Genomic DNA, 119,113 nt, shown 5'->3' on the forward strand with positions numbered 1-119,113 from the left:
GAGTCACCCAAGCGAGGGAGTTTAAGTAGTCTCGGGGTTCACGAGTGAGGGTAAAATGGAGCGGGTGACGGACAGGCGGTTCGGTGCAGCGGGCGCTGTACTGGACCATCATGGTGAAGAGGAAGCTGAGCTGGAAGGCAAAGCTCTCAATTTACTAATCCATCTATGTTCCTATGTGGACCTCACATATGGTCATGAGCTTTAGGTAATGACCAAAAGATGGAGATCGCGGATACAAGCGGCTGAAATGAGTTTCCTTCATAGGGTGGCTGAGCTCAGCCTTAGAGATAGGGTGAGGAGCTCAGACATCCGGAGGAAGCTCGGAGTAGAGCCGCTGCTCCTTTGCATTGAAAAGGTCCAGCTGAGATGGTTCGGGCATCTGATCAGGATGCTTCCTGGACGCCTCCCTTTGGAGGGTATCCAGGCACGTCCAACTGGTAAGAGGCCCTGGGTAGACACAGAACACGCTGAAGAGAATATATATCTTGTCTGGCCAGCGAACGCCTTAGGGTCCCCCAGGAAGAGCTGGAAAACGTTGCTGGGTAGAGGGACATCTGCTGGCCCCGTGACCTGGCCCCTGATAAGCGAAAGTAAACGGCTGGATGGATGAACGTAAATTGCGAAACTCTCGCTAGATTAAGGTTAAGCATTGACCTCGAATGGTTAAGGTTAGGATAAGTCGTAGGTCAGCGAGAGTTTTTGCAATTAGTGGTTTACCTTCTAGACACGACCATTAACCACAGACTGTAGGAAAATGTTGGTGTCGCATCTGTGATGTCAGCATGTGATTCTGAAGATCCATTTAAAGGTTTACGCTTGCTGACAACTTTACCTGAAACGGGCAAGCAGGAACCACCACGGCTGAGTGTGCTCATCCCAAAACATGCTACAACTCGAGCCTTAAAATCCCCCATAATAATCCCCTGAAAAATGAAAATGAGTAATCTACAGTCCTAAGGAAGTGTTACATGATATAGGCGAGTCTGAAAGCCTACCTTTCCATTCCCTTCTTGCAGTCACGATGAAACAGTAATACATTAAGTGAGTGGAATAACACTTGATTTGATAAATCTCTGCCACCATTTTCTTTTTATTAAATTCACAAGAAATGTTCACTATATGTGTAAATGCACTGTGACAGCTGCCTGTGAAGAACTAGACAACTCTGCAATAAATGCTAACCAAACAGCCTGCTAATGAAATGACACTTTGTCATGAATAGTAGAGTGCTCTACATTTGATTTGATTAATAAGCTCAGTTCAAACACAGAAAACAGCACAGTCTCATAAACCACTGTTTGTGGCCACTGTGCTTGTTATCTGACCACAATCCCCCTGATCAGTTCACATTTATAACGTAAAGTCACGCATTTCAAATGGCATTGGTCATGGAATTGATAAAACAGTCACGGACCAAATTTCTTTTCCTAACCTTAATCAATTTTAGTTTCCTACACTGAACCATAGCAGTGGCAGATCAGAAAACACTCACAGTGTTGGCATGAGAAACAACAACAACTTGTGAAAAACCCACACAGCCACTCTGGATCGAAGAAAATGTTGTTTTTTTTGTGCCATTTTGTACAGAACATTTTGAAGCCACGGTACACAAACCCACAGGAACACAATGTTCAGGAGAGGAATGGTCTGCACATAGAAAAAAAGACACTTTTTTTTACTTTATTTGTATTTTTAACCACCGTCATTATTTCCCTTTCTGGAGCTCCTTTCAATCTCAAGATTGGTCACAAGATTTGACATCACATTTCAGAACATCTTGGTTGTTTTGTGACATCCAGGTGGCTACAACATTTTTCTATTGTGCTTCAAAAATAGGGTGGTTTGATGCACTTTTGTCAGCTGCAATACAACCATCTATATAACCAGATATGAAGCATTCAGTTGAGTCCATCTTGTTGTAATGTCTATCTCCTGTTCAGTTATGGTTTTGACATAAAGAAAGACATTTTCTTGCTCAAATTCAGCGCACAGCTCCATCATATTACCGTAACCACGTCACTGATTAAGATTATCCTTGTGATGATGTAACAGATAACCTATACGTCATCTTCTTTTCACCTCATTTGCACATTAGATCACATGGCACATTTAATTGATGACCAAGCATCGCTCAGTGGAATTTTATATTGAATTTTATTTGGTTGAGCTGCCGCTGTTGTTCTGTCCTGTCTCCTAAACACACAGAGAGTCGTGTACACATACACACAAACTGATGGCAATCAAGGACAACATGTTTCTACGCCTGAAACCAGAGTTACATCAAACTCCAGAGCGTTCACACTCAAATGAACTGAGAGCAGTGGTGACTAATGAATCCAGCTGTTTCATTTAAATGAAACCATTTAGTTATATTGAGGTCATCCTCATCTTATCACAGTTTCAGGCTAACCTGCCACATTCAATTCACTATGATAATGATCCAGTATGTTAACTAATGGGTTATTATTTGGTTTTATCTAATCATTCTGTGCGTTCCCATTGTGTTAATGCTGTTATCAGAACAGTTACCTAACCTGTATCCTAACCCTAATCCATTTTCTCACCCAGAACATTAATGTTGACTTTAATACCATTACAAATCATATTACATACACCAGGAACACCATAACCTCATCCTGCTCTACTTACAGCTAATAGCACATTTTAAGGGTTGACCCACCCAAATCACAGAAAAACATACTTTTCACTTATATCTTTTTTATGCCCGGTTTATGTTTTATGTCCAGATTTTCAGCTATCAATGCCAACCCTTTAAAGCAGCAGTAGGCAAGATTGGAGCAAATATGATTTAAAAAAGTTATTGCTAAGTTATTTATAAAACTGTCGCTATATCCTGACAGTAGTGCATGAGTAATCTGAAAAAAATCATGTGCCTCTGTGTCCTCCTAATGGCATCTGCAAGATTTCACAGACTGGAGGAAAACAACCAGTCAGAGCTGATCTGGAATCTGCCATCCAGCTGCCGTCTATGGGAGCCAGCTGTCAATCACTCACGAACTCCGACCAAATGGTCAAACTACGCAGCACTGATTTTTAAGCCTGAAAACAGAGCCATGAGGAGGTGCAGAAGTCTAATTTTCTCTCAGAACACTTGAATTACAATATGCTGAAAGGTTATTATGGAATTTTTGCCCAATGATGCCAAAAGCATTCTGCCTACTGAAGCTTCAAATAAACACGATGACTCGCTTGAGAGCAAGAGCTTTTGGAGCAAATTCACAATAAACCAAAAAGCTGAGGAAATGAGGCTTTGAGAGCCTCATCATTGCAAACAGCCTGATGTAAAACAAACTTTCTATGTGAGATAAAACAGTTAATACACTGAAGTGTGCAATGCAAGGGTTAACATGAAAGTTTCCACATTCATTGCATTCTGTATGCATCACTCCCAGGGCGTCAGATACCGCTCCCGCACAAGGCAGCACCGCCGCGGCCGCACAAGGAACAATTTAGCGCTGGTATGAAACGTAACAGGCTTTCATTTAACTACAATGTAAACCCATTCGCGGCAAAAGTAAACACTCCGAGAAAGTGCGCCGGGAGTGTGGTGACGTAGTTTAGAGAGCGAAAAGACACACCGGGTGGACATGAGGGGAGGTGGATGGGTCCAACAAACACAAGGCTTTCATCCAGGAGACTGCTGTTTGTGTCCCGTGCGTCACGTTACAGCCAGCTGTTTGTTCGTGTCCCATGTTCACAACGTTCAGTTTAATTTTCAATTTACAAACGTAGTCATTTTAAGCCCAACCATGTAGTTGTTTCCTAAACCTAACTATAGTGGTTTTGTTGCCTAAACCCAAAGTGACGCCAAGGGATGGGACAATCGGGCGGTATGTGACAAGTTGGTATGAGGACGTGTTGCATGCACACATGGTAAGACTTTGCTGTGGAAGATATGACCAATGGGAAGATGTTTTGCATTCATTAGGAATATTAAACATAAAAATCATATATTTCCTTTGTTTCATTCATTTCATTGATGTTTAGTGTTTCCTGTTTTATTTTGTTACTCACCTCTCCTCTCGTTTCAGATCACTTCACTTCCTGCCTTTGTGTGTTTTCCCGCCAGTTTTGATTGTCTGCCCCGCCTTGATTAGTTTCACCTGTTCCTCGTTCGCCCTGCTCTCACCAGACCTCGTGGTCACCTGTTCCCCAATCAGTCAGTCACTACATATACCAGCACACTTCCTTTGCTTCTTGTCACTTCATCATTGCTGCTATGTGGTGTTCTGGCTGTTTCTGTCCGTCTCCTGCTACCTGCTCTCCAAATCGTAACGTGCACCTTCTGCTGGCTCTCGTTTCTCTGTGCCGAGTTATTCAGCCGACTCGGAGAGCCTCGAGGAGATGGATGGAAATAACAGAAAAAGTCACTTGACCTTTTGTCTTTGTGCACAATTCTGTCTTTGCTCACATAAGCTTTTAGGAACTTTGTTACCAAACAAGGTGATGTTCTGTTGGATCTCTATCCCCCATGTTCACCACCATAACAGAACATACGGTATTTAGGGGAAGAGCACAGGACACTATTTAGTACTGCCAAATAGGGATTTGTCATAGTTTAATGGTTTCCATTGATTTGTTCTACTTTACATTGTAGAACCTGAGAAGATGTACACAAATAGAGGAGGCGAAGGGTGTACTGATATGCAGAAAGCATAGTATCACCTTCATTTAATCTCAAAATAATTAGTTACGTACTTTGTTTCTCGCTGGAAAAAGCAAAAAATGGTCCTCACCTTGCCTGTAAAGACTGAATGAAAGATATGGAGTAATATGGAAAACAGAACACAATGTGCAATGGGAATGAATTAGTTAGCAGGTGCCCCATCAATGATTCAGTAATCAGCTGGAACAAAACATATCAAACTCTGCTGCAACAGTCTGACGTACGAGCCATAATGCTTCTTAAAAAAAATCTTTATTTTTTTTTTTCATCATATATCCCTTAATAAATGATAAAAGAGTACAGTCCATCCTCTCAGGGAAATGTAAATTTAAACAGGTGAAAGCCAGAGGGAACATGTCATGGTGCCTGGCTCTGTTTATATTAAGAGCACAGTGTGCTTCTTCCTTTTAGTGTCAGGTTCACACCAGTTCTTTCATATGTAAAGTAAATATTTAATATGTTCTACCGACACCGGACAGGAAGTGTGAAATGTTGGACTGAGAGATGGACCATCTGTTCCGTGATATTAATCATAAGTGAATAGAGATTCAGTTCTTAGTTATGTCTTTATTCTTGTTTTGTTACAAAAAGATTAGAAAGTTTTGAGGACACCCAGAAATACTCTTACAGACTAATCTTTTAAGCCTAAAGATTACACATGTGCATGAATTTAGGAAAAGGATTTTTTTTTAAGTACTGAATCAGAGACTCGGGAGATGTTTTATGACAAAAGAGAATAAAGAATATATATACAGCCGATGTAAACTTTAAAAGACACTTTTTTACTCCAGAGTAAAAACAGTCTGTCTCACTTTATTGATGCAAAATGCTTTACGGGGTCTTCTTAGGTCACTTAGTATTGCTTCCTGCCTGTTTCTAGTGTTTGCTGATAATGAAGACAATGTGGAGCCATGAAATCGGCCACTAATCTTCTTCTCCTTGTCACGGTAGCTTCCCATACAGTGTTGAAGAGATACACTTCTGTTCTTTGTTGCCACTGTTGAAAATAGTATTATTCTGTGCATGGAATGAATGCACAACACTGCCTGATTGCAAACGTGCTCAAATGCACAACATTGTCATTCAGTTCGGTTAAGGCAACGCTTACACATGGACATGTGTAGTGCACCTACAGTGATACTATAATTCAGTAAGGTGGGTGAAAAACCCAGTCCTTGCTTTGTGCACAAATACATCCAAAAGGTTATCTGAAGCTAACATGAGGTTCCACTTGACTGAGTTAGACAAATGAAGTGGTTTCCTTCCAAAGTTACTGTGTTTTCACATCTAACTTACCTCATTAGTTTCTAAGCATAAGACGAATTAAAATATTGTTTTCACTGGAGGAAAATTGAGCTTTATTTTTAGAAATCATGAGAGCATTCATGTGAAAAGCACATTTCATGGTTGGAAAAAGTGATCTATGGAGATAATTTTAATTTTGTGCTTGTGTGACTCAGCAACATCTCTTGGCTCAGTTCTGTGTGCTTCATTCACATCATATACTACTATTTTGCTTGCAGTGCGGCAGCTTTTAATTCAGCCTGATGGAGCTGTTGTTGCCTGGTTTCATTATGCTTCAGATGCTCTGTTTTGTTCGTGGCTATCCCACTGGTGCTCCCACTGGTGTCTGTGAGGCCATGTTGCCTTGACATACTGGGGTGCTGCCTCAGCCTTCACCAGCACCCTACGCTCTCCTCACCAACACACTTTATGTTTCAACCAGGAAAGGCCATTTCAGATAAGATGTGTCGAGGATTACTTTTAGAGACAGGAATAAGAACATCACATTACACATTATTGATAAACCAGTCAACAGGAAGCTGTCACCATGATTCATAAGCAAGGGTATTTATAAGAGAATAAGTGTGGATAGTAAAAACCTTATCTTTCATTTGAGCTTTGTTGTTTCTTCTTTAATGAACAAGCTCAACCTCAAACTATCCTCTAGTACTCAACTCTGTGTCACAGAACAACCAAGGATATTATTTTTTGAGCCATAATGTTAAAGCTGATATGAGAACAATGTTTTGACATATTCAAATGAGGCAAAGTGACAAAAAATGTTTGTCCACCTTGGACCTCCTCTATGCATCTGTGAAGGACTAAGTGCTTACATCTTACACCATCACTGGTCAGCAAATGGTATTAATTTACTCTATAGTCTCATTATTCATATGCACATCTTATTTATCTACTTTAGGTTGTATTTCTGCAAGTGAAAATATTAAAGGGGATATATCAAGCTCATTTTCCGGTCCATACCTGTATTTTGGGTTTCTACTAGAACATGTTTACGTGCTTTAATGTTCAAAAAACACATTATTTTTCTCATAGTGTCTGTCTGAATATACCTGTATTCACCCTCTGTCTGAAACGCACCGTTTTAGCGTCTGTCTCTTTAAGACCTCCTCCCGAAAAAGCCCAGTCTGCTCTGATTGGCTTGTGAGAAAAATATGGCACACGTTTACAAAGGTAGTTCTCAAGCTGTGAGCGGTATATTCTAATGAGCCTGCATGTGACACAGGAAGGGGAGCCAAATATCAAGTTTGTGGGTTGGTAAGCTCCCCAGATACCCAAATGTCAAAAAGTGAGCTTTTCATGATATGTCCCCTTTAAGATATGACTTTATTTAACTTGTGTCCAACGCACTCCTGCTACAATAACTGCTGTATTATTGTGTTTTCCTGCAGTGGTTATCACTGGACCAGAATATAGAGGTGTGCTTCTGGAAGCTCGGACAGACGGCAGCACTAATGCTCTGGGGAGCTGGCAACTCTCTCCTCCAGACACAAGGTTTCTTCAGGTAAATATCAAGTTCCTAAACTGATAAACGCACATAAAATATGACAGATTTCACTGCTAAATCCAGTCTAGACGAAAATATATTGTTTTACCTTCTTAAGGTCAGAATGATTTCATTATGTGAGTTTGATGTGGATGTTTTATATTCACAGTGCACAGGGAATCCTCAAGGTGCTGTCACTCATTCCAACACCAACCTAAAGGGCAACACCACTGTAAACAGCTGGATACCACCACCCAACTCTACAAGCCCTGTCTACTTCAAAATACTTTTTCTTCTGTTTTTACAATAACAAAAACATAAAGCTAAAACCTCTGCTCTCTTGCTCTGTGGTTTTTCAGGGCCACAGAGCTCAGCTTCTGGGTTAATGTTAAGTGCACCACTCTGACCAGAGGTAGGAACAGCAGGGTGACAAATCAAAAATAAAATCAAAGATAGAATCTTTAGTTATGGTTTTTCCTTCTGCTTTCCAGGGAAACCAGGAGGTCTCACTCTGGCTACAGGTGCAAGTGCAGGAATGGATGAAGGAAAAACCTCTGCGTCTCCTCGTGATCCTTAGTTTTCTGATGTTACAGTTAATGGGGTAAACATTATGTGAAAAGAAAATATTCCCTGCAATCTGTTGGGTTCTGACTGATGTTGTGTATTTAAAATCACAAAATCATTTTTGACTATTGCCTTTGTTGTCCCTGTGAATTCAAATGATTTTTCCAGATTTTGCTCTAAACATGGAGCCTAAAAACATTTGTGCAGATAAATATTAATATGGTCCCTATGTTTTATATCATACTGCAGATATAATTAGCTTTGTCCCTCTTAACAATATCCACTCACTTGCCATAAACGTAAATTATAAATGTACCTAAGTTTAAAAAGTGCCACACAGTCTTGTCCATAGCTTTTATGGAGCTTTCTTACGTAACATAACACGTGATCGTCTGCAAAGAGAGGTATTGGGGCACCTTTACAGACCTGCTATTTAAAGCAGTGCTTTCAACAAAGTACATTCAAAGTCTCAAAGAGTAAGGTATGGATATAAGAAGACAGGGTTAGTCATTCTGGGGAGACCCTCTTTTATGATATTTAATACTCCACTACAGTACAATGATATCGTGATGGATTGTTATCAAGCTACATTTTTTACCATTCGACTTTGATTCTCTTCACACATGTATCTGTATTGTATGTATCTCTGATTAATCCATCACTTCTCATAATAAAAAAAACACATCAAATGAATTGTATTCCTTTGATTTCAGAAAGAGAAGGAGAGGGAGAGGCTATTAGAGAAAGAGGTGGATTGATAGAGAGATATCCAGAGTCCTACTGTGGTTGTTTGTTATTGACTGAAATTCATTCCACTTATGGAAGAGCGTGTTATGACCTGCTTTTTCCACATCGTTTGATCTATAACCTAGATTCTCGGTATGGTGGTGAACAGAAAACCCGGCAGATACTAAAGAGGCTTAAGGCGTGCATTACATGTGAGATTTAAAGCTCTCTATACCATATCCATCATTTCCTGCTTGACATGCTGCAGCACCTCGCGACAGCTGCGCCTGCAACCAGAGGAGCAGGTGCAAAGTCTACTTTTACTAAAACTGTGTTAGCTGTTAGAATTCATTTTTATTCACAATCAAGCCCCCCATCCACATACAGCAAAAAAACATAGCACGTTTTAGTGAAAGTCAAGGACTGTTCAAGTTAATATGTGTATCTAATTCCTCTGTCTAAAAAATAATAAGAGAATTTTAAGCACAGAGACAGTAAACAGAACAGCCTTTTCATGACAGCAATACATGATTAAAATGCGAAACGTGGCTTTGCTTTGAGAATATTCAATTCTTTCAACCCCTCCAATGCAGTATCTGAAACAACACACAAATGATTTCCAGCATAACTACTCATGCTAATGAGTTTGTTGATTAGACAAACCTATTCTATTGTTTGTCGACAGTATTTGTGCGCTATTAAAAATAATTGTGTTTAAACAACTGTACAAAGTTTTTCTAATTAAAATGCAGATTAATGCGATACAATAAAAAGTCAAACCGCTCATCTACTCTGCAGGAAGTGAACTCACCGTGGTGATAGCAGAACGTTTCTCCTGTGTATTATTCTCCAGTTACTCTGTTCACAAGGAACTTTGCACACTCTTAAACGTCATTGTCAGTGTTTTCATACAGTAAATACAGCAGCACGTAACAGTAAGTTATCTACTTGTTATCTCTCCTAAAGCTTATTTTGTTTATTTGTTTGCTGCATGTCTCAAAACAGTTACACAGTAATTACAATTTGGTGAGAAGTTAGGGCATGTAATGTAATAAGTACACTAATATCAATGTACTAGTAATATACTTGGAAGTCTACTACTTCTATACCGCTTGGGACTAAATTGGCCCACTTTTTAGTTTATAAAAGTATACTTTTACACAGACACAGAGCAGAGAGAGGACCTCAACTCAACAACGCTACCTCATGACAAGTAACCGCGGCAGGGCTGAGTTTTCTCTTCCATTCTCCAGTAAATGTGCGGCGGCGACACGCCTTGAGTTCAGGCCGGTGCACACCAAGGGTAGAGAACAAGCAGGGAGCCAGGGAGGCATCTGATTGGTTCTTACCAAGCGGACCTCGAGGCAGTGATTGGTAGACGTTTTTACAGGATTACAGCAGCTACAGATGACGGCTCTTTTCCGGTTCTTTTTCAGAGCTCATAAGTAATGGATCGCTGTCGGGGTGTAAAGACCATTTCAACCAATATAACAAATAGAGTATACTGGATAACATCGTCAACCCTGCCTTTAAATACTTACTTTTAAATGTAAAGTAGTCAACTTTGAGTACACATCTACTTTACATCTAAGTTGTATTTTGTACTGCAGGTAAAATATGAACTATACTACAAATTAACTTATAGGTATCTTGTTAGTTTACTGGTTATATACTTGTAGCATACTTTTAGTTTATGAAAGTACACTTTAAAGAATACTCTCAGTAAACTACTAGTGTAGTTTCTTTTTTACCGCAAGTATACTTGTAAGTTTTCTTTAAATTAACTTATAGTACTTGGCCAAATATACTTACACTTTTCTGTATACTTTTCAGTATAAGCCAAGTATACTTAGAGTTTTCTGTATACTTGTTGGTATAAACCAAGTATATTTAAGTATAATTTTGTTAAGTTGACCTCTGATAAGTAGATAAAAGGAAATCTGAAAGCATATGCTCTTATTTTAAGTTTTAAAAGAAGTATACTAATAGCATACTTGAATACATTTCTTTGTTGTAAGGGCATCCTGGTGCTCTGTACAGTATCTATGACAGATTTGCCTCTACGTAGTGAAGTATTGATCTCCAAGTGACTCATGTGCCCGAGGACGCAGTCCTGGTCACAGGGCCAGCACCACTCAATAATAATTAGTTTATTTTCCACTGTGAGCCAAAAGCTAGCTATAACAGGGAATTCAAAACCAGGATTTAAGCACCAGCGCTACCAGTTGGTTCAATAGTAATTGACTAATTGACATGTGGAATACTGACCCCCTTTGTCCAGGCCGTGCTCTATAAATTCAAACACCACTCATGAGTTTTTCCATTGAGACAAGGTCATTCATCCCGATGGTGTGGAGTGAAACAGAGAGGAAGCTACAGATAGTTGGCAATCTGTAGGTGAGAAACATTGATTTGTAACCTGACGAACTACAGTGGAATATCTGAGCAAAGGAAAACACCTCGGAAAACTTTCACCCCTATCAATAAAAACATCAATTTATTTAATTTGCAAGCAATTTAACTCCGTTTTGGGGTGAAAATTTGAATGATTTTTTCCCCCCCGTAGGATACTTTCCATTCTGAAAACTAAAACAATTTAGAAAACAAGTATTACAAGTAAAGATTAAAGTGCAGCCTTGTCAAGCAGAAAACTGATTGTGCTGAAAGATGTTTCTGATTTGTCAGCAGTCACGTCTGTTAGGTTTCCTATAACAGGCCTCTGTTAGGTTTCCTAGAACAAAACTACATTTAGCTCTTTTTCTTTTTTTCTTAGATGATTTGCTAAAAGACCTGAGAGGCTCCTGAAGTATAGATTAATTCCAAATAAAGCTTAATAACATTTAATCAATGCACATTTTTATGTCATGCATTTAGTTGTATGTTTTGATTGGTTTATGTAAAACAACTCAAATTTCCGTGTAGAGCTTTTCAAGTAAATTTTGACTTGAGCTGTCATCTTGTGAAGAAGAGTTTGAGGATGACTCGCCTCCTTCATCTTCCTCTAATCCCTCTCTAACTCACACTTGATGCACAGGCTGTATTAACATGACAAGTGGCCTCGCAGTCACAGTCACTTTAAGGCAAATCAAGATCAAATTTGACCTAATTTATGTAGTCAAAAAGCTACTTTCGTCGTTAAAATGTGTTTTTATTTTTATTTTTTATTTATTTATTATTTTTCTTAAAATAAAAATTGTTTACAAGATTTTGGCAGTTCACAATATACAGTTTATATCTTTGTGTATTTTCAGCATTATTAGTTTACATAATGAGCATATTCTGGTCTCTGTTTATCAGAGATATTTGTTTGCAGATGGCTACATGGGGAATTACGTACAAAATAAATCTTGCTCTTACTGTAATGTAGCACTACTGCAAATGCTGTTGTATATTTCCCTGCTGTGCCGATATAAACATAAACATAAATAACTGTGATTAGGTCATCAAGGCCGGCGGAGCCTGAAAACATCTGCCTGTGTGTGTTGTGAGACAGTGCACAAATACATACACATAAGTAACACATGTGTATTGTGAACAGACGTGTGTAGGCACATGCACGCACACACATATGACACACACATACATGTAGAGTATCATGTAAGTTCTTCTTCCAGGCAGATCAAACACTGATCCACATGCATGCACAGTGTGCAGATTAAGGCTATCCCTCGCTGTGGGGGCTTAGTTGATATCTCTGTCTAAGCTCTGCATTCTTCACCTCCCTCTAGTCCCTTCATCTCCTTTACAACATGTCCAGCACCATAAAAAGCAATGACCAGCGGATGAGGCATGTTTCCTTCCGATGTCCTTACGGCAGTCATAAGAATATCACTCAGAACAGGGCTTTATAATGCCCCCGTCTTCCGAAATGGATCCTGATGACATTAGCACCATTATTAATAAAATTATTCCTATTGTAGACAATAGAGTGCTGCAGGGATGACGTATTTTTGTAGGCCAACCCGGAAGTTGGCATTGCCCTGGTTCCCTCGACAAAAAGCCAGTGGGATTTATTCCATTGGATTTTGGATTATTGCATAAAATGTGTGTAATACATACTTGTTCAGCTTGTTTTGTTCAGCAAGTGCAAATACAATCGCCAGAAGTAAAAAGCTAACGTTAGACTATAAACAAACTACACCACGGTCGCATGGCTTCACGTCGCCTCCACTAAGCTAAAGGCGGACTAGTGTTTGGAGTGATGATGTTTAGTCGTCTTATTTAGCCACTTGTCGGCAACCGTATTTTTTTAAGACACGTAAAAGCTTCAAAAATCACGAGTGGGATATTTACTGACATATTTGATATCGTAGAACAAAACGTTAAAATCTCCATCTTTGTTGGATATTCGATTCTGATTAGTCAATCACTGCATTCTACAGTCTGTTATTTCTTTATAGCACACCGTTGCCGTGTATAACAGACCGTTGCTATGAGCGCAGTTCTGATGTCGAACTCTGGCAGACCGTTTTTGTGTCAAATTATTGATTTATTAAGTAAGCAGCCGTGTAATAGGCGGGATAATGTATAGCTATTGTTGTGAATTATTTTCCAATGTTGGTGCATATACTTTAAATTGGGACACTGCATGGTCATATTACAGAATTACTACAAAACAACACAGCACATAGAGTGTGACAAACTCGTCTTAGATATTACTGATTATCTTGATTTGTTTCAGAATTACACTACAATCCTAGTGACAGATTTCTGTAAGGCCTTGAATGTATTACTACAAGTTCTCATTTAAAATAACTACACTACGGTATTTTGGCTCTGGGGCAAACTTTTTGGAGCTATGCATGACTTTCTTAAAGCTGGCCCTTCTGCACATGAATAACCTTTACTGCATCTACAGCTAAAGGGAAGGAATGAAATGCTAGAGAAGTGTGTGTGTGTGTTCTGGATCATGAAGTGTGCCTTGCGAGTCAGAGCTGTGGTGGTGAATCGGCTGTAACGTTGGGAGTGGGAAGACCAATTAGTGTGATTCCATGAGTGATCTTTAAAAGTCGGTGCGTGTTGGTGAGCACAAAGATGTGTGCAGCATTTGGACAAGAGAAAAATGCATGAGTGCTCGCACGCATGCAAGAGGTTTCACAGACTGTTAAATTGACCGCCGTGATGAATTGCAGACTGGCAGGAATCAATGGACTTGAAAGGTGACGTCCATGCATCATTGAATGTGCATGTCTAGTTTACAAAGTCTGAGCTAAAATGACTGTTAATGCTGGCAGAGTTAGTGAGCATTATGTCTGTTATGTAAGGATCTCGTAGTTAAAGTGGTTAGAGCTCAGGGCTGGGCCATATTACATGAAGGGTGGGAGAGAGAGAGAGAGAGAGAGAGAGAGAGAGAGAGAGAGGCGAGGAAGGCAATGTGTTTGAGGAAAAGAGAGAGAGAGTATGACAAGGGGGCAGGGCTGAGAGAGCAGCACAGAGCAACATGGGACAGCAAGAGAGACACACATAGAGAGAGAGAGAGAGATGAGAGGTTAGGGGGTGCCAGTTGGCAAGATAATCAGAGACAGGCCACTGATTCAGAGCTTGGTGCACAGCTGGTGTGACGGGTGAAGAGGCTGCAGGCTGACACTGAGTGGACGGACAGTGACAATGTGCAACGAGTGGGGGATTTCATCTACTGGATGCATATTATCAACTCAATAACCCAAGTATCAAACTGGAAAAATCAGCTGGAGGACAAGTTGTTGAACTGCAGACCAGAGGGGAATAACAGAATGGAAGCTGCTTCAACATTTGGTACATTTGGAGATGATTGAACAGCTTCTGGCATCTGGGGGGAACTGTTCTTTTTTCCAACGTATTCTTCATTCTATTACAGATATTTTCTGATTAACATTAACAACTTGGTTACATTTTGTACAGATAACCTTTTTCTTCCAGCTTTGACTCCAGAAGGACTTGACATTTCACATCTTCACAAAGTGGAGATCACCTGCAGTACTGCATGGATGGTTTATGATGGGAAGAAACAGGGCATCCCTCAGTAAAGTGAATCTTGCTCAATCTAGACCTTAATGTAGCGCGATCTAAAGGAGACACTTGCATCTGTTGAGCAAATGATACTACTATGGAGGCAAGACACAAGCAAAGCAAAGTTGACAAACTGCTAAACCCGCTGCGTCCTGCCAGGCTGGCGGTCCTGATGAGGTGTTTGAACCATGTGGTCCACTGAGAGCATGGAGCCGGAGAAAGCACACACCCAGAGCAGCTTCTTCAGCAAGGTGGATGTGCCTGACCATGCTCACTACATCGTCGCCTTGTTCGTCTTTGTCATCGGGACGCTGGGCATCACTGGCAACGCGCTGGTCATGTTCGCCTTCTATAGGTGGGTTTGTGTGATTTGAGTCATTGTGTGTGTCTGTTCTTTGCAGTTTGAATGTGGGTCTCTCTTTTAATCAGAGTCCTGAGGGGACGTTATAATCACTCACTGACGTTATAGACTCACAGATGGAGAGACAGATAGAAGGACTGAGTTGTGTGGATGTGCACTGTAAGGGGGAGGGGAGTCTGTGTTCTTTTTATGGGTTTCGATTGGTAGAAATGCATTTATATTTCTGATTGAGGAGGCAAAAGCCACTCAATCAAAGCTGAGAGGGTTTTTCCTAGTAAGGGTCAGTATTTGTCATGTATTTTACTCTCCAGAGGATAAGAGGGGCATTACCAGTAAAATAATCTTTGCATAATCTTTGCATCTTAGTGTCCTGGCCGAAGTCATTGCTGGAGTAAATCTGTCCTGTATCCTTGAGAGATGATGTGAAATACTTAGGGCTCCAACTAACAATTATTTTCATTGTCAATTAATCTCCTGATTATTTTCTCAATTAAGCGATTAGTTGTTTGGTCTATAAAATGTGAGAAAATAGTGAAAAATGTCGATCAGTGTTTCCCAAAGCCCAAGATGACGTCCTCAAATGTCTTGTTTTGTCCACAACTCAAAGATATTCAGTTTACTGTCATAGAGGAGTAAAGAAAACAGAGAATATTCACATTTAAGAAGCTGAAATCAGAGAATTTAGACTTTCTTAAAAAAATACTCAAACTGATGAATCGATTATCAAAGTAGTTGGCGATTACTTAATAGTTGACAAATAATCGATTAATCAATTTTATCGTAGCCGCTCTAGAAGTACTCACCGTATAGAAAAACGTGTCATCTTTAATATTATGTAACTTCGCCTTTTTGTGTGTTGTTTTGGTGAAATATGTATGTGCGTGCGTGCGTGCGTGCGTGTGTTTACCATCATAAATCAATTTCACAAAGCAGTTCAAATCAATCAGGAAATTCCCACAGTCTATTTATAGTCACATGTCACTCGGCAAGATTAATGACTCTTAAATTGTAAACTTTCTTTGAGAAGTCAAGAGGAAGAACGTGTATTATTTGTTGTGTAATTTGGACTGCTGTTGACCTCTTATTGTGCTACTAACATTAACAGGTTCACAGAAACTGGGTCAGAGATAGAAAGTGTGTGTGTGTGTGTTCTGGGGATTGTCAGAAGCTTTTATATTGCATTACTCTAAATAGATTAGATTAGATTAGATCCATTGTGTTGTGCTTATAATTTGTGTTTACTGAATCAGAAATGCACATGATGTTCATTCACACACACATGCACACGCACACCAACGCACCAACACACCGACACACACACACACAAACACACACCACAGCGAGAGAGACAGCGGGAGATAATTGTCTTTCAAGTGAGATGTCATCCGATATAATGACTCTCCAGGAATGAAGTGAGTGCTGTAATATGCGTATGCCTGCACACACACTTGGTCACACACAGAACTAGATACATCAGCAGTGATATAAAAACACTTCAATACACAAATGTTCAAAAGCAGACACAAATTTATTCACAGGACGACCTCGAACCTGATTGTTTTAGTTCGATCGGAGAGCAACCACTTTTAATTCAACAGACGCAGAGGCAGAGTTTAATCAATGAAGAGCTGCGGAGGCCGACAGCAGCTCAATATGCTGCTTGATCAAACTGCTGTGAATGGTGGTTCACACAAAGTTGACCAGTTCGGCTAAAAGCTTATTCCTGATTCATGCTACCAAGTTAAACACTACCGTGTTTATTGAGTTATGCATTCAAATACTGAGAGATACAACTGTGCTACTGAACTCATAAGACCCTTTTCCTTCCCCTTAAAAAAGCATGACTGACAGACATTTGGTACAACATACGACCAAGAGAGAAGCTAACTGATGCCGTCCGTTAGCTCTTTAACATCTTGATCAAAATCTCTACAACAAAAAGAAACAAGCCTCAGAACATGCTTATCAAATGAACACAGTATATAATCATTCATTGGCTATACACCTAGTGATACAGTGGCTCAGAGGAACAATCATCACACCAGTCGGCTATATAATATACCAACAGATTCCTCCCCTACCCATCACTAATTAAAACTAAATATATTATTACTAATAATAATAATACAAAAAAACAACAAAAAAAAACAACAAAAGCTCAGATGTTGACTAATCAAAGCAAATAAAGGGCAAAACCAGATTCGGCTAGTTTCTACCCAATTGGGCTACTTTTGATTAAGTTCGGCTGGGAAAAAACAGCATTGGGCAGGTAGATGAAATTTGGGCTGCTTTTGCCAACATTTGGCAGCGTTTTGCAAATATTGCTAAACAAGCTGTTAATTTATAGTCAAAAACACAGATACAAAATTCAGTAAACTTCGTTGTGTCCACTCACTCGTATTATTGACTCATTTAACTTGAGAAATATTTGATTGACATGAGTTGTATTCAATCGTTGTTAGGGACAACGGAGGGAAGTTGTATTTGATTCTCTGACTGCATCTTTTTGGGTTACGATAGCCTATTTATCTAACATTTTATCTTGGGTTACTTGATGCAGATATGAAGCTTTGTATGCCTATGATGTGTTTTCTATTGCGCATGTCATAGTTTCCCAGTTTAACATAGGTTTCTGGCAAGGTTATGATTTGTGCTGGTGTTTATTGAATTGGGCAGGTTTTAAATTATGATTGGGCTGGAAACTGTCAATCTGATCTAGCAACACAAGGCAAAGCGTGTATATTGTTCACACTGACCATAACACCTCCCTTCCTGTGTGTGTAGTAACAAGAAACTCCGTAACCTGCCTAACTACTTCATCATGAACCTGGCGATCAGTGACTTCCTCATGGCTTTCACACAATCCCCCATCTTCTTCATCAACTGTCTCTACAAGGAATGGGTGTTTGGAGAGATGGGTAACACTCTTCTTTGTTTTCCAAAAAACACATTAGATAAAATAGCACTCTGCTCATGTTGAGACATTTATGCATTTGTATGTGTTCCTTCTCTGCAGGCTGTAAGCTGTATGCTTTCTGTGGCGCCTTGTTTGGCATCACCTCCATGATCACCCTGCTGGCCATCTCTATCGACCGCTACCTGGTCATCACTAAGCCTCTGCAGTCCGTTCACTGGGGCTCCAAACGCAGAACCTCCCTGGCCATCCTCATGGTCTGGCTTTACTCTTTGGCCTGGAGTCTGGCTCCTCTGATTGGCTGGAGTGAGTTCCTTCTACCTGGATGTCCTTTCCTACCATCCTCATTCACTCATCACACAACTGAAGCACATGAATACACCCTGATTGAGAGTCTAACAGAAACAGGCAATATGGCCTGTGCTGTAAAAAGACTGATAACAGATCCACCTGCAGTTACGCAGCTCACCTGTGATCTTAATCTACTGTTCAACAGACATCACATCAAAACAAGAAGTCTTAATGTCAAACAATATGCAGAACCATTATGTTTTACCTGTTATTTACTTCACCCTTCTAGGCTCCTATATCCCAGAGGGCCTGATGACATCTTGTACATGGGATTATGTCACGTACACGTTGGCCAACAGGAGCTACACGATGATGCTGTGCTGTTTTGTTTTCTTCATTCCACTGGGAATCATCTTCTACTGCTATCTCTTTATGTTTCTGGCTGTACGGACGACTGGAAGGTACAGTAACTCTTATATCAGAGGGTATTAAGTTTTTAGGTGGAGATACATGCAATATATATGAGTTTCAATAACTGTCCAAGAATTCAAAAATACCACTGTTAAGTGATCCAGAAATCTATTTTTGATTTGCTTTCTTCTTTTTGCTGTGCGTGAAAAGGACTTTTATTTTGTTACAAAAAAATGCAGTATACTGCATTAAACTTTACAGTAAACTTTAGGTACATTTGTATTTCATACACATACGGTAGGTAGCTGTGGAAACTGTGTCTAATCTGTCTCAGACAAACGTGATTGCTCAAAGGAAGAAATGCATGTGTACAATTCATGTACACACATATTAATATGCCCATATCCTTACAAATCCCCAACTACTGTCCCTAAAAGTGAATATAATAATAAGGCTTCTTTTTTAGCTTCAATCATTTCTTTATTGGCCATGCAGAGATTGGTCTATTTAAATAAAATAAAAAAGAACATTAGCTTAATTGTCCAGTATGACATTAATAACCTGAAATTAGTTTTCTCTCTCTTGAACTGCTCCACCTACAGAGAGGTGGAGCGTCTGGGCACTCAGGTGAGGAAGTCCACCCTGATCAAGCAGAAGTCCATGAGGAGTGAGTGGAAGTTGGCAAAGATCGCCTTTGTCGTCATTGTGGTTTATGTCCTCTCCTGGTCACCATACGCCTGTGTCACACTGATTTCCTGGGCCGGGTAAGACTTCTTTCATAGATGAGAAATTTTATGCTGCAATGGTTTTAGTGTGTTTTTACATTTCTAGATAATATTCTTTATCTTATGCATGTTCCATCTATAACAGCATCCCTGCTATGTTTGATTCCAACCAGTTACTTTGTTATACATGTAAGATCTGATTGCCCTTGAGTCCCCCAGTGGCACAGTGTGTAGTGTGCTCCGCATGTTAACATGCTAAACATGTTGCTCAATAAATTTTGCATGGAAAAGCTGTTGTGGCAGTACTACAGCAGCACATGATGTTGTTTGAACAGAAGAATGTTTCTGCTGTGCTACATACAGTATTGCAGGTTTAAATGGACATTATACCAAGTTTTAAATGAATTTTCAAGTCTCCACTAGGGTCCTGACCAGTGGGCAACTGAAAAGTGAAGCCAAAGTGTATTAAACTTGCATTCTTTCTAATAGCCAGCAGGGGGCGACTCCTCTGGTTTCAAAAAGAAGTCTGATTGTATAGAAGTCTATGAGAAAATGACCCTACTTCTCACTTGATTTATTAACTGAGTACACATTGTAAACTTGAGTTTATGGTCTCAATCGCTGGTTTCAAGTCTTCTTCAATACAGCATGATGTTCATTTAGTCAATTGTGGTCCCATTTAGAGTCAAATAGAACATAAAGCAGGGTATGCTTTGGGGTGTGGCTACCTAGTGATTGACAGGTCGCTACCACGGCGTTTTCCTGTCTGGGGGTTGTCCGTGTTTTCAGTTAATGAAAGTTAATTTGGTCACCTAAAAATGTCTTATTCAGCGTTCGGTTGCGCTCGGTCTTAGCTCCACCCTCTCATGCTGAACTTGAAGCTTAGTCCACAAACCAATGGTTGACGTCACGGTGACTACGTCCACTTCTGATACACAGTCTATGGTCCTGACAAATTTTCGGACAAAAGTGTGAATTACGTATGTTTAAAGAAATGTGGACATTGGTTTCTTTTATCATAGATGACGGCTTATATCGATTTTTTTTATTATCAATAAGCAGCAAACAGTTTGAAAGAATTGCGTTAGAGCTGACTGATTTTCATGTTTTACTGCAAAACAAATAAGATTCCAAAAATAATGTTAACGCTGTCTTCCTTCTCCATCTTTCTATTATTAACTTCTGGAATTTCTTCAAGCAATCACAATCTAAACTGTAACATAAATATATCTAGAGATGCTTGATCTAATCATATTTATATTCGCCTGCACTTCCAAAAATGTATCAAGATGCATCAACTAATTAGTTGCGTATAAAGAATTGAATGAGGCCCAGCTACATTGAGGAAACCCACTTTCAGCTGATATACAGTAGCATAGCAGTAATACTAAAGTTCCAGGTGACTGCTACACTCTGACTTAGAGTATGGATGGTGTGCTGGAAACTTGAATAAAAATCTCCCCAAAATGGCATTGAATGTGTCATTATATAACGTTGGGTGAGCTAGAGGCCAAGTACACTGCAGGAGTGACATACACCAGACGGTGAAGTTGCTCATAAGTCCTCTGCTTATCCAACCCATCACACATAGTCTCTCCTGGGACATACACTAGGATGAGGTGTAGTTATGTAACTTTGAAATCACATCTTGTGCCTGCTTATTCACAGGGGAACGGTAGCCTTACACACACACACACGATCCGATGGACTGAACGTCCCCTCTGTGGCAGCTGGCACTTTCTGGCTAATCCTTGACCCAATATGCCCCTTCATTACGTTACAAAATATAGAAAGATAAAGGGAACTTCGAGTTGTGGTGTTGTCACGGCAGTCTTTTCAAACTGCTGTTGTTCTGTCTCGTTCAGTCATGCCGACATCCTGTCGCCGTACTCCAAGGCCGTCCCTGCAATCATAGCGAAAGCCTCCGCAATCTACAACCCTTTCATCTATGCTATCATACACAACAAGTACAGGTAAACGTGTTTCTGTTTTACCTTCACTCTTTATCGTTGTGTATTAGATCTTTTTATTGGAAGTCATAACCAACTTTAAAAGTAAAACAAAATGACCTGCTTTTCTTTTTTTTGTTCTGTACTTTATTAGGATGACTCTGGCAGAGAAGTTTCCCTGTCTGTGGTTTCTGTCTCCCACTCCTCGGAAGGAATGCATCTCCTCGTCCATCAGTGAGTCCTCCTTCAGGGACTCCATCATCAGCAGACAGTCCACAGCATCAAGGACTCACTTTATTACAGCTTCCCCTGACACGGTAATCCTTTTTTGTTGTTGTTGTTCTATAAGAGGGTTTGTATCTAAATTAATTCTAAGAATGCTGTTGTCTTTTAGTCTAAATATTTTTGGGGGACTTTTACACTCTCTCAACAACAAGCTGTGAAGAAACAAACATACTTGTTATCTATCTTCTCTAAGAATGAACTGCTTTGCTTGAATTAATAAATACCTGATTTCATTCAAATATTCTGTTACATTCATTCCCATGTATTTATTTATTTATAATTCTGCATTGGGACAAAATGGTTGACTTGAAAGTTCATTCACTCATTTATACCATGTTCCTCCAAGAAATGGATGTTTATTGTCAACAGCTGTGACAGAATCTGAGGAGTTTCTTTGCAGGTTAATATGTAGGGGATAATGTACAGCAAGTAGGGCATTATTTCACAACAATGCCCGCTCTGGTTTATTTCACAACAATGACCCGCTAGCTGTACATTATCCTGCTTTTGACGTGGCTACTTACTTAAGAAATCAATAATCTGACACAAAAACGGTCCGCCAGAGTCTGACATCAGAACTGAGTCCATAGCAACGGTCTGTTATACGTAGCAACGGTCTGCTATAAAGAAATAACATTCATTCTCTAATACCATTCTGTTGCTTTAGTTTCTTGCCACATTGTGAGTTTTACTCTCAGAATTAAATTACATGCTGATTATTTCCTGTTAGTTTAGTTCAGATCAGCTCACATTAATACTGTTCTGTCCTGCAGGTATTAAGGGATGTACAGATGGGGCATTTGGGAAGGAAGTCAGGTGAGTCCTTCAGAAGCATGTCGTCATACAGACAATCTTCCAGAAGCCGGTCCTATAAGAAACAATTAGAGCGGAAGAACACCAAGACCCACTCAGAGGAGAAGGTGAGAAAAACACAACATAAAAAAACATGTGAATTCAGCTTAAATGTGTTTTGAATTATTAAGGAAACTGACTTTTTTTTTTTTTTTACATTGCCAGCACCCATCTACCATGAATGAATCATCGAACAACTGTGACCATGAACTGGTTTCCAGCTCTCTCACCGTCGCCTCTCTCCCCCTACTGGTTCTTACCAGGAGGCGCAGCCAGAGTCTGACCAATGAGATGTCAGATGCACAGGAGAAGAAAGGCAGCTTCAGTGATCACTACAAGAGTGACTCTTTTGATTCCTTGAATTTAGGAAAAATCCCATCCACTGATCCCAGGTCACCTCAGGGTGTCCCACGCATCATCGTCATCAGTCCCACATCTGAGAGCAGCCTCATCAAACATGACAGCATCTGCTTAGAAGACAGTATTGAGGCGATGGAGAACAATGTTTTTGTCAGCCTAAATTTCTCATCAGAAGTCTTTGAGGCAGTGGAGCTACTCTCCTGACCAGCTGGATGATATTTACTCTTGTACTCTTATCCACTGAAGCTATATTATTCATCTTAATTTGTCACCACAGACCACAACTTCTTCTTTGCTACGGGCGCAGACTTTCTCCACCAAAATGACTCATTGTTTGTGTTTGTTGACTCATCCTGTGAAGTTATACCACTGTGTTCACTTAGACAACTGGACTGCAGAAGAGAAGTTGGCATGCAAAATGAAACAATATGACGCGGCTCTGGTATGTGCAGTGTTGGCAGGGACAGGTTCACCCTGAGGGGCAGCATGGGCTGCAGCATATTTTGGTTTGATCCCCCAAAAATGACAAGTGTAACAACATATTTTCATGAGTTTGGGGCCCAAGCTTGACTAATTCTGCCTCCCTCAATTCACTGGCCCCCCTGAGAACCAAAACTGTTTCATTCAACACCTCCTCCCCCTGGTTCACACCCCACCTCAGAAAACTCAAACAGATCGGCCGCCAATTTGAACGCCTCTGGAGAAAATCATCACTCACTGTTCACCTCGAAGCCTACAAATCTCACCTCATCACCTACAAAGACGCCATCACTGCTGCCAAATCTGACTACTTCTCCACCATCATCAATGACCCCACCCGTAACCCCCGAACCCTCTTCTCCACTGTCAACACTCTCCTCAAGCCTCGTGCCAACACCCTCTCTGACCCCTCACCCGATCTATGTAACTCATTCCTTCAGTTCTTCAGCGACAAAATCACCACCATCAACAACTCACTGCTCCCCGTGTTTGACCCAGCAGCAACCACACCGACCCCTTTTCTCTCCATCCCTCTGGACCCCCTGACTCCTCCCCCCCAGCACCGCCTCTCCCGGTTCGACCCTGTTGACTCAGCAACCATTGCCAAACTCATCAGCACATCCAAACCCACCACCTGCTCCCTGGACCCCCTCCCAACCCCCCTGCTGAAGTCCTGCCTCCCTGTCCTATGCCCCTACCTCACCGACCTCTTCAACTCCTCACTGTCCCATGGAACTGTCCCCATAGCTTTCAAAACTGCTGCTGTCACCCCCACACTCAAGAAACCTGGTCTGGACCCCTCCTGTCTCAATCACTACCGCCCTATCTCCAACCTCCCCTTCCTCTCCAAAACCCTCGAACGCCTCGTCTCCACCCAGCTCCAATCCCACCTGCATTCCAACAACCTGCTTGAACCCCTCCAATCTGGCTTTCGCCCCCTCCACAGCACAGAAACTGCACTCCTCCAAGTCCTCAATAACCTCCTCACCTCTGCTGACACCGGAGCCCTCAACATCCTCATCCTCCTGGACCTGAGTGCAGCCTTCGATACCGTGAGTCACAACATTCTTCTCACCAGACTCCAAGACATCGGTATCGAAGGTACTGCACTCAGCTGGCTCCAGTCATACCTCACCAACAGATCTCACTTCATCTCCCTTCACAACAACTCCTCTGCCACATCCACAGTCACACAAGGTGTCCCCCAAGGCTCTGTACTCGGTCCACTCCTGTTCATAATCTACTTATTCCCCCTCGGTCAGATCCTACGCCACTTCAACCTGGACTTCTACTGCTATGCTGACGACACTCAGATCTATCTCAGCACCAACACCCCTCACAACCCACCGCTCTCCCACATCAACTCCTGCCTCTCTGCAATTAAAGCCTGGATGCAACAGAACTTTCTAAAACTCAACAGCGACAAAACACAACTCCTCCTCATCGGCTCCAAATCCACCCTCACCAAAACCAACAACCTCACACTCAACATCGATGGCACTTCTGTTTCCCCCTCCCCCCAGGCACGTAACCTTGGCGTGATCTTCGACTCCACCCTCTCCCTTGAGCCCCACATCCGCCAACTGGTCAAAATATCCTTCTTCCACCTTCGCAATATCGCAAAAATCCGTCCGTCCCTCACACCCCCTACAGCAGAGAAACTCATCCACGCCTTCATCTCCCCCCGCCTTGACTATTGCAACTCACTCCTCTATGGCATCAGCAACACCTCCATAAATAAATTACAACTGGTCCAGAATGCAGCTGCCCGACTCCTCACCCACACCAAATCATGGCATCATATCACACCAGTCCTGAAAGACCTTCACTGGCTCCCCGTCTCCCACCGGATCTCCTACAAAATCCTGACCCTCACCTACAAAGCCCTCCACCAACTTGCACCCCCCTATCTCTCTGAACTCCTCTCCCCCTACCAACCTCAACGGTCCCTCAGATCCACCTCGGCTGGTTTACTCTCCACCCCCACGTCCAAACTCCGCAGCTTTGGGGACAGAGCATTCTCCAGGGCAGCTCCCAAGCTCTGGAACTCACTCCCCAATCTCATCAGAGACTCCGATTCCCTCACCACATTCCAGTCCCGCCTCAAAACACATCTTTTCTCATCTGCTTACCCGTAGCCCCCTCCTTCCCCCTACCCATCAGTCCATGTGTATGTATGTGATTGTTCCTGTGTATGTCGCTTTTTGTCGTTCGTCTCCTGTCTGTCTGTCTCACACCGTTTTCCCCCCGACTATGTTAAAGCGTCTTTGAGATTAATATAAAGCGCTATATAAATCCAATATATTATTATTATATTAATTGGATTTAGTTTAGCTATTCAGGCTAAAGTCCGTGAAACTGTGATGTAAAGTTTTGAGCTGAAATGTTTCTATTTTAGTTAATTTAGATACACTTCATGGATTATCTGCTGGAGACTGAAGAGAGGATTTTTGCATCTGAAATTAGACCAGTTTAGTTAATAGCAATAATGATATATCCACCTTAAAGGGTAACTTCTGTATTTTTGAACCTGGACCATATTTTCCCATGTTGTGGCAGTTGTGTTTAACAGACTAAAAACAATTTCTGAAATTGGTCCAGTATTGAGGGAGAGCACTGTAGACGGTAGCCGCTCACGGGCTGTAATGTAATCCTATTGGGGCAAGCTGGCACCATCATTTACGTCCACTAAAAGTGCTGTTTTGCCATGACATGCTTTGATTGTTATTATGAGTGTCTGACATTATGGAAAGAGTCTCACTCAGTCTCAAATCTGGTGAGGTGACGTGATGCCGGAAGACAGCGGTGGAATAACGGTGGCGGAGTTTATTGTGTTGGACTACAGAAAGCGTAGCTTAGTGTTAACTAAAAGATTTTCAATGTCATGGCTGAATATTTAGGGGATTTCAACAATGTGGATGAGGTCTTTGAATTAGACTTCTCCTTGAGCACGACTTGGACACAATAACAAAACAGACAGGTAAGAAAAATGCTTTATTTCTCTGTAGGGTCCTTTCCATAATCTTGTCAGGCAATTATAATAACAATCTGAGCCGGTCATTGGCAAAAAAATCACTTTTAGTGGAAGTAACATTACACTCATTCCACTGACACTGCTCACTTGCCCTCGCAGTTCATTTCACGGCTGCCGGTTACCGTGTTATCCCTCAATACTGGACCAATTTCAAAAGTTGTTGTCCCTATTAGTCACTTAGACACAAAACATGGGAAAACAGGGTCCAGGTTGAAAAATACCGAAGTTAACCTTTAATGGGAAAAGGAGAAAACATGAACAAAAGAAGATTTTTGTTGATTTTTAGTCCTCATATCACACAAAAATTGCTGTAATAACTTGGAAAGCAAAGCAATAACTTTAAGTTGTGAGGATGTTTTCATAGTATACTGTACAAAGTAAATATGTTAAATTCTTGTCTTGTGTAGTAGTTCCTTTAGGCAGCGTGGACCTCTCCAACTTTCCATTGGCAAGGAGACAATGAAAATGTGTGGCTGTTAAAAGAGTGAGAGTCAAATGTGTCTTTTAAACTGTTCCTTGTGGTGACTTTAATATGTCTTACTCATTGTGTGGACACTGCTTTGTAACAAAAGCTCCACTGTTCCCTTAAACTCTTCCTATTCATATAAAAAAACATCATTGTACTATTTCTGTTGCTTGTGAATACTACAGTTGTTGTTGCCAGTGATCTGAGTGAGTGTGTGATTCAAAATCCCATTATAGGAAGGAAGCACCAGTAACATGATTTATATACAGTACACATGACCAAAGATGTTTACTGAAGACTTTATTCAATCTATTATTATCATTTTTGGATGGCTAATTTATTGCATTTTTTAAAAATCCTTTCTTTTTAGACAGATAACAGAATCACTCCCGTCAATGAACGGCAACTCCTCCTGCTCTTAACTGGCTCATTATTCCTTCCATTAGTGTTATCATTCCAGTAAGAGAATAACTACAAGTAAAAAAAAAAAGTAGCTCTTGATCACGTCTGTGATCAACCTTTGGTGTAATGTCTGTATCATCTGCGTTTTAACATTTGATACTTGTGCGTCTGTTGGTTTTATACCTGCAAACACTATGGGGCAACGATGGTGAGGTAATGTTGGAGTAGTGCTTTTTCATGTTAGTTCATGTGCTCATTAAACACTCTGAATCCACCTTTTGTCACCGTTTCATCAATCTGAGAAGAGCACACATGATGACTCTGATATTTTACTGACAGCAAAACCCCAGATTATGTCCAATGACAACACTTTAATAATAATAAATAATAATAACTGTATTTATAGAGCACTTTTCATACAAGAGCTGTATCTCAAAGTGCTTTACAAAAGAAAAGAAAAATGCAAAACATGAATGAAAGAGATTCAGGCTATGGCAAACTGTGGTTAAATTACAGCCAGTCCACATCAAACAATTCAGTGACAGTCCGAGTGTAGCACAATTGACAATAAATACAATATTTGTGTACAAGAACATATTGGACTCTTCTTGATCACTAAAAATAATGTTGCAGTTCTTTTCTCTTCATGCAGAAAACACAAATCAGCCAAAACCATTTTGTTTGCATGATTAATGACATACAGTAATATTAATATATTATAGCAGTATGTTGCTCTATGTATATAGTTTTAGGTCTGCACCACAAGTCATTAGAGGAAAAATATGAATCATCATCAAACTGTTTGATTTTGATGTATCTCTGCATTACTATCTTCATTTAGCTGTTTAGCAGAATTGCAATATGAGGGAGAATATGAAGGTATGAAAGCATATTTCTAACTTGTGAGGCTGAAGTTGAATGTGCAGTGAACCGTCATTAGTGAATGACAGTTGGTGAGGCTGTAACTGCCATATGGACGAGCAAGGAAGAGTAAAAAACTCCTCACATGGCCAAGGTCACTTGCATACTTATTTATGATATAAATTATATTAAGTGCTGTGTTATTTTTGTTTATACGATTATTTATTATTATGTTAAATTAAACAGATAATAGAGAGGCAACATGGGAGGAGTACTGTTAGTGGTGTTGTGGGGGCTACAGTGTGACCTTTGACTTAATGAATCTCTCTTCCTCCTCCCTCGGTTTCACTGGATTTCAGATTTTCTTTATAAACACTTGATCCTTCAGTTTATCACGGAAGTAAAAAATCAACAAATTTGGAGATACATGATTTTCACTGGTCAGGAAGTGTATGAAAAGTAACTATAGCAGTCAGACAAATGTAGTGGAGTAAAGAGTACAATATTTAGGTGGGGGGGGGGTGTAGAAGTAGTTGTATAAATTGGAAATACTCAAATACAGTATTACAAGTACCTTGAGTTTGCACTTAAGTACAATACTTGAGTAAAGGTACTTAGTTTCATTCCTGTATTTCATACAATGAATGAGCAGTATTAATTATGGAGTTGGTTATTTTATATGTAATGACAGTAAATGACCACTAGAGGGATGTAGTGAATTATATTTCCGAAGGATGTGATTTCACCCAGTGAGGAAGATGGTGCAGCTTTTTTCTTTCTTTATTTCAATAACATTTCAAACAGTGAAGTCATTTTTAGATTTAGGAAGTAAAAGAAAAGAGCAAAATGTCACATTAACTCAGACTTATGTAGTTGACTAAGATAATAATGTGTGTTCCTCATTAAAGGCACCTGTCACCCCAAACATTCAGACAACTGAATTTTACATTGTAGAGAAGTTGGAAGATGTTATCATACAGTATCTTACATGTATAGTATTACTTATTTGGATCAGAGTTTGAAAATGTTCTTATATAATGTATCTTATGAAAAATCTAGCTGATAAATCACAGCTGATGTTTAAGAGACTGATGATCAACTATAAGATGATGGACGAAAAGGCTGCCATCCGATCAAACAACATGATCATCTCAGTGCTTTTCTGTCCTCACACCAACAACTTTATGACAGACGAGATGTGCATGACTGTATGTGTGTCTGTGTCTAAGAGAGAGATTACATCACCATGCAGGGAAGCAGAAGCATGTGCAGTGAAACCAAGGCTGCTCCCAACTGAAACTGGAGATCCATAATAACCAGCTAACTAGCAGAACTGGCCTCTAGTCACCTGGCAGGACACTGCTCTGCCTTTATGTGGACGGATGCGGGCCACTTTTATTACTACAAGCCCATAATGCCAGTGTGCAGAGTGGTGTTGTATTTGACCGACCCGCCCATGCATGCATACGAGCACACTCTCCGGTCTGAGGTTTAATATGTAGGCTACCACACAGTAGATCTGGAATATCCTGCTGGGGATATTTATAAATGAATTAGGCCTAAAAGAGATTTTGCATAGTGTAAGATTACATTTAAAAATCATGTGCCTCTGTGTCTTCCGGTGCTCCTAATAGCATCTGCAAGATTTCACAGACCGGAGGAAAACAACCAATCAGGGCCGAGCTGGAGTCTGCCGGCTCTGAGCAGCTGTCAATCACTCGCAAACTCCGATCAAACAGTCAAACTAGGCAGCGCTGATCAAATTATGAATCAATATTCTGTTACTGTAATGCCTATTTCTCGCCTCAAATGTTTTCAGAAACATCTTGTAGTGTACTGTTTTGCTGTAAAATGAGAAAGTTTGTGACCCGGGAGCCTGAAAACAGAGCCATGATGAGGTGTAGAAGTCTTGTTATCCACTTCATTACCATCTTTTAAGTCCTTTCTAAAAACTTTCTTTTATAGGAAAGCGTTTTTGAGTGATTGATATGATGCTGGCTTTTATCATCCCTCTCTTGCCATTTTATTCTGTTTTCTAAATTGTATTTAACCCCCAGATGTTTCTTGTTTGTATGATTGTTGTTGTTGATTGTATTTTATTTTTTGCTGATTTATATTTTTTTTTGTTTTTTTTCTGAAAAGTACTTTGTAACCTTGTTTAGAAAAGTGCTATATAAATAAAGTTTATTATTATTATTATTATTATAGTCTTTCAGAGCACTTGAATTACAATGTGCTGGTTATTATGGCAAGGTTATTATGGAATTTATTCCCAATGATGCCAAAAACATTCTGCCTACTGCCACTTTAACACGGTCACACTGCAGCTGTGTAATAACTTCTGTTGTAATAAGTGCGTTTACAGGCAAATAGACGTTTGCAATCAGGAGAACATGTTGAACCCACTCTCTCACGTTGAGTGCGTAATTGCGTGATGACGTAGCTTCATTACTGACGGACCTATCACACAAAGAGCTCATTAAGTGGCCGCGGAAGTGTAATAATCTGTAAATTGTCCCAGGACACCGGAGAGGACAGACAGGCTAGTACAGAGACACTGCTCGTCGACACGGTGAGTAAACACCTGCTAACCCACGGGGAATGTTTTCTCTTCCTTCTGTAGTTTGTTTTGGTCACATTCAGAGGTTACCAGCTGTCTTTTCAAAGGTGCTTTAACACTTTTATCACACAATTCAGTGATGAAGTCCAACGCTGTGTAATTATTGTAGGTATGCTAGACTATAGCACTAATGTGGTGGGATTCTAGTTGGTTTGTAAATGTCAGTAAAAAAAGAAATAATAGGTTGCAACTGCAAGAGATGTGATTTTTCTACATTATTTTTGTATTTCAAGTGTCAATCACTGTCATGTAGTTCCCTATGGTGTCATATGGTAGCCTGCATAGGTGTATTTGTTAAAACTGTTGTAACAATATAAAAAGTAAATCTTACGCATCATTAATGGTTAGCCTATCATTGCAAGTCAAATTAAAGATGAATGACATTAAGGCAGATGGAGAGAGAAGATAATGTGAAAATGAGGTTATACCTTGAGTGGAATAAAGCATGAAGAGTAAATAGTGGAAGATGTAGGTTATACTGTATATCCATATAGAGAGAAAGAGGGAGAGGTATAGGGAGAGTGATGTGGGGGGCGGGGTATAGTATTGATGTTTGGTCCTGCTTTAGTCTGTGCTGCTGAATGGAGCAGATGCTTTGATCTCCCCCTGAGACCCTGCTCATACTAAAGCTCTGCCTCTGGTCACTGATATATGGGCAGCAGTGGCAAGTACACATACACACACACACACACACACACACACACACACACCCTACAGCACTTGATTATACATAGGTTGATGTTCAGTTTAAGTGTGATTCATTTGTCTTTCATCAATTCATCAGCATCACTTTCTTCTCCCCATCATCCTGTGATCTTAGTTGCCCTACTTCACCTTCTTCTCTTTATATCCTGTGTTTATTTCAACTTCTGTAGTCAACAACTGCTGTCTGCTAGAGAGGAAGGAAGTAAAGCACTGGAAAGGGACAGAAGGTAGTGCACCCAAAATGTTGTCTGTGTGTGTGTGTGTGTGTGCATGTGTTTCTTCGTCTTATTTATGCTCCTGGGTTTATGGGTGCATATTTGCCTAAAAGTGAAAGGAAGCACACCATTCATGCATAATTCATTATCCACTAAAGCCAGTGTCATGACACTGAGGCTGATGTAATGAATGGGCACATCTATTATGAAAAGTTATGACAAAGTGTCAAGTCGGAAGACTGTCAGCAATATCAAACACACACAAAAAAATAAAATGTGTAGCTTGCTGTTTTGCATGATACTAGATGTGGGCCAATAGACGTCAATAACACCGCAACTGTGGAAAGCTAATGCCAATACTGCCAAAACCAGAAAGCAAAATACTCTTCCAAAGGTTTAATAATTCATTTTTTTGTTTTCCAAGATGTTCCTGGAGCTGGCTCACCGCTGCGCGCAATTTGTTTTAATTTTTCCAGCTGCAAGTAGCTGCTCCATTTCCGTAATGCATTGTACTGTGGGGAAAATTAGTGTCCATCAACACTGCACTGAAAACCTTAGCAACCGTACCATCTTTGAGTAACTTTAAGCATGTTTGTCATTCTTTCAGTGTCAACTAGGGCTGAAGCGTCCCTCCTGTCGGGCTGCTGGCAGCGCTGGCTGCCAAAAAATCAGTCACACTTAACGGCAGCAGAGGAGGTCGTCCCAGCGTCTGGTTCAAAAGTAGTTTAGCCAAATTCACTAGTAGTCACACCAGAGCTGAGAGCGTCAAAACAGAGAGCAGAAATGAGTCAACTGACGCAATAGATAATCAATCAAGCATAGGCTAGAACTCTATTGTCATTAGGGCTGCAACTGTCGATTATATTCTTGATTAATTGATTAGTTGTTTGGTCTATAAAATGTTGAAAAAGGTCAATCAGTGTTTCCCAAAGCCCAAGATGACGTCCTCAAATGTCTTGTTTGGTCCACAACTCAAAGGTATTCAGTTTATTGTCATAGAGGAGTAAAGAAACCAGCAAATATTCACATTTAAGATGCTGGGATCAGAGAATTTGACTTTTTATTCTCAGAAAACTACTCAAACCGATTAATCAACTATCAAAATAGTTGGCGTTAATTTAATAATTGACAACTAATCATTGCAGCTCTAATTGTCATTATAAGCATAACGAAATTGCAGTTGCATCAACCTTGAATGGTGTATTGTATTAAAAGACTTCACACATATTTTCAAGGAATAAATAAAGCATGAATGAGATAAAGGATTAGAGTGGAGTCTGTAAGCAGAGTGATGACTTGAGTCATTGACTTTTAGGGGTTAGCCCTAGTGTCAACACACTACTAAGTAGACATAGGTGGATATATATTGTACTGCAGTGTTGGACAGGGAAAAACATTTCTATAAAGACCTGCCAGTGTTCCCAGATGTTGTAGTAGTTTCCACAACCCACAGTTTCATGGTATTTGATTAAACAACACACTGATTATTTTTGCTCATCTCACTGCCTTACCAGTTATGGTGTGATCAATGTAGAGTTTGTCAACAGTCTGGTATGAAGGGAAAATTCTTCCTCTGGGGAGCATGAATGTGCTCATTAGATTTGGAAATGTGCGCCTGAGAGTGGTGCTGCAGAGTAGGAGAGGTCAGTAACTTAGAGTGTTTATCCAAATCCAAATCGGAGATGGAAGGAACGATTAAGAGCAGCTGATCTTAAGTGGTGGATTGTCTCTGTATGTCTCAGAGGCAACATTACACTTGGCTTTTAAAATGCCGCTCTTTGATTGACCCAGACTTGACTCACACATTAAGCAATAGTGTGTGTGTGTGTGTGTGTTCATGTCTCTGTGCGGCTGAAGCCAGATTTCTCTCAGTTTATCTCTCTTAGGGACGGACAATGGTTTGTTCTGAGCTGTCTGTCTCCCAGTGTGTTTGTCTGTCTGTCTGGTTGGCTGGTAGGCAGGGAGGAATATTTTCCACTGTGAAGGCGAGCGGTTATAAACAGTGAGTGAGCTCAGAGAGGAGATACGGGGTTCTGATAGTAAGCTCATCTCTGGATTCCACACAAGCTTTCAGTATTATTGTTATATAGTGGAGAGAGTGTTATATCTTGTGTGCGTCAAATAAAGACCAAATCACATTTTTAGATTTTTCACAGATTTGATTATGCATTTCCATGGAAACAAAAGGACTTGGCTTCCTAGACCAGAACAATGAAAAAGTAATCTTTGTCCATATCTAAGACTGTTTATTGGGAAATTGGAGAAACAATCTATAAATCGTGAAAAACTGATTGTTTTGTTGGTGCCCCAAATTGCATGTGATTATCATAAAGTGGGCATGTCTGTAAAGGGGAGACTCGTGGGTACCCATAGAACCCATTTTCATTCAAAGATCTTGAGGTCAAATGGCCTTGGATACCAGTTTTTCCTCACCAAAATGTATCGTAAGTTTGGAGCGTTATTTAGCCTCCTACATCGCTCTCCTATCTTCACTCTAGCTTTAAAACTGAGCCCGCTACAACCTCCGAAATCAGTTGCAGTAGTGCATTAAAGAAGTTAAAACTAATTTGTGTTAACGTGTTATTATCGCGTTAACTTTGACGGCTATTAAATATACTTATCTAGGTAGAATACTACAATTAGGCAAGGCACGTTTTGTATATCACATTCCAGCAACAAGGCAATACAAAGTGATTTACATAACACATCAAAAAGACAAGGTGCAAAAGAAACACATTATAAAAGGACATTTAAATACAATTTAAAAACATTAAAAATAAAAAATCCAAGAGAATAGAGAATAAAAACAAGATAAATAGAATAAGACAGGTAAATAATACAAGAATAAAAATTACAGCGCAGTGTAAGAAATTATTTAATTACTGGTTTGGCAGTAAATTAAATTAAATCCCTGGACAGGAAGCCTTTTTTCCGACGGCACTAGCTAAATCCTTGGGAAAGAAAAGGCTTCTGCCCTAACCCTACCCCTAACTGTGCAGTATTTACAGAGATGGGATGTGGGATTAGTTAGGCTTATATCAGTCTGGAGGGGTCAGACTGATTAGATGGCTGGCAGACAAATACTCTCCCCAGTATAAACAACCTTACACATGTTTGTCTGTCTACCTGCAGATACATGTGTATACCTGGGAGTGAAAGTAATGTTTGTGTACAGAATAATTTGCGTGATTATGGAGTTTGTTTATTTTTCTGTGATTTGTGTTTGTTCTCTCACTGTAGGTTATTTATATCCGGCACGCTGCCCATTTCCTCCATCAGTAAAACTGAAGGAAACAAAAAAATACCTAAAATTTTACCGCTAAACAAAACTGCCTTCCCAAGGTCTTCTGAAATCAGTTATTTATATCAGCCTACCTCTGCATTGTTACGATTTTGCAAGACAGAATCACCCTTCTTATAACATAAAATAACTTCTACTTTTTAGCACATGTTAGTGCATTTTAATCTATAGTGAACAAGATTGTTTACAGAATAATCAAACCCTTTTTCAGCATACAGTTAGGCACGGACACATCTGGGAGTTGACCATTATATTTGTAGTGTATTTAGGATTCAAATTTTGATAAATGTGACTGACAGGATTTTAAACAAATTTAGAATTAATGCTATTCAGACGCCAGCTGTTGTCTTCAGTTTTGACCTGAACATGATTTATACACAAGAGAGATTGATCGTATGCTGCGACCCTCCACTGTGTGTGTGTGTGTGTGTGTGTGTGTGGGCAGCTGGCAGAATAGGGGGTGTGTCCCCCTCCTTCACGTGGATGATGCATTAAATGTCATTTAGAGGGGCAGATTATCATACCATTAAGAGGAGGGGCTTGTCTCTCTGTGCATGTGTGTATGTGTTTGTGAGTATGTGTGTGTGTGGCTGGGGGCTAAGCTGCGATCATTAGGCATGTGGAGAGGTGAGCATATGGGGACTGGAATAGACCATTTGACAGAACAAAGGGCTGGCGGGGTGTCTGAGGTTTCGAGCTGTAGCACACTCTCTATTGTTAGTGTTTGATATCATTATCATGTGGCCCACAAATCTCCTTTGTTCTCTCTGTTGCAGTTTTTGGCCATTGGCCATTTTTGACAATACAAGCAATTGATCAAATGTTTTAATACAGTGCAATAGACAGGAGGGCCCATATTTTAGAAATTATATCTTCATGGGACTCAAAACCAGTACTCTTGTCACATGGGAATGGGACATTGAAACGTGACCTAACTGCAGTTTACAGTTATTTATTACTTTTAGTTGTTCCTTGGAAGAATGTTTAATTTGTGTCCTTATCTGGTGGACAACGTATCCAAACTCTGTCTTGACAGGGTCTTCTCATCTTTCACCCACTCTGAAATACACCATATACACACACATTTCTTTGTGTGCAGTTCTCTTAAAATATATATATGTGATCCTGTGAGAAAGCATCATCTGTGGTACACAGGGTGAAACGTTTAGTTTAAAGTGGATTTAAACAGGTCAAGATAGTGCTAAATCCTCAGCACAAGTCCTTATGTTGACTGTAAAGCAGCTGAATGGTACAGTGTTACACTAGTGGGACATTTTGCATAATGAAGTCTTAGAAATAATGAAGAAGCACCTGAGTACAGGGGTTTGTCTGTGGAGACAATCTGTGTATATTGTGGTGCACTGTTGCTTTTCTAGCTTCGTATCTGGAGGTTGGAGTCGTGAATGACTTTTGAGCAGCCAGTGTCTGGTTCCTTTAACTTTAATCGTTTCCCAACGTAACCAGTATTTTAGTTGCAAAACAACTTTTCAATCTCTATCTATCTCTCTGTGCCTCCACAACTGAGGGGTGTACCATGAAGCAAGTTTGACATAGCCAGGCTTTCATTGCCTTAACTGGTTCGACAAATCCTAAATCCCCAGTCAGAGATAGCGGGTATACACGACGGAGGTTATCAACTGTCTCTGTTTACGAAGGATTTCTTCTGCAGGATCCATTCTCATGAAAGAAGGCGTTTGGCACCTCACTTGACCCCTCTACCGCAAAAAAAATTATCGATTGCGTGCCATCTACTTCCGCCTTTGAAGAATATGACAAAATTGACGCAAAAAGCATCACTGTTTTTGCAAATAAGGCAAAAGAGAAAATGCTGGCAGAAAAGTACTAGTTGTAGTTTATTTCTAACGCAACACCTGCACATTGTAGGGTGCTTAAACTTTAAACTTGATGCAGCATATTTAAACGTTATACATTTTGGTCTGACACTGTCCCATAATGAAGGAAACGTGGAAATTACTTCAGTTTTAGGCCAAAATAGAAGTGAAATTAATTTTATTGATTGAATATTATCTGTGGTAACTGCTCTATTAGCTGCAATACCAGTAGTGTAAAACAGACTTCAGCAAGTTAGGACCAAGCATGAAAGTATAATCCAAAGTGGTGTGGTATGGTTTGAAGGAATTATAAATACTTGTGTTTTTTTAAAAACGACGCATCACACCCATACGCTGGCGCACAGCAGCGGTGTTTCGCTAAAATTAATTTATTATTTGTGGGAATACATTTAACATTACATTTAATAACATGCAAGTATTGTTTAATAATTACAGATCCAATGAAATATGATTCCTGATTAAACTGTAAAAATATTTATAATATGTCACAGGTTTTGATTTATTTTGCACAATGATATCAAGTTCAAACAGTTCCTCGAGTTACATCCTTCTGCCATCGGAGTCACAGTTTCTCATTTCTCCAGTTTATGTGCGTACCCGTGCAGGTCAGAGTTACTGTAGCGGTACAGTAGGCACATTCTCCTGTCTAATTCGTCTATAATAAATCCCAAACTTTGCTTAGAGAGTGGCGTACGTCTTCTTTTGAGCCTAGGCAACGTCTATAAATGATCCAGAGCAGGTTAGTTGTGAAGCACAAGTTACCATGGCGATCTAGCCAGATTGGGCGTCTGTGGCTCAGAATATAGAGCAGGTTGTCCACCAATCGGAAGGTCGCTGGTTCGATCCCTGGCTGATCCGAGTCACATGTCGATGTGTCCTTGAGCAAGACACTTAACCCCAAATTTCTCCTGAAGAATGAGTATTTAGATTAGATCCTGATGGGCAAAGTTGGCACCTTAACATCCTCTGCCATCAGTGTATGAATGTGTGTGTGAATGGGTGAATGCTGAGATGTAGTGTAAAGCGCTTTGAGTGGTCAGAAGACTAGAAAAGCACTATATAAATGCAAGTCCATATACCATTTACCATTAAAAGAGAGCCACCTTCGTGACACTGAAAACTGGCTTCAGGCTCAACATACCTCGCTAACCCACAAATCTCGCTTTGTGGTACACCCCTCTGATTTCCTGTTGTTCTCTGTTTGCCTTGGATACCCCTGATCTTAGTCATACAGTGTTAAATGTGGGACCGAAAGGAAATAAAAGGAATGTTATGGTAACTGTTGTTGTGGCTAACCAGAAGTATGTTTTTAATTAATCTAACAGCAGAGACGGCTGGTATTAACCTGGTTTACTACAGTGGCAGGCAGGTCTGAGAAAGGTTAGGTCCCATGGTGTTCACCATCGCATCAAACAAGGCTAACCACTCATTATCCATGTCATCTCCACCTATAAAGATGTGGTTAGTCTTTTTTTTACAACAGGCATGAGCAACCATCCATGCTATCGCTTTGAATAAACACTGTGTGCCCTTTGTAATTACATTGGCTGTAAAAGTTAAGTTGACCCCATTGAGACCCCCTCAGCTCTGCAGCGGAAACGGGGTTAATGAATCTACCGTCTCTGCTCCTCCCACGGTCTAACTCTGCTGTTGTTACACCGGGCTGTGCTGGAGAAGTGTGCTCTGTTTGTGTGGGAACCTCCATTAGCAGGTTAATGAAGAGCATCCTGTGTTTATGTGTGTGACTCTGTGTAATTAATCTTCTCATAGTGTGTATCCATCATGATGTTATCTTTATCAAAAGTGTTAGAAGCAGGTTAACCTGCTTCCTCCCCCTGTTGTCTCTCCATTATAGGTCTTTGTGCGATTTCTCTCTCTCTCTCTCTCTTTTTATCTATCTTGAAGATCGTTCAGCCACCACACCCCCCGTCCAGCTCATGTTCTTTCTCAAGCTCTCCATCTCCTCTTTGATATTTGTGGTAAACGTATTTTGACTGTGAACTCATCCGACTGCTATAACCAGCAGTGAACACAGTGCAGAGCTGACTTGGCAAGATGTGTGTGTGTGGTCAGGGCCAAGAAAGTAATGGGATGATGTTTAATTGTCAATATTGATCTGTCTCGGCTAGAAAAGGGGGAATGGACTGAGGCCAGATAGAAGTGCAGAAGAGCTGCCAGCTGCCTGGACATAAAGAATGAGGAAACGGATAAACAAGATGGACATGATGGTGCTGCACTTAGGCACTAGTTTGCTTATGCTTGGCACATTTTTTAAAGGGGGAGAGGTAGAGGCATGACACATAAAAAAATATTATACATTTACCTTTTAGTATCCAGTAACTAAACACTATAACATACCGTATATATATATATATATATACCACCAAAATATCCACTGCTGCTGTTATAGATTATAATTCTTAGTCTTTAACGCACTTACTTTTTAAATTATGTACATATCATCTGTCACTGTAAATCCTACATGCTGTACATACAGTATATAGACATGTATACATGTACATACTGTACATAATATTCCAGTCCATGTATATCCATTCAGTATTTATTTCTTTGCACTATTTGTATTGCTTACACTTCAAAAACACTTGACTTGTGTATAGAGATTTGATTTTATTGTTGGTCATTGGTGCATTATATAAGTATTTATAAAATATATATATACACCTATTTTTTTCCACTACTTGTATAAATAACAGCCCTGTCTATTCCTCACCTTTTTTGTCCAACTTTGTTATCCATAGCTTAGAGAGATGCATAAAACCGGAGTCAAATTCCTGTATGTACTTGGCGGATAAAAATGATTATGATTCTGAACTAAAGCTGGTTAGTTTAGGACAAATGAACTATGGGATAGAAAGCAGCATTTAAAAATTAGATGACGGAGTCTATTTAATTGTAAATTAAAAAGAGACATGTGACATCAACTGATGAAGAATCTCATTCTTGCTTTGATTTTCCAAAAATGCTTGTCTGAGAGTCTTGTTGTTGGGAGATCAGTGCAGCAGAAGTGAAACAGCCATATTACAGGAGTTGAACAAGTTGATCCGGAGCTTGTATCGAATCACCATCACCCCAATGTATCATTTAAAGGTTACCTTTGAGAGGCATTTTAATCAAAGCCTTTGGGATGTGTCCCCGGGTCATGATCTGGTTACGGCTGGTTCCGCCTTAAACGAAGCAGCCTGCAGCACTGAGTCAATGTTCCCAAAATATCCGGATGAAAGATAAACTGTCCCCTCTCCTCTTTGCCCCCCCCGTCTCCCTTCCCTTGTGATTTTCTCTGTGTGCACTGCTCCCACACTCTTTTCCTTAATCCCCCCCTTTTCTTCTCCCCCCTCATGTTGTGTCGTCTCCTCCCATCCCCTAATCTCCCCCTTCATATCATCTCCCTCATTTCTCCTCCTCTTCACTCACTCCACCCATGGGCGATTCCCCTCCTCTTTCTCCTCCCTCTCTCCTTCCAACCCTAACCTCTACCCGTTCTTCCTCTCGCCTCCCTCTTCCTCTTCTCTCCCCTCCTCCACCTCTCCCCTCCCCTCTGTCATTAGCTGGTATATAAGAGCGTTGCATCCCTCTCTACTTCTCTCACACACATACAGTGTGTTTGCTGGGAAGGGGATAGCCGAGGGGAAACTAGGGATTACATTGTCTACCTGCCTGTGAAGGAATTATTTTCCTCTCTGGAATTTCCATTAAAGAGGTACAGCCTTACCATTAACAATATAATGGCACTAAATAGTTCTGTAATTATATTAATGATAGCTGTTTAATTGTCCTCTGGTGGGGGTTTCCTGGGGGGTATTGTGAGTCATTTTATGCTACTGAACTGCTGCAGCATACTCTAGTATTGTTTGCATGTGTATGTATTTATATTTTCACCTGTTTATGAGTGTGCAGCGCGTTGCATAATGAAATCAGTTTGGAAAATATGTTGAATATGTGCATTTTTTTGTGTGTATTTAGTGAAAGTGGCTGTAACTGAAGTGTTTGTTTTAATGATATATGTGTTTTTCACTTGTGCTTCTCGTATCCTCCCTTTGCATTATCCTCTTGACCTCTTGTCAACCATCACTAAAAATCTCTCATCACCTCCCTTGTCTTAAATAACCATACAAAAACAAATCTTTTCCTTCATATCCTCCCTCAGATCTTGGAACAACATCCTAAAGGGAGCCGTAGCCAAATTCTTACCTATCATCGAAACCCAGTGACATCACTATTATCACCTGATCTGCAGCATATTTTCCCGTCGTCAACATCATCACTTGTCAGTAACATCAACGCCGAAACACGTTTTGACATCATCCGAGGAGACCATGAGCAGCAACTACAGCGTCACTCTCTTGGGCCCAGCCCCCTGGGGCTTCAGGCTGCAGGGAGGGAAGGACTTCAACATGCCCCTCACCATCTCCAGGGTAAGACTAAAACACTCACACACGATGAACACAATACCTACACACGATGAACACACTACCTACTATGCAATAAAAGCACATGTCCCTGTTTTATCTCCACACTCATTCATCACAGGGCAGCTGCAGAATGGCATCCCAGCAATGCCACATGGCCTATAAGTGATTAGAAAGATGAAAACTGATTCCCATGCTTCCTTCCTTCCTTCCTTCCTCTCTCTCTCTCTCCATCTCCATCCTTTCACCACCTCGCACCCACCACATTTGTGATATAGCTCAGCTGAATCATATGCCATCTGTCATGTATCGACCACAGAGGAAACCTTTTCGCTCTCGATTGCATTTGAGTGTCTGAAAGTGCCGCAATCAAAAGTTCTGGCGCACAAATCTTGGCTTCAGTCCCTCTGCTTGAACAAGTAACTTGATGGTCCCTTGGTTTCTATGCCTCTCAGTGTCTACTCCTAACTTCACCTCTTGTTGCCCTCCCAGTCTGCTGTTCATTCACACATTAAAGTTCACACAAATATGTTTCCCTCATCACTTTAACTAAAGCATGATCCTGAAACTGATAATCCTCAGGCTTCTGTTCCGTTCTGCTTGGACGGTGCAGCTTCACAGGGAAGCATACATGCACTGCACCCACATATGTAGTGCATTCACATGCACACACACGCACACACAAATCACTAGAGCTGGCAGTGTACAGACTTATGGCAACATGAAACTGATGATGAATGGCTTGCCAGGTCCTGTGCCAATCCCCCTTGGGGCCGCTTTGGGTTGCCATGTTTGTGTTATTACTTTGGATGTGATACTTTTCCCACAAACTGGAGCCATGTGGATTCTTACCACAGTTGTGTGTTTGTGTGTGTGTGTGTGTTTGTGTCTGGGAGTGCGTGCATGGACTCAAATTTATGGAAGACGCTAAATAACTGAGAGAATAAATGACAGACAGAAATAGAAAAAGAAAACAAGACAAATAATGACACATAATGACACATCTGAAATAACACATTTTGACAAAAAAAATATTCTGCATTGCAAAAAAAATATTCGAAAGAACTCATGTTGATAAAACAGATTAAAAAAAAGATGATAAATGGAAGTAAATGTTGATGTTGGTCAGTGAGGGTTTTCTTATTCCCAGAACAAGTTAGCAGTAGCTAAACTATAATTGTCTCAGCAGATCACTCTGACCTTTACTGCAGCATCACAGAATGACAGTTAAATGGTTTGAGGTTTCAAGATGTTGACAGGAGTGTGAGTAAGTGCTGGTGCAGTTTTGGTGCTGTTAAAATAAATGTTTGCTAAGTCTGCCTCAAAGGACCAGTGTGTAATAATCAGGGGGTTGTATTGGTAGAAATGGAATATAATATTAATAAGTATGTTTTCTTTAGTGTATAATCACCTGAAAATAAGAATCGTTGTGTTTTTGTTACCTTAGAATGAGTTGTTTATATCTACGTAGCGAGCGGGTCCTCTTCACGGAGTAGGCCATGTTTCTACAGTAGACTAGAACGGATAAGCCACTGTGTTAACTTTTCGTGCTTGGGCTGGAGTCAATAACGTTACTTGTTACTCCAGAGTTAACCCCCGTCACTCCACTCAGCTGCTAGGAAACAAGACAAATCTTGAGGACCTGCAGCATTTATTTCTGCACAAACTGCAACTTCCACTGTACATTCACTTGATATTCTCAAAGCTAAACTAACTGTCTTCGGCTCCACTAGCTCAATTGTTCGCTCACACACATTTGCTGCCGCTCTCTCTCTTGCTTCACCACTCACTTCCCACGTACACACACGCTCTACGCACTGACTCTGCTATTCTCTAAATGACCTACGCTACTTTTACAACAGCTCTAGAGAGGATCATTCGCGTTTCTACCGTAGTTCTTCTACACGTTTCGTACACGGGAGAGGTTGCAATCTGCAACTTCACCGCTAAATGCCACAAGATGTTATAAACAGTACCTTTTAAGACTGGAAAGTATACTGTAAGTTGATATTATGACTTATGAGTATGCTTTTATACTTATAGGTAATTCCAAATTAGGGTCAGGTCACGTCTAAAAATTCCAGCTCCAGAGAGTGATTTTTTTTTTTTTTTTTCAATAAATCAGTCAAAAAGTGAAACGAGAATAAAAGAACAGTCTCCATTACTAGTTACATAATTGTGCAACAAAAGTTGCAAACAAAAACTTGAACTAATGAAACCAACATAAAATTCTGCACTCTGACCAACGACTGATTTATGTCCAAACACACCATCTTGTTTTGAATGTAAAAGCCTCAAAATGTCATGTGGTTGGGTCTTTGTGAAATTAAAGCCAATTGTATCAAAAACAATGTATTATGTGGCAGATTCTCTACACTTTTTTTCAAGAGAAAATAATATTGCAAAACAGAACAGCAGTGCATCTGGTTTGGGGAGACTTTTGTTATTTAACTTTGGGTCTCTAAGAGGACAGAAATGTAGATTATTAGCAGAAGACAGGGAGAGGAGCATGTGACAGGATGTAAGGTGATATTGATTATGCAATGGGTGCGTGGGAATAAATCTACACATTGTATACAGAGACTAAGGGTAACTTGAGGGCTGATGACAGCCAGTCTACAGTATGTGACACAAACATATGATGTCACTCAACAGGTCATCTATCTAGATCCGCCTCTCTGCCCCCCTCATTCTTATCATACCTTCATCCCGTCGTCATACCTTCCTATTTGTTTCTCTCTCTCTCTCTCTGTGTATCTATGTGTTTATGTACCTCTGTATTTCATTAGATCTTATGTAAGATATGACTCACTCTTCACAAACAATATAGTTTTCTAAAAGAGTCAAACCAAACCCTAATCTTACCCAACCTATTAAATCCAATTCATGGTGACGAAGGGCAGCGCTTCTGAACGCTGATCACTGACACACACACACACACACGCACACACACTGTGTGTTTCTGCTGTGTGTTACAGACACATTGCTCTCTGCCAGTCCAACCATAGAGTTGGTTCTAAGAAGGGGTTATTAGGGAACGCAGCCCTCCTGCCAAACCACACTTAGCCTAACAGCTGCTGTTGCTAAGCTCTATACGTGTATGGATATACTGTGTGTTTCGTTGACGGCACAAGTCGTAGCCACGGTATTATCACGTATTGCATCATAGGGTCCGGTAGGTGTAACCACAACTGCATGTCCTGAGCTATCTGCCCAGTAACTGCTGGTTTTGCTCACCACTTCTTTACTTCTCTTTTTTACGGTGTAGAAAAACAGGCCTAGATTGACGGTGCTGCTTCTCAAAGTGCCAATGAAACGTTTCTTTACCACGGCAACCCAGTTTGACATAGTCCATATAAGGAGATATTTGGAGAAGAAAGGAAAAGATTTCAGCAAAAGCAGGCTGTGTGAGAGAACGGGTTGCAAAGTTCTCCTCAAGTACTGAATATTGATAGCCTGCATTACCTTGAACATATTGCACATTGTAATGCACAGGTACTGTTCATCATAACAGCTGCACACTGGTGCTCTTATTCAGAGTGGACCTGAGTAAGAACACAGGTAAGAGTAAAGACAAGTGGCTGATGATAGGCAGCTGTTATAGTTTAGTCACACGATTGTCTCTCTAAGCACCAGCCTACCTTAATACCCTGCCTTTTAGTGAAGCAACCATTTAATGGATCTGCTGCTAAAAAGATTTTGTAGAACGTAGCCTGCAGAAGCACTCCCGCTAATCCTCATTAAAACCATTTATTATGAAATCCATTTACTTGTTTTACGGATGAAAGGATTTTCAAGAACAAGGTCCCTCATGTGTGGAGACAGAAAATAGCTGCCCTCTATTCCAAGTTAGATTTACAGCACGGTGAATCAATATTTAAACCTTTCCGAGGGCAGCCCACTTACAGGATCCACCGCTAAAATAATTTAGGGGAAGGCAGCCCAGGGGAGCAGGATGTGCATTAAGCTTCTGAAAATAGATGCATCATTTCCCAGGTCAGCTCCTCATGACCACACCCACTCATGAGACAAACCCCTGTTTTAAGAGCTCCTGGCTCTACGCTGAATATTGACCAGAGTGCATCTTGGGTATTTCAGAGACTCCAAAGTACAAACTGCAACATTATGCCAGGATAGGTAATTTAGATTGGTTGGGAATCCATTTACACTATCTCTCTTCTAATAAATATATGCCTAGTCCATAATAGTGCATCTGTATGAATCCTTCCTCTAGAGAAACGTTCCCAAACCTTTTTTCTGGGGACCCGCTTTTTAAAAATGAATAAAAAGGCTTTATCTATAAATTGTGAGAGAAGTGAATTTGTGCATAAATGAATGTTTCAGAACTATTTTTACTGTCATTCACTCATCACCTTATACTATCTTGAATAGGTAAACCAGCCTTTTCGAAAAGATATACGTTTGATAAATCACAACTTTGTTTTATGCATGTTATTTAAAACATATACACATGTTAAATATTTAATAAGTAAGGGTAAGGGAAAATATACAGCAGGCCGTCACTGCTAGATAAACCTTGACAGGTTGATTCAGGACCCCGACGTGCACGGCTGCTTACTTAATATAATATATAATAAAATAAAAATATAATAATTTGACACAAAAATGGTCCTCCAGAGTCCGACGTCAGAATTGCGTCAATAGCAATGGCCTGTTATACATAGCAACGGTCTGCTATAAAGAAATAACAGACCGTAGAACACTGTGATTGACAAATCAGAATCGAGTATTCAACAAAGTGTAATAAATGAGAACAAATAAATGCATTTAGGTGGAGTTAACAAGCCCTCATGTTTTTACCTCTCATCGGTAAAACAAACAGAATGTACGCTAGCCTTTCATATTAGAGTAATTCATGTTATAAGCAGGCTACAATTATCAGAATAATCTGAACATATGGCTCTAAGGTGGGCTGCAGATATAAATGTTAAATAAAAGACTATGAAAGAAATTCTGCAAATTTATTTGACGACCTTATTAAAATCTCCTGTGACCCACCGGTGGGTCGCAACCCAGTCTTTGGGAATGACTGCTCTAGAGCTCTGTAGAAATGTTTGTAAATATTATAAACTGGGTTTGAAGACTTGTTAATCATACGAGATAAAGCTTGTGCTGTGACTACAGCGAGATGACTGGACAGCTAATCTATATTAAAACCTTTCCATGGAAGAATGCCGTTCCTGGAACGGCATCAGAGGTGGCTGCCTCCTTTCTCCCCAGAGACGCTTCAACAGGCGACGATAACAAATGACCAACACAGAGATGGGTCTATTTTAAAGACTATTTAGTTCTATACATAGTCTCTGTCTTTTCTCTCTGCCTCCCTGCCTCTATTTCCTCCTCTTACACTCACTTTGCATCATTGTCCAGGTCTCAAACCTGCGATTCTGCCAACTTTGTGCCTTAACCTTTCATACCAGACCACCAGGGCCAGTTGACAACTCCTCCGTATGACTTATAATAACTTACATCTATCTTAATCAAACAGGTCCCATGCTTCCCTCCGAGTATCTATCTATCTTAGTGAAATACTCCCCGAGCCAGAATCAACAACTTATCATTTCCTCTCCCACAAATCAATCTGTCAGTGCTGATGTGTGTGTGTGTGTGTGTGCGTGTTGGTGCAGACTTGTTGTAGTTGGACAATGTAACAAACTGGACTTTCCTGTGTTCACAGCAGTGCGAGAATTAATCTTACTCCTCTTAACATTTGTGAGATCTGACGTTGCATTTTAAGATTTTGGCATTCAGTAATTGTGGCTTTTTTGCAGTGTGACTAATCTTTTATTATTACTAGTTATCTATAAGCATTTGTGAGGTTTGTTTGCATCATTATATCAGTGATGAGTTAAGAGAAAAGAGGAGGATTACTTTTTGAAAACATGCTCATACCTTCGTATTGTATGTTGACAGTTATCTGGTCCCACTGGTGACCTCACTGAGGCATTTCTGTCTTCACCGGTAATGGACTGCCTAATCCATCGTAAAAAAAAGCCCTATCCGTGTCACACATGCCAATACAGGAACCATGCTGAGAGGAAAATCACACCGTAAATACTCAGCAGTCGAAAACCTTTTACAGTTTTTAATACAGGGTCACGCTCGAAATATCTGACATTAGTTGAAGCTGCTTCAGTGATTGATGTTGGGGAACAAAGGACGAAGGATTTCATCAAGTCACTTTTCTATAGCGGTCATTTGAAGGACATGATAATAAAATATAAAGAAAGAATAATCGTGAAAACATGCTGCTTTAGTGTAGCTGGAACGAACAGAATCATTTGTAGCCAGAAAACTTTTATAACCGTGGCAGACAAGCACAGCCAGGTCGTAACCTGCACTGCAGTGAGTTCACAATGAATACCCTATTGTTTAATGCAGCTATAATGTATTTTCCACTGTAGCAGCTGATCCGGCCGTGTCTCGTCTACCTTCCTCTCGGGATACCGGTCTCATGGCTAGTATCATGTTTATTCATAATAATATTGGTGCACTACAAAGACTGATACATATAAAACTTTAACGGCTGTGGGTTACGAGTTCAATAGAAGGAAACCAGCTGCAGCTATCCTCTTTCCTCTCTGGATTTTTGCTATTTGCTCTTAATGTTTTATTTGGACGTTTTTCAGTGGACTCTAGGCCCTGGAGTATTATACTATACTGGCAGAATAGAAGACAAAACTAGTGATGCTTCCATCCTGTTAATTTGCAGTGATTTGGTTCACTACTAGATCAATCTGGGAACTCATCGGCTATCAGTCTGACGACAGATAATGCTGCATTCACATGGAATCAGGCTGACGGGTCAGTCCGACAGTATGGAAGGACGACAAAACGAAACACACATGATGATACGTTGCTATGGTGATGGACTAAAATATGTTAAATAAAACCATTTCAAGTCTATTATATTATTTTATGTAATTATTCTAGTATTGCATGTAGCTGTGAAATGCAACTTTCCCTTAATATTCTATTGCAAACTTTCTCTGGTGTGAAGGAGCTGCGTTACCTCCCGTTCCTGTTGGACGGCAATGCTGTCTACTGTTACCGTCGCCGGTATTCTCTGCCGGCCTCACCTAACTTTACCGTCCTGCTCTCGTCCACTGACATGACATCCAGTTTGCCGGTCTACCGTCTGATTCCATATGAATGTAGCATTAGCCTCTAGGGGCAAGGGGCTGTATTTCTGGGGTTCCGGTGTAGCCAGCGGGTATTTGGGCCAGGACTTCCTTTTGCATGCGCTGTTTATTATTATTTACAGTACTGGAGTTGGAGTTGAGAGACGACGTGCACAACCAGATTGTTTCACAAGTAGCCAATTTACAAGCTAATGTTAAACCAATAAAAAGCAAAATCATTGCCAGACGATAGCTGGTGGGTTCTGAGATTACATTTCAGCCAATGCACTCCGCCTCTTTTGCTCTCCACACGGACTGTTTACCTGCATTCAACCAAAGCCTGCTCGAACGTGATTTGTCAATACTACTCAGACTACAAATGAAAACCAGAATGCTTCCGATACCAAAACCTTGTCCCGTTGCCTACAGAGTCTACATGTTAATGCCATAGACTGTATATCAAGATGGACAACATGACAGCTCCCCAAAACTGAAGCCAAGACATATAGATCACCCCCTGGTGGCTGGCTGCAGTATAGGTCATAAATCCCTCCCCCTCCATGTTAGCGAATGGGACATGGGCCAAACTGAAAAGTCAAAGTACACATTACATACATTTTTCCCAAAGATGGTTTCTGTCATTTTAGGTAGTTTTCATCACACTGACGTATGTTCAAGTGTTCACTTCTCTGACAAGTTTGGTTTTAATTAGTTATTTGATGCTATAAAAAGGGGGGGTGAGACGTCATGATTGGCAGCTGTGAGTCTCTCTCGCTGACAAGCTGCGGCCGTGTTCGGCTCACTAACCGTGATGTTTTAGCTACACTTCTGTACAGCGGGAGGAATTGGAGAAGCGTCGTCCATCTATATATACAGTCTATGGTTAATGCAGAATGTGTTTATAGAGATTACTACTGGATGGCTTCTTTTAAGGACCTTGCATGCATTACTGTGTTTGCAATGAGGCTTCTGTAAATACGCAATTAGAAGATATTGTTCAAATGCTGCTATTACCAGAAACCCCTGATATTCATATATATTATTCATGCCTTACTAAACAGTCAAACAGTTTTTATTCCAGAGTCTCTGGATGGATTTCTCACCCTCTGAACTACAACTTGATTGAAAGCATACCGAGTAACACGCTCACATCATAGGAGCCTAATTGTTACTCTAACTCATTTTAATGTTTTTCGGCCAGGTTTCCCTTGTCAGATGTTGACTATATCATTCCAAGTAGAACATATTATAAACAAGTTAAACATGATATAACCTGTAATTTAAAACCACCATTCTGGATTAATTACAGCCTATGTAAGTTTGTGCCACTGATGACGCAAGCTGTGCGTTCATATGGAATAAGAACAATCCAGTCTTGTGTTAATATGGCTGCATTACAGACTGTGTGTTCACCGGCCCTGCCAACTAAGTCCCGCAGCGCTGTGACAATCACATCATTGAGTCTGGCTGTGAAAGCTGGCTTGTTCACTTCTAGTTTGCCGAAGTGCAGTTAGTTTTTACAACGTAAAATTATGTCATGTGGATTTGTTGATGCTGGTCCTGTGTGTAGTTTTATAATATGGGCCTCTGTTACATATCTTACTCTGTTACTATAACCCCATGTAAAGGAAACATCCATACGTCAGTACTTGAACGCTGTGAAACTCATAAATATAAGATGTTTAATGATTTCCAGCAGGTATATTGTGACAGAGTGTCACAGTTTATTTTGTTGGTGTACACTTCTTTGACCTGCCTTGTCTACTACTTACTCAGTGATATCTTATTTTTCCCAAAACGGCTTATACTGTAGGTACCCTGTGGAGTTTTTTACCCTTAGCAGCGCTATGGAGGACTGTTGTAATGAGTGGGTCCCCGCTGTGTTACACATACATATGGATTCCTGCTAATTGTGTCACACAATTCCACTGATCTACTGTTGGCAGTAAACTGCCAAAAAACGCAATAATGTCCCAGCAAAAGCAGGCGAGAAAAAGAAAAACATGGATGTAAACAATGCAGGTTTCAAACTTTTAAAACAATGGGTTGTACAAATGTTTTATAAGGAAGGAAATGCATTCAACACGTTTGTTAGGCCTCAGGGACACACAGTGCATTGTGGTGATTAGCACTGAATGTAAACAGAAACTTTTGTTTACAAGAAAACTCCACAGGGCACCATGTTATAGCTGCAGTGGGTAGAATTGGAGGTATTTTTATAAAACGGTCACTATATCCTGACAGTAGTGCATGAGACAGGTAATCTGAAAAAAAATAATGTGCCTCTGTGTCCTCCGATGTTTTGATCAGCGTTGCCTAGTTTGACCATTTGATCGGAGTTCGTGAGGGATTGACAGCTGCCTCCATTGAATGAACAGCCAATAGGAATGCTCTCTCTCTGAAATGACCTGTTATTGGCCAAAGTCTCTCGTCATGGGCTAGATTTTTTTAAAGCCTGAAAACAGAGACATGAGGAGGTGCAGAAGTTTAGTTTTCTCTCAGAACACTTGAATTACAATATGCTGAAAGGTTATTATGGAATTTTTGCCCAATGAAGACAAAAACCTTCTGCCTACTACAGCTTTAAGTATCAAGCTTCAGGTTTACTGCATACATAGAATTGTTTTGCGATTAAGAATAGACATACTACGCTGACTTTGCAGCACTCTGTTGCACATTATCTTTATAATTTTTACTTTGCAAACCCATATCAGAAGAATCATTTGACTTCCTTATAAGAAACTTTTCATAGAGTATCAGGAGAGAAGCAGCTTGATCTTAATGCTTATCAGCTTGTATCAAAGATGGATTATGTTTGAATGGGGTGGCTTCTTGTAAGTATAGCAGATCTCTCTCTTGTGTGCCAAGCTTTATGTTTAAGGTGCACAATGTGTGTTTCTGTGGGTTTGGCAGCTGTAGCTGCAGTGAGCTATCGATGGAAACTCAGTCCAATAAAGCCTTTTCTTATTAAGGTCTCCAGCATTAACATACAAGTCAGGCAGTGATTATTAGACACCCGGTGCACACACAGCTTTAGGGAAAGAAACGGTTATTTTCAGATTCTTTCATTAGATTGAAAGTGTGTGTGTGTGTTAGTGTGCCAGCATAGGGGTACACTTGCAAACTCACACCATGCATATACTGTTACAGGAATCCTTTAGAGAGATCCACTAGTGGGCTGAGGCCCTTTACAAACTTGCTTTATAACATTATATTGATTCTAACTCCCAGTTGGAGCGCTGCCTCTTCTATAAAGAACAATATATCCAGAGACTTTATTCTTTTCTCCATTCTCTACTTTATGTTGTTGTACCTTGTGGCATACTTCAGTTTTTTGTGTAGATATATGACGAGCCAGCAGTAAGGCGTGCTGTACGTTTCTATACATTAGTAATGCAATGGGCTTTTTAGATTCTTTCAACCGATCATCATTCTTGAACTTTCAACCCTGAAGCAAACCTGCCAGCGTCAGACTCGTTATAAGAGCAGTGGATTTCGTCGGATAAACACTAGACTCTGTTTCAGGTATTTCCATGATGCAGCTGACATCACTGTCTGATTTACGTACCTCATTCAGGAGCGTAAATTGTGAGCAAAACGCTGTCTAACACGGTTTAATATGTGTTACTGATGGATCCAACTAGGTTGAGGTGATGTCTGCCCCAGATTCTGTCTCCTGCACTTTCTTAAACCTTCCCCTTTCTCTCTTCTAACTTTTTTTTTCCGTCTCTGTCTCTGTATCTCCTTCATAAATCTCACTCACCTCGATGTTTCTCCCTCTCTGTCTCATACCCTTCAAACTCCATCTGTGCTTCTTCATATAACTTTTTTGTCTGTTTACTTTGTTGCTAAGAGATCAGAGCACCAAAGCTGCCGTGCTATTTTCCTGCACACGTTTAATTTTAATATCCATACATCATTATACATGAGAAGTTGGCCAATAAATGTTAATATTTTTGATAATATTTATATAATCTATTACACCATTTTTCCTAATTGCAATTTTCTGTTCCTACATGAGATTCAAATATACAGTAAAAATGTAATGTAGGATCACAGTAAAAAAGATCTAAGTGAAATAAATATTTCTGGAGGCTGGCATATTGAAGCCACTTTTGTGGATGATTGATTTACAAGGAACAATCCGGGTCTTCGTGTCTCCCGTTCTCTGTGTTTTAATCGTAGCGTGATGTTAACCATCTGCCTGTCATCTCTGTCACCCCTCGTGCTGAAAGCAGCTATTGTTCAAAGCACTCAAACTGGTCAGTGTATGTTCAAACCAGACAATGTTTCAGCACTCTCCAGATAGCCTTTATTGCCGTGTGTTGGAACCAGTTTACTTTTTCAGAGCACTTAAATCAGACAGCGGACGTGTTGAAAAGTGACGCTGTTGGAAGCATAAATGGTAAATTCATCTTTGAAGGCTGTAACACACTGCAGGTGGTTTTTTTTTCTCATTCTTTTGAGTGTGTTGACACGAATATTGACCCTTCCACTTTTGCATGAATGTATAATAAGGCAGGGCACTTTTAAACAAAGGTAGTGTGTGTTGAATATCAGATATGTTATAAAGAAAGCATGTAAAAGTAGCTTTTATAAATTGTGACAGTTATTTAAAACCGCATAAAGAATTTATTTTTATTTTGGCCACCTGAAAAACAGACTTTATGTTATACCCTTAAATAAAGTTGACATGGTTAACTTCATCTAGCAGACCCTTAAGCGACCGTACAGGAATTATGTGATTTGTTACAGTTTTGGAGGGCACAGCCAAATGATGCCGTATCCATTTCAGTTATTGTTGATGTAGAAAATCTTTATTAGAGCTTAACAGAGGTCTTTTTGTGTCTACTCATTTTCTGACGAGGATTTCAATGCAGTCTACTTTAGCTAATTTAGCCACTCTTCTCATCGGTGTAAATTCACATTGTGAGATCAACAAATCCCATTCTGACAAGACTGAGAAGGGAAATTTCTGTTCTTATTCACAACATAAAAAACATCTCAAACAGTTAATTCACTTTTCTCATGTGTTTCAGTTGTCTGTTGGGATGTTTGCATTGTTGGCTCATCGGAGGGTTATTAATATAAGTCATGGTCAAGTGTTAACGGACGTCCCTCCACATTTGGAGCCGAGCTCAGCTGCTGTCGGAGAGTATGAATGTACATACATGTACTGTATTACCGTCTCCAGTGGATATGTGCGTAGTGTTAAAGCTGCTGTTTTCTGTCATGGCCAAAGCAACCGAGCCATAAATCAAATACCCTGGGAAACTCCAAGTGCTTGGCTCGTTGCATACACGGATTATTTCGATTTCTGTTTCTGATTTTCGTCAATGATTTGTCGCACTCGCTTTGATGTGAAAATTGAAACTACTTTGAGCTCTGAAATCTTTTTAATCATAGTGATTGAAAACAAATGTATGCTTTTGGAAACAGATTTTCCCGTCAGCACGAACACTCAGGCTTATTAGGAATGAAGACATACAGATTAAATACTTTCAGCACAAATTAAAAAGCTTTTTATGTCTGTTGTATGGACCCTTGTTCAAAATCCTCTTTGATATAGATGCACTTTGATGCAGAAAGTTAGGGTGAGTGTTTCTTCTGGAGAGAGAGGTAGGGGTGGTGTGTGTAGGGGGGCAGGAACAGAGCACTAATTGGGGGAAAACATGTAATTGAACATTTTGTGGTGAGCGTTTGGTCCATAACAGTGCCAGAGTGGTTAGCGTGAACGCACCCCTTGAAATGGGTCAGAATGCACACAGAAGAAAGAGCCCACAGATTCAGCAGTTACTTCTCCTTCCTTTTCATCCACGCAGTTCTAATCAGCACCATCAAGTCGATCCCTCATTACTCTCTTCTTCCTGCCCTCTGAGGCTGCGAGTGGTGGTGTGTGGTGGTGAGTGATGTTGCGTGTGTTGGGCTAATATGACTATAAAAGGTTGGGGGCCGCAGAGCCTTAACACTAATCCGGGTGCAGCTCTTTTATTAGCCCTGCCTGTGTCTGTCTTTGTGTGTGTGTGTGTGTGAGAGACAAAGATAGAGGCTGAGGAAACACAGAGGGGGATGTAACACACCAAAGACGACTAAACCCACATTACACGTTCTCATCCTCGACTGTCGTTTCTCATTCAGCAGAAACAGATTTTCTCGTAGAAGCTCCAGTTTCAATAGCTGCACTTGAAGTGATATACAGTATGGTGGGTAAGAGTAAGAGCCACTTAATGGCTGATGGCTAGTAAAACCGCAAAAGTGGTCTGTGTGTGCATGTGTGTGTTCAGGGAAGTGGTCTGTGTGGTCCTTTTTCACTGTGTCAAAAGAAACAAATGACCTCACTCCCCTTTGGACAAACTTGGACCTTCTGTGTGACCAAGAATGGTCACAATTAAATCTGCAGCTGTGTTTTTGTTCCCTAAGGACTTATGTATAACATTTAAGTCCCATTTTATTAACAATATAACAAACGCACTAAACCAAATTGTTACAAAGATGAATGTGATATCAGTCATTGTTATGAAAGAAAATGTTTTGTAATGATACCTTCACATTGGTCTTTGATATGGTGCTTTAGCGTCATGGGAAAAAGACATGAGATACTGTGTGCAACATCCTACGCACATTTCCAAATTTGTCACAGTCCTCCCTCAGCCTGCTGATAAGAATGGCTCTGCTTTGTATGACACATGCTGCCGCAATGTATTGCCCTGTCTGCCGGTGACTGTAAAGACGGTAATAAAAAAGCCATTAAAGCTGAAGTTGGTAACTTTAAGCAAATATGAAAAAGTTATTTTTATAAAACGGTCACTATATACTGACAGTAGTGTATGAGACAGGTGATCTGAAAAAAGTCTGCCTCCTCGTGATGCCATTTGCAAGATTTCACCAAGAATAACCAAACAGAGCCAAGCAGTCACTGGGCAGCTGTCAATCACTGCTCGCGTAACTCGCAAACTCCGATCAAACGGTCAAACTCGGAAGTGCTAATCAAATATGAATCAATATATTATACATTGTGAAATGCCTATTTCTCACCTCAAATAGTTTTAGAAACATCTTGTAGTGTACTGTTTAGCTGTAAAATGAGAATGTTTGTGACCCCGGCAACCATGTTGAGACCAGTTGAGGAAATACCAAGCACCACCCACCAACTGGAGCACAGCCAATAGGAACGTTCAATAATGGTAGATGGACTTGCATTTATATAGCACTTTTCTAGTCTTCCGACCACTCAAAGCGCTTTACACTTCATGTCAGCATTCACCCATTCACACACACATTCATACACTGTTGGCAGAGGCTGCCATGCCTTCGTTAATTGTCTTGCTCAAGGACACATCGACATGTGACCGGAGCAGCCGGGGATCGAACCACCGACCTTACGATTGGTGGACGACCTGCTCTACCCTCTAAGCCAAAGCCGCCCAATAAGAATGCTCTCTCTGAAATGACCTGTAATGGCCAAAGTCTCCCGTCACGGGCCAGATTTTTTTAAAGCCTGAAAACAGAGCCATGAGTAAGTGCAGAACTCTACTTATGTACCGTTTAGCTGTAAAAATTAGAGTTTGTTGCGGCTGGTGGGTGGTGCTTGGTTTTGGCTCGACTGTTCTCAACATGGCGGCCGGGTCCCAAACGTTCTCATTTTACAGCTAAACAGTACACTACAAGATGTTTCTGAAAACATTTGGGGCGAGAAATAGGCATTACAGTAACAGAATATGGATTCATATTTGATCAATGCTGCCTGGTTTGACCGTTTCATCGGAGTTCGCGAGTTTCCTGAGCAGTGATTGACAGCTGCTGTAGAGACTGCTCGGCTCTGATTGGTTGTTTTCCTTTGGGCCCGGTGGAAACTTGCCAATGCCTTTTATGACCACCAGGAAGAGGCAGAGGAACATGATTTTTTTGCAAATTACCTGTCTCATGCACTACTGTCAGGATATAGTGACCGTTTTTAAACTTTTTTTTATCAAAGTTCCCGACTGCAGCTTTAACAGATACTAATATAGTATTTCTGGTCAGAAATAACAGTATCAGAAACAAACACAAAAAGTCTCCTTACATGGTAATTATGCAGGAATTAAACAGAATTAAACTGTTTCTCCTGTTTGTTTTTCTATCAGTGACAACATTATATTTGTGTCACCATTACTCACCATTACTCTCACCTGTATAATTGTACTTCAATAGCACATACTTTAACTTTCCAAGAAGGAAACAGGGCGAGCTTCACAACATAAATATAGAACACATAATTGCATATTAAATCTAATTTAATTTTATTTCGGCATGGACTCAGACACACTTGTGTGCCTGTTAAGTGGTTAGTTGCCTCGCAACTCTTCTCCAACACTTGTTTACAAAATCTGTTCAGCATTGCTCACAAATGGACGACAACAGAAGTCATGGGTGTGGAAAATGTTACAGTTGTTCCCCCAGCAGGATTATAATTATGTATTTAACATTTCTGTCAGGAACAGAATTGATACTGTGCAGCGTTTGTGCATGTCGATGCCGTGTTGAACAACAGGATTGGTGTTCAATGCCAGAGCTGCTGTTCAACATGACTGCTTTTGTGTGGCTTGAATCTGGTTCAAATTAACCAGCTTCCCCCAGAGTGGAAGTGCAGCAATTAAACTTTGTTTAGATGCAGATATTTGACGCATACCTCAAAAAATCTTGGGACATACTGAAAACCATAGACAAGTGGAGGGCATGTGTATTTAATGATGCGTGCAAACTAAGAGATGTCTGGCTTGTATTTGCCGTTACCTCAAAGTCAATAAAGCTGGTATGTGTCTGTACCGTGTATCATCATCCCATTAGCTACTTGTCACCTTTTTAACTGTGTTTTGTACGAGTGTAATGACCTAATTGCTTTTTACTGGGAATAGATTCACTTTAGTTGATCTTAAGTGTGTGTCAAGATAAGCTTAATTTGTTTTTGTTTATAGAAGCAGACATTACGCCAGCTTCTTAGTTACGGTGCTGCTGTTGACATTTGGTTCTAAACTCTAAATAAGGTCCTGCAGTATCAGTCAGCTTCCATCTACGGTCTTGACATACAGAGGGCAATATTTAGAATAGAACTCTAGCCACAACTTCTCAATGCTGCGTCTTTGTGATACAACTTCATTTTCATTGTCCACTCAACAAAACATTTTTGGCCATTTAGCTTTCTGATACATTTTCAATCAACGAAAAGTAATTCCTCATTTTTCGTGCGTTTTCCTACGAATGTCCAGCAACACGTGACGTACGTGTCGATATCTGCTCCGGCCTTTTCAAAATAAACTTCTGTCTTCACAGGAAACATCTTGGTTAGGTTTAGGCAACAAAACTACAAAGATGGCGGTTTGGGTTGAAATAACTACAGAAGTGGCGTAACTTAAGTACGGAAGTTCCGTGACAAATAAATCTACCTTGACTTCTGGTTTTGCATTGGGTATGAGCAGCGGTCTCCTGGGCAACAGTCTGGTGTGTTTTGACCCACTTGTCCAATCCGACCTCGTCCCTACGTGGCGTTTGTCTCTCTTTATACTTCCTAGTTCAAGATTACATGGGTTACAAATGAATGATTTCGTGGGATATATACGAATTGCAGTACATTACATTTAGTAGGTATAGCTACGAATGGTGAATGAGAACTGCCTGTTTCAATGCATGTATGCTGATAAAAGAAAAATCTTTTTCTGTCTAGATTTTCACTAAACAACCTACTAATAAGAAATAGCTACATACAGTAGTGGATGACTGCATTAAGGCTGTGATCTCTCTTCTCACACATGCTGTGGTTAAGAGACCTTTTGAAATGAAACAAGTTGTAAGCCCAGTATGACAGCACATCATAAAGAAGAAACAAAGGTAACTTTGATTCCTGCTATTAGACACGCATCAGTGAACGTACACTAGACCCACCACCATCATGTGGTAGAGGACCATGTCTTTCATTAGCTCTGCCCAAATACTTCTGTAATGGAATGGATCCGTAAATCCTGTGATAAATACAGAGTGAATGTGAGCAACCCTGTGATGCTCTTTGGTTATGTAGATAATTCAAGTTGTTTGTGGTTTTTGTGTGTCTGCAGCTGACGGATGCTGGGAAGGCGGCTAAAGGTGGCATCGGTATCGGAGACATGGTTCTGTCTATTGACGGCATCGCCACGGAGGGCATGAACCACCTGGAGGCCCAGAACAAGATCAAGAGCTGCACCGGCAACCTCAGCCTCAACCTGCAGAAGTAAGCCATGACCTCACACTCACTGTGTGTATCTTTGTGTGTGTGTGTAGTAGTAGTTATACAACCAAAACGAAGCCAATGATTTAACGTGTTAACGTGAGTGGGAAGTCATTCCTCTTTGTGACAACAAAGGGTCCATGCATTCCCTTTCAAACCCTCCCAAACAACCCATCTCTGCATCAGATTTAAAGTCCATGCTTCCCCTTTGAACCCCGGGCATCCCGCGTACAGGCAGATGTTCACTGTTGTTGTAGGAGTCAATCTTAGCTCTAACACAGCAACACCATTAGTTCTGCCTGATCTGCCGGTCCCTGAAGGAAAGAGGAATAACTGAAATCACAGCTAGAGCATCACACATGTGGACCACCCCCTCTTCCCCGAGGCCTACTCTTCACTGTTTGGTGGAATCCTGTTGTACAGTGGAGCTGATTTATCACAAGCAGTTGTGTTGCAGTGTGTGTGTGTGTGTTTTGTTGCTTTATATTGGGTCTCATGTGGTTTAAATTGTCCGGTTCTTTGGCAGCACCTGTAGGCATGCATGTGTTTTCATTTAAACACACATGTTCAAGGCTCCTACACTTGTCCTTTTTGGATTGGAGATCATGAAAGAGGGAGCCGATTTACAATGTACAGTACATACAGAGGTAAAATTAATCGATTTTGCCAAGCATTAAATCAGAATTGATTTAATTGAAGTAATAAAATGCTTAGTTTCCTTTTCTTTCTGTTGTCTCTTTCATCTTTGTCTGCATGTCTAGATTTCATATCCTGTCCTGCCTCGATGACTTTTCATCTTTCTTTCACTCCTCCCCTCATTTGAGGCTAACTGAGCATGTCCTCTAATTTGTGTCCAAATGATGACAGACCAAAGATGTATGCTTTTGGTTGAGTGGCAGAGAACACATACTGTAATACCGCATGGCTTATAGTAAAGGTCAGTGTGTGGGTTCCTGTGAAAGAGAGACCCATGAATCAAACCCTTTTTTATGATGACTGAAGCAGGTCTTAGAATAACACTTGGCTGAAGGTCAACAAGTTTTGCTGACAACGAAGATATACAACCAATCGGTCTGGCAGTCGTTTGATTGACACAATAATGTAATTCCGTATGTATTTTATTTAGGTTACGTACTTATTTTAAGCCCAGCCGTGGCGTTTTTCCCAAACCTAGCTAAGTGGTTTTGTTGCTTCCTGCTTGTAAAACGTGACACTGGCGAGTCTATTACACACTTTGGTGTTATACTGTGTTGGACTTTTACGATAATTAGTTTTAAACAGATTAGAGCAAGTGTAGTTCGGCTCATGGTTTATATACTGTCGTGGAACAACACATGCATCTGCTTATATAGTTTGTCTCCCTAAAGCTGCATTAAAACATGTGGATGAGACGACTAATAGATTCAACATTTCTGTGCTTGAACTAACATTTGGCATGTAATGAAAGAGGTTGATATGATCTTGGTACTTTGCAAGACTCTGCAGATAACTAAAACCTGACAAACATATGATTTATTATTATGACTGGCACACCGTATATCTTCTCTTAAAGGAATAGTTCGACAGTTTGAGAAATATGTTTATTCGTTTTCTTGGAAAGGATTAGATCAGAGGATTGAAACCTTCTGATGGTTAGTTTAGCTCAGCATAAAGCCTGGAAACAGGGGGAATCAGATAGTCTGGCTCAGTCTAAAGGTAAGAAAAAAGCACCTAGCCAAGAATAGTCCAGCACATAACCTCCCGTAAAACCACAATCTGTTGTTTTTACACTTCACTGTTTGTACAGATTAACACTTAGAACTCTGCAATAGAAATGGTCTGCCAGTGCCTACATTGGTATTTTTGCTTATTGCGATGTCACTTCTAGGAGTATCATCAAATATGTAAAATATGTACAACCTGAGCTGACATGTTATGTCAGTCAATAATCTGTAGCAGTTGATAAAAGTATTGATATTGTGTCATGAATAAAAAAGATAGAAAAATCGCAAATGCTTTTTCATTAGCAGTTTGAGTGCAAAGGCATTTTGATAGTTTTGTTACATCCGGCACGTAGCGTAACGTAGTTACATCATCACAAACATACAATGTGATGAGGCGAAAGACCAAAGCCTTAGCTTTATGCTGTAAAAAGAATTAATGTTCCAGCTATTATGGTTTTATTTTAGATCGATTCAAACAGGATCATGCTAACAATGATCTCCCGCTGTCGCAATAATCTGGTGCCACTATGTGTTGTCACAGCATACTGTATTGTACCGCACGTAAGGTAACGTAATGACTTTGTCACGAGCGTACAACATGATGGCGCAAAAGACAGAAGCCTTACCTTTCTACTGCAAAAAGCATTAATGCTGTAGCTATTATGGTTTTTATTTTATATCGATTTAAACAGGATCATGCAAACAAAGATCTCCCGCGGCAGCCCCGTGGCAGGTCCATTCTAAAGGGTTAAACAAATGTGATACAACGTATTATTTAATGAGCTTTAGAGGTGCTGATAGGTGGATCTTTTATCTTATCTCGTCATCTAACTCTCAATAAGCGTTTATCCCAAATTGTCAAACTGCTCATTCAACATTCATTAATCTTTCCATTGTTAATGTTTTTCAACTGCCGTAACGACCAGAGCGAGATTTGTATCTGTCATAGACTTTTGTTTCCAATTACTTCATTAAGGTTCCAAAAGAGCTGCCAAGTGCCAGTGCAACCGAACAAATCTCATGTAAGGGTGCGCTTGTTTGGAGGACCAGTTAAAGGATTATCTGTTCTGCATCGCTCTGTGTGTCTGTGGCAGACATCAGCCCTTCAAGGGTTGATTCATGCCCCATTGGAAACACATGGAACGGCTTGTTTCATTAAGTGGCAGTATTATATTATTAAGGCTGTGTGTGACCAGGCAGCCACTTTTGGGACAGCTGGCTTCAGCTTCTGCTTTACTGGGATAATTTAGGGTCCAGAAGATTGACAGTAATCCCTACGATCAAAGTTTCAAGTTTTTTTTTGTGTTTGTTGCTTGGCACCCATTGGCACTGTGAGTTAGACATACTGTATATTCAAAGCATGTCATGCCTAGTTCAACATCTGGACTTTTATGGGTTTACACGCGTAATGGAAAGAACCAATCTCGTCTCTCGTTTCTGTTAGTTTTTATAGGCGTCGTTCGCCTCTCTTTTCATTTTTTCCTTTCTGCCTGCACATTGTGATTGGGTTTGTCACTGGGTCAGCGGATGATAACAGCGAGAAGATAAAGACAAATGTTAACAATGCATGTGGCGTCTGCCTGTGTGTATTTTAAAAGGAGACAGGTTGTTATTCCTTTTCCAAATAAACGAGTGATGGGGAGAAGAGATGGACAGCAGATGTGTGGACAAGGACAAGATGGGGAAAAGCTGTCAAATAGAGTTGCTTCTACAAGAAGAACTTAATACAAAGCTGAATTTGTCCAGGTTATAATTATTTTTAAGGATGATCTTACATCTGCCATGATGTAAGGAGGGCCAAATTATCCTGCCACTGACTGGAACAGAATCGGGATTTATTACCTGCGAAGTAAAGCCAGATAAATGCATGAATGCAAATAGCGTGGTAACCAGAGTAATCATCTCTCACCAACATTCATTTAGCTGTCTGTGAGACGTATTTCTACAGTGGAAAACATATTATAGTGAAGCAAGCAGCGCTGAAATTGCAGGTGACAGGTGCCAAAATAACATCACTGTAAGTTTGTTGTTGTTGTCCCATTTATTCCAGCCACAGCCTGTATCTAAGAAGTGGACATAGTCACTGTGACGTCAGCCATTTGTTTGTGGACTGCCGTTTTTAAGCTTCGAGTTCGGCATTTTGGCTGTTGCTATCTTGGTTTTTGGCCGTCGCCTTCTTGGTTTTTTGCCACCAGAAGTGACACGAGAGGGTGGAGCTAAGTTCAACCGAATGCTGAATAAGACATTTTTAGGGGACCAAAAAGGTTCTAATTTACTTTCATGAACTGAAAACACACTGTGAAAGGGTTAAAGTTCTGTAACGAAATTGCGGACAACTCATAGACCGGACAGCAGCCTGATAGCCACGCCCTAAAGCATCCCCTGCTTTATGGTCTATTTGACTCTAAATGGGACCATAATTTACTAAATGAACATCATGCTGTATTGAAGAAGACTTGAAACTAGCTATTGAGTCCATAAACTCATGTTTACAATGTTTACTGAGGTAATAAATCAAGTGAGAAGTACGGTAATTTTCTCATAGACTTCTACACAATCAGACTTCTTTTTGCAACCGGAGGAGTCTCCCCCTGCTGGCTGTTAGAAAGAATGCAAGTTTAAGACACCTCCGCATTGGCTTCACTCTTCAGACCTAGAGGTTTCCCACTGGTTCCAGCCCAGATCAGACAGTTTTAACTGATATAACCAGTGGTTTCATGAGCTACAAGCGATTTGTGCATTATTTAAAACAAAAAATAAATCACTTTGATAAGCAGCAGATTAAAGATGTTTTTGATTTTCTGTGACTCATTTTACAAACTCTAACTTCAGATTTTTTATGTAGTTTTTGGCAGTCACCCTATCAACATATTTTCCTGTTAACACACCAGGTTTTGTACTTGAAAAGCAGACCTCACATACATTAGAGGCTGTTTTATCAGCGTCTTTCATCCAGGAATGATCCCTCTTTTATTGATTTTTTTTTAACTTTAAGAGTTAAAAGAGATTCCGTCTCACTTACTTCACTCTTTGTTTCAAGAGGACCATAGCACATGCAGAGTGCACAGACAAATTGTTCATGATTTGCGGGAGTTTCACTCCTACTTCTCAGCATATATGGCTGAACTATATTTGGCAACAGCAGCAAGTGTCTGGCAATCCAGTGTTTAAATTGAATTATGTGGTTGTAAGTCTTATCACAACGTGACCGAGTGAGATGTTCTGTATATAGGCTTTCAAAGATCGGTATCATCCGTGTCACATACAATAATCCAGTTAATTGTTAACTGTCTATCAGCCACTTTACAGTCTCTGTACAATAAATTGTAACAAAGACAGTTTACCTCAGATTAAATTAGATACATTTCCTGCATAACTGGAATAGCAGTAAAGGAATAAATAGTAATGGGGACATGACTGGTTACTGATCTGAAGTGTTTGTTGTTTCAATCTTTGCCTGAGTTTTTCTTCTGTCTAGGAATGCACTCTGTATTGTTACGTTAATAATAGCTCTTAAAACACAAACTTTTGGTTCCTGACCTTCGGAGCCTTAACAGATTTCTGTCAGACAGTGTCAGTGTGTGTGGGTATGCCGATCTCCTGCTACGGGAGTGAGGTTTAAATACCAAAAGAAGCAGAAACAGGAAAGAAGCTAAGATGGAAAAAGCTAAAAGAAGTCAAGGGAGGCCAGTGGACTAACAGCATGGCAAAGAGATGAAAGAGAGACGCATAAACAACAATGGACATAGATTCTCCAAGGCCGACATGGCTTCTGATCAATTTGGTTAACATCTGCAGTTTCTGTAAACAGTGGATCACACTGCTCGATGGCACCAGGGGAGAACGGTAAAACACCACTGCTCCATGTTTAGATTCATAGATGCCCATAAAGTTTTACTGCGATTGCTTACGCACAGCTGTGGAAAAATTGCAGTTGAGTTTCTGGGAATTTCTTTTGTCAGTGAATCATTTATCTGTTTTTATCTTCAACGTCAAACTGAATTCCATTTGATGAGACCAATAAAAACAACTGATATCTTGTAGACAACGAACTGTTTTACTTTGAGAGAGATATCAACACATGTGGAGCACATGTGTTCATAACACACACACACACACACACACACAATGGACACACACGAATAGACTATCAAATGGCTGGTTGGCAAGAACAGATGGATGACAATGTTTATGTGCTACTAACTTGCAACAGTAAATGTGTTTTTATTTAACAAAATAATGAAGCCATTGCGTTGCAAAATGTTGATTCCAAACCAGGCTGTAACCTCCGGTTCTGAAAAATGACGACAATACAGAAGTGTCTTATACTTTCAGTCTTTCTTCTGACCATCAGGGGGTGACACCCCTCGATTGTATAGAAGTCTATGAGAAAATGACCCTACTTGTCACTTTATTTATTACCTCAGTACACATTGTAAACAAGAGTTTATGGTTTCAATCGCTAGTTTCAAGTCTTCTTCAATACAGCATGATGTTCATTTAGTAAATTATGGTCCCATTTAGAGTCAAATAGACCATAAAACAGGGGAAGCTTTAGGGCATGGTTACTTTGTGATTGACAGGTTGCTACCACGGCGTTGTCCGGTCTGGGAGTTGTCCGTGTTTTCGTCTTACAACTTTAACCCTTTCACAGTGTGTTTTCAGTTCATGAAAGTTAATTATAACCTTTTTGGTCACGTAAAAATGTCTTAGTCAGCGTTGGGTTGTGCTTAGCTCCACCCTCTTGTGTCACTTCTGGTTGCAAAAAACCAAGATGGCGACGGCTGAAATGCCGAACTCAAGGCTTCGAAAGGATAGTCCACAAACCATGTCGCGGTGACTACGTTGGTACGTCCATTTCTTATATACAGTCGTTCCGAACGTACATAATAGAAAAATGTTTAGATTTTCTACATTATCTGCTCCTAGTAACTAAAGCATTCGAATTTTTTACGGTTATGTTTAGGCACTCTCTTTATTAACGTTTAACCTAACCATCGTTTCCTAATGTTAGCCAACGTGCTTTTGGTGCATAAACCTAACCACACTCCCCAGTCTCTGGTGTCTTACTCCCAACAGTCACCCTAACCAACTCCCACTGACTTTCCCGCAGTATTGCATTACCTTCCATTAAAAGAAAACATACAGGCGATTACATTTCCAATCAAAACATAATTGGTAAAAACAAATTATTTGTACAATAACTTAATTACAAGGAGGAGTTTGTCAGGGAAGTGTCAGCAGAACAGGATGAGGTGAGAGTAACAAGAGAGGTTATGGGTAAACTGATAAGGTCAAGCAGAGGGGGGTGTAGTTGAAAAGATTATGAAAGATTGGCAGAGAAGGTTTACAAGGAAGAAGGGAGTAGAGAGAGTAGGCGGGAAGGGGGAATGGGACAAAGAAGGGAGGATGAGAAACTGACATTGGAGATGACATGGAAGATTAGAACTAAAGTAAAGTTTAAGGGATCGGGGCCTAACATTTACAAGTTGCTGAGGAATTACAAACGCAGAGGGAAGTTTCCTCCATGCTGATGGCTTTGTCATTAAGCAGTCCCTCTAGTTTACCGCAATCACATAGTTTCAACACTTCAATTACCCTCTTCAACAATGTCATTATTCTCTTTAGAGCCGCACCAACGTATTAAGCTGTTCATTTCAACCAGTCATCCCATGCTTCAACAAAACCACCTTTGTATTTCACTGTTATGCACTTCAGCTGCCAGTGTCTGGTTAAATGCTTTATTCCCAACAGTGAAGTCTTTTCGGAGCTATTTAATGGGCCTGTGCGCATGTGTGTGTGTGAGTGTTTTTCACCAGTGATGGCACAGTCTCAAGATCTTGATGTGTTTGAGGGAGTTAAAAGATACAAACTGAAGCACAGTTGACCTGATGCACTCACCCGCATATACAGTACGTAGGCACATCACAGAGCGCTGCAAATGAATGCACAATTTGAATAAACAAGTGATCATGCAAAGAAAAAAGGTTTTGTTGTGCTCAGTTAATTGGTTCCACTTCTCTTTTTATCAGAGCGCAGATCTCACCCTGTTGAAAGGACCCCGAACAGGATAATTGCAGCGTTTGACAGGCCTGGTCTTTGTGACCGAGAGTCTCAGTGGTGGAGGCGTCACATTTATAATGGTGGAGTCTTATGTACTCATGCAGAAAGCCACAAGGACCGGCCATAATAAGTCATGGATAAACACAATCAGGTTTTAGGTCTCTTGTGCATGTGCAGTAGCTGAATTGCAACACTGGTGTTGTTGTTTTGCTGCACGAACAGACCCTCCACCACATGCACAAACACACACATCATTCAGCAAGAAAGTTTAGCTCATTTCAGCGCCCTCTATGTTGCACACATTCCCCATTCACACATTACATGCCTGCAAAACAAAACTGAGGAACTGGATATTTTTTACAAGAGGTACACTTTAATGTGACTAATGAAGACACGCACACACACAGGTCTCACGGCAGCTGCTTGAGTTATTTTGAGTCTGGAAGTTGGCTCTGGGTGCTCGGCCAAGGGGTTGGATGAAGAAAGTTTATTTAGGGTTGGGGTATACGTTTTCATTTTGTTGACATTTTGTTCTCTGAATAGAGGCGACGAGATCCCCGGGTTGTACGTGAATATGCTGATGCTTGTACACAGCCACATGCCCAACAAACACAGGCACACACACTGATACATTGGCCTGGCCACTGGCTACTTCTAGCACAGAGGTTCATGTCATTTTCTCCTTCAGTCAGTCACATAATTGGCCAGTTATGTGTTTGTAGGCAAAACCGATACTTTAATCGAATGATCTATTGCCTGTTTTTAGCTTACACTTTGAAAAGAAACAGCAGAATGGACGGCATGCTTACTTGGAACTGACCCGGGTGTAACAAGAACAGCGTGTTTGAACGAGCTTGGCTTTGAAGGAGAGAGATAATTGGATTCCCTGCAAACAAAAGACTGGAGAGACCATGCTTTTACAAAAATACCTGGTTAATGCAACTGCACTGGAAAACATTTGGCCTGCTGAAGTGTTTCAGGGCAAAGCAAGGCAGGCAATTTTCTAAGAAGGGGCACGTAGAGGTGTGAAACAGAAAAAAGATCTCACTACAGTGAAAAAGAAAGTGTGATATTAAAACATTAAGAACCTGTGCTCTAACGCGATAGCCTCTAGTATGATGGCAGTAAACTGGTACACTCATCCAAGAGCTATAAGAGCACATAACACCTTTAAGTAAGGTAGTAATGGAATCTCCTATACAGTACTTGTACTGTAAATATGTTTTATTGTTTTGGAGATTGCATGTCTTGATCAGAAAATTCCCATACAATAAACTGCATTGTGAATTACGTTTCGAGGGAAACATATTTTGTCGCGGATTCCATTCGTTTTTGATGTATCACAAATACGTTTGTAATGAAAGTCCGCGGAAGTCCACGTTCTGAGGAGGTCGGGGTGGTGGATGGGTCAAACAAACACAGAAATTTAACACACGGGACACAAACAGCGGTCTCCTGGATGAAATCCCTGTGTTGTTGGGCCCATCCACCTCGCCTCCCACCCCGCCTTGTGTCTTTTCACTCTTTAAACTATGTCACCACACTCTTGGCGCACTTTCTCTTAAGCGTTTACTGTTATCGCGGATGGGTTTACATTGTAGTCAATGGAAGCCCAGTGCTTCTCATATGGGCACTAAAGGGTGCCATGTGCGGCGGTATTAAACTCTCGCGGCCGTGTCAAAGTGTTGGTATTTGACGCCCTGGGAATGAGAACGGGCAGGTCAAACAAGCACAGGACTTCCACCAAGGAGATGGCTGTTCTTGTCTCGTGTGAAACTAAAAGTCAGTTTAGTCATTTTAAGCCAAACCATGGTGTTGTTTTACTCAACCTAAACAAGTAGTTTTGTTGCATTTTTGTTTTGTTTTGTTTAAATTTACAGAGTTAACCACGTGTTTAAAACTGCGACTTTAATCCGGGAGAAAATATGTTTCCCTTGAATCATAATTGAGAATGCAGTTTAGTTGTATGGGAAAGTAATTTTGTCGGAGACAGGGTTGTGCCTGGAATATGATTAGTTTGATCTGGAGGCTGACTCAAACTTTAGAGGTCTAATATTCGGCTGGATCATCATTTTTATATATTCCCTATTATATATGGCCTTGGCTTTACCAATACTGCCATAACACTGCAGATAATGTCAAGAGGCCAAGGAGAATATATTGTACATCTAAACTCAAGCTAATCTACATGAGGTGGTTATTGCTGGTCATTCTTTCAATAGAAAAAGGCTAACAAAACCAGTCAAAATGTGGCATATGGCTGTATATCATGTATACTATTGGCTTGATGGGTTGGACCTGGTGAGACTTGTACTGTAGCTGTAAATCCTCTGTACTCACAGACACCCAACGCAGCTGCCATTGTCACTTACTCGCCTCTGATATTTGCCAAAGATGTTCCAAAGCCAAGAGTGCTAAACTGGGCTCACCTGTCTCTGTCTCTCACTAGTCTGTAGTATTTGCCAAAGATCATCTAAAAGTGATGGGCCATCATCTTTGGCTGGGCCTTTAGTATTCACCGGTAATATCCTAATACCAATAGAATGCAGCTGCAGCCACACACACCTGTCTCTGCCTGTCTCTTGCTAGTCTGTTGTTTTGGCCAAAGAAAATACAAATCCCAGGAACATTAGGGGTCTGTGAAGGTAGCCCACAGATATTCAGAGGCCAGGAACACTGTGTTAAGCTCATCTGTCTCTGTTTTTTTTTAATTCCTCTCTGCTATTTGCCAAATATATCTTAGTGTAAGCCAAGAGCGCTCTTCTTTAGGCCAGCCAGCATTGTTGAATGATACCCAAACGGGAACAGCGCGAAGAATCATCTGGGCTGATTAGAAGAGAAAAACGAGAAGCTACGTTTAAATGAGGTTCAGGGTGTAGGGCGCAGTCAGAACATAAACTGTACACTCAGCAGTTTAGTTCCAAATCAAATAAACTTTCAAATTATAGTTACAAATGACTCTATAATAAATTATAATCAACATGTTTTGAAACACAATACCCGTATGTCCCAGATGCAATTTACCGTCTTCTCACTGTGTTATCAGTTCAAATTGGCTGGGATATATTTAAATTCAGCCAAAGGACTCGTGTATTTGTTTTGGCCCTGATTGATTTACATAATCAAATGACACCATGTTAAACTCAGGCAGATAGGGTGATCCTAAAGGAGCTTTGTGTCTTTTTGGGGTCACAAATGCACTTTTCACAACCCATCACTATCGTATGTTAATTCCTTAATATATACTGTGGATACTAGGGATGTTAACAATTTAATTAATCGACATTAAGAATTTTAACCAATTAATGGAAATACTAAAAAATAGCTAAAAAACTGAGCAAAAAAAGGAGCGGCTTGTCACTTAAAGGAGAATAGCTGGTCCACCTTAACAGCCCACGTTAAGAGAGTCTGAGCCGACGTTGCAGATAGAGGAAGTTGGCTCGAGTCTTGAGCTGAGGAGTTGTAGCATTTATTCACAGACAAATAAACTGTACAAACACTGCACTGCTACTTTCACAGCTATAACGCCACCGACAACCCCACACTCACCACCGCCACACACACATGGTCTGTTGGACACTCACTAATGGTACGCCGCGCTGACAAACCGTATGTGTGTGACAACGGCGAGCACGAAGCCACAAGCAATGCTACAGCTGTAAACGTATCACAAACCACACACACGCGGTTTGTCAGACACTCACTAACGTTACGCCGGCAGACAGAGTAACGTTACAACAGGCTGAAAACTTCGCAGCTAAACTAAATGATGCGGTGGAGACTTACTGGGACAATACATGCAGCGTCATGGCTGCTGAAGTAACTCTCCCGGTCGGGTGAACTGGTGACTCAGTTGTCTGTTTTGAGCATACACTGCAGCTGGTGATAAATGATGGATTTAAATTGTTTGTGCGTCGGCTTTTCGTTGCAGCTGGGCGGCTTGTTAAGCACTAAAAATAGCACCGCTGCATGCGACTCAAATTTGTTCAAATTTAGCATCCTATATATGATGCACAGATGTACATACATACTGATACCAACACTCGTACCAGGGTGTTACTGTGCCACCCAAAAGAGGCAGCTGGCAAATCGGATGCAGAATGAATTTTTAGTTATAGCCTTCCTAAAACGAGTTACTATTACTAAACAAAACAACCATCTGCAGCCATTCTATATTTCTACTAGTGGAAGTTGGAAACCCTACACACACATTCAGCAGGAAAAAAAGTCACGGACAGTCCTTTCGTGTGGCCTGGACCAGAAGAGGCTGCACAGAAAGCTGCCCGGTCGTAGGAAAAATGGAGCGGCAGCTGGCAGCGTCATCTCTTGCTGCATTGCACTTCCACTTGGACATTGGAGTTTCACTCTTGTGAATTTCTGACCAGCCACAACTTTTCAATTTGAGGTGGCAGCTGCGGCGGCTGTATTAGTGTTAGAACTGCCAAAAAATGTTCCGCACATGCCCTCCAGGTGCTCGCATAAAGGGCTTCTCCATCTCAAAGTCCTGGGCTGAATTTCAGTCGTAGTCCACTCCTGTATCATGTGGCACACCCAGTTTTTCTGATGCACACCCACAGTTTTTTTTCTGACTACACTAGTACTCTTCAGGCTCATCTGTTGAAATTACTATGATTTTTTTTTAGTGTGGAAAAAAGAAGCTGAAGGAATTCCATAACTTCAGGTATTTGTTCAATGTCAGAGCCAGGATCATTTTACGATCACTGTCACATCACTATCTATCGCCTAAGTTTACGAGACTCTCACTCACAACAACTTGAGAGAAGTGCACTGGCATGTGTGTGTGAGTTTTAGCGAAAGAGAGAGAGAGAGAGAGAGAGAGTGAGTCAGATATGGGCCATGTAAACAGAAACAGAAAGTTGGACACTGAACCGAGAATCAAAAATAAGCCAGTAAATCTTGCATCTCTGCGAGTGAATCCTCTGAGTGATACTGACGTACATTGATATCCATAACCCTCTCAACAGACCAGATGTTGAATGTGGAAAGCACCGCCTGGTCCAACTGCGGATCATTTTGATGGGCAGGCTGTCTGAGCGCTGAGTGCTGAACCCAGCTGGTGTGCAGTCCTTTTAGTCTGCATTTATTTCTGATGTATCTCTTTCTGTGAGCTGCTAGAAACTATAAAGTAGACAGCAGAAATTAAAACTCACTTTCTTCCTCTTTCACATTATCTGTACATTTTAGGTGTACCCTTCATTATTCCACTGTTTATTCTTCTAGCGAATACACACATTGTTGATGTAGTGAGTACATAAGCACATCATTTGAGACCATAGTTCAGTGCCAGATGGATCTTACAGACCGCAGCACTAAAGGCTCATTAATCTTGCATCCCTGCTTTAATTCATCCCATTTGAGGCCCCCTACAATCATGTGGATGTCTTCATCCAGTTAGGGCCCCCCTGTACCGCTGGTTTCCCTCACGGAGCCGCAGCATGTTTGCCTTCAGGGCAGAGATTCCTAAACTCCCTCCGTCCAGGACCCACACTTGAAACAATGCAATCTTTGGTTGTGTTGGGTTTAACCTGTGTTGTGTAATTTCAGAAACACCAGTCAGGATGTACTTTAAATAAGTTTGACAGCACTGACGTGGCTTTGATAAACCCAGATTTGCTCTGGGGATCACTCCGGCGTTCCTCCTCACCGAACGGTTGTATGGTTCTGGTCAACATTGTCATAGTGTGTTTGTCAATGAGCTGCGGTGAGAAAGAAAGCTCAGTTTTGTGATTTCTATATACGTGTGGTTGCAGTGTGGAAACGTCTAGTACTTCTTTCTTGGCCACAATCCAATTACGGTCCATGGAGTCATTAGTTTAGTCAATTACACTTTAAATATTTTAAACGATGATGGCAGTGTTCAGCGTGGGAGTTGCCGTGAAGTGTTCACAGAGGTATGGCAGGGCATTATCAGGTCAAGAGTCATTAACACTGAGTGAAAAATGCTTTAAACATGCCAGGTTGTGTTGCAAGAAAAATATTTTGCTATTTGGATGTGTGACTGCATGCCAACGTGTGTTTGTGTCAGTCCTTACCCCGTGTCTGTCTGTCTGTCTTTCTTAGCGCCTCCATGTGAGCTCCTCTGTTTAGATGTACAGTTTTTTACTTCTTGGTCCGTCTGCTATGAAACAAAGCTGTAAAAGTTTAAATTAGATTTCAAAAGACAACACGAGACTCCAGTTCTCCCATCTACCTCTTTTACTGCCCAGTGACTCCAGAGACAGTAAGACTAACTTACTCCTATAAAGAAAACATCTGCCCTCTCTCTTTAAAGTATATGTGCATGAATTTAATGTTACATAAAATTACTTTTATGATCTTTGAAAAACATTTTAGATGAATTAAAGTATATGCTCTGAGAGTAGGGAGACTGTTCATCTGTTTTAGTACCTTACATTATGTGAAATTTGGTGTGCCAGTGGATATATGCGTTACAGCAGTAACTCTTCTTCTTTGTTGTCTTAAAAATGTCCATACATTGTGTAAGATTTTACAGCTTTTTGTCTCAAATATATGTCTTCTCCACCCCTGCTATTTACTGTTTAATGGACGCCATGTCCAAACCCAGTAAAATATGTATAGCAGCTGCATATTCCAGTTTCTGTGCGTCATATTTTTATTTTTACACTTCTCATCCAATTCTTTTTGTTTTATAACCTCTAAGACTGAAGAGGAGTTACCGTGGAGTGGTGAGCATTAGTTATAGAAGTGCTCTGTTGGAGTTTTGATGCAGTGCTGTTGACCTTCAGGCTTTTGGAGACATTGCCTCCTTTCTCCTGCCCTGGTGGGGTTTAGCTTAATGTGCCTGTTTCCTCTCATGGTCTGCTTTTAAGACTCCTTAGGGTACCAATCCACTGCTGTGTGTTTTTGTTAGAAAGTGAGCTACTATAAAATGTGCTTGTTTGTTGCTGTGTTACCACAGGAAACACAGTGGCTGTGTTGCATGTTTAGGAATTTTCTTCTGTGGTAATGTACAGTTCAAAAAAGTTTAACAGATCTCCAGTTTATATCAATAGATTTCCACAGATTCAGCCAAAGGAAAAAGGATATAAAATGTGTCTTTATGAACACATTGTAAAAGCCATCTTAAAAGCTAAGAGATATTGACCTGAATGTGAGGCTTAGGTCAAGTCTCTATTGAGTACAAACGTTTGATTTCCATCAGATAAACAACAGGCAGCTAGTGTGTTTCATATAAACCCCAGTTGACCCATACCCTCAGGCTTTTTGTCTAGCCATATTGATCTATGGCAGAGGATAAAGAAGCAAGAACATTACAGCAAACCTCAATTCTAACACGGGCTAGATGACGTGTAGCTTGCCTTTAATGAAGAAAAACTGATGGAAACACAATCATTGAAACAATCGGGGAAACTCAACAATGGAACCATTTTCTTCTGTCCGTGACTGCTGCGCTCCTTCAAACATACTTCAAATTTTCTCAAAGTTGATTCAGTTGACTAATGTTTTTGTAGTGAAACCGCGCTGGTTTTAACGTATCTTGTTCCTTCGGTCTGGTCAACGTCAAAGCTTCTTTTGGGATCTTATGTGATGTCATACTCAGCTGAAAGGCCTGTCGAGGCCTCTGTGGAGAAGATAGTGGTGGGAGGTAGTGGATAAGGAACAGGGAGGATCACACACACACACACACATACACACTATAACATACTAACCAGACCTACAGTACGTGTGATCTGTTGGTGACCCCTCTCTCCTACGGTCTTGCCCAGTGTGAGGACTGATAAAGACAAGCAGATCTATTTAAAGTCCAGTTCTAGATAAACTCACACACTGGTCTTGAAATAGCCAGTGATGGATGAAGTACCTGAAAGCCACACTTGAGTCAAAGCACAAGTATCTAACCAGAAAATGACTTTATTCCGTGAATGATGTAACTCGCAAACTAGGACCACTAATTCGCCAAACCTGCATTAGTAACGAGTAAAATGCGGAGTAAAAGTATACATTTTGTTTAGGAAATGTAGTGGAGTAAAAGTGAAAGTTGACAGAAGTATGAAAACTCAAGTAAAGTACAGATACTCTGGAAAAAATACTTAAGTACTGCAACGAAATATTATTACTTCATTACATTACACCACATTACAACACTTATTACATGACTTTGTTGAATACTCGATTCTGATTGGTCAATCACAGCGTTCTACGGTCTATTATTTCTTTATAACAGACCGTTGCTATGGGCGCAGTTCTGATGTCGGACTCTGGCGGACCATTTGTGTGTCAAATTATTGATTTCTTAAATAAGTAGCCGTGTAAGAAGCAGGATAATGTACAGCTAGCCGGTCATTGTTGTGAAATAAACCCCTTCAGGGTGATGCAAGATCTTCACGTCGGGGTTTAACAATGACCGGCTCGCTGTTCATTATCCCTTACTTGTGAAGTCAGGAGTTATAGTCTTTTTTCACTCATCAGCTTTCTTTCTCTCTTTGAGTATCATAGCTACATCGTACCTACTGTACACTGACTCTCTCTCCCTCTATACTACCACCACCAACATGACCACCACTACACACATACACACTGTTGACACTGAACCACACGTGGCAATAATTCTGCCAGTCAATCTGCTCTTATTGGTGCCCTGGCATTCTCTCCCGGTCACGTTGGTCGGTCTGCTTCAGTTTAAGGTAAAATTACAAAAAAAAAAAACTGAAACCAAACCAGTCCTCTCTTTCCCTTTCTTCCTAATAAGGCACAGAAAAAGAAATAAATAAGACAAGGGCTCAGAGAGTGTGTCCCACCTTCAGGAATGACGACTGCATATATTTCAGAGGGCTTTGTTTCAATAATCTTCATCACTTTTGTTTAAAGAGCAGTGACCTCATTCTCAGGAAAAGAGGAGAAAGGAGGAAAACGGCAAGAAAGGCAGGAAAGGAAGAAGTAATTAGATCCCAACAGAAAAGGATGGATAGGTGTTGAGATGGACTAAAAAGGAAAACGAGAGGTGAGAAGAGAAAAAGAAACAGTTAGGGTAAAGGTTTTTATTTAGTTAAGACTGCAAAAACAAAGTTAAAGCCATGTTTTACATTAATGACCCCGGGGCACAGTTGTGCCTCTACATAAATTACCAAGAGGAAGTCTCTCTCCTGCCTCCGCCTCTCTGAATCATGTGTTTCATATCCCGTGAGAAAGACAAGACAAGTTTGCTCTTATTGCACACATGGATGCACAGACACACAAACCATTGTTAACAAAATTATATGAAATATCAGGAACACATGATTTTTCAAATATTGGATTGATTTATTCAATATTGACTTAAAAAGTGTTTGTTGGACTTCAGTTGGATAAAATTGTTCCCTTCTGTCCTTGGAAGGAATGCAAAAGTTACCACAAAGACATGCGAGAGCTGCCAAAAAATATCTCAGCGAGACTAATAAGGTGCAAATCGAAGATAAGATCACATCTCATAAAAAAAAAGACAGGATTTGAAGCAATCAGGTCCAGCTCTGGTAAAGAAAACCGAGCCTTTTATATAACTGGGCTGATCTAGCTCAAGCGTGTCACACAAATAATGTTTGGAAATGTCCAAGGTGTAGTTAATCTACAAATAGACCTATGTGTGTGTGTGCATTCATTTAAAGCCTATTTACAGGTGCAGATGCTGCAGAGTGTATAAACTGGTCCTTGTAGTCTGTGTTTTTGCACCGCCCCGTTAACATTTCCTGTGCCAACCCGTCACACCTGAAATCACTGTCACCTCAGCCTGCATAATGCATCATTGTGTGTGTATATGTTTGCGTGGGTGTGTGTGTTAACTCGACCTTTGTCAGTTCACTAATATTAACGACTCTGTCATCCAAATGGCAGCACACTTCATTAAAGACCTGCTTAATGCTGAAATACCATGATGTGTGTAGTTGTTTGAATGAGACAGACAGGTAGGATTGACAGGAGCTATATGTTTGTGTGTGTGTGTGTGTGTGTGTATATATGTCTGGGTGTGTGTGTGTGTGTGTGTGTGTGTGTGTATAATTTGTCAAGGTACACCCATGTTGGGAGTTTTTGTGTTTGAGTAAACAAAAACACTAATTTATGAGAGGTGACACACATGAAGGCACTCTGTGATAGAATCACTTTCACTATTGTGTATAGCTTGAATGTGTGTGCCTATGTGTGTGTTTGTGTCGTATACAGAGTGTGTTTTCGGCTTCTACTGGTGTTATTAACAGATCCCAGTCAGTGTCACCTCCACCTAAACCACTTCTGCCTCTCAGCCAACCCCCCCTTTTAGACACAAAATCACACTCACACACACGTGCAACAATCTCTTATTGATTCAGTGTGGTCGGTTGCTCACTGGTGCAGCTGATGGCATGTCAGGGCACAGCCCTGGAAACATCGGTCAATGATCTCACTCCAGTAAGAATAGACCAGAGAGATTAAACACAAATGCACAATTGAGAACAGAGAACAGCCGCGAGGGCAGATTGACAAATCAATTCATGCATAAGAAAAACCTGTGAGGAGACTCTAGTAGGCACCATAAAGGTAATATACAGTATGGGGATGCATTAAAAACAGAATATGCCGTTGGAAGGATGATTTGATAAGTAGATCATACATTTTATAATCATTTATCTCTAGTCGTCTTCAATGATGTGGTGCATTATACAATAATATCAGAGGAGGAGATGTAGATGAAACATGTTGTCCCGAAACTCACCTCTTGACACCTGACACTCAACAATAAAATGCATTTCAAGACCACACAACATGTGCTCAAATATTAAAAAACAGTTATACATCATACAGTCTACAGTATTTACTGCAGGGCTGGATGGCATTATTTTGTAAGATGTCCCACTGTTTTGTTCATTCTCTGTAAATACAAAAAGAGAAAATTGTTGGAGGGAGTGGAAACAGAGCAGAGTCAGTGTTATATAAAAGCTTATGAATATCCCAAAAATAATTAATTAGGAAAACATAAAAAAAAAATGTGGTTAAGGAAAGTAAGAAAACATACAAAAATGCATGCAAAAGCAAACCCTGATGACCAACGTTCCAAGAGAAGTAGAATAAATATAACCATAAATGACTTATACTTAACAACATATGTAGTTTGTTTAAGCTCCACCACTGTAGCCACAGCACGCACTTGTATGTGGTAAGGTATCAAATGGCTGACACCACAAAGAGTTGCCGGGGAAACGCAGTTACACGAACAGACCAAACGCTCTGTTATATGATATAAAACTTCTATGTAAAGGGAACACAGACACGCAGAGCCTGACAGTTAACATGGAACATGCAAAGTTACGAATGCAAACACAGAACAGACACGTTTTATACCAGCTGCTATTAAACTATGAATCACATTAAACTGTTGGTGGGGAAAAGAACACACACATCTACATGTACAGCCAAGTAAATGTTTCCATATGGAACGTCATGTTTGTCACCATCACACTGTCAATGACTTTATTGCATCCACTTACTCTCTGACCCTCACACATTTGAGCTATGGAGAAACATTCCAGTGGCAAAGTGTTTGAAACGTTCCTCTGCTATAAGGGATACCAGCGCCCAACAGAAGCCCCATATACTAGTGACATATTTTTATTTTTGGCAAAATTTAGTTACTGTTGTTTTAAAGCTGCAGTGGGTAGAAATGGAGCAAATGTGATTTTAAAAAGTTATTTTTATAAAACGGTCACTATATCCTGACAGTAGTGCATGAAACAGGTAATCTGAAAAAAATCATGTGTCTCTGTGTCCTCCAGTGCTCCTAATGGCATCTGCAAGATTTCACAGACTGGAGAAAAGCAGAAAAACAGAGCCATGAGGAGGTGCAGAAGTCTAGTTTTCTCTCAGAACACTTAGATTACAATATGCTGAAAGGTTATTATGGGATTTTTGCCCAATGATGCCAAAAACGTCCTGCCCACTGAAGCTTTAATGTGTACAGTATGCAACCAAACAAAACTCAAAACACAAGGCCCAGTTGACACAGACAACCCCAGATAACCCTCAAAAGTTCTCCCAAGGTCAGGCCAAGTCCCAGGAACATAAAAGGCATTTTAATAAAACAGCAGGTTTGCTTGTTTAAAAGCCTAAATTATCTTTGACTATGCAAATCCCCAGAGAAAAGGTTTGAACGCCTCTGGGTTAAATTAAACTCTGGTTCTCATTCACTTTCTAGCAGGCATCTATTTTTCCTCCCTCTTGTGACCCCAACACATTTCCATGTTGGCGTTTCCAGTTATAGCTGCAGTGTAATCGAGGCTACAGTGCACAGGGATGACAGTGAAGTATACTATATACATAGTATATAGTAACTATAAAATGTCAGAAAATGGTGAAGAATGTCGATCAGTGTTTCCCAAAGCTCAAGATGACGTCCTGAAATGTCTTGTTTTGTCCACAACTCAAAGATGTTCAGTTTACTGACATAGAGGAGTAAAGAAACCAGAAAATATTCACATTTAAGAAGCTGGAATCAGAGAATTGAGACTATTTTTTGTGATTAATCGATTATGAAAATGGATGATAAATTTAATAGTACAATTAATCGGTTAATCGTTGCAGCTCTATTGCAGAATGCTGCATGTTGCCTCGTATTGCCACAGTATTGCCAGTCGGAGCATGTTCTGCTGGACAAACTGGGTAATGACAACATTCCTAAATCCCCCAAGCAGCTTTTTCAGCATTATATTCTTTAGAAAAAGTTTTCATACTGGCGCAAATCAGACAACACGTACGCCGATATATCACCGATATATCACCGATATAACTGTGATAATATCGCAGACCGATTTCTCTTTGTGCCTCACATAACATCGGTTGCACAAGTGAGGTCATTACTGTCCTCGGATCAGTTTTGATGTCAGTGAATACTTTGGTGTTGCGCTGATACTTGACTATTTACAGTATAGTCAGTGGCGTAGTGGAGGGTGTATGCAGGTATATGGGGTATACCCATATCTTTTTCTGGCAGTTTACAGTATACCCACCTGTCAGCCAAAAAGCCACTGGAACATATAGGAGAGTATACCCACTTCCTCCTCGGTAACTATAGCTATCTACCTAGTAGCACATCCACCTTATCAACAACCACTACACCACTGAGTTTAGTGTGTCCAGGGAAACCCAGAGCCAAGCCAGAGGCATACTGCTGACATAATGAGACAAAAAACAGGTGATGTGTGTTGTCTCAAAGGATAATAGGAATGTCTTTAACACTTTAGCAGTTGCTCAGGAGGATTCTTTTGCTGTTGGTTGAGCCTTGGGGGCTTATTAAGACAGAAAACACGCTCACTTAAGGGTGGAAAGGCTCTTTAAGATAATTAGCTTAGACCTGTTCATCATTCGCTTCTCCTTCTGCTTAAGTTTATCTGAAATCGGACTACTCAAAACACCATTTAGAATGTTGTAGAACTTTATGGCGTGATGTCATCTTTGCTTCTGGTGTTAAACAACACAGATCGTCACATCTCATGTCAATGGAGCAGGATGGCATCATATCTGGACACTGTTGGCAAACTACCGAGGAACAAGACGCAGGGAGCAAAAGGCCAAGCGCATGAGTAGCTGTGTCTGTAGACGGATGTCTTTCCAGCTACCACTGCGCTGTCGGTTCAGATTTACAGAGGTGAAGGACATGAGCCTCCCTCTGGAAGTTTCTAGAAGGGCTGCTCTGAAAGGAATGCAGGGGGCTGCTGAGATTCACACGTCTTCGGTTACTGCACGGCTTACTTAACCTTTAATTTACATTAACTTGTGTATTTTCCTCTTTAAATCATGCTCGATGAAGTTGTGATGCACTGCAACAACTGTTTGAATTATATTAATTTGTTCCATGTGTTAGTAAGCTGTTGTTAGTGAGGAGATTCACTCTTCTGAACAATTATTGACTTATCTTAAAGGTGCTATTGATATCATTGATGACATTCCCCCGTTCCATTGCATTTACTTCACAACAAGTCGTTGCCTGGTATTTACTGTCAATCTCAGCCATTTATCCATTTTTGTCAATCGATTCAAATATTTAATCGCGATTAATCGCATGATTGTCCATGATTAATGGCAAATTAAAGATTTAAACACATTTTTTATCTTTTATCTTTGGAAATGGCCATGACAGCTTTTCCTCGCCAAAATTTAGCGCAAGTTTGGAGCATTATATAACTTCCTTCGCGACAAGCTAGTATCACATAGTGGGCATCATCACTCTAGCTTTAAAACTCTACTACCTCTGAAAGATTGATTGCGTAATGTGTTAAAGTAATTAGTGGCGTTAAAACGAATTTGCGTTAACACATTATTATCGCATTAACTTTGACAGCCCTAATTATTTTATTTTTTTTGAATATGTATCTACATAAAAATTGTATTAATAAGTTCTTTAAATGTTCAAAAGACTGAATATTGATTCATATTATTGTTTTAGTTAATTTTGCATCAATAAAGTACTGTCCTATTGTGTGACTATCATCTGGGGTCAACTAAAAACACTGTAAACATGAAAAATGATCTGTATTAGGATAAGTGCTAAGCTGATATCACGTCTGCGTCAAGTTAACAGTGTGGGTAGTTACAGGCATGTTCCTCAGATGACCTTTAGGGAGCTCATGGCATCAAGAGTATCAAAGACCAAGAGTATCACATTGGTACAGTGCTTCATAGACTAAAAACAGCTGCCTTCAAAAGCACACATTCATCGAAAGAGGCCAATTTTTCATCTCGACCAACTTGTGTTTCATAGTCTGACACAAAGACACAGTGAGACTCTTTTGGATTCTGTAGCCGATGACAGAAACCTCTCCGTGCTGGTTTCTATGCTGAGAGCTCAGGTTGAGTCATAATTCACCATAACCACAGTTTCTCTCAACCTCAGTAAGATCTGAATATTTTATAGTGTGGCCTTAGCAGCTTTGAAAGGCTCTATAAATATCAGCAAGTACGCTTTGAAAAGCTTGTGCTATTTTTCCCTGTTGGTGTTAGCTAACAGTCACTTAAACCTATTATAAGAGTACATTTTCAGATATCAAAAACAGACATTTTTTCAAAGGAAATATTGAAATGAAAAAGAATTGTCCAATCATAACTCATGCTAACTTTTTTTTTTTTTTGTTTCTCCCTCTCTCAAGGGCCCTCCGTGCTGCAAAACCTCCTCCTGTGGCACCAAAGGTACTGTAACACAGCATATCACTGGTATAACAGAAAATGATAAGCACCTGAGTGCACTGCATGTCTATTTGTAGATCATCATAAAATGGTACTGTTTAATTAAAGGAACAGTGTGTAACATTTCGGGGATCTATTAGCAGAAAGAGAGTTACTCAGTTGGTTGCAATCTGCAACCACACCACTAGATGCCGCTAAATCCTACACACTGTACCTTTAACACAAGGCATGCCAGGTGAAAAATAAGTAATTTGATTTCAAAATATGATATTTTTAATCTATACTTTGTTATTATTTAATAAAATGTTGTGACAAATTTTAAGTGACAGTAGTCGACAAACTGTGGGATTAATATGGAACAGGAAAAACAAACTCACGACATGAAAAAACATTAGATTAGTGATGGATTCATTATGACATAAAAAGAAAAAGTCATTCACCTGGGGTACCAAGTGCTTTGAATACTCTTACTACACCCCTCTGAAACGATGCCATACACATATTTTTGCTGCATGAAACCTTTGTCTTGATTCATGTAATTGTGTTTTTATAATACTGTTACATCTATTTTTTTGTAAATGATAGTTAAGTATACTGATGCTTCTCTATTCCCAGAAAATCCTCAGAACACATTTACAGGTTGATTGATTTTTTTCCCCCCACTATTCCTAAATTGAATCAAACTTTATTATATGGACAGATCAAAGGCTGTATACAACATGAAGCCTATGGGAAAACACAGCAAATATAACCTGAGAGGCATCAGTATAGTGTGTGCTGTGTTGTGATTTGTTTTTCGTTTGTATTTGCATGCTCTTCTCTCATACTGATAGGACGACAGATCAGACATCATAAAACCAGTGGCCCTCACCCATCCCCCTCCACCACCCCATCCACACCCTCACTCCTCCAGCCCCTCCACCACCAGCTACAACAAGGCCACCACACGTTACGGGGGCTGTGCAAGAGAGAGCGAATACCCTCCTTCACAGTCCCCTTTCGCTCCCTTCATCCCATCCCCATCCTCTGCCTTCACTCCTGCCTCCTCTCACATCAGTCCTCCCCTTCCTCCTCCTCCACCTCCTGTCTCTTATCCATCCTCTTCCTCTTCCTCCTCCCCCCCTATCCTCGTTGCGCCCCAGCCATCAGTGTATAACACACCCTTCAACCTCTACTCCTCTGAGAACGCATGTGAGGTGGCCATGGGGCAGAGGCGGGGCCTGTTGGAGAGTCAGGGTGGAGCCTTGCCGCCTGTGCAGTTTAATGGGTGAGTGGCGTTCTCTCTAGCCGATCAAACGAATGAATCAATATTTTGCATTTTATCCTCTGACTTTCTCCGTATTGATTCATTTTGGTGTTTTTGCCAAGCTTATATCAAAGTCTATGTTCCTGACTGAAAATGGTTTATTCCACGCAGTTCGCCAGACTCCAAAACTGGAATCTTGAAATCTTTTCAAAGTTTTTCCACATCATTAAATCAAACTCACATGTCTGTTTGGTGTTTTGTTTAGAGGAGAAAAACAGATCAAAATACTGTACTGCACACAGTAGTTAGATCCAGGGTTTGAGTTAGCAAGATCATTATGATGCCTCTGTTTGTGAGTGTTGTTTATTATAGTGTTGAAACGTGACAGTCACAACTTGGCAACGCGGCACTGGTTTGGTTGCCATTTACCAAACAAATGTCACCAAACAGAAATACTATTTGTATAACATGTCATGTTAGAAAATCTTAACTACCAGTCTGGAAATACTGATATGTAAGCAAACTAAAGTCGGTTAATTTACCATTTGTTTACTGTAGGAACTTGAGAAGGGAAATTCTGTACTGAAAGATATTTAATAGCTGGGTTCTTGTGATGGGAAACTGGATAATTGATGGACTTCAAATTAGCTTTTAGCAGTCCCGTAAAAGTATTGGAACATAATAAGACATAACCTTAAGTTGTCCCAGGTTGAAATTTTGGAATCTTTGGATTTTAACCACAGACTGTATATAAGAAGTGGACGTGGTCACTGTGACATCACCCATTGGTTTGTGGACTGCAATTTTGAAGCCTTGAGTTTGGCATTTTGTCCGTTGCCATCTTGGTTTTGCAACCAGAAGGGACACTCAGCTAAGTGCAACCCAACGCTGAATAAGACGTTTCCAGGCGACAGAAAAAGGTTATAATTAACTTTCGTGAACATAAAACACACTTCGAAAGTGTTAAAGTTATACGATGAAAACACGGACAAATCCTAGACAGGGCAACGTCGCGGTAGCAACCTCTCAATCACAAGGTGGCCAAAGCATCCCCTGCTTTATGGTCTATTTGGCTCTAAATGGGACCATAATTTACTAAATGAACATCATGCTGTATTGAAGAAGACTTGAAACTAGCGATTGAGACCATAAACTCATGTTTACGATGTTTATTGAGATAATAAATCAAGTGAGAAGTAGGCTCATTTTCTCATAGACTTCTATACAATCAGACTTTTTCATGCAACCAGAGGAGTCGCCCCCTGCTGGCTGTTAGAAAAAATGCAAGTCACTTGGCATTGGCTTCACTTTTCAGACTTAGAGGTTGCCCACAGACTGTACCTTTTAAATTTTTCAAGTTTGACATTATGGAATTTAGGATTTTTACATACAGTTTACATTCAGTTTTAGAATAAAATAGAACTAAAAAAATCAAAATATGTATGGACAAAGTAAAATATCCCTGACATGACGGCTGTATGGATCTTTGTACTATTAACACATATCAACCTATTAGCATGAAATACATCAGAAAGTACTTACTTACTTACTTAGTCACTTACTTTTGTATGTGAGTGAATTTTTATGTTTTTTGCCTTCATTTTTTCATGAATCATTTTTGATATTCTAAAAAGACTTCTCTTAGTGAAAGCACACCACAGGTCAGGTGAAGGCTGCACCACATTTAAAACATACTTGAAGATAATGATTTTAATAACTACTTTCTACCCACTCAGCGCCTCTCTTTACACAATTCCCACCATCATCTTTCCCCCCCCTCTGTTTCTGTCTCAACCCCAACTCACCTCTCTCCAGAAGTGAGTATAACTATGCTGTGACGCTATGACTAAGCTGAGTATATATAGCCTGCATCGGGAACTGGAGCTGTGTGGCATTATCTTTGCTCCTGTAGCAAATCAGTCAGTCAATAAAGGTTTCAGCATTGAATTCATGTAGATTTACACACACACACACACCGTCTCTTCACAGACTAACAACACCTTCATCGAGCCATATTTTTCATTCGCTTGTTCATTCATTCTTTCAGTGATACGTGGATGTTTTTTATTCATTGCACTCAAGATACCAAATGGTCTGAATATACTCCTTTTCTGACTCATAATGTCTGCGTTCATTTTCATGTTTTCACTCTCTCTGAGCTCTTTTCTGCGGGGCAACACTCTGACAAAAGGACAAGTGGTTTCTCTTTCTGTGACACTCAGCAGACACCAGCGATCTGCACAATATAATCTTACAACATGCAGTCGTACACACACACACACACACACACACACTCACACACCAACAGACACAAACACACAAGCTGCCTTTCAGTTGGGTACATATCTTTCCCCAAGATGTAATTTAATAGCATGGGATACGTCATTAAAGCAAGATCAGGATCAGTCTTTAGTATTTTTATGGCTTTGACTTGCTTTCGTCACGTAAACATGTCAATCTCAATGTTCGTTTCACCACTTTAAAATCCTCTTTGCTCATTTTCCCAGTGATGGATGGTTCAACAACTAAGACAGTTAATTTTAGAGCTGCAACGATTAATCAATACATTTTCAACTATTAAATTAATCTGCAACTATTTAGAGTAATTTTTAAAGAAAACAACGTCAACATTTTCTGATTCCATCTTAAATGTGAATATTTTCTGGTTTCTTTATTCTTCTATGACAGTAAACTGAATATATTTTAGGTGTTTAAAAATAAGACATTTGAGAACGTCATCTTGGGCTTTGGGAAACACGCATCGTTAGTTGCATCCTTAGTTGCATCCTTAGTTGCATCCTTAGTTAATTCAGTCATCCACAGTAGAGGTCAACATACAGGTTCATGTTCATACAGTTAGTTTCTTCCAGTATCAGTTAATCCATTCATTTATTTAATCTATTGCTGAGGTGACAATGTGAGACAGCATGTACTGTATGTCCGTCCTTGCATTGTGCTTGCCTGTTTGCATGCTGTAAATGAGCTGTGTGGTTCGTTTCAGAGGGGATTTTGAAGGACATATTTCGATGTTTTTACTGTAAGATGGCAAGAAATTGTCAATGTTCTCTGTCTTTCTCTCTTCCTTTCAACTCTTATTTTTCTGCTTTGCAGACTGCGGCACATCCTCAAGTCCCAAAGTTAGTCTCTGAAGCATGTCAGGTTATGAGTGTTTGACTGCCTGCTTTCCTTTTTACTCTACCTCTCTGTATCTGTACCTTTATCATGGCAGCTGCATGCATTGCTGCAGAGAATGATTCATGATAGTAATTTTTTATAATTCACTTAGCTGATTTTCATATTTGAATAATGCAAGAAACGCAGCACACATGCATTCAGCTAATTAAAAGTGTTGTGTGTGATATAATATGAGGCTGAGGCTGCAGTATATTTTTACTGTAAGTCACAAATATTGATTTTGACAGAGCGGCACACACACACTCACACAGACTACATTGTCAGACACTTCCAGTATAACTGTAAGTGTATGACCACGCTCACATAGAGCCGTCAACATTCCCACACCCACATAGCTGCTGCTGTGACAAGAATGTGTTGAGAGACACTCGTAAATCAATGTGCTAGGTGAGTGTGATGGTGGGTGGGTGTATTTATAGGTGATTTATTGACAGCAGGGCCTGAAAAGTCGTCAATGCCCGTCTCTGTGTGTGTGTATGTGTGCGTATTTGTCCTAAGAGTTGATTTATTAATAGCCAATTAGTAACTGGCCTGTCAGCACAGCTGTCGCCAAGGGAGATTGTGGATTCGCACACACAAACTACACGTGTTGACTCATAATAATGCTGCACACTCATGTTTTTCATTACCATTTGAAATATATTCTTCCTTATATGTTTACTGTCCAAATTATGAATGACTATACTTTTATAGAAACCCAGCAGCACCACCATGTGGTTAAGAAGAGAACTGACGTCATGGATGCTTAGGCTCTATGTTTTGCATGCATTGGTAGTTGTGGTCCATATGCTTTTTTTTACTCTCCTCTGTCTTTATTCTACTGCCTGCTTGTTAATATTTCCTTTGATTATTATTTTTTTAATAATTGAATTCATTTTTCATACTTTTTTATCTTCCTCTTCTTCTACTTTACTTCCTCTTCAGTGGACCTCAAAGTATTTTGAAGTAAGTCTTTTCAGATTGTCTCTTTATGACTGTTGTGAATGTTGCTGTTTTATTTTCCCCTGCCTTTATTCACTCTATTTCTGTTTCCTTCTGTCCTGCTTTTCTCTGTCAATACTTTTCAAGAAAACCTCCGCCACCAAGGTATCAGATTGGTTCACAACGAGACACCAAATGCATTTAACAAAGTGTGGTGTGGTTCCCCTCCCTTTTACTGTCTAATACGCACACACACATTGCCACCTCATGTAACCTGCAGTTGAAACAGTTTAATACCAATCCTCTAACGGAATTATTATGCGTTAAATAATGCAAATACTTGTACAGTATATCAATTTAAACCCATGGTTGAAATTAACCTCCTAAAAAGACTAAACGCGGTTTGTCAACACACACTGAGCTACTTACTTTACAATAGGAGGTCCAGGAGTATAAAATGTTTTATTGGATTCTGCGATATTAAAAGTTCCCTTTAATATGCTATAATACCTCCAAGGAAATGACATCAGTCTCCATCTCTAAAACTTTGATCAGTTATATGAGAGGGAGGATGTACAATTAAAAGTATATCTACTGATGTCATCCGTCCTGCTCTACTCTGTTCTTATAGAGTTCCCAGGAGACACGTCGTGGACACAGACATCCATTTCTACCATGTGCCCACTCACGCTGATGCCAGCAGGAAGCGCATAACGGAGGACACGGAGGACTGGCGCCCTCGCACCGGCACCACCCAGTCCAGATCTTTCAGGATTCTGGCTCAGATCACCGGTACCGAGCGTGGTACGTTATTCACTGAAGTTCACACGGTGACCACGTCTTCATAGTCATTACACTGTTGTTAGTGCACCTGAACTAAACACATCTGAGCACAGGGAAACCTCCATACATAGGGCAAAACTACAATGCTTGCTGTGTACCGTAACATTATTAAATTGATTATTAAATAAAAGGTAAAGACCACAATGTTTCTCTAATGTACTTTCTATTCTTTCTTTTGTAGCTCAAGATGAGGAAGATGACGCAGCCAAGAAGACAAAGTAAGTGCAATGAAACTGCTGACTGTGGTTTTAATAGTCCCAGACTACCTATCATCAGCTTTGTTTGTTGTTTGTATAAATGAGTGCATTGTGTAGAGTAACAATACATTTCGTGCTGTTATTTTAACCCACTCAATCGCGTGCCTCTAACACATAAAGGCCACATTTACATACATGGAGCAACATTCAGATCTCTGTGGCACAGTTCTACTATTGTATTAATGCTGTGTGGCCTCTTCCTGTCTAGACGGCAGAGAAAGGATCACATTTGAGCCATTAAGTCAAAAGCCAGACCTCTGTGCACTGTACAGTTTGTCCATTTTTAGTTGCTCCAATAGTTCAGAAAGCAGTTTTAATTACATTCCCCCTCTCGCTGAACATTTTAAAAACTGTCATGTCGACGGCTGAAATTGTTTCCACCTGTTCTTACCAATCAAAGTGCAGCATCATGTGATGGTTTGTGTGCTTCCCGCCGGTTGTTTGTGCATTTGGTTGTGGATGTGACAGCCTTGCGGTGCTGCATGCTCCTGGGATTGTGTTGTTGACAATCATGACTGGACTGTTGGTGTTCTTGTGACCCGTTGGCTGTCCATTGCTCTTGTTGGTTTGTGGCGATACACGTGATCACCGTGTGTCTGTGATCAGTTATTGGTGCTTCATGGTTGAATTAATTCATCATTTCAGTCCATACTGGCCATGATCCATGGGCTGCATTAAGACCTCATGACTCAGGAGTTAATGTTTTACTTTCTTTCTCTCTCTCTCTGCATCGATTTCTGTCATTTTCTATTCCACCCCATCAAAACGTTCCCTGTGTATCATCAGCTTTTTGTTTGTGGCAACAGCCCTTACCGTATCACCAGGCTTTCCTTGTGGCATGGCTTACAGTGTGTCTCATTGCAGACTGCAGGGCAACTTCTCTTACTATTCCTAAATCCTTATCTTCTCTCTCGTTTGGTGTGTGTTTCTTCTCTTCTTTTCTCTCTCCTCCTGTGATGGCAGAGCGAACAAGGCCACCACTCGGATGGTGATTGGTCCTAAGTACAACGAGCTGAGAGACTGGCACCACGGAGTGTCTGCTCGCACCCTCAATGTCCAGTAGACTGTGGTTGTTTGAGTGTGTGTGAGTGTGAGTGTGATTGTTTACCTGTGTATGTGTGCACTATATCAGTTTGACCTCTGCAGCTACATGGCTGTTAATGAATTTGACTGTTTAAAGGGATAAAAGCTTGTGGACTGGTGGAAATAAAGCATAGAAAGAGTGAGAGCTTGCAAAGGAACTGTTGGAGTGTGTGGGTGTGTGTGTGTGTGTGTGTGTGTGTGTGTGTGGGCTTGTCCTTCACCGTTACTTTATGTGGCTGCACTGCGCTGGCCTCATTCAGACCTTTTAATGAAGTGTTGCTTACGTGCTCGGCCACTCCACTGACTCCAACGCTAAAAGTGTACTGCTGCGTAAATACTCACTTTTATTAGTGTGTTCACGTCACTATACATGAATTTATGTTTGGTTAAAGCATTTGTATGCTCCTTTCTGTGTACTCTGTAGTGATTTCATGAAAAAGGAGGTATCTGCATACTAATAAACACTAAAACATTAATTTAGATGGTTAGGGTGAAGTATTGAGCCAAAAAATGTGTCACCAGCTGAGTCTTTGTGTGGTTTTGTGTGGCATGATTTTCCACAGTAATAAATATGGAACAAGTAATCCAGAGTTTTTATTAAGAGGGATCTAATCAAATAGTCTGAACAAATTCAAATATGCAGCTGTCAATCTGCATCTTTGCCTATCTCTAGACTTCACTACACTACATATAGTCTTCACTACAGCGCATACAGTATATACCTGACTTTACACTACATATTGATGTGCTGGACCAGTTCCCACAGTAGTGAGAAAAGGCAAGCAGCTGAGGTGGCCTGCTGAGAGTTGTACAGGCGCATATTTATGAATCATTCAGTCTATGTTCATTCTTAAAGGAGACATATCATGAAAAACTCCCTTTTTCAGTGCTTGGTCACATACATTTGGGTATCTGGAGTGCCTACAAACCCACAACCCAACATTTTTCCTCAGGCAACCCTTTTCTATTATTGAGTAAACTGATGACTTAGTGATATATTTTATAGATATTTCATAATCATATTCAATGCATAACAATAACAGCACAGAAAATTTACATTTTCATTTAGTTTTCTTCACAGAAATGAGTGAAATGCTGAGATATAGCCAACTGTATATTTTTTCAAAAAGTTGTCTTACAGCCCTTAAAATTAAGAAGGCCTCGTAACCCCTCGTGAAGCTTTGGCGACCCCTAGTGGGGGTCAGGACCCCAAGGTTGGAAACCAGTGGCCTAGATCAGAAAACATGTGATTCAACGAGCCAGAGTCAGATTTGGCTCCCCTTCCTATGTCACATGCTGGCTCATTAGAATATATCGCCCACATCTGAGTATCTCCAACCACAGCTTTAGAACTACCTTTGTAACAAAGGTACTACAGAGGTAGTGAATGTTTTTTTCACAAGCCAATCAGAGCAGACTGGGCATTTTCGGGAGGGAGGCTTAAAGAGACAGGCGCTAAAACGGAGTATTTCAGACAGAGGGTGAATATAGGTATATTGAGACAGACAGTATGAGGAAAAAAAATTGTTTTTTGAACGTTAAAGCATGTAAACATGTTCTCGTAGAAAATTTAAATACAAGTATGAACCTAAAAATGAGCATGATATGTCCCCTTTAAACATAGAACAACATGATACTGCACAGAAATCACATAGATTCAAATGTGTAAACACAACAAACCCTGCAGCCTCTTCTGGAAGTCTGCATACAGCTAATGAGAAAGACACTTTTTACAAATGCACGACATCACTACACTGTTGTTTCCTCATTGTCTTTTGTACCACTGTAATGTAGATGTAGGTGGCACAAGGGGAAAGTGTGTTGTTTTGAGGAAGAAGTCGATTTCTGAGATCATTGAAAATAGCAAATCTGGCCTTGATCTGAGTGAGAGTGCATTAGACAGTTATGTATATTCCTTCATGTTATTTAGACTGTTGTGTAACTAACATATAGTTATGGAAGACACTTATTTAAAAGCTTTAATGGCTTGTTTACATCTGTAGTATCTGCTAGCATTGAAACTCTTCTATATTGAAATATGGTGGCATCTGAAAAATGGGAAGAGATTTCAACTTGTCGTGCGTGTATGTACAGAATATATACCGATAGCATATATGCTATGCTGCTGGGATGTAACCGGACCGTCCAGATCGGTGCTGTAAGACGTGTATGGTATAAGGTATATGCAAGTCAGGAAGGCTCTTTTTCAGTGAGCAGGTTGTTCAGCTTTGATGGTGTGCAAAGTGACTGTATAAATGCTATGAATGCCTGTAATGCGAAGGTATTTTATTTTGAGGCCCTTGCTATGTAAAATATTTCTCCAGTGACTTTACATTTATTTCAAACCTATGTTTACTTACTGCAGATTTAATAGTAGTTTATTATTGTAATGGTGTTGCATTTTAAAAACAGCTGGACTTCTAGTGGCTGAAATGTATCTTCTGTGTTTTGAGTTTGAAAAAAAAAACTATTATTCTATATGGTAGCTAATAAAGTGATTCAGTTTTTTTCTTGTTTCCTTTTCTCTCTGTCTCTGGTGTCCCTTTCCTTCCTTCTGTCCTCCCCTACTTCCTTAGTTCCTTCACTCTTTCCTCTTCTGAGACAAACAGTGGGGAGGTCAGGTATAAATCATCATCTAAACTTGTGACACTTTTTTTCACTTCTTCATCACCTGTCACGTTAAAGGTGCTACATTAGATATCCAGAGCATTGATATAGCATCAAATAACTATTTGCTATGTAAAGCTATAGAGGAGTAATGTCTACCTGAGCAGAGAATGAAGTCACTCTCCCTCTGTATGCAATCCGAGCTTCTCCATGCTCCGGGCCGTCCGCGCATGCTTTTAGTTCATGTGAGCGTGCCCCATTGGCGAGCTCATGGCTAGACTCATTCTGCACTGCTCTCATACGGCGGTTACAGCTGATAACGCCATCGTAACCGACGGCATCATCGCAGAAGCGTAGCGCCCACCCTCCGGTTCCCAACCATGTAAACTCTGTTATGTCTGTTAGCACTTTCACCGTCGCTTTCACTGTTAGCGCTGTTAGCACCGTTAGCACCGTTAGCTGCGAGCCACCTGGCTTGCCGTCCCATGTTGAGAGCCGTTGAGAGGCAAAACAAATGCTCCCAATTCTGTATTTAGCACCTTTAAATAGTCCTGCAACACAGTAGTCACTTTTAAATAAAACAACAGTCACGTAAAGGCTTTTAATTTAATCACAGAAACTAACTAACCACGTCTATTCTGTGGTGTTCAAAACTTAATCAAGTGTTCAATAACTCGATGTGTTACAAACTGAAGTTTAATACACTGGGATTTTGCAAGCTATAACACAGATTTCCCATAAGTGCATTTACTGATCTTTTTCACACCTCCTCTATAACAAACTTCAGTCTACATAATATATCTGAAATGCACCAAAGACTAAGTTCCATTATGCTCTGCTATCTGTTATCTGCCAGAGACAGATGTCCAACGCATCAATCCTCTGACCAAGTAGGTGTTTCACTCTCAGCCTTCAGTGGACTGAATGATGCAACCACATCTGAGCAACGACCAGAGGAGGACGCTACAATCCCCAACTATGTCCTCATTTCCGAACCTGGCAGCCTCTTAAAAACTCAACATCAAGAGAACAATGTTCACCTAGTTGCCATCCCAATGACGTATTCAAGTTCTGTTGACATGTTTTGTCAAATACACCCGACCCATTTGTCTAACATGAACTATCCATTAGCTCCAATGCTGGTACCTTTAACGTACACCGGTTCAACCCCAAGCCAAATACCATCATGTCATGCCCAAAGGCCAAATGACGCTTCTCTTGATGCAGTGTTTATGCCAGCCAACATCCCACAATTTCTTGGACCGAATCCTGTTTGTACCCACACTCCAGCATCCTGTTTACCTGATTCTAGTGTAATACCTGCTCAAGGACTATACTTGTCACATGGTAGCGACTCCTCATTAAACCAAGCACCAGAGGCTTCTTCTGATCCGGTCCCTGTCGATAGAACAGCTGCTTCAGATAGTACAAAGCCACCAAGCTTTCGTCTGCCCACAGCTGGAAGGTACATTGAGCTTGGGATGTTTCATGAAAGTACACAGTTTTACTCTAAAATGCACGTTACTAATGCAAGAAAGGCTTTGATTATAATCATTTCCTTTACTTTTGTTACCTTGGTCTAGCAGTTCCCCTGTCACACCACTAGAGGACAGCACAGACTCAAAAAAGTTGGAGTCCAGAGGCCGTTTGACTGATCATGATGGTGATGACCACACATTATATAGACAAGCTAGGAAGTCTCTGAAGTTTGACCTTTCTCCTCAACACAGGTGCTGCACAGCAATAATTGATGCACATGAAGTAAACTTTTCAGTGACAGGCCATTAAATTGCTTCAACTATCTGTCCAATCTGTGATGTTTGTCCCCTCAGCTTCCCAGTCCAAGTCAATACTCCTCTATCTCATATATCAGCACGTCATCATGTACTTTCTACCAAGCCACTCAGGTACGGTGTTATAAGGAGTTTTACTTAAATGTTACAGGAACTGCAAATTAGTTAGAGGAAGCTGCCACGCTTACTGAAACAATGTTGTCATTTTTTCAGTATTTTCTGTGGAGGCATTTCATATCACTTTGGTTGTGTATTTGTAAACAGGAGAGAGCTCCTGTCAAGTCCTCTGGACTTCCTGCCCAGAGCAGCGCCTTGCCCTCCTCCTCTCACCCCCAGTGCCCCCAAACAGTCCACACCAAACACACACCCTGAACACCGTAGTCCAGTGCAGGCGAGGTAAACATTGAGTGTGCAAGTGTTTGTGTGTGTGTGTGTGTGTGTGTGTGTGTGTGTGTGCGTATGCACAAAAAATATCCCTCTGGATTCCCTGCCATTGATCTTTATCTTTAGGCTTTTAACTTCTAAAATCTTTTTGGGTAACACTTTATATAAAGCCCATGTCTATAATGCATTTTAAACATACTTATAATGCATTATAATCTGCTTAGAGCACTGTAAAGTTATAGTTATAGTTATAAGCACAAAAATATTCATAATGCTGTATAACAATAATCATCACATAATAAAGCATTTCATATTGTTTTATAAGGTCAAGTATCACATTAGTTCATGATCGCTGGTCACTGGCTGACATTCTTTTATAAGGATTATAGTATATTATATTTCCCATAATTGTAATGCATTATAATCACTCTTATAATGCATTATAATGGGATTATACGTAACTCTAAGTGGAGTGAATTATGAAGTATGATATTTGACCTTATAAGTCATTATTACATGGCTTTGTTAAATACTAGATTCTGATTGGTCAACCACGTCGTTGTATGGTCTGTTATTTCTTTATAGATACGAGACCGTTACAGACCGTTGCTAGGGACATAGTTCTGATGTTGGACTCTAGCGGACCGTTTTTATATCAAATTATTGATTTATGATTTTTTTTTTTTTTTAAGTAAGTAGCCATGTAATAAGCGGGATAATGTACAGCAACCGGGTTATTGTTGTGAAATACAGTATACCCCAACAGGGCGATGCGGAACCCAACGCGAAGCGGAGGTTTGCGGAGGGGTCTTGCATCGCCTCGTCAGGGTTTATTTCACAAAAATAACCAGCTCGCTGTACATTATCCCTTACTTATAAAGCATTATGAATATTTATCAGTGCTTATAACTATAATTATACAGTGCTATAAGCAGATTAGAATGCATTGTAAGTATGTTTATAATTCATTATAGACCTGGGCATCATAGAAAGTGTTACCCCCTTTTTTCTTTCTGTCGTTTTTGGTTCCATCATGACTTCCCTTTCACCCTCTCTTCCTCAATGTGTCGTCACATTGTCAGAACAACCTATCAGAGCAGTCCTTGGCCTCCTGAGAAGGCCGCGTCTCAGCGCTTATTGGACGCCCTGCTCATCACTCCAATCACTCAGGCTCCGCCGCTACGCTTGAGGAAGAAGAAGAAGAAGCGCCGTAGCGTCAGTGAGCTGCACCTGCCCAAGAACAAGAGGTAGACGGGGCAGACCTGGACAAAACTAGCTTTTATTGTTCAACTGAAAATGGTCGTGACCGCTTCAGAATTGTTGTTCATCTCTGTTTTAAGTTTAAAGGAACAGTGTGTAACAATTGGGGGGGATCTATTGGCAGAAACAGAAAATAATATTAATATGTTTTCTTTAGTGTATAACCTTAGAATGAGCCGTTTATATCTTCATATCTTCCACTGTCCTCCCTTCACCGAGCTGGCCGCCATGTTTCTACAGTAGCCCAGAACGGACAAACCTAACTTTTCCTGCCGGACTCTAACGTTTCTCGCTCGGAGTTAACCCCTGTCACTCCACTCAGCCGCCAAGAAACAATACACAGAAAACCTCTGTTGGTCTTGAGGAGCTGCAGCATTTATTTCTGCACAAACTGCAACTTCCACTGTACATTCATTTGATATTCTCAAAGCTAAACTAACTGTCTTGCTTACTTTGTTCGCTCACACACATTCGCCGCCGCCGCTCTCTCTCTCTTGCTTCACCACTCACCTCCTACGAACACACACACACTCTACACACTGACTCTGCTATTCTCCAAATGAACTACGCTAATCTAACAACAGCTCGACAGAGGGGCGATTCAAGTTTTCACGTCAGCCACCGTTTTTCTCCTACACACTTTGCACACGGATTTGATCGAAATTGGTTGCAATCTGCAACCTCACCACTATATATCACTAAATCCTACACACTGCTCCTTTAAAAGAATTGAAAGAACAATCCATATTAATCATCATTCCTCATATTGTTGTTGTATTGGGTTCGACATCTTTTAAATTCAGTTTTGTCCAGGTCTGAGTCCAGGAAAGAGTGACAATAATATAATCATCTGCTTCACAACTAATGTGATATAACGTGTGGAGACTCATTCACTCATTAATATACACCATGTGATGCATGAGACTTCACAATAATAGTCCTCATAAACTAATTTCACCAAGGAAGACGACTTTAGGATAGAAAATGTTGTTAAATATTCTATTTGTTGTACAATTTGACTAATTATTATAATTTGTTAATGTTAGACGTATACCTATTTTTAACACATAGTGTAAACAGCCCCAGAGTCCACTGAGCATGCCATTCATTGCGGTGAAAAGCTGTGTTTGGTCAGAGCATGCCAGCACCAAAAGACACGGCCCATATGTCTCGGCGGAGACAACTCATGACATTCTGTGGTCACTGTGAAACAACTTGGCAGCGTCTCACAGAGATCCGTCATTGGCTAGTGGACACAACTGTACTCATTTAAACCGTGAAGTATGAAAAGTGTGTGTGTTTGTGTGTGAGAGAGAGATTGAGTAGGTGGATATCTTTGTCATTGTGTGTGTGTGTGAATGCACATGCATGGATGGTATAGCGTGTGAGGATTGAATTTGATCCAAAGAATATCACAGCGCTGAATTATAGACCATCTGTTGTGTGGTGGAGAGAGCTGCTGGACAGCAGTCAGCTATGTTAATGGACCATTTGTTCAATGTTCAAACTAAAGCAACACATTTATGAGATGCATAATACAAGTTCTCGTAGGAGCTACAGTACACAAGGGGTTACTTCTTAACATATGTAAACAGTGTGGGGAGTGAAATGTACCCTTTTTCCCTCATTATGGCTTAATATCAGCAAACAAGGCGTCTCATTATTAGGCGGCATGCAGTGCTGAAAATAGTCTCCGGATAAGATAAACACAGGAACAACAACAGAGATGCAGAGCGAGGCCACTGACAGGGTGGTGATACATGGTTTTTAATTTCAAGTGTGTTAATGTACAAAAAAGTGTAGAATACTGAGACACAACAGGGAAGAGAGACGGATAACATAAATGTCTTCCTCTCTCCCTCCTTCCTCCCATCCCTCTTTAATTATCCCTTCAGTTAACAAGGTTCATATGTGGCCCAGTGCGTCCAGATGGTCAGCAGCACTCTAACCGGCTACTATTGAATCAAAACAGCGGGGCCTCCATTAATCAACCAATCACCGTCTTGCAGAATACAATTAAGTCCCCCTATAATTGGCCTGATTGGTGGAGAATATTAACGAGCTGTGCTGTAATTGGCTCGAATGAATGAAGGACTGGGGAGCGTCTTATTTCCTGCTCTACTTGTCACCTGTTGTTAGCCAATTACCATAGCTAATGTGAATGAATGTATTTAGCTGGTTCGCCCAGATAATTTGAATAGATGGCACTGTAGCCTTTAATCTCTCAGTGCTATAGCTTAATAGCATGATGAGGATGAGGTCTTTCCTGTTCTTTATAGGATAAGTTGTCGCCAGCTGATTCCGTTTCTATATAGAGAAAACAGCTTATTTATTTTGATTAATTATCCGGAAAGCTTACTGATATACTTACTTAATTTAGCTACTTTTCTAACCTTACAGCAGTCATTCCCAAAGACTGGGTCGGAACCCACCGGTGGGTCGCATGACATTTTTATCAAGGTCGCTAAGTAGATTTGTATTTCAATGTTCGTATTGTTCTGATAACTTCTAACATTGAATCTAATATGAAAAGCTGGCATACATTCTGTTTGTTTGTTTTTTCCTCTCATTACTAAACCAGAACCTGTTAACTCCGTCTGAATGCATTTATTTGGTCTCATTTATAAAGTATTTAACATCTGTATATGTTTTCAATAACACGTGCATAAATCAAAGTTGTGATTTATTAAACGTATAGATCTCTTCAAAATGGCTTGTTTACCTATTCAAGATAAATAAGGTGATACAGAAACAGCCGTAAAAATGATCAGGAACATTCATTTACACACAAATTCGCTCTTCTCACGATTTATAGATAAGGCCTATTTTGAACCCAGAAAAACAGTTTGGGAAACACTGCTTTATAGTGCTACTTATAGCAGTGGTTCGCCAACCTGAGGGTCACTCATTGGATTAACTGCTCACAACTAATGTCCACAATAAGGCCATAATGGAGTGCAAGTAGATACAGATTTGTTTAAGGGGTCACAAGCTGAAAAACACTGGTAACCATTCACACATTTACAGTGACTTGAGAAGTTAATCTCACCTGTTCATTGTAAGATTAATTATAAGAATTAATTAGATTTTGAGATACTCATTTCATTCATGAATATTACAGAATCGGAGCAAATGAAAGTACATAACTACAAGCAGGGGTGGAGGTGCTGTTGGTCTATGCAATATTAAAATGTAAATGGGCTCTAATGAAAATAAATTTGTAGCTAGTTGGCACCGTCTGCCTTCCTGTCTATACTCCCTATGTGGCTATAGATGTAAGAAGTTAGTGTGCTCTGTACTGGCTCCTGCTGACAGACACCTGGTATACAAAATGATAAGCAGATAATGAGAAGGAAGAGAGATGTTGTGCAGCGTGACGGTCTCTTTCAGAGAGTACTTAGATCAGGGCTGATTAGCTGGAATCAATGCTAACACAACAGTCCACTGGGTGCATTTATCACAATCCTTGTCACTGCACTGTAGCTTGTGTGCTCCGTGTTTAACAGTGTGTTTATTCATCAGATGCCCTTTCTAACCATGTGTCCGTTCAGTTGAGATTCACATTGTGTTAGTATATGCCACTTTTGACAGCTACAGTATATAACCAACGATCTCTGTCACTGTGGGCATGTATTACTTTCTTTATGCCTTATTTCTGTGATGTGTTTCTTCTCACACCAAAGGGTGTCTTGGCATCAGTCTGCCACAGAGGAGGGAGACCCTCTCTTCTCTTCTCCCGTCAATGCCGTCTATGTCTTTAGGTAAATTTAAAGTCTCCTCTCCTCTCCTTGTGAGTTGAACATTTGACCACACTCAAGTGATTTCAGAGGTAGTCCTGGGTGGTAATAAACCAAGTGAACTCCCTGCTCTGTAGGGACCATTTGATGTTATGGATAAGTGTTCAAATGAAGTGTGTGCACATGGAGAATCTCTGCAGAAGCAGGGAGGGCAGCTGAAAACACAGAGCATCCACTGAGGTGAAGCCAGCACACACACAAGTGCCACATTCTCCCTCTATCTTTCTCTCTCTGCCTGTCACTTCACTTCTCATAGTTTCTATCACTCTCTCTCATTTCCATTCTTTCACTCTTTCTCACTCACACAAAACATGTAGGCACAACAACTCAACGTAGCTATGGCTGCAGTTGCCATAACACTTGTCTCCCACTAGTCCCCTAACAGCCGAGCACAAGGGGAAGACAGCAGTGATCCAACTGTTGGCATCGGCTGCAACTATGCATTATGGGTGTAATACGTCTGGGGAGAGATTGCTGGCCCACCCAAGCTCCTCAACTGGCACTGATGAACACACACACACACACTTGATGTTACTCATAGAGAGGTTATTCATTTTGCATCATATTAAAGGGCAGTGGAGAGTTTGAGGCTTTGGGGCCTCATTTGATTGAAAGGCAGAGACATGTTGCTTCGTTCCACCATGATAGCTGGACGAGCTCTCTGCAAGACAGGAAGTTAACCAGAAAGTTACTCTCAAAGCCTGTCTTGGTGTTCTTTAAACCAAACCTACAAAAAAATGTATTCAAAAAATTGTATTCAGTCAAAATAACTTCATTCCAACAAGAAAACCTTATCTGAAAAATATATGTAGATATTAGGGATGCATCGATCCAACTTTTCTGTCCCGATATCGATAGCAATACCTGGGCTTTGGGTATCGGCTGATACCGAGTAGCGATCTGATACCAGTGTTTAATTAATAAGCTGTATGCCTCACTGTGTGGAAGTGACTGGGATCATTCTGTTATGTGTAAGGCAACATCAGGTTTGACTTAAACATTGCTTTCCTAACTTTGTAAAACAAAATGTAACAAATAAATACATAGATATGCATTTATTGAATTGTTATTTATTATTAAAATAATAAATCATACACCAGCAACTCGGTAAAAAGAACCATCAAATATAACAGGAAGTACAATTATAGTGTAAACCTTTTAAAAGCAGCAACAAGTTTGTCAAAACTTTAACAGGGTTTAAAATTCTAGTCTATAATGTATAGACTATAATATATAGTATATAAACATAGAATTTAATTGAATAGATCGGTCCCCATTGTCACCAATACCCGATCCAGCTATCTGATATCCGGTACATCCCTGGATGTTTTATTTAAATTTTAAATTTTATGTGATTAATAATGGATTTTCATGTGAAACAATGTTTGTGATTTCAGATATGTATTAGTCAATTATAATTAATGGACATTCAGTCAATACAACCCTAAATAAGAGAACAAAATTCCCATGTTGGAGAAGTGTCTCTAGAAAATAAAAATCTCCCAGACACCTTTTTTTCCTAGAAATAGGTCTGTCCTCCACCAAAGAAATTTTTAGTCGACTAACTAATCGATTAGTTGATTCAATCGACACATGTAAAACTGAGTTTCTCCACGAAGAATCACAAAAAAGAACCCCTTTAGAGCTTGTGTTTACCAGATGTGCTCATAAGTTTCTTGGAAAGAAGTCATTCAGCATGAAAAAAAATATATTAAAAATCATCTAAAGAAATCTTAATTGACTAAGGAGGGGGCAGCCCTTGAGAGAAAAACTTTAACAAGTAGAGAAAGTTTGCATCATGAGAGAGTATTTTGCTCAGAGACACATTTAGTCCTGAAAGAGAACATTCTGGCCCGACAGACAATGTGTGACCTCAAAAAGAATATATTTTGCCTTAGTACTAAACAATGCCATGGATATTACATGTTCACATTTCTTTAGAGACAAAATGTGTTCACTGAAATCTTAGCAGCGATCATCGACTCCGTTTCAATTATTTTGTGTAGAGAGCTCATTCTGCGAGGTCATTTTCCCTCTTCTGTCACTTGAATTAGTGTTCTGGCATCGTTTGATGTCATCACCATTAAATTTTACTGCAGAGTTTCTTTAAATTACTCAGCCTTTGACCCAAATGTGAAATTTAGTTTGATTTCTTGGGGCCCATGAAACGATAATGGACTGCCAGTGTTGCCGTGGGGATTCATTAAGTTTGTCTCTTCACGACCTTAATGAAGCGTCCAAACCCGTACTTTGTGCATTCAGAGGAGACATTTGAAATATAAAGGGAGGTGGCAACAATGTTTACCTGTATATACGTTAATAAGCCACTGAATAACGTGAACTCTGTCTCCCCTCCATCATTAGTGCTGCCAGTCTGACATCTGTCCACAGCACATCTGGAATGGGCACTTTTGCTCATTACTCCACACTATATTTCACTCCAGCGTAGTCCATTACTCTCTGTTATGTCATTGAATTGATATACTGGCATCAGTTTTGAATGGGTGTGCTGTATCATTAGTGCGGTACAAACCTACTCGTCTCTTATCCATCATCGGGCCCGTGGCCTGGACTCTGTTCTGCTGTGAAAGCGGCCCACGGGCAACATTTTTGTGCGTACTGTAGTCACAAGTAGGAAGTGCACTGTGAAGTCGAGTACTGTACTGTTTTGGCTGTAGCTGCATGCTGTGTTATGGTTGGTACCATATTTGTCTCCGCTCTGTCAGCAGGTAGGTGGTCTGGAGTCTGTCTTACTGCGTTTTGACAGGAACTTGAATAATGAGACTGTGCTAGCGTTTTTTTTTTCTATTAGCTATGAGAACAGTGGGCTCGCAAAGATCTTTTGCTGGGAACGACATCTTTGTAAATAACAAGAAACTAAGACACAGACAGACTATACAGTATCTACCCATCTCTCTGAATGAGCGGGATGCTAATAGTAACCATGTATTTTAATGTATTTTACAATTTAAAGCTGCAGTGGGTAGAAATGGAGCAAATGTGATTAAAAAAAAGTTATTTTTTATTAAACGGTCACTATATCCTGACAGTATTGCATGAGACAGGTAATCTGAAAAAAATCATGTGCCTCTGTGTCATTAGGATTTTACACACTGGAGGAAAACAACCAATCAGAGCTGATCTTGAGTCTGCCATCCAGCTGCTGTCTATGAGAGCCGGCTGTCAATCACTCGCAAACTCCGATCAAATGGTCACACTAGGCAGCTCTGATCAAATATGAATCAATATTCTGTTACTGTAATGCCTATTTCTCAACTCAAATGTTTTCAGAATCATCTTGTAGTGTACTGTTTAGCTGTAAAATGAGAAAGTTTGTGACCCAGCAGCCATGTTGAGATCAGTTGAGGAAATACAAAGCACCGCCCACCAGCCGGAGCACAGACAATAAAAACGCTCTCTCTGAAATGACCTGTGATTGGTCAAAGTCTTCCGTCACAGGCTAGATTTTCTAAAGCCTGAAAACAGAGCCGTGAGGAGGTACAGAAGTCTAGTTATCTCTCAGAACACTTGAATTACAATATGCTGAAAGGTTATTATAGAACTTTTGCCCAATGGTGCCAAAAAATGGTTGCCTACTGAAGCTTTAAGCAGTGCAAATTGAGTTTCATGTGCAGGGCAATGGTTTCTGGTGTGTTTTAATTTAGTGAATTTAATAATGAAACCTATTAACTTGATATACATATCATTTCCATTTTGTCTCTCCACACAGTGAGGAAGGAGAGGAGCCAGAACTCAACAGCCACGAGTCTGCAGTTGTCAAGACCATGGTCAAAGGACCTGTTGCCATCCAAGGTAAACACTGTGCGTTGTGTGTGTTCTCTCCTGTCCACTTGTGATAGATAGCAGCACATCTTGAATGGTTTTTCATTTACTTTTTCACACATTCACGATGAGCGCTGGTTATTGCCAGCTGTAATTTCTCCACCCTGTACTGTATAAAATATGGATCGGGGACCAAGCCGCAATTGGCATGTGTCCTATTAACTGACTGAAATAACATATCCGCCTTTGTGAACACATTAAAGAATACAGAATATATATAGTACATTAAACATGGGTTTCAGTGACTAAAATACATTTTTTGTTCATCTAGCCAATTGCTACATGAAACCTGTGGAATAGCACATTACTGTCGCCAAATCCAACAAAAGTATATCTGTATGCCTGTGTGTGAGTTCCCTTTTACTGTAGGCCTGTTGTGGTATTTTCTCACTAAATGAACTAGCGGAGTATAATCAGACGAAGGTGCCTGGACTGTTTTCTTAGCATAAGTCACGGTGAATTAATGCATACCTAAAATGTAAAGTCCCCCAAAATAGATTCCTAAAAATAAACTCTCATTTAGGAATTGAACTAAATCATCTTTAACTACACATTTTGATTGATTAATATATTCCCCCCTACAGTTAAGAAAATGTTTTTTTGCTCATACAAAAAAATGTTTGGTTCCAAATCCTGGCATAGTGTAAAACTGATTTACTGCTGTTGGATTGAATGTTGTTGCAGCCAGTTAGCGAGGGGGAAAGAGGCTTATTTTCCGTGGTTGAAGCGTGACATATGTTGTGAAATAGGTCATTGCAGACTTTCTTTTTCGTTTCTCGTCTTTTTCCTCTGTGGAAGCCCATTAAGTAGGCGAGAAGGCCCCGCTCTGCCTGTGGCGCCTTGCTCAGTCACACGTGCAGCAGCTCTACTCCGTTAGAAAGATAATATTTACTGAAGGGACCTGTCGGGAGTTCTGAATAAAGTTTTAAAGGGAAGCCACAGAGCTGCAGTATAACGCCCCGACTCTATCTGCACTCGGCCCATAGACTCTGAGATTGAATGTCTGGGCATCATGTCCATACCAAAAAAGAATATATATCTACCTTTTTATCTATCTGTTTATTTGTGAATATTTATCCATGAAATAATTAACTTAAAACTTATGTTCCATTCAGTCAGTGAGCACAAGTCCTCTCCTCTCCCCCAGTCCTCTCCCTGATGTACCTGCCACTCAACAGAAATCATAAACGTAGCCACTTACCCGGGACGCAGGCTCATGAAAATATACTACCAGCCGTATAGTGCCCTAGCAGCAGTAAGCCACTGACCAATTTTGAATCCTGTGCGGCAGTTAAAGAACCCAGGCCGTCAGACGCTGCCTTGTTGCAAATGCCCATTGTAAAATACTGTATATTGGCATAGAGCTTGAAGGAGCTTGACCTTCATCATACAACCTTATGCAGTGCATGCTGGTGTGATTAATGGCAGCTTCACTAATAGGTTGAAACGTCAAACTGTGTAAAATTGTTTGACCTAAAGCTGTCTTTTCTTGACATTTAACAAATTATTTGGCACTTTTTGCTGGAATTGTTGGTTTAAGCAAGTGAGGAAGCATTCGTATCTCTGGCATCCTAAAGGTGTGTTTTAGCCTCCATGTAGGACTGTCAAACACAAGCTTCAACTTAAAGCGCCTATAATCAATATTTTTACCATAACAATGTATCAAATGACAATGTGAAAACAATGTGACAATGTGAAAGCGTTCACTTATATGAACCTACAGAGAATTATCACCTGAATCTTGAGCTGCAACCGGCTTTACAGAGCTTTACAGCAAGTTTCAGCTCATTGTTAAGCTGTCCGGCCCACTTTCACTTTCACTGCTCTCTTAGGGGGCTTTCAAACCTAACCTGTTTGGTTTGGTTAAAACAAACTCAGGTACATTTGCCCTGTTATTACTGTTTGTTTGGGCTGGTGTGAACACTGTCAATCGAACGCTGGTACGGACCAAACAACCAAACCGAGACCACCTGAAAAGGTGGTCCGAGTTCCAGCAGACTTTGGTGAGGTTTGTTTGAGGTGTGAAAGCAAATGAACCAACAACAGGATTTTATGATAGCAGATATGTGATTTTAGCATGATTCAAAAGCTAAATTACTAATAAATCCATCTGTCGATCGTGAAATCTATTCAGGAAGCGATCCGTATTTAAGGCCATGTATATAGGCACGTCAGTGCGTTTATTTTCCCTGATGAATAGGTCAAAACTGTTAAAACTGCTGTGCTTGTATCCATGTATGTTCAGTTCATTAACTCCATGAAAAAGTGTGTGACAGCAATCCCGCAGTACGCCGATCACGCGCGTGTCTGTGAACTCCCTGACATTCGGATTATGCGTTCGCATAAAGTTTTTCCGTAACTGCTGGTTGTGTAAATAAGCACCTGTTTGCTAGATCAACCTAAAAGGTGATGATATTATGTTCATGACTTGTTCCTGCTGCCCCCAAGTGGCCAAAAAATCAGTTATTGCAGGTTTAACCTCTATTTATTTATGATAGGTGCTTAAATGAATACCTCACTAGCCCCAACATTAAATGTAAACCCAGCTCTGTTCCTAGCCCAAACAGACACACTTAAACATGGCATTAAATGGTAAAGCCAAGCTCCAAAAGTAGACCTTTCCTCCCCGTGCACACACATACAAAAACAAATCTCTATCCACAGTGTGGGGATCAAAGGCCAAGCTACATGTTTAGCCAGGTGTGGGTCTGGGTTTTAGCTGAGGGAATGTCTTGGTGGTCTATGTATGTGTGTGTGTGTGTGTGTGTGTGCATGCACATTAGCCATAGGAATGTGTCGTAGGTGGAGTGAAAGATTCTGGGAAGATTGATGTGGTGAATTCATGGTTGTGACAACAGTAGTCAGCCAGCTGCATGCGCCGCCATGACACCTGCTGGGTGTATAGACAGAGAGAGCAGAGGTCAAATAACTTACACACCTGGGAAGAAAACACAGACGCACACATGCACACACACCCTTTGTGATGCTATAAGTGTTCACTTTATTTGTTTTTCTCTCCTTCTTTTCACCATCTCTGTCTCTCGGTTTCTTAACCAGTATAACCTTTCATCTCTCCTCCGTCTCCTTCAGGTCACCATCCACAGACTCATTTGATCACCCCGTCCTTCGGTATGAAGGGTAATGGAAGTGCCAGTGTCCCGAGGGGTCCTGTCCCAGCCCGACCTTTACCTCAGCCCCACCCTTCAGATGAGGACACCCTGGTCCAGATGGCAGAACACATCCCTGCTGGGACTCGGACACCCATGTGTGCCCACTGCAACATGGTCATCAGGTGAGGGACAAATGCTGTGTTTTAAGAATGACTTAGAAATCTCTGTATGGACTGTCAATAGGGATTTTTTATTTTGTTTTACCTTTTTAACCAGACAACCCAATCTGCAGTATGGAGACATCATGAATCCTGTCATCAGGACAGAACGAGGCTGTCATGCGGTTTTAAAGTTAAAACTGTGAAGGAAAACAGTGGACATGCATATGTAATCTAAAAAGAGGCAATCTCTTAAACTTGGTTGCACAGACATCTATTCGTACTCAAGCAAATTAAGATCAGAAAGGAAAAAATGTCCACTTCTCAATTACTCAGACAGGCACTTAAAATAATGAATTGGAAACCATCTCGAGTAAATAATCTGTGTATGAAACTGTAGAACTGCAAAGATGTGACTGTGGTGTAGATAAGGGGACCGGGAATTAAGTTGCACCTGCAGTAGATCAAACTCTAGTGATGTTGCACACGTACTGAACGTAGACACACTGAAGGCAAACACACACACTATAAGCTGATATCAACTCTTGGTTATCCTGTTCAGTTTTTCAGTCTAAAATCAGGGTTTGTATTTTTGTTTCCCTCTTGTGTAAATCCACCCAGAGTTGCATACAAGTGCACATCATTTCCTGTCTCCCACTCTTCTTCTCCTGACTGCCCTAACCCAAGCGTTATCTCCCAACTTGTGTCACCTTACATTACATATCACTAAGGAGGATATAAGGTGGCTCACATGCTAATGGATGCCAAGCTTGGGCCTTTATCTGAGAAAGCTCAGATAAGCACAGCTATTGTGTGGAGTAAATTAGTCTCTGTTGTTTTCCCACTTTAGCTAATCATCAGCGTGGACAGTGCCAAGGTGCTGTCTGAGTAGAAGCAGAGGATAATGGTCAAAGTGGACCTTTCGTGACGTCGACACATGGAATTTCTAAAATGTGCTCCTCGTTTCTGAAGCAACAATTAGTGACCTGAATGGAGTACTGAAACGAATAATCGATTAGTTGATTGAACAATTTTCAGAATCTGTTAATTGTTTATGTCCTTCAAGCACAAAGGCCAAACACTGACTGCTTCCAACTGCTTTAATATTAAAATTTTAGAATTTTATATCATTGTAGGTATAAAACATTTGGACTTTTGGACTATTCGTGTTGGATGTTTATTTTATTTTATTAATTAATTAATTAATTAATTTAGTTGTTTGACAGGGGCCGTGCACAGCCTCGTAGTTGTACCAGAGTTAGCTAAAAGGTAATTTACATCTGTAGTCCCTGGGCAGGAAACAGAGGATGACATCTCTGTTAAGGAAATTACCTATTTTAATTACTAGTATAAAAACAGAATTACAAGACAGTACACATTCATTATACAACAGCAACAACAGAACAACAACATTAAGGCAGCACAACAATAACCACAAGATTTCACAACATTAAGACACATCAAGTTCAATGTTCATCGGACAAAACCATCAATTTGATGATGTGACCATAGGTCTCAGAGTAGTGGCATTTCTCACTACTTACAAACATAGTATACTATAGAATAAGTAAGTAATTAATAATTAATCATTTCCAAATATTGCTGTTTTTTTGTTTTTAGGTTTTAAGCTTTGTTGTGTGAAACCACCACAAACAATTATCACCCACATGATCTTATATTATTAGACTTGATTGTTAGAAATTCTAAACATTATTATCAATTTACAGTATATTCTGAAAATATTATATCAGAATGAACTAGATAAAGTCAGACGTAAAACATAATATTCAATGTAATGACTTTCTTAGAGGAGGAAGAAGGGAGAGGCAGGAAATATGCTGAGTTACCAAGAGACAGCTTGTAGAAGTTGGACAGAATGAATGATGTTACTCACATTGTCATTCATTCATTTATTAATTTGTGATTTGCCCTCTAGTGGCTGTTTCTAGACATGACAATGAAAACAAAGCACATTGACTACATGACCTATCAGCAATACTGCTGAGCAATGTGGTACTTTGCATCTATACTTTGCATTCATGAAGAGGTGTCATCATAATGCAAGTAATTAGAATAATTAGCCTGTGTGTCATGGGTTCATTTTTGCCAATACAGAGTTATTTAGTAACTTCAAGTAGAATCAAAGGTTGATTTCTACTCATCCTATTGTCTCTGCTTGTCCTTTTTTTTCCCAGAGGGCCATATCTGGTAGCAATGGGGAAATCCTGGCATAAGGAGGAGTTTAACTGTGCCCACTGCCGTACGTCTCTGTCAGATATAGGCTTTGTGGAAGAACAAGGATCTGTCTACTGTGAACACTGCTATGAAGATTTCTTCGCTCCGACATGCAGCCGCTGCCAGGACAAGATACTGGGGGTGAGTCGGTGTGATGTGAAATAGAGCAGGAGGGTGTGTGTGTGTGTGTGTGTGTGTGTGTGTGTGTGTGTGTGTGTGTGTGTGTGTGTGTGTGTGTGTGTGTGTGTGTGTGCGCGCGCGCGTGAAGAAGTGAAGGCTTGGTGGCATTGCACTTATCAGAGTATTGTCTGGCTGCTCTTGTCTGTTTTGTGATGGTTATTCAACAGAATGTACTGTACTCAACAGTTCAGATTCTGCGGTGCAAAAGACAATGAAGATGACAACTTCATGACGTTTATTTGTCATGGCATTACAGTACAAGGAAAGATAAAATGGATAAAATATGTTATTGAGGCCTTTAGCCATTTGTCTGAAGACTTTAAGTCGGTGCATTGTGTGTGGCTGTTGTTTTCAAGCTCCACCACCTGTTGTTTGTTTGGAGACCAGAAGCGATAATCCTCTTCCGTGGCTTTCAGTGCAAACCTGTCAAACATATCAACGCCTGACTTTATTTGTTTTTATGGTTTTTATGTTCTTCTATTTTCACCCGTTTTGTGCTTCTGAAAGGTTAAACAGTTTGTGCAGACTGGTTTACAGCAACTAGATAAAAATGTGTCAGTATAATTCCTAGAAGATTCCTGGAAGTGTGATGCAAAAGAATATATGATTACATGAAGCAGCAGCTCTCAAATATGGGATATTTTACTTATTAACAGTGCAGAAAAGAAGCCTTTGATGATTGTAATAAAACATTCCTCCAGTTCTGAAAAATGAAGTCAATGCGGAAGTGCCTTAAACTTGCATTCTTTCTAATAGCCAGCAGGGGGCGACTCCTCTGGTTGCAAAAAGAAGTCTGATTGTATAGAAGCCTATGACAAAATGACCCTACTTCTCTCATGATTTATTACCTCAGTAAACATCGTAAACATGAGTTTATGGTCTCAATCGCTAGTTTCAAGTCTTCTTCAATACAGCGTGATGTTCATTTAGTAAATGATGGTCCCATTTAATGTCAAATAGACCATAAAGCAGGGTATGCTTTAGGAAGTGGCTACCTTGTGATTTACAGGTCGCTACCACGGGTTTGTTCGGTCTGGGAGTGTTCTGTATTTTTGTCTTACAACTTTAACCCTTTCACAGTGTGTTTTCAGTTCATGAAAGTTAATATTAACATTTTGGTCGCCTAAAAATGTCTTATTCAGCGTTCAGTTGTACTTAGCTCCACTGTCTTGTGTCACTTCTGGTTGCAAAAGGTCAAAATGGTGACGGCCAAAATGCCGAACTGGAGGCTTCCAAACTGTAGTCCACAAACCAATGGGTGACGTCACAGGGACTACATCCACTTCTTATATACAGTCTATGGTTAAACAACATTTAAACGTATCATTTAACTGATATACAGACGTAGGCAAAGTTGTTGGTAACGTTCCGTTAAAGAGAGAAAAACCCACAATAGTCACTGAAATAACTTGAAACTGACAAAAGTAATAATAAATAAAAATTTACTGAAAATGAACTAATGAAAATCAGATATTGTTTTTGAATTGTGGTTCCACAGAATCATTTTAAAAAACAAACTAATGAAACTGGCCAGGACAAAAATGATGGTACCCCTAGAAAAGATGTAAAATAATGTGACCATAGGGACATGTTAAACTAAGGTGTGTCCTGTAAATAGCATCACAGGTATCTTCAAACTTGTAATCAGTCAGTCTGCCTATTTAAAAGGTTAAAAGTAGTCACTGTGCTGTTTGGCATCATGGTGTGTACCACACTGAACATGGACCACAGAAAGCTAAGGAGAGAGTTGTCTCAGGAGATCAGAAAGAACATTATATACCTTCATGTTAAAGGTAAAGGCTATAGGACCATCTCCAAGCAGCTTGATGTTCCTGTGACTACAGTTGCACATATTATTCAGAAGTTTAAGGTCCATGGGACTGTAGCCTACCTCCCTGGACGTGGCCGCAAGGGGAAAATTGATGACATATTGAAGAGACGGATAATACGAATGGTAACCAAAGAGCCCAGAACAACTTCCAAAGAGATTAGAGGTGAACTCCAAGGTCAAGGTACATCAGTGTCAGATCGCACCATCCGTCGCTGTTTGAGCCAAAGTGGACTTAATGGAAGACGACCCAGGATGACACCAAATCATAAAAAAGCGAGACTGGAATTTTCCAAAATGCATATTGACAAGCCACAAAGCTTCTGGGAGAATGTCCTTTGGACAGATGAGACAAAACTGGAGCTTTTTGGCAAGTCACATCAGCTCTATGTTCACAGACGCAAAAATGAAGCATCCAAAGAAAAGAACACTGTACCTAATGTGAAACATGGAGGAGGCTCGGTTATGTTATGGGGCTGCTTTGTTGCATCTGGCACAGGGTGTCTTGAATCTGTGCAGGGTGCAATGAAATCTCAAGACTATCAAGGCATTCAGGAGCGAAATGTGCTGCCCAGTGTCAGAAAGCTTGGTCTCAGTTGCAGGTCATGGGTCCTCAAACAGGATAATGAGCAAAAAAACAGAGCTAAAAACACCCAAGAATGTCTAAGAACTAAACATTGGACTGTTATGAAGTGGCCTTCTATGAGCCCTGATCTAAATCCTATTGAACATCTGTGGAAGGAGCTGAAACATGCATTCGGAGAAGGCACCCTTCAAACCTGAGACAGCTGGAGCAGTTTGCTCACGAGGAGTGGGCCAACATACCTGTCAACAGGTGCAGAAGTCTCATTGAGAGTTACAGAAATCACTTGATTGCAGTGATTGCCTCAAAAGGTTGTGCAACAAAATATTAAGTTAAGAGTACCATCATTTTTGTCTAGGCCAGTTTCATTAGTTTGTTTTTTTAAATGATTCTGCTGAACCATAATTCAAAAACAATATCTGATTTTCATTAGTTAATTTTCAGTGAATTTTTATTTGTTATTACTTTTGTCAGTTTAAAGTTATTTCAGTGACCATTGTGGGTTTTTCTCTCTTTAACGGAACGTTACCAACAACTTTGCCTACGTCTGTATGCCTTCACCCAATGTCAGATGGGATCGGCTCCAGCCCCCTGCGGCCCTGAATAGGATAAGCGGTTACAGATAATGGATTTAACTGATGTATGTGCTTAAAATGCTTCATTTTTATGAAATCCCTTCTCTTCATACATTCTTCTTCTTACTTTGTTAGTCAAGAGCTATCATGTTATCAATTTGAGCCCAAATAATAAAGGGGCATTAAATGTACAAGTGTTGGCATCATCAAAGGGTCACTTTTTGGGTCACTCCAACCCCAGACATGCCGGATAAATGCATAGAATGCCAATGTAGGAAAGCTATAGGGATTTTCTATAGTGACCACCAGTGAAACTCAGGAATGCGGTATATGTTTGGGTGTTAGGAGAATTAGGCTTAGAGGCCTCAAGGCTGCAGGTGTAGCATGAACCCAGAGTGTCAGGAAGCTGAGATCGGTGCTCTCATAACAGCTCTGACATTCATCCCTCACGTGTTCTAACCTCTTTAGCCTCTATCCCTTTCAACCCTCCATTTCTCACACATCTTCAACCAGCTTACGGCTTCTTATTAACCTGTTTTCTCACTCCTTCTCCTCTAATCCTTCATTTCACTCTGGCCCACCAACTTTCCATTGATTCCCTGTCCTGTCTCGTTCTCACAGTTTAAGGGTGGGAAACAAAGCAGTGTGTCTATGTTTAAGCTGTGTCATGTGGCCCCGCAAGGAAAGAATAAAACATAATTATTTAAATGTGACATGAGAAAAGGACAGAGTGTAGGAAAGGCTGTGCATTCCTGACACATTTATCCATTCTGATCAAATAAGGATTGATAATAGAATAGAAAGGTAACATGGTAGCATCCCACCAAAAGTCTCTGTGTCCTGGATCTAATTTTCCAGTTACTGTGAAGACCAGTGCTCCTAATGAACTGTATGATGCCTCCAACTAAACACATTATTTGCTTTTTGCACCCAGGAGGTGATAAATGCCCTCAAACAGACGTGGCATGTCTACTGCTTTCTGTGCGCTTCCTGTCAGCAGCCAATCAGAAACAACACCTTCCACCTGGAGGATGGAGAACCATACTGTGAACAAGGTGAGTGATGAGGACACATCGACCACGCTGATAGGGCTGATGAAGGATGTATCACAGTAGAACACAAAAGTCAGTGGATGGAAAGACACAAGTAGCTCTCTGTTGTGAAAAGACTTTTATTTTGTTGCCAACAAAAACAAAGAAAGTGATGATGTTTTGTTCTGTGTGTGTTATACCATGTTGCTTTGTCTGTAAAAAGACTTCTACAGTAGGTTTGGGACTAGCTGCCACGGCTGTGAGTTCCCCATCGAGGCTGGAGACAAGTTCCTGGAGGCCCTCGGTTACACCTGGCACGACACCTGCTTTGTCTGCACTGTAAGTGAAGGCTTCACGGTATATTCACACTACAGTTCATTGAGAGAGCTTCATGCCTTTGAGCTGTGAGGGCAAGGCAGTGCATCCAGATGGAATAGACACAAACGTGGAAACTCCAGTCAGAAAGGGCCAGAGCAGGGGGCCTAAACCTGGGTCAGTAGTGATGTGCGGTCACAATGGTAACCACCACTGCCGCCAACCATACCATCAACTTTTAACAATCACTCAACTTGTTTACCACATTGTTCTAGTCATTAATAACAAAAAAAATAGTTAATAAATAAATTAATCAATTAAAATAAATTGTTGCAGCAATTTGGGAATTGATACCATTTGTTACACAGATTTGGTGCTAAATTAAACCATTTTTTACAAATCGAATATTAATAAAAATGATCAATAATCCCTCCAAAATACCACATTAAGTCACCAAGACCTTGAGGAACACCATAGAAAAAGCCATGCTGGGATTTGGTATCAAAAACTTTTGACATTTTGAGATTTCTGCAAGACTTGCATTTATTGGCAATTAGATGGCGAGCGCTTCTGTTCTTGAAACTGCTCAGAAACCCCCTTATTGTCAATATACCTAGGGAAGCCATCCATCCACTGAATGCTCTAGGTCTGTAGTTAGTGGCTATAAAGTTTCATGAGGCTGTGATTATCCTAGAGGTCACCACAGGTCATTTTATACAGTGAGGTCAAGTTTAAAAACAATGGTCTCACTACAATGAAATGGCTACTATGGGGATTAACATCATCACACATGAATACAGTTGGGCTCATTGGATCCACAAGAGTCTCAGCTTTACAGTCATACCCAATTTATGTAATTCAAGACTGTTTAAGTACCCCAGTATGCAGAAATATTCAAATACACTCAAACACTCATTCAAAAAACTGCATGTTTTTGCCCCAAACTGCATGTGATTATCATAAAGTGGGCATGTCTGTAAAGGGGAGACTCGCAGGTACCCATAGAACTCATCTTCAGTCACATATCTTGAGGTCAGAGGTCAAGGGACCCCTTTGAAAATCGCCATGACAGTTTTTCCTCGCCGAAATTTAGCCCAACTTCGTAGCGTTATTTAGCGTTCTGCTTTAGCGTCAAGCTAGCATGCCATGGTTTGTACCAAAAGATTCTTTAGGTTTTCTAGTTTCATATGATTCCAGTATCTTCACTCTATCTTGACAAATCTGCCTGCAACAACCTCTTTGACTTGGTGGATCTTTATTGTCATCAATAAAGGTTCAGATTCAGAATCTCTCACAGTGATGTGATAAATGCATTATTTCTAAGGAGATAGTGAGATATATCCATGAAGAGTTGAAACATTTTCTGGACAACTTTACGTCTGTAACCTTTCTACCTGTGTCTATGTGTCTCTTTTCCTTCAGGTGTGCTGCACCACCCTGGAAGGCCAGAAATTCTTCTCCAAGAAAGACAAACCTCTTTGCAAGAAACACGCTCACACACTGAAGATATGAATCTCTGACTTTCTTCACAGCCGTACATTCTCCCTCGGTTGATGCAGTGGGAAGGCCTCTTAACAGTTCTTGCAACAATAAAACTCAAGCACTACTCGTATAAGTATAGCGGTCAGAATAAGGAAACACTGCCATGTATGCAAAAGTGAATTTATTCTTGTCCAGGGATCCAGACTCATTGTAAAACATAATCTACAGTACTGCTTAATAACTGTTTCTACCAATTTTCACCCAAAATACTGATTTTCATGGATGCTCATGCACCCAGAATTAGAACAGTTTTACTGCCAAATGGTACAGCGTATGTGTGGAATACCACTAGCAATCACCAAAGTCGGACAAGTAGGATTTTGTGATCCTAGTCTTTATTTCTTAATCTAGAGTTTAATCTTGATTTTCTCAGAAGCACATTAGGGGTGAAATCCTCACATCTACCATCGTAAGTCAGTCAGTGAACAAAGAGGCTCCGGTAACCTGTTAAATCACACAACGCTTGAAATTAGACAGTACCAGAAATATACGTGTATATTCATACTTATACTATAGGAGTTCAGAGAGAGGAGGATATTGGCAATTATTTTCTAAGCAGGTGTTTATTTTTGTTAGTGGTAATGTTTGTGAAGCTGTAATCAAATTAAACAATCTGATCCACAGCTATTACGTTTCAAGAGAATATCCAATTTCCTGTGTCAAACTTTATTTTATCAGAATCTGCGTTAAAAATGTCCAGACTGTGCTTGTACTAGTTGTTTTAATACAGGTGAGCTGAATGTCTGGAATGATGATGAAACCCCTTCTTGCTTTTGATCAGTGCATAGAATTATTTGAACTTTTTCTTATTTTTCAAATGAATTTTATGTATTTTATGATTTTTTTTTAAAATTTGTTTGTCATGTGAAACTTGGCTAAAATGTTACCGGTTTCAAAACAAGTCAAACAAACTTAGTCATATACAACAGTGAGGCACTTGAGAAAATGGTCTTGATTTTATGGAGGACATAATTGGCCCTAAATATACATACAAAATAGATAAATGTATGACAAAGTATGATTTTTCCTTACTATGATAGACTGACATATCTTGACAATTGCATAGTGTTGGCACAAATGTGTTTTCTATACTGAGTGCCATATAGTTTAATGAATCATATTCATATTTTTACTTATTTTACCTCATCTTATTATATATATTTATTTTGTATTTTATAATAATTGCATTAATTTCTGGTTGATTCGGTCCTCCATATGCTTCATAAAAGTGAGTAGCTCTTTCTGTGAAACTCTAATAATCTTTGTGTAGTAAACTGTATATTTCATTTTGTTTATAGAGGTGAGAAATGTCTTATCTGACAATATGTATTTAACTGTTTGGGTAACTGGGTTTTTGCTTTTGCAGGGAATGGATGAGGGGTAGTTTCTTCTCTGTTTTTAGTGTCTCACATGACTGTCCACTAACCGTCCCAGCATGTTGACTTGGAGATATTTACTTTTCATTATGGCAGAGGGGTATATATGGTCTATTTTTAAAACACTGAGAACAGAACAAATGGTAGCACTCTGATTCATTTCATGTAATTATCATTAAAGAAAGCTGGGTTTTTACTGTATGTGTACAGTAACAGTTTACAGCGGTAATCAAACATGGTTAATTTCCACCTACAGAACTGCAGTTGGTACTATTAAAATGGATCTGAGTTGTTGAATAAATGATGCGCTCTTAAACCCCCAAGAGAAATATCCTGTGTTTCTTCATGTTTGCTTTTTTTCTAAGCCCATGTAATACTATCTTACCACACTAAACTTCCTGTATTATTGCTTGAGAAACCACACATGGCAGTACAGAGGAGACATAAGCAGTGTGAAATGCAGATTTCAACGCATGTTGAGCTGGGCTGAGAAAGGTCAAAGGAGGCAGATATAAAAAAGAAACAGAGCGGTGAACTGGATACTGTGACAGCAGAGAATCTGTGGATGTGTTTATTATTTAAATATTTGTATTACGCTTCCACAAGACAAATTAACAAACCAAATGTTCACATAGACCAACATCACCCCCTACACATTGATGGGGATTTGTCCAATTGTGAAACTAGAGCAGAAAAGGTTGCTAGATCTCTTGAAACTTTAGCTTCAACTGTTTGGGTTTGAGCTGTATAATGACAAAGACAATAGTATCCCACTCTGATAATGCAATTTTCCTGCAGTTGTGCAGAGGCCTACCGACTAAGCTAGGCCTCCAAAAAAAAAAAAGAAGTAAATCACAGAATGGGCTTCATATATTTTCTTTATGCAGAACAATTACAGTGGAGCAGTCGTTGGTAATTACATTCTTGTTCTCAGGCTCCCTCCAACAATGCTACTACAAAATATATAAAAGAAAAACATGCAAGTAAAAATGAGAATCAGTGCAGAAGTTAAAATATGGCATTAAAATAGAATAAAGCAAAATATAGTGTTGTGGTAGACTGGTGTACAGTACATATAACACAGATTAATAAATGTCATATATGGATGGAACATCTTTTTTTCATTTTATTCCATCCATCCCGAATTATTTTCCTAATTTGACTCTGGATGTCGAACTGAAATTTGTTATAAAAACAAAACTACTTGTATTAAAATCACAAGATATATTGATTACCCTTAAAGGTACAGTGTGTAGGATTTGGCATCATCTAGCGGTGAGGTTGCAGTTTGCAACCAACAGAAACTTCTCCCGTGCGTCAAGCATGTAGGAGAACTACAGTGGCCGACGTTAAAAAACGTGAATGGTCCTCTAGAGCCAGTGTTTGTTTTTTCTGTTCTGGTCTAGAAATGTAGAAACATGGCGAAGCATCATGGTGGACTCTGTGAAGAGGAACTGCTTCATATGTAAATATGAGGGACTCATTCTAAGGTAACGAAAACACAACGATTTTTAGTTTCAGGTGATTGACTGACTGATGAAAACATACTTATTAATCTTATATTCCATTTCTACCAATAGATCCCCCTAATTGTTACACACTGGTCCTTTCATTGACAACAATACAATAACCAGTGTATCATGCAGTTCAACCTTGTTTATAGAGATGGATACAGCGTGTGAAGGAAGAAGCAAAATCCCTCAACAAGGTTTCTGTTCCTCTCTCTTTTCTTTCCCTCCATCTGTTCTATTTGGCTTTATGTCTCTCCCCTTTTATTCTCTGCAGGCGTATCCTCTTTTCCACTCTTTGACGTGCAGTGCCCGAGGGGTCAAGTCATTATTTTGACTATTATATACTATTGTAATTCATATTTTTCTGATCATTGTGTTTTCAGATGTTCTAATGCACTTCTTTGCCGCTGTTTGAAAGCTGCTGGTTTACTAACTTGTAGTGAACCTGCAAACCAACATGTGTGGGATTCTGGAGCTGGGCGTTAAAAGAGCTTTTTGTACCACTTCTTCTTTTTGGTGATCTGGCTCTCGAGATCTTCCAGCTGGGACCTCATGTAGCGCTCTGTCTTCTCCCACTCCTGCTCCTTTTCCTGCAGGGTCGGCTAGAGGTGTTCTGTGGCCTGAAGGAGAGATAATCTTTCCTCCTGCCTCTTGATGCAATTACTCTCCAACTGGGGCTCTCATTTTCTCCGTCTCCTCCAGCAGGGAGGTTTTCTCCTGCTGTCATAGCTGATCTTCGACCTCTTTTTTTTTTTAGAGCAGCCATGAGGTTGTTGTTGTCTTTGTCCTGCTTCTCCAGCTGGGCAACAAAGGTGTTCTAGGATTTTTCCAGCTGTGCCGTGAGGGAAGACTTGACCTCCTGTCACTCGAGATGTCCAATCTTCAGCTCTCGGCCTCCTTCAGAGCAGCCATGAGCTTACTATTCTTGTCCTTCTGTTCGTCTCGTCCAGATGAGCCAGACAGGAGGCTCTGGATTTCTCCATCTCCACCTGGATGGTGGTTTTCTCCTGCTGAAAGGGGAGGCACTCAGTCTCCAGCAGATCTTCTGCCTTTTTTTCCATTCAGATCTTCCTGCATCATCCTGCTGACCTCAGCTGGGATCAGATTTTCTGTATTCCTGGGAAAAGAGTGGACATGTTTAGCCTGAGCCTCATCCATTTGGGCCTTTGGGCTACATTTCTCCCTCTGCATCACATCTTTCTCATGGCTCCAAATGTTGTCCACCTTCTGTTCTTGGAGCTGATCAAGGAAATTGTCCAGCGAGTCCTCTTGGGTTGGCCTCGCCTCGCTGTCATTTAGTTTAAACCTGACTTGTTCTTCCAGTGAGCTGAGGAAGAAATGAATCCTATTCCTATTAATTGAATAAATTAATTTGGCTTTTGGACCTTTTGTTTGTGTGTCTGTGTGGAGCCCCTTTTGTTACAAGCTTGAGCCGAGTTTGTAACATAACACACTATTTTACAATGTTCTGCTCATAAAGGCTACATATGAAGCTTTAGGCCTATCTGTCGAAGTTTGAATGAAGTCTGTGTTTAACGGTTTTAGCTTGATTCGATTTCAATAGCTAATGTTGGACAAAAGTGGACTCCAGAACAAAGTTATGTCAATGGCTAGCCCGGTTCAGTATGCAGCATTATCTTATTAACTTTCACTCAACCAAAAATGGCAAAAGTGGTGTTTCTCAGTTGTGAGCATTTGCTGCTGTTTTACTTCTTGACACCTTGATGGGCTTTTTAGCAAAAATATCACATGATGTTATGTAGGGACTGTTTGTAACTTCTTACACGTATAAATCAATCCGGGGCGGTGTCCCATGCGTGTGGCTACGCTGTTCAGACTCAGACTCCAATACAAACTACACG

At 40.3% G+C, this 119,113-nt stretch overlaps 3 protein-coding genes across 6 annotated transcripts; all 3 read left to right on the forward strand.

Annotated features, from left to right (window-relative positions):
- The first annotated feature begins 6,261 nt into the window (after nucleotides 1-6,261).
- si:dkey-251i10.2 (uncharacterized protein LOC562682 homolog) lies at nucleotides 6,262-7,861 on the forward strand. The gene is given in 4 exon segments (XM_037778393.1): nucleotides 6,262-6,418; nucleotides 7,381-7,493; nucleotides 7,645-7,746; nucleotides 7,835-7,861. Coding segments are annotated over 4 exon segments (399 nt in total).
- Nucleotides 7,862-14,237: 6,376 nt separating this feature from the next.
- Nucleotides 14,238-23,471, forward strand: LOC119492448 (melanopsin-A-like). Its single transcript, XM_037776908.1, has 9 exons — nucleotides 14,238-15,108; nucleotides 17,899-18,032; nucleotides 18,131-18,334; nucleotides 18,609-18,780; nucleotides 19,333-19,494; nucleotides 21,321-21,428; nucleotides 21,559-21,721; nucleotides 22,463-22,609; nucleotides 22,707-23,471. Exons 1-9 carry the CDS (start codon nucleotides 14,942-14,944, stop codon nucleotides 23,103-23,105), a joined length of 1,656 nt encoding a protein of 551 aa, XP_037632836.1. The 5' UTR covers nucleotides 14,238-14,941; the 3' UTR covers nucleotides 23,106-23,471.
- Nucleotides 23,472-30,585: 7,114 nt separating this feature from the next.
- On the forward strand, nucleotides 30,586-116,063 carry pdlim5a (PDZ and LIM domain 5a). 4 transcript variants are annotated; one of them, XM_037778430.1, is made up of 15 exons: nucleotides 40,429-40,559; nucleotides 41,007-41,274; nucleotides 58,499-58,650; nucleotides 81,542-81,581; nucleotides 85,936-85,961; nucleotides 86,944-86,964; nucleotides 87,088-87,105; nucleotides 87,572-87,744; nucleotides 87,965-88,001; nucleotides 102,695-102,777; nucleotides 105,898-106,099; nucleotides 108,271-108,451; nucleotides 112,411-112,531; nucleotides 112,731-112,846; nucleotides 114,245-116,063. In XM_037778430.1, exons 2-15 carry the CDS (start codon nucleotides 41,176-41,178, stop codon nucleotides 114,332-114,334), a joined length of 1,359 nt encoding a protein of 452 aa, XP_037634358.1. In that variant the 5' UTR covers nucleotides 40,429-40,559; nucleotides 41,007-41,175; the 3' UTR covers nucleotides 114,335-116,063. The 4 variants fall into 4 exon arrangements, with proteins under 4 accessions (XP_037634357.1, XP_037634356.1, XP_037634358.1 ...); XM_037778431.1 differs by lacking the exon at nucleotides 87,088-87,105; XM_037778429.1 differs by lacking the exons at nucleotides 40,429-40,559; nucleotides 85,936-85,961; nucleotides 86,944-86,964; nucleotides 87,088-87,105 and adding exons at nucleotides 30,586-30,716; nucleotides 82,412-82,845.
- The last annotated feature ends 3,050 nt before the right edge of the window (nucleotides 116,064-119,113 follow it).

Source organism: Sebastes umbrosus, chromosome 8 (genome assembly GCF_015220745.1).
Source record: "Sebastes umbrosus isolate fSebUmb1 chromosome 8, fSebUmb1.pri, whole genome shotgun sequence".
NCBI lineage: Eukaryota > Metazoa > Chordata > Actinopteri > Perciformes > Sebastidae > Sebastes > Sebastes umbrosus.

Bases quoted from the DNA above. Each gene is read 5' to 3' on its own strand.
- LOC119492448 (XM_037776908.1), top strand. From the start codon at position 14,942: ATGTGGTCCACTGAGAGCATGGAGCCGGAGAAAGCACACACCCAGAGC. The intron at 15,109-17,898 runs GTGGGTTTGTGT...CTGTGTGTGTAG, and splicing joins GTCATGTTCGCCTTCTATAG to TAACAAGAAACTCCGTAACC. The intron at 19,495-21,320 runs GTAAGACTTCTT...TGTCTCGTTCAG, and splicing joins ACACTGATTTCCTGGGCCGG to TCATGCCGACATCCTGTCGC.
- pdlim5a (XM_037778429.1), top strand. From the start codon at position 41,176: ATGAGCAGCAACTACAGCGTCACTCTCTTGGGCCCAGCCCCCTGGGGC. The intron at 87,745-87,964 runs GTACGTTATTCA...TTTCTTTTGTAG, and splicing joins GATCACCGGTACCGAGCGTG to CTCAAGATGAGGAAGATGAC. The intron at 106,100-108,270 runs GTGAGGGACAAA...TTTTTTTCCCAG, and splicing joins CACTGCAACATGGTCATCAG to AGGGCCATATCTGGTAGCAA.